General features: G+C 43.8%; 12 protein-coding genes, 1 non-coding gene and 2 pseudogenes across 17 annotated transcripts; 10 read left to right on the forward strand and 5 right to left on the reverse strand.

Moving 5' to 3' along the window:
• Nucleotides 1-3,947: 3,947 nt before the first annotated feature.
• LOC127782667 (rhodanese-like domain-containing protein 4A, chloroplastic) lies at nt 3,948-7,656 on the reverse strand. The gene is made up of 4 exons (XM_052309939.1): nt 6,861-7,656; nt 5,245-5,347; nt 4,904-5,155; nt 3,948-4,353 (listed from the first exon to the last, which is right to left on the reverse strand). Exons 1-4 carry the CDS (start codon nt 7,535-7,537, stop codon nt 4,300-4,302), a joined length of 1,086 nt encoding a protein of 361 aa, XP_052165899.1. The 5' UTR covers nt 7,538-7,656; the 3' UTR covers nt 3,948-4,299.
• A 54-nt stretch (nt 7,657-7,710) lies between these two features.
• On the reverse strand, nt 7,711-12,208 carry LOC127782657 (G-type lectin S-receptor-like serine/threonine-protein kinase At2g19130). The gene is made up of 2 exons (XM_052309927.1): nt 11,714-12,208; nt 7,711-10,226 (listed from the first exon to the last, which is right to left on the reverse strand). Exons 1-2 carry the CDS (start codon nt 11,928-11,930, stop codon nt 7,966-7,968), a joined length of 2,478 nt encoding a protein of 825 aa, XP_052165887.1. The 5' UTR covers nt 11,931-12,208; the 3' UTR covers nt 7,711-7,965.
• A 5,722-nt stretch (nt 12,209-17,930) lies between these two features.
• LOC127759362 (G-type lectin S-receptor-like serine/threonine-protein kinase At2g19130) lies at nt 17,931-21,693 on the forward strand (annotated as a pseudogene).
• Nucleotides 21,694-25,813: 4,120 nt separating this feature from the next.
• On the forward strand, nt 25,814-29,332 carry LOC127760346 (G-type lectin S-receptor-like serine/threonine-protein kinase At2g19130). Its single transcript, XM_052284585.1, has 2 exons — nt 25,814-25,985; nt 26,505-29,332. Exons 1-2 carry the CDS (start codon nt 25,814-25,816, stop codon nt 28,709-28,711), a joined length of 2,379 nt encoding a protein of 792 aa, XP_052140545.1. The 3' UTR covers nt 28,712-29,332.
• A 2,664-nt stretch (nt 29,333-31,996) lies between these two features.
• Nucleotides 31,997-35,397, forward strand: LOC127759521 (G-type lectin S-receptor-like serine/threonine-protein kinase At2g19130; annotated as a pseudogene).
• Nucleotides 35,398-39,171: 3,774 nt separating this feature from the next.
• Nucleotides 39,172-44,487, reverse strand: LOC127767340 (uncharacterized). Its single transcript, XM_052292643.1, has 6 exons — nt 44,383-44,487; nt 42,009-42,089; nt 41,537-41,929; nt 41,137-41,251; nt 40,199-40,336; nt 39,172-39,816 (listed from the first exon to the last, which is right to left on the reverse strand). The coding sequence occupies exons 1-5, from the start codon at nt 44,458-44,460 to the stop codon at nt 40,206-40,208; spliced, it is 798 nt and encodes a 265-aa protein (XP_052148603.1). The 5' UTR covers nt 44,461-44,487; the 3' UTR covers nt 39,172-39,816; nt 40,199-40,205.
• An 11,210-nt stretch (nt 44,488-55,697) lies between these two features.
• LOC127762078 (G-type lectin S-receptor-like serine/threonine-protein kinase At2g19130) lies at nt 55,698-63,195 on the forward strand. Of its 2 annotated transcripts, none has more exons than XM_052286435.1 (2): nt 55,698-56,032; nt 60,847-63,195. In XM_052286435.1, the coding sequence occupies exons 1-2, from the start codon at nt 55,834-55,836 to the stop codon at nt 63,057-63,059; spliced, it is 2,412 nt and encodes an 803-aa protein (XP_052142395.1). In that variant the 5' UTR covers nt 55,698-55,833; the 3' UTR covers nt 63,060-63,195. The 2 variants fall into 2 exon arrangements, with proteins under 2 accessions (XP_052142395.1, XP_052142402.1); XM_052286442.1 differs by lacking the exon at nt 55,698-56,032 and adding an exon at nt 59,953-60,222.
• A 543-nt stretch (nt 63,196-63,738) lies between these two features.
• TRNAV-CAC (transfer RNA valine (anticodon CAC)) lies at nt 63,739-63,812 on the forward strand. The gene has a single exon. It is a non-coding gene; the product is annotated as a tRNA-Val (tRNA).
• Nucleotides 63,813-64,626: 814 nt separating this feature from the next.
• On the forward strand, nt 64,627-68,699 carry LOC127755913 (TPR repeat-containing protein ZIP4). 2 transcript variants are annotated; one of them, XR_008013068.1, is made up of 7 exons: nt 64,627-66,149; nt 66,236-66,425; nt 66,504-66,536; nt 66,614-67,231; nt 67,336-68,162; nt 68,238-68,314; nt 68,557-68,613. XR_008013068.1 is itself a non-coding variant. In XM_052281530.1 (7 exons), the coding sequence occupies exons 1-6, from the start codon at nt 64,837-64,839 to the stop codon at nt 68,264-68,266; spliced, it is 2,862 nt and encodes a 953-aa protein (XP_052137490.1). In that variant the 5' UTR covers nt 64,726-64,836; the 3' UTR covers nt 68,267-68,314; nt 68,557-68,699. The 2 variants fall into 2 exon arrangements, 1 of the variants encoding a protein (XP_052137490.1); XM_052281530.1 differs by having other exon boundaries at nt 64,726-66,149; nt 67,336-68,014; nt 68,557-68,699.
• On the reverse strand, nt 68,276-73,820 carry LOC127755926 (beta-hexosaminidase 3-like). Its single transcript, XM_052281538.1, has 14 exons — nt 73,503-73,820; nt 73,336-73,410; nt 72,491-72,526; nt 72,305-72,416; nt 71,978-72,048; nt 71,727-71,857; nt 70,982-71,047; nt 70,629-70,729; nt 70,348-70,407; nt 70,224-70,257; nt 69,994-70,092; nt 69,852-69,911; nt 69,343-69,593; nt 68,276-68,707 (listed from the first exon to the last, which is right to left on the reverse strand). The coding sequence occupies exons 1-14, from the start codon at nt 73,818-73,820 to the stop codon at nt 68,541-68,543; spliced, it is 1,581 nt and encodes a 526-aa protein (XP_052137498.1). The 3' UTR covers nt 68,276-68,540.
• Nucleotides 73,821-77,265: 3,445 nt separating this feature from the next.
• On the forward strand, nt 77,266-79,064 carry LOC127755937 (polygalacturonase-like). Its single transcript, XM_052281549.1, has 3 exons — nt 77,266-77,783; nt 77,868-78,157; nt 78,581-79,064. Exons 1-3 carry the CDS (start codon nt 77,325-77,327, stop codon nt 79,062-79,064), a joined length of 1,233 nt encoding a protein of 410 aa, XP_052137509.1. The 5' UTR covers nt 77,266-77,324.
• A 2,003-nt stretch (nt 79,065-81,067) lies between these two features.
• Nucleotides 81,068-83,437, forward strand: LOC127755947 (2-alkenal reductase (NADP(+)-dependent)). Its single transcript, XM_052281555.1, has 5 exons — nt 81,068-81,449; nt 81,558-81,735; nt 82,371-82,537; nt 82,613-82,695; nt 82,973-83,437. The coding sequence occupies exons 1-5, from the start codon at nt 81,195-81,197 to the stop codon at nt 83,367-83,369; spliced, it is 1,080 nt and encodes a 359-aa protein (XP_052137515.1). The 5' UTR covers nt 81,068-81,194; the 3' UTR covers nt 83,370-83,437.
• Nucleotides 83,438-83,457: 20 nt separating this feature from the next.
• LOC127755973 (uncharacterized) lies at nt 83,458-88,091 on the reverse strand. Of its 3 annotated transcripts, none has more exons than XM_052281566.1 (11): nt 87,805-88,091; nt 87,034-87,154; nt 86,855-86,929; nt 86,661-86,747; nt 86,081-86,137; nt 85,742-85,834; nt 85,115-85,187; nt 84,811-84,886; nt 84,645-84,735; nt 84,438-84,559; nt 83,458-83,831 (listed from the first exon to the last, which is right to left on the reverse strand). In XM_052281566.1, exons 2-10 carry the CDS (start codon nt 87,079-87,081, stop codon nt 84,440-84,442), a joined length of 720 nt encoding a protein of 239 aa, XP_052137526.1. In that variant the 5' UTR covers nt 87,082-87,154; nt 87,805-88,091; the 3' UTR covers nt 83,458-83,831; nt 84,438-84,439. The 3 variants fall into 3 exon arrangements, with proteins under 3 accessions (XP_052137526.1, XP_052137525.1, XP_052137527.1); XM_052281565.1 differs by having other exon boundaries at nt 87,034-87,164; XM_052281567.1 differs by lacking the exon at nt 83,458-83,831 and adding an exon at nt 83,859-84,221 and having other exon boundaries at nt 87,034-87,164.
• A 2,574-nt stretch (nt 88,092-90,665) lies between these two features.
• LOC127755958 (probably inactive leucine-rich repeat receptor-like protein kinase At5g48380) lies at nt 90,666-91,756 on the forward strand. The gene has a single exon (XM_052281564.1). It carries the CDS (start codon nt 90,700-90,702, stop codon nt 91,474-91,476), a length of 777 nt encoding a protein of 258 aa, XP_052137524.1. The 5' UTR covers nt 90,666-90,699; the 3' UTR covers nt 91,477-91,756.
• A 7,422-nt stretch (nt 91,757-99,178) lies between these two features.
• On the forward strand, nt 99,179-102,670 carry LOC127759665 (uncharacterized; the record flags this gene model as incomplete). Its single annotated transcript, XM_052284008.1, has 5 exons — nt 99,179-99,260; nt 101,911-102,035; nt 102,103-102,288; nt 102,359-102,417; nt 102,487-102,670. Coding segments are annotated over 5 exons (636 nt in total), but the record flags the coding sequence as incomplete, so codon positions are not given.
• Nucleotides 102,671-113,842: the final 11,172 nt, after the last annotated feature.

Below are 113,842 nucleotides of genomic sequence, written 5' to 3' on the forward strand. Positions count from 1 at the left end.
GCACTGTATTTTTTCTGAACTCTGCATAAAGGCTACTAGTACAGTGGTACTAGTACTACTGCTTAGTGGTTGACCAATATCACACTTGGAGTGTGTCATTCGGTTTTGATCCCTCTCTGTACTGTAGCTTGCGTCTTTCTCTCTCTCTAAAGCTTGGGTCTTCTGTTTGAGGAGGCAGAAGGCATGTTGCAGCGAGTGGCAGGACCAAATAACACAAGAAAGAGAGAGAGAGAGTGTGTGATGCCATCAATGAGAGAAGGCAGGAGAGCAGGCCTCCCAAAAATGTCGTCCTCCGTGCAGGAGATATTCAATGCACACGACCCTGCATTCATGGCGGCATATACCAGTGCACTATACGGGCATACCATCAACAGTTGTAACACACAGGCAGACAGGCTCGTCCCATGGCTCACTATAGCTATCTAAACCTTAGGTCGTCTCTCGCACACGCACTCACAGTGCACACTTTGTCCATGCATGCATGACTTCGGTTTCAGTTTGACTTGCAATTGTTAAATAATCCAGATATGTAGACCAGTTTAAAGACAATCATTTGCAATTATTAAACCTAAGTTATATAGCCACTCAAAAGACTATATTTGAAAACAGAGATATGGTTACTGTAGTCAATGTGGATATCAACAGTAGAGTACTTGTACACTATGGTGTGATCTCTGATGTGGACATGTTGGATAGAGGAGTAAAACGCAGTGCATGGTTGATTGGCAGTGATTTTTGTCCATGACCCATGGGCCTGATAGAACATCAAATTTTCATACGTACCTACGCGATATAGGCTTTTGAGTGTGTGGGTTTATAAAATTGTACAGTTACCATAGTTATCACGTGCCATAACCTTCTCAGTTTTTGAAATCATGGTATACCTCACGATAATCGCTTAGTTTTTACATTAACCATGTAGTTACTGCGATAACCAGCAAGCCGCGGAGTGACGATAACCCCATCCAAAACGGCTTGGTGAACCCTTATCTAGATGGATCCTCGGTGGGACAGGAATAAAACCTCTCAGCGTTTTCTTAGCAAGAACATGGTACCTACTTCTGGATCATAAAATGCGTGCCAACAAACTTAGGCTTGCTGGATAGTACTGTTTGCACACGTACTAGTAGTATGATTTTGAGAGAGAGAGAGAATTTTTCTTTTCTGTTTTCGAAACAGGCACCAACTGTTTCGAGCAAGGGCAGAATTCCTCACCTCCTGTTTCGACGGCCGCGCGTATGAACTGCTTCTCGGACAGAGTGACACAAACACAGCAGCAGCATTGAGCAGCATTCCTTCCATTAATAAGGAACGGGGAGTGAGTACATGTATAACTCGATCGATCGATGCAATCATCAATGATGGCGCGCGGCCGGAGGAACGGACGAGACGGCAACAATGATCATGACCACCGACGCTCCCCCGCGCGCTGTTGCGTCGCGCGCGCGTGGCAGCAGCTACCGTGGCTAGCTCAATGGTGCGCAGAGCTAGCCGTGCAGGCGCGCGCGACGGCGCGAGAGAGAAATTAACAGACGCTAGCTGCTGCGTACGCGACGCCCCCGCGGCCGGTAAACGCGAGTCGCTTCTGCCGCTGCGGCTCTCATCACCTAGCTCTCTCCCCTTCCCGACGCGAGAGCGCGATCGCACGCGCGCCTCCCCGTGATCGATCGAGTTTTTCCGGCGCGCGCGGCGTGTGCGGCCGGCACAAGGATTCGGGTTCGGGGGGAAGCAGCGTTTCCATTCCACGGACGAATAGTAGTAACGTGGCAGCGAGTGGTTGGGTTGGGTTGGGGCCGGGCGGGCGGCATACGCGACGTACGGTGGGGTGCACGCGTACGTACGCAGGCGTTGCATCTACATTCTCGTTCGTACTATTACATGGGTTCTGACCGACCCACGTTGGCGCGTCTCTCGTCGCCGACGTCGTACGATCGGCTGCGTGACGCGGCCCGGTGATGCATCTGACACGGATTTAATGGGTGGATTGCACCCTGCACGTGGTAGTACAATTAATGAAAATCTTTTGAGCCTCGGAAACCCTGACAAAGCCCTCTCTCACAAAGCTCACGGAAATAACCGCACGGTGAGATCGTAGGGGGGCGAGTGAGAGATACCGAACCGAAAAGCTCATCATCCGGCTGTTCTTCTGAAATTTTAAGTTTTGGTCTTCTAAAAACCTAGTACTACTTCACTTGAGAAATAGCCCCTATAGAAACCTTTTTATAAAAAGACTTTGACCTCAACATAACGTCTTCGACAGTGAATTAGAACATCTCAACGTCATACATTTTGGCGCCGAGAATTTTACCACGCATGCACAGAATCCAAGACAGGAGTGGTTCTAAAGGGTGGATCTAAGGCTCAGATAATATCTTTGAATTTCCCGTGATTAAAAATATCTATAACTGTTCTTTTTTAGTTGATGGAAAAAAATACTTTTTTGGACGTAAAGCATTTGTAGGTGGCTTTTCAAGTGCGTCACTCACTCATGCGTTTGCGCGGGCTCTGAAAAGTTTATAGTTCCATCATCAAGGGGCTCAGCACCAATGACATTGACGTTAACTATATATATACACTATAAAATGTGAATGTGTTTCATCACACACAAGATGACAAGTAGTCTGGTGGTTAGATAACCTTTACATCATGATAGGTATACTTCAAATTCAAATATGTTTTCATTGGAAAAAAATTTTATGTGCTTTGAAAATGTAACTCTATCCGTGGGGGATAAACTACCAAAAAAAGAAAACAATTGCGAATAAAAAGCCTCCGCTGCTTCTAGGAGTCAAATTCGGTACCTCAAACACAAAAGAGTGGACATCACACCACCACGCTATGATAGCACTATTGTTTACTTGGATCTGTTAATTTTTTTAACAATGTATATGATGTCAGTGCCAATAGTATTGACAGTTTGACACTGAGCCTTGAGCCCTTGATATGGTCCATGACCACGAGGCAATGTTCTCAACTCCAAAGTTTGTGGCACCGAAATACATATCGTCGAGATGCTGTATTTGTTAGAATATGATTTTTTTTAAAAAATAAGTATTTAAAAGGTCCAAATTGTCAAAAAATATTCAGTCTATTCCTCCCTAGCGCTAACGTGGAATACGATGCTGGAATGCAGGAGCAGGACGAGTGTGGTGACTAGACACCAGTGATAAGCATTATCTGCAGGATAATTCCAGTGGTCCATTGCCCGGTCGGAATGGGCATTTGGACAACTCGCAGGGCATGGAAAGCTATCAACTGCCGTTGTCCTCTCCATGCCGTCTTCAATATTTCTACGACACCATGAGAGTTGCAGAGAGAGAGAGAGAGAGAGAGGAATGTCAATGCTGCAGTGTTGCATATGTGTATGTATAGCGATTTGAGAGAACAAGACGGCCTGAACAGTGGCAATTTAAGCCTGGAGTTGAGAGGAGTGCAGCGTTGCCACTGCAGTATGTCATCGGCATTCAGCAAGAGGAGTTATGGTGCTATGTGCCTATGTCGATCGCCGGTGGCTAGCTGGTGTAAGATGAACAGTGAGGGTAAGGGTCAATGCATTGTGGAGCAGTATCAAGTGTATCATATACTACTACACAGTGGAAATGGAGATATTTTAGAGACAAACTGAAGAGTGAAGACTGCAGTGTCACCGGCTACCGTCTCTGTTTTTGTTTTTAGCTCTGAACTTCTGATTCATATTCCGATTGAGTTTTTCATGGGATCTGCAGTTCTATACTATCTATTTTTATAACCTGTCAGCATATGAATATGGTCACACATACTCCATCATTTATGCTGATGATACCAACATCACTTGATCCCAAACTTGGGATTATCTATTTTCAAGCTCTGCAAAAGGACAGGTCCAAAAACAAATTGCGCAAGAGCATCAACCAATCAACAGTTTGTGAGTTTGTGACCCGTTTTCATATCAGATATGCTTGCAGCAGTGACAAAAAATATGTAACTGAAATTCATATATACTCATGAGTCATAACGCTAATACAGTTCAGATATTTCGAATTTCACACTAACCTTTTAACGCGCTGCAACCTACAAACAATGAACATGACAAAAGAAATGGGGGGAAAAATACAACATCCAACAAACATAAGATTCACCATGATGTCAGTAACAGCAATGGTCTTCTGCATTGTGAACCTCATTGATCGCCTCTATATTCACGATTACAAGTATATCAAAATGGTTATGCCGGAAATGACTGACTGTTCTTGCAACATTAGTCCCTTGTCCTCTGATTTCTTCTCTTTGTCTGATTTCTTATTTCCCTTCATTGTTCTACTACCTCTCTGGCTTTGATGGTGTCGGCGATGATGGTGGCTTCAAGTCAGGGTACTGCATAACATAATGGATGTTATGTATTGTGCCATAGTTTTTCTTTTAGTAATAATAAAGAAGAACAAGCTTTTGAACAGAGCATTTGGAATGTGGACTGCAATCCTATCATGTTGGTGACATTTCTACAGGACCAAATCATTTTTAAATAAAATGCTGAATTTTGGAACAACTAGTGCTTATAGTATTTGTTTTCATGAATCATGACCTAAGTACCAAAGTGAGTCTGATAGTTTTCAAGGGCAATACTATGTTGATAAATCAAAATTGTAGTCTAGAAGCATACACCGCACAAACATGGATGAGATCATGAGAGTTAATTATATTCCTCCATATTTCTCAATTTCAGATGGACAAAAGGTAGTAATTTGGATTAGTAGATCCAGTATTGCATGCCTTTGTGAAAGAAGTGGGAACAAATAATTTTGCATGGAGTTCATTGTTGGTATAAAGGAACGCCGTCAGGCATGTCAAATGCTATCACTATATTAAATGCTAAATAAAACACAGAATCTTCTAAATTATTGCATAGCAAGGAACAGGGTCATACATTTGGATATGGTGATAATGGTCTCCGGCTTGCATGCTTTATGGCTGAAGTACTCCCATTGGGCTTCTCGGTACTATCTTCAGCTCCATTGCCTGTATTGACTACAGAACTATTAGGGGTAGCTAATAATTTTCCATTCACTTCCAGCTGGTCATCTGTTCCATCAGCGCTAACATCAGAGTCCTCTGATTCTTTGCTCTTCTTCCTTGGAACAACATGAACAGATGGGGGAAGATATTTCTCTTGAATTGCCTGAGAAGATAGAGATTTAGAAATGGTGAGATATGTTGTGTTTGCTTTCAACAAATATATTACTTCAGACCAACAGTATCATAACAAACCTGCCACCCTTCTGGGCCTCTCAGCCCACCTTTGATTGCATAAGCTTCCTTGAAACCATTGTTGAACAGCAGCTCGGCCACTTTCATAGAATTACCATCAAAGCTACCTTACACAACATAAAAATTAAGTCAGTAGTGGAACGTGACATAATATCAAAGAGTTCCACAGGAGTAATATACAACAACAGAGCAAAACCTTTGATTATCCTAATTCCAAAAATCTTGACAGGTGAAATTCATATAAACTTTTCCTTTATCCTCTAGTTATTGATTCAAGAAATTTAATTATAACTGAAATTCATCGGGCTGGAGAAGTTGGCCCCTATTCAGCTACACTCAGAAAAGGATGTTATGATCTGGAAATTAAATCAGTCAGGACAGTTTACCACAAAATCCTTTTACAGGGAGATGGTTTTTGGGGGGATTAAAGACATTAAACTTCAGGAGCTATGGAAATCCTCCATCCCTTTAAAAATTAAAGTCTTCATGTGGCTAATGTTAAAAGGGAGAATACAGGCAGCCAAACAACTCAAGAAAATGAACTGGTCTGGCAGTCCCCTGTGCAAACTTTGTGGAGCAGAGGAAGATGTTGATCATATAATTTTTAGATGCCTGCCAGCTCAATTTCTCTGGTGCTGCTACAGAGATGTCTTTCATTGGGACATGATCCCTACCTCTAGAAGTGACCTCCTAGACTTAATTCAAAATCAAAGGGGAGTTAGAAATAGAATTCTTTGGTATCTTTTTGCTGCTGGGGCTTGGGCGATTTGGCTTGTGAGGAACGATTGGGTGTTTAATGATAAGTTGCTGAATAACGCTGTGTCACTGCCTTACAAAGCTGTGTCGTTTATGAAACAGTGGGAAAACTTGATGCCGCTGCAGCTGAGGGACGAGATGGAGAAGGCCAAAGGATCACTGCTTGTCAGTATCCGCAGGACAGGAGGCTCAAGCAGTTAGGAGTTTTGCCATGACCAATCTCTCCTGCTTTTCACTGTCTGTTTCTGGCGCGTGTCTCTGCTGTTCTTCCTGGCTTGTTCGCTGTGCCAGCAGCACATGTTTCTTGTTTTTAATCTGTGTTTGGCGCTACCTGTAAGCAAGAATCCCCAGCATTTACCTGTTTGTACTCTTATGCTTTTCTAATGAAAGCTGGGATTCGGCCTTTTCTCCAAAAAATTCATCGGGCTCAAAAGAAATAATCATGGCTCATCAGTGTGTCAGAAACACTAATGTTACAGCCATTCGGATAATGGTTTTGATAAAAGAACATATTTAGCACATTTACAAATTGGCTGTATTCGACATGGCAACTACATACACAATTCCTCTATTTTTCAAAGATACCACCACTTACAGTTATAAACAAACAGGACCTAAGTTCGGGGTTGTGGTACAAGTCCTGAGCTAAGTTATTTAACACAATTGCTTTGAACTTCTAAACTCTAAGCTATGTACACACTGCGTACTATACTAAACATCTAGCACTGTGCACACAATCCATGCCGATTCTAGTTACCAGAGACTGCATTTGAGGTCACTTACTACATTCAGAAAATTCAGGTGTAACATCCACATCGCACCAAAGCTTGCAATAACCATAGTGCCATGGGGGTACTCACTTGTCAAGAACGCAGACGACGGTGTTCGCCGGGTCAGGGAATCTAGCCAGCACCTCCTTGACGAATCCCTCCTCGTCTTCCTCGTCGAACTCCACCTGAACGGCGCTCTTCTCGACGAGCCTCAGGTTCGGCGACGCCATGAACCGCACGCTCTTCCCCCTCCTGATGTCCAGCAGCTGCGCCCCCGGCTCGTCGCGGAGCTTGCGGAACGCGTCGATGGCGCTCACCGCCTTGTACTTCTTGAAGTACTCCTGCACCAGCGGGATCGCCACGAGCCAGACGAACACCGCCCCGGCCACGAAGAAGGGGTTGCGGTTGTTGAAGTCGTCGATGGCCACCACGATGGACTCGAGGCTGACCTTCCCGCCGGCCTCCGCCGCGAGCGAAGGGAGCGGCCAGGACGCGACGACGGCGGCGGCAACGGGGAAGAGGAACGCGCCCCTCCACGGCACAACCGCGGCCTCCACATCCACGTCCACCTCCACCATTTCCTCCAAGATTGCGGCCTCGGGCGCGGGCGGCGCACCGTGGATTGAGATTCTTGAGAAGCCGGGAACCTTGGCCGAATTTGGCGGCAAGAGCCGGTTCTTGCGAGGATTCCTCGCGGGTCTGAGGGGATTTGGGAGGAGGGAGCAGTGCTCTCGGAGCTGGAGGAGAGCCATGCCCGCGAGCGGCATGAGCTCCCTGCAAGATAGGTAGCCAAGCAAGACGAAGGATTGGCTGCCTCCGCGCTATCCGCTTTGTTTCCTTTTTTTTTTTTTCTCTCCGAAAGAGAAGAGAGAATATTATCTATATGGGCCTTGGGCGTCATATGAGGCCCATGGGCTTCTCTCAACGATCCAGTGTGCACAAGCACTTGTGAATGATTATCTCTGCAAGAATTTGAGAATTAGTAAGCTCACTACCATTACATATTTCTTGCAAAACCATATAGCGGTAGCTACTAGCTAGGCTACTGCCAATAATTTGGAGGAAAAAATATTATCGGTAGCTAGCTCTTGAATACATCTCGAAAGCTAATTAACAACTTGTATACATTTCTGCTATATGTATATGCAGGTAATAATAATCCCAGATCCCCTGCTGATTAATCCGGTCGGTGTGATCATGAGATCGACGGCAACGCCGAGAAGAACTTGACGTAGTTGGACGGATCGCCGAGCACCTTGAACGACCTCGGCATCGGCGGCGCGTTGACGTCGACGAGCCCCTCGAGCACCTGCACCACCATCCCCATGGACGGCCTCGTCGCCTCCGAGTCCTGCACGCACCAGCACGCCACCTTGCACGCCCTCTCCACCTCGCCCATGTCGGCGTTGCCGGCGAGGCGGCCGTCCACGGCGCCCTTGAGGTCGCCGTCGAACAGGAGGCGCGCCGCCGTCGCCGGGAAGAAGTCCACCGCGCCGTCCTGCCCCTGCTCCACGTTCCTCCTCCCGGAGATGATCTCGAACAGCATCATCCCGTAGCTGAACACGTCGGCCTTGGTCGTGATCGCCGTGCCGGTGATCCACTCCGGCGCCAGGTAGCCCACGGTCCCGCGCATCGTCGTCAGCACGCGGCTGAAGTCGCGCCCCATCAGCTTGGCGAGCCCGAAGTCGGCGACCTTGGCGGCGAACGCGTCGTCCAGGAGGATGTTCTCCGGCTTGATGTCGCAGTGGATGATGCAGTCCCTGCACTTCTCGTGCAGGTAGTCGAGCCCCCTCGCCACGCCCAGCGCGATCTGGTACCTCGCCTCCCAGCTCAGGACGCCGCCGCCATGGCCGAACAGGTGCCTGTCCAGCGACCCGTTCGGCATGTGCTCGTACACCAGCAGCCGCCGTGTTCGCTCGGTGCAGAAGCCGAGCAGCCTGATCAGGTTGACGTGCTGGATCGTGCCGATGGTGCTCACCTCCGCGCGGAACTGCTTCTCCCCCTGACGAACACCTTCCAGCTTCTTCACCGCCACCGGCGTCCCGTCCGCCAGCAGCGACCCCTTGAACACCGACCCGAACGCGCCGCCGCCGAGCTTCTCCGAGAAGCTCTTGGTCGCGACCTGCAGGTCACGGTACGTGAACGCCGTCAGGGAGCCCTCCACTCGCCGCAACGCCTTCAGCCTTCTGCTTCTCCGGACGAGGACCGTGACCACGACGGCGAGGATCACCGCGGCGGCGACTCCGGCGACGACGAGCCCGATGATCAGCTTCTTGGTGTTCCCGTTGCCAGAGAATTCGGACGCGGCCAGGCGGATCGAAATGCTGCGGCCGCCGCCATTGCCGGCGCCGGTCGTGTCCCGGAGGCTGATGAGGTCGCCGTGCCAGAGCGAGCAGCTGCCGTTGTAGGAGTACGCGGTGCAGGAGCAGTTGCCGAGGCACGCGAGCTCGCAGTCGCGAGCGCTCGCGCTCGCCGCGGTCACGCCGTCGGTGGGCAGGTTCACGTTGGGCATCACGAAGAACCTGTCGCTCTTCGTCTTCTGCGCCGCCGGCTGCGCGCCGCCGCCGCCGCCGCATTGCAGGGCGGTGCTCCTGGCGCAGCCGGCGGTGTGGTCGCCCTGCAGCCACCGCCGCGGCTGCCGCGCGTGGAAGCCCCGGAGGCAGCTGCACGCCGGCAGCGCGTCCTCGGCGCAGACGCCGAACGGCCCGCAGATCGAGTAGACGTCGCACTGCGCCTTGGGCTCCGACCAGAAGAGCACCCACTGCGCGGCGGAGTCCACCCACGTCATGAACTTGATCTGGCCGGTGACATCGACGACGAACCGCGTCAGCACCACCTCGCCCTTGACGTCGTAGAAGAAGTAGCTCTCGTTCTCGCCGTCGACGTAGTTGAACGTGTACAGCGACAGCGGGTCGGCGTTGCTCGCCATCATCTCCGGCACGGAGCTGAACATGCCGCCGGTCCAGTTGCCGCTGCTCCAGTACAACCGGCTGCTGCCGTTCCAGCTCATCACGTACTGGCTGGCGCCGCCGGGGTCGAGCTCGAGGGAGAACATCCCCGGCGTCGGGTCGTCGTAGCCTTTCCACCCCACCAGGCGCGTCACCTCGCCGGTGAGCTTGTTCCGGCCGAGCCTGCCGCCGGGGAGCCACGTGTCGCCGAAGTGGTCGAAGCTCTGCCACAGCACGACGGAGGTGTTCGACGCGTCGGCGAGGACGAGGTTGCCGGTGTCGAGGATGACGCCGACGGTGGAGTTGGCGGCGACGCCGGTGGTGACGTTGGTGGACCAGACCGGTGACCTGGCACGGTCGAGGAGGACCATGTTGCCGTCGGCCGAGATGGCGAGGCGTGACGTGTCCGGGTCGGAGAGTGGGGCCCGCCTGTTAGCGACCCACACCTTGGTGTGATCCGGGATTTTGTTGTACCAGATGCCCATGTACCAACGCTGCGACGAGTTATCTGATGCAGATCACACACGTGACAAAAATGGTTAGATGATGATGATGATGATGTTGATAATAATAATACTCCCTCCGTTTCACAATATAAGTCATTTTAGCATTTCCTACATTCATATTAATGTTAATATAAATGTGAAAAATACTAGAATGACTTACATTATGAAACGAAGAAAACAGCAGCAGCAGCAGCAGCAGCAGTACTAATAATAATAATAATAATAATAAATGCGACTCAAATTTGTTAGTTTTATGGCTGGACCATAACTTTGCAACAAAAAATAGTACTCCAAATTAAATAAAACTGATTATGGGACACGCTGATCCACATAGGAAACTATGTTTTAAAATTTGAGTAAAATCTGATATTCAGAGTTTTATATTGTTACTTTTGGGACCGGGCTGTGTAAATTTTTGAACTTGGATAAGAAAAGAAATGCAGAAGGTTAAACTATGTAACCTGTGGAAAATAACGCGTCAACTACTGAATTCACATGAATGGCAATTTACAGCATCGTTATGTGAACGCGGCTGCGAGTTATTCCAAAAGTTAAATAAAAGGAAAGAATTTGCTTTCGATTGTTAGCTAATGCTATCTGTTGGTCATAGTTTCGTCTTCAATTACCTGCTCTTGAATTTTTTATTACATGATGCGAGACAAACTTTTATTGGCGAAACAGTGTGTTCAAAAGTTAAGCAGTGAGCTGCCAAACTCTAATCATGCGCTTCAACTTAAATAAATGATGGAATAATATATCGGCCTGCCTGTAATCTTGTAAGTGCGTTTCTTGATGCAAAAAATTCTCAGATAAATATAAAACGTTGCATTTGCATACGTCCACAAATGCGCAAAAGGTGCCAATAGTCTTGGAACAAAACTAATCTAAAAACAGCATACATGGGAGTATATATGCACATATAAGGAGAAACGCCAAAGAGTCTTCCAGTTAACTTCATAAGATGATGGATTAGACGGTATGGGTTCGAATCCTCACCCCTTCTAATTATTTGATATTAGGTTCTTCTCTAATATTCATGTCTTTTTATAAGCACATACAAGATCACATCCATGTTCCATTTTTAAAAGCACAAATGTTAAACCATTATATATTCATATGTTAAATTAAAATTAGAAAATTAAACTACTTTTTTATTGGAGTATATTCTGTAAGAACCTAGGAGCTGTACTAGCATTGATACATAAACAGTCCAAGTGACCAATTATAGGCGGTGTACTGTATCACATACACACGAACTCTCATTCAAACTGTGCAATTAATTGATCGATCCAGCTTCTCCCTGTTAAACTTATATCATCCGTAAAACACAAAGACAAAACCAGGCCAAAAGTTTAAACTAAAACTACGCCCGATCAGCAACAACCAACACCAAAAATTACACACGATCGAACATAAGGAGAGAAAGAGAAAGAGCAAAGCATGGCAGAGATGGATCAAGCTAGAGAGGTAATAGTAATAGGTTAGGTACCTGGCTGGAAGAATCCGAGCGCGAACTTGCCACCTCTGGACACGAGCACCTGCCCGCCGGAGAGCGGCCGGCCGACGGCCACGGTATCGGCGGCGAGCGACGGAGCTGCTTCCCGGTGCAGCCACAGCAAGCAGCTGATCAGCATCATCAGAAACGGAGAGCCGCAGGAGGAGGACGACGACGGTCGTCGTCGTCTTCCACCGCGAGCCGCCGCCATTGCTCACCAACCAAACACACACCCTCACCCCACTAGCTACGAGGAAACTAACAAGCAAGAGGGAGGAGAGACGCGCCCGAAAGCGATCGAGAATTCGAGAGGTGAGCGGCATAAAAAGGGATCGAATCGAGCGAGCTCAACTGTAGCTAATAATTAATCCGTCGGCCTAGCTAGCTAGCGGCCGTCGTCTGATCCGATCCGATCCGATCTCTCGGCGGGAGTACACAAGTAGCACTCCTACGTTTGCTGGTGTCTTGCCGATTGTCACATGGCGATTGTTGCATCGATCAGTCTCGTTAGTCATCAGCTGGCTTAATTGTGGCAGTGAATGCGTTGTACGAACGGGTTCTAGTGGCAAAGTCCAGTCTTACAAGTTATACAAGTAACAGTACTCTCATACTCCCTCTGTCTCAAAATAAATATAATTTTACACCGTTCATCTTCAACATTTGACCATTTGTTTTATTTAAATTTTTTTATGATTAGTATTTTTATTGTTATTAGATATAAAACATTAATAGTATTTAAAGCATGACTAATTATTTTTAATTTTTTTCATAATTTTATAAATAAGATGGACGATCAAACACTGTACATAGATACCCTCGACTATAGTTATTTTAGAACAGAGGTAGTATATGGCTACTTGGCTAGTGGACGAATGACACGACTGGGCGGAGCAGTGGCTGTGTGTACGAGCAATAGCACGCAATAGTAGCGAGTAATGCTTAAAGATTGGTGCAGCGCATCCAGCCTAGGGTTTACATGCCTTTTTGTTTCCGAAGTAAAAAATGTTCCTCACATGTTTTCCGAAAACCGATCAAAAATCAATGAAAACCGAAGTATTTCGATGTATGAAAACCAGCTAACATTGTCTGATTTTCACAAATCGAGACCTAGTAATTTTATGAAAACTGATCGATATTCAAAACACCAATCGGTTTTTGTGAACCCTAATCCAGCCCAGACAGCGGGCACTAGCAGGGCCGTTAGACGTCGGCATCGATCGTTATCCCGTTCCGTTCCGTTTCTCCATCCCATGAGCGAGCATCATCAACACAGCAATACATGACATGATCAGTAACATGATTATGAATACGTATACATCGATCGCTAGCTCCACTGTTAAGCACTTAAATCTTAAACCGGTCCATCGAGGGCAAGGATAATAAGCGAGATTGGGGGATGGATTGTGGCTGGATCGCGAGTAGCGTGGCCATGATTAGCGGATCTGGAAGAGCATTAACGTGGGAAATGGCGATGCGCCACCGAACCGCACCGGTTTCCCGATCCGGGGTTGGTGAACGTCGCATTGATCGCCCCCGCGGCAAAGGTTGGCGCCGCTGGCGTGCGCATTTCCGGGGCAATTAAGCCGGACTAGTGAATGGAACTGGATCGATGGCTGGATTGGCTTTGCTGCTGCTCTCGATCGCGTCGGTTTCCTGCTTCACATGAGAGCCATCAATACGAGGACCGCGACCGCGCGACACCGACGCGGACGCGCGCGCCCGCCTATCTGGGCAACATAGCCGGATCGGACACAGCTGGTGTACACATATACATGCACGGAGAAATATAGCTGGTCTTTCTTTAGCTTCTCTCTGCTAGATGTAGGGGTGAGCATAAAAAAACCGAACCAAAAAGACCAGGATCGAGACTGAAAAAATCGTTACTAGTTCAGTATTAGGTGTTGAAAGACCGAATTTTACTCAATCTATTCGGTTAGTACCTAGAGAAACGTTCAGGGGTCTTACGGCTAACTCCACGAAGTGGTGGGCTAGACAATCTAGGTTCGAAGCGTCACCTATTCTAATTACTACTACCTTCGTCCTAAAATATAAGCATTTTTTGCTATGAATCTGGACAACTGCGTGTCTAAATTCATAGCTAAAAGTTGCTATATTTTGGGATGGAAGTAGTACCTCTGTTCTAAATTAGTGGTCCTTTGACTTTTTACTTGCAACGTTTGACTATTCGTCTTATTTGAAAAATTAGTGCAAATATAAAAAAAATTAGTGCAAATATAAAAAAAGATAAGTCATATTTAAAGTACTTTTGATAATAAAGCAGGTCACAAACAAAATAAATAATAATTTTATAATTTTTTGAATAACACGAATGATCAAATGTCACAAACAAAAACTCAAAGCAACCAGTATTTTGAGACGGAGGTAGTATTTGATACTAGGTACTTCTCTAATATTCGCTTTTTTTATTCGGTTAGTACCTTCAATTAACCTTAATTGAATAGACCAAACAAACTAAATTTTGGCTCAACACGCCTATTAAGACCTGTAATAGTGAAGAGAGTTGATCTGTGATTTTTGTGTTTTTATGTCTATATAATTTTTTTATTAAAGATCTTCTGAAATTTCGGTGATGATCGAGACCGAGACTAATTTTCTCTTTTCAAAACCGATAAGTCTTTTTGTTTTAGACGACCAAATCTTTTAAAAGATCATAGACAAAGACCGAATTTTTCTTTTTCGGTCCGACTCAACGCCCACTGTCTAGCTGTTGGCGTCTTGCTTTACTTCTCCAGCCAGATAGCCGAGATAGCCTCGTTGGGGGTTAAAAGACAGTAAAATTGCCTTTCTAAAGAGGCAATAAAATCGTCGTGGTAAGTGGCCCAGTGGCAAAGAATCGTGTTACTTCGGGGTCATGGCCCATGCTGGTTTTAACATTTTGTGCCGCATTTTTCAGCTTAGTCTGTGTCGTCATCATGTGGGACAGTGACACCATGGGGCCCTGAGAGGGCGACATGGAAAATGGCTGGGGAAGATCGGGACACTGTATAAAGTTCCTAATATCTTCTGGGAATAAGTTCATCTTAGGTCCCTTAACTTGTCGACCAGTGCTGATGAGGTCCCTTAGCGGTTTGGATAGCGGTTTTAGCTGACGTGGCGACTGCGTGGCTAATTTGACTTGGTTTTCATGTCGCTTATGTGGTAATTCGTTCTAGAAAAATAATAAACTTCGTGGGACCCATATGTCAGTGCCACACAAATTAATAAAAAAATGGGTGGGCCCACGTGGGCCCCATATATCATTCTGAGCCCCCTTCTTCCTCCTCTCTCTCCCCATCTCCCTCACTTCAACTCTCTCTCCCCTCTCCTCCTTTACGACGGAGAGACAGCGGCGCGCGGCGGCGGAGGCACAGCTCCGGCAGCTATGGGCGGAAGAGCCGCACCGCGTCGGGGAGTCCAGGCACGAGGAACGGCTCGTCGTCCGACGCGACGCCGTCCTGCGGGGCGTGGAGCAGCAGTGCTCGCTGCACCGAGAGCGCGAAGCACCCCGTCCCCGTGAACGCGTACCGCGGGATGCGGAGCCTGGCCGCCGCGGTGGCAGCCCACGGGAGGACGCCGTCGAACACCACTGCGTCGGCAGGTCTGCGCCGCAGGAGGTCGGCAAAGAGCGGCGCGAGGAGGTCGACGATGACGGCGAAGGGGCCCGCGAGCCAACCAATCTGCTGCTGACTACGATTTCATCTAAACAACAATGCATCAAATGTACAACACTCCCAGCTCACCCTCTCCACCAACTCATGTTGCGGTTTCCCCAGCAAGTACGCCATTGTGGCCTGAGAGCCAATCAGCCAAAGGCCATCAAAACCGGCATACTCTGTGCTGCAGCCAGTAGCAAACCAAATACAACCACAACATCATCAGTAACCAAAGGTTATCCATCAGTTTCATCAGGCATTCACCAATGTCGACTAAACGAGAAACAAGAAAACCAAAATCACGATGTATCATTACAGTTGTTCGTCTTCAGATCTTTGGTCGGCAGCGCGTCCGGTCAGACGTCCGGCCTGGCGTGGAAGATGTCGACGAAGGAAGGGCTAGGGTTCGAGGAGGCGGCGGCGGAGGTCCCGCCGGATGAGGGCTGGGGGTTGCGGAAGAGGTGGTCTTGAGGTGGCTGCGGATTTCGGTGAAGGGGGAGGAGAGCTTGGTGGTGCGCTGATCGGCAGATGCGGGGTCAAACGTTGGAGCCGGGAATTTACCCTCGCCGGAGGAGGCCGCTGCCGCCGCCGCCGCCGCCCCGCCTGAGAGGCCGCCACCGTCGCTGAGAGAGGAGAGGGGAGAGAGAGTTGAAGAGAGGGAATGGGGAGAGAGAGAGGAGGAAGAATGGGGGGCTAAGAATGACATGTGGGCCCATGTGAGCCCCACCTTTTTTATTAATTTATGTGTGGCACTGACATGTGGATCCCACGAGGTTTATTATTTTTCTAGAACGAACTGCCACCTAAGTGACATGTCAATGGCACATCAGATGAAAACCAAGTCAAATTAGCCACGTAGGTGCCACGTCCGCCAAAACCGCTATCCAAACCACTGAGGGACCCCATCTGCACTGGTTTTGACATTTGAGGGACCAGTTGTATCTGGTTTGGCGGTTGAAGGACGAAAACCGGATTCCTCAACAAGTTAAGGGACCTCAGATGAACTTATTCCTATCTTCTGTCACAAGCCCATGAAAGGCAAACGGCCTGCTAGAGGTGACCATATTCTCCATGGATTATAGCTCGCGTAAGGAGCCTGCAATACATGCCCAAGAGCAAATCGAAGGCCAGAAACAAAATAGTGCTAAAAATTTAGGTACTTCCTCCATCTAAAAATATAAAGGATTTTTATCCAGACATGTATTCTATCTAGATTCATGTCTATCCAGATTTATAATTCTAAGATGCATCACATTTATAGTACTATGGTGGAGGGGAGCAACTGGCCGATGCGACCATTTTCTCAAGAGAAAGAGATATGGAGACCGATGTTTTCCAAACCGTTGACGGCATTGGTTATCAAAATTTGTCACCACACAAACAGTTGGTAATTGTACCATTCCCATTCAGTAAAAATTTCGAGAATGAAGACAAACTGCATGTCAGCGTGCACCACAGCCAAACACTTGCAGTAAACCATTACATGCTGAACCAAAATCGATGTCGACAGAAGCTGTGACGGCAATTGAGACATTTTCACCCCAGACAGTGTAGCTAGTATTCGGTGATGTCAGAGAGGTTATTATTTGAGGTGTTTTTTCTTTCATCTAATTGACAGCTTATTGTCATGTTGCGCTGCTATTTCTTCTTAATAAAACTCGGCCGGCCGTCACAGACAAAACCAAAATGTCTTCACCCAGACGGAATATCAGCCTTCAATCAGTAAGTCAAGCAGAAAAGGAGACTTTTTCCACTATCAATGACTTCAAGGTAAGGAAAAATAGTCAAAATACCGGATAACCATTGTTGTATACCAAACCACATGATTGGGAAGGACGAGAAGGACTAGTTCTACATATTCTGCCCCAGATAGAAGAAGATGAACATATATAGTAGTTTCTGTCAGTCCAGATTCAGCCATGGTGTAGACTAGAGTGTAGACACATGCATTCCTGTATCGTGGGCTGCTAGTGCTAGCTATCTAACAATACTAATAAAAAGGAGTGCAAAGCTGGCATCTGGCAACGAATATCAAAGTGTTTAGTTCACGTTAAAATTGGAAGTTTGGTTAAAATTGGAACGATTCGACGGAAAAGTTGGAAGTTTGTGTGTGTAGGAAAGTTTTGATGTGATGGAAAAGTTGGAAGTTTGAAGAAAAAGTTTGGAACTAAACTCGGCCGAAATTAAACCTCAAATGTCAGACATGGATGTGAAGGTGAAAGAAAAATATAAACACCTGATTAAGTAGCTATATATATGTCGGCTATCGGTGCTCTAACCTTGAGCTCTGGACTGGACAGGGTCTCCTGTCTGCTCTAGTGTAAAAATAAGAAAATGCCAAGTTAACTTCAGGCATGCATGGCACTCAAGGTGTCGTGATCTTGAGAACGACGGCTACAAGCCTCTCCCAGATGTGAATCCAACCACGATAACCTATGGTACTGGAGACTTGACCGTCTTGTTTGATAAGTAGTATGTGCTCACCTTGGAATGCAGATAATCAGATATATAGGCCCGGGAAATCTCAGTTTTTTGCTTTGCCAGACTCTGTGCATGAAATGGCAACTTGTCGGTTTTCTTCGTGCGTGCTGTCCATGATCGTATTGATTCTTTCAATCCATGAGAATCCCTTGCATGCCGTTGATACGCTCACTGCAAACCAGCCGCTCTCTGGTGACCAGAAGTTGATCTCTCAGGACGGCAAGTTCGCTCTGGGGTTCTTCCAGCCTGCAGGTAATTAAACCTTTTGTCAAGTGGTTGTGTTTGTGACAGAGGGAAGCTGCTCTGATATTAACACATAAACTTTTTTTTCGGGAATACGCAAAAGGATTGCGCACTTTTGTATTAAGAGGAATAAAATTTACACAGATGGCAAAACAAAGAAAAGAAGGGGGGTTTGGGAAGAAAAGGAGGAAAAGGAGGAAAACAAGGACTTAAGCCTATTCTCGCGATTACAATGGGACGACCAAACGACCTAGCACGCTAAGAAGGAAGCGTTGGCGACAGGGGATGGGCAAGATGAAAAAGGTCTGCCTCTTGCGCCATGCCTACGACCACCTCGGACCAGGGCCGAGAACAACACATAAAGTTTGCTGTAACCATCCTAATAAATCATGGTAGAAATGCAAATTACATGCAGCGCCTTACAGCAAGTTAAAGCATGAAAATAATTCATAATCATGTTAGAACTTACTGAATGTTGTAACAGAAAAGAGTAGTAGACTAGTAGTAGGACAAAGTGAAGAAAATACAATGGTCTTCATGCTTGTCTTATTATTTAAGCACATACATACGTATTTTTTATGAAATCAGCTGTTTGCTCCTTCATTTTTTGACGCGTGAATTCCTTTAATACAATCTTTGAAGCCGGAGGATCTAGTGGGAAGTGGTACATAGGTATCTGGTACAACAAAATCCCAGTTCAAACTGTGGTCTGGGTGGCTAACAGGGACACACCAATCTACGATATAGCATCATCAAACCTAACCATCTCAGCTGATGGAAATCTTGTTCTCCTAGTGAAGCATCTTAAAATCCCAGTGTGGTCTAGCAATATTACAAACAACACAGCTACTAATTCAACAGTTGCTGTACTCCTTGACACAGGGAACCTAGTTATCAGACAAGATTCCAACACCTCCAATGCTATATGGCAAAGTTTCGATCATCTTACAGACACATGGCTCCCAGGCAGCAAGCTCAGTCACAATAAGGTGACTGGTGTGATCAACCATCTGATCTCTTGGAAGGAACCAAGTGATCCTGCACCAGGAATGTTCTCCCTTCAGATGGATCCAAGTGGTGCAAACCAGTACACTCTTCTATGGAATAACTCCATTGAGTATTGGGCTAGTGGCAACTGGATCGGCGACTCATTTACTGGTGTGCCAGAGATGTCACCTGAAAGCGCCTATCCCAATTCTGCATATACATTCCAATTTATCGACAATGACCAGGAGGTGTCCTTCATGTACAATGTTACAGATGATGTATTATTAACAAGAAATGTTATAGACATGTCAGGCCAAACCCAAGCCTGGGTGTGGGTAGATGCAGCACAAGCATGGGTTCTCTATTTTTCACAACCAAAATTAATGTGTGATGTGTATGGAATATGTGGAGCATATAGCAAGTGTAGCAGTAATGCTGTGTTCTCATGCACCTGTCTCAAGGGATTCAGCGAGAGTCCAAGAAATGGGAATCCTGGTAACCAAACTGCTGGCTGCAGGAGAAATGTCCCGTTGCAATGTGGACACGATGACTCAGCAAAGGTGAAGAATCAAGAGTTTCTACATGATCAGTGGTGTCCATTTGCCAGACAAGGCACAAGGCGCAGATGCTGCCAACGTTCATGGCTGTGAGTCAGCTTGTCTGAATAACTGCTCCTGCACCGCTTACCATTTCAACGGTACTTGCTTGCTTTGGTACAATGATATATCTGCGACATGATATTGATAGATTGATGGATAATATTTTCATCAGGTTGGCTGCCTCAGAACATCCTGACTCAAGAAGGGAGAAACATTGGTCGATCATCGGGATCATCATTGTTGGACTTACTGTTGTAAGTATTGGAGTGGCCATTTTATATTTCTTGCATGTGAGAGGAAGAATTGGCCATATATATCGTGGTGATGGGTCTATGATAAACTTCAGATACAATGATTTGCAGTTTATAACAAGAAACTTCACCGAGAGGTTAGGAGCAGGGTCTTTGGTTCCGTGTTCAAAGGGATAATTCCAGACACAGCTACAGTAGCAGTTAAGAGGTTAGAAGGCCTGCGTCAAGGGAAGAAAGAATTCAGAGCAGAGGTGAGCACCATTGGAAAGATTCATCACAAAAACCTGATTCGACTACTTGGGTTTTGTTGTGGAGGATCAAAGATGTTGCTTGTCTATGAGTACATGCCCAATGGCTCACTCGAACAGCACTTGTTTGGAAAGAGTAATCTGACTCTTAGTTGGACCACAAGGTATCAGATCGCCGTAGGAATTGCCAAGGGGTTAGCTTATCTACATGAGGGGTGCAGGGATTGTATCATACACTTTGATATCAAGCCACAAAACATACTACTTGATGAATCGTTTGTTCCAAAGGTAGCAGATTTCGGGCTGTCCAAGCTGATAGGTCATGATTTCAGCAGAGTCCTGACGTCGATGAGAGGAACACTAGGGTACCTTGCACCCGAATGGTTAAGCGGCCAGGCTATCACTTCAAAGGCATATGTTTTCAGCTATGGCATGATGCTCTTTGAGATCATTTCAGGGAAGAGGAACATAGAGCATGGAGCTAGCACAAGTAGTTCAATGTTGGTTGCAGAGGAGATTCCAAAACGAGGAGAGGTGCACAGATTGTTCGACCCTGAGCTGGTTGGTGATGCAAACGCAGAGGAGCTCAACAGGGTGTGCAAGGTGGCCTGCTGGTGCATTCAGAATCACCCTGACTTTTGGCCATCGATGCGAGAGATCATTCAGATTCTGGAAGTGCTAAAGCCTGTCGAAACGCCACCTGTTCCAAGGTATCTCAAACTTCTTGCTGATGGTCAAGAGTAAATGCTGAATACTGGCAAATATTGTAATGTTTGTGGTGTATTAGCACTTCGTTTCAGATGGTACCGTTCCAACTATCATGTTTGCTATTTCTTACTAATATTCTGTTCATGTGCTTCGGTCCAGGGGCGGATCCAGGATTTTCAGTCACCGGTGTCATTAGGTAAAACATATTTTATTATAGCCTTGCTTGATATAGTTCTAGATCCTTAATCCACGCTGGATTTGAAGTGTATATGTTAAACTATAATGGTTTAAATTTTTATAGTATTTCATAAAAGATTGGGAACAAAATAATTCATCCCTATATTATCAACATAATCATAAATCTAAATCATATATTTATGAAGCTTAGTTATCTATAATGTCCTACACGTGTTCTAACATTAGTGAATTACTAGTACAACATAGAAATAGATATCACTGATTGATAACAATTCGAGCAACTTACCATGTCTTCTAAGTATTAAAAAACATTTTTGCAAAATTTAATGCATACATGTAAGCTTTTATCTGTTGCGCACTATTTCAATACCTTATTATTCTACATTGTTATCTATTAAACCTAAAAAGAAGTAATGACACATTTCACCGGGTTAAATTACTAATTGTTTAACATATCAGAACAAAGTAAAGAAACCAAGCAAGTTAGTTCTAACAATCACTTAGCAAAACTATGAGAAGTTGATTAGTTAACTAAAGGAAAATAGGGTGTTTGCACGTGTAATGCTAACAATAGCATAACTGTTTTGCTTTCATAAAACAATGCATGTTTTTATTACCTGCTAATTGCATGAGCTGTAGTGAATTGGTCAATCTACCGGTGTCAGTGAACTTTCACCAATGGTGTCATTGGCTAAAAGCAAATAGCATCGTGTAGGATTTGCAGAAGGGCGTCGGTGTCAGCTGACACCGGTAGGAACACCGTAGATCCGCCCCTGCTTCGGTCAATTATGCTCTGTGATGTGGAAGTTTCAGAATTCAATTCAGATAAACCCAGCGAAAAATGAATTCAGACTATTCGTTGGGTACTACTTTATTGGCACTTTGGCAGCATAGTCTCACACCAGAGTACTTTAAGATGCCTCCTTAGTTCGGAGCATTATCTTGCACCGGAGTTGGTAATTGGTGAGGTCATCATAACATAGGCAAAACAAATATATATCTTCAGCTATGGAATAGTTCTAACTTCTCAGATGTTCCAAAAATTCGACAATATGTTGCAACATAATTAAGGAGTCAAGGAAAACATTTCCCTTTTATCCAAATATCCAATATTAAACCGATGTTACTGAACCAGAGATCAAATCACTGGCACCACCAATCGACCTAAACGTAAGATTGCAAATCTACTGCTTATTACCATTTGTGCTAGAACTCTAAGAAAACCCTAAAACCAGGGGAAACATTGCGTCACACAATACTGCCAGTCAAATTTCAACTAGAAATCACGGCGAAAATAAAAGAAATAAGTGGTACCTCGCAATTTAGATTCCCGCGGCCGTTCGCCGAACAGGGGTGGCATCCCGCCGAATGCTGCTTCCTCCTCTCTTCCCCTCCTCTCATCCATGGCGAATCTCCGAATCCTGTTCCGCTATCGGTCGACCAATCCTTCGCCTCGACGAACCCTAGGCTGCAGCGCACTTTGCCGGCCGGTGCGTCAAGAGCAAAGCAGGCCGAAGGGGTATTTGGGCTGGAAGCTCTCCAGCCCATTTCACGGGCTCACCTAATCACGGGAGAAAGTACACCGAAGGTCCCTGAACTTGTCATCGAGTTACGAAATCATCCCTCAACCGCAAAACCCAGATATCCGGCGTCTTTAAGTAATCAAAACCGGTCACGATAGGTCCCTCGGTGGTTTTTACCCTGGCTTTGTCCTATGTGGCGGCTGATTCAGCGTGGAACCCACGTGGGTCCCACATGTCAGGATGCCACGTCATCTCTCCCATCCTCCTTCTCTTCCTTGGTTCCTCCTCTCTCTCTCTCTCTTATTTTCCTCGGTTCTTTTTCCGGCGAGAGTGCCGCAGAAGCGGAGCATGAGCACCACGCCGGTGCCCGGAGCTGGAGGAGCTCCTGCGGCTGCCCGCCTCCGGTCAAGCGAGCTGGGAAGGATGGACGAGGCGACGAGCGCCGTTGATGGTGCTCCGCCGGCGGTGGTGAAGACAACGACGGAAGACGGGAATGCGGCGGTGACGGGTGACAGGGGAGGAGCAGCGCGCGAGCGTTGGGGGAGGAGCTGCCCGGCCGGCGACGAGCGGCGGGGTGGCGTGACGACGCGGCGGCGGCGGACCGAGCGCTGCGGCAATGGCGCAGAGGTGGACTCACGAGCCTTGCCGCCGCTCTCAGCGGACTCGAGGCCGTCCTCATCGTCGCAAGGAGTGACGACAGCTCCCGTCCTCATCCTCCTTCCGCCGCCACCGCCGCTGCATTCCCGCCTTCCGTAGTCATCTTCACCACCGGCGGCGGAGCACCATCAGACGACGCCACATCTCCGGCGCCCGTTGCCTCCTCCATCCCTCCCAGCTCGCTTGATCGGAGGCGGGCAGCCGCAGGAGCTCCTCCAGCTAGCTCCGGCCACCAGCGTGGTGGTGGTGCTCGTGCTCCGCTTCCTGCACCCGCCATTCTTGCTGCACCTGCGCAGGAGACCAAGCTAGCTACAGGACTAGATCATGTCGGGAACATTGTCCTGCACCTGCTCGCCATTCTTGCACTCTGAATTGCACCGACGAGGTCGGACTAGCTCCCGGGCACCGCCACGTTCTACGGCGGCGCCGACGGCTCCGGCACCATGGGTACGTCGCCATCGTCTACTCCATTTCCTCTAGCATCGCATTGTGTCAACCATTGCACGGTAAATCGGCAATGCATCATCATGCATAATGCAAGGCACAATCTGATGGAATATATAATGTTGGAACAAGTCCATATCAGCATATGCATGCATGGCCATGGGATGGTGTTCGATGGTCGATGGGATTAACCGCGGATGGTATGTGTGCAGGTGGTGCGTGCGGGTACGAGCACCACGCCGGCGGCCGGCCGGAGCTGGAGGAGCTCCTTCCGCCGCCGCCGCATTCCCGCCTTCCATCATCGTCTTCACCACCGGCAGCGGAGTACCATCAGACGGCGCCACATCTCCGGCGCCCGTCGCCTCCTCCATCCCTCCCAGCTCGCTTGACCGAGGCGGGCAGCCGCAGGAGCTCCTCCAGCTCCGGCCACCGGCATGGTGCTGGTGCTCTACTTCCGCGGTATTCTCTCGCCGGATAAAATAGAGAGAAGAGAGAGAGGAGAAACCGAGGAAGAGAGGAGGGAGGGGAGGGATGACGTGGCATCCTGACATATGGAGCCCACGTGGGTTCCACACTGACTCAGCCGTCATGTAGGATAAAATCGGGTCAAAACCACCGAGGGACTCACTGTGACCGGTTTCAATTAGTTAAGGGATGCCGCATATCTGGTTTTGCGGTTGAAGGACGATTTTGTAACTCGATGACAAGTTGAGGGACCTTCGGTGCACTTTGATGGGATCGCAATCTCTAGGCCCGTTTATTTGGGCTCGGCCCATATAAAAGCATCCGAACGAGACTGAAAGCCTGGAATGAAACGGCCGGTCGCCGGCTCTGAGTTACGGATGAAACCGGACTGAAATGATATCATTTTTTTATTCTTTTCGAAAACGGTATATGTGCGGTCAGAAATTTTCTATATTTAACTTTAATTATTTAAAAAATAAAAAACTAAATTTTACATTCAGAAACAACCGGAAACAAAATATATTTTGTTCTTAAAATGGTACCGATACGGTTGGAAACGTACCGTTTTCATCCTTACTTTCACCACCGCCCCACTGGGCGAAAACGTCGAATCACCGTATTAGATACGTGTCCATATGATTGACAATGAATGGCAAAGAGCAACGATGCCAGGAAAAATATATAAAAAGAGAGAGAGCAACGACCTCTATGCAAAGAGTCCACTCGAGGGAAAGGAGAAGATAAATAATAGGTGCGACTTTTTTTCAGGGGAAAAAATGTGGCATTCAATTCCCAAGAGGCCTTGTTTTCTTCTAGAGGCCTGGAGTATCAAATTTCCTATATATATATATGGTCAAGATCAACCCTGAACCGAAAATTGATAATGATACAGAAACTGTGACGGGAATTGAGATACTCACCCTCACACTGGTGATGTAGTCCTGTTCCTTGAGGTGTTTTTCTTTCACCTATTTGACAATTTTGTGTCATGCGGTTACTGCTGTTCTTCTTAGGCCCTGTTTCTTTCAGTTTAAGATTATTATAATCTAGATTATTGAGTCAGATTATTATAAGCTAAATTGTTATAATCTGTAGTAGAATAAGCGGCTAGTTGTTTCTTTGTTTCTTTCCTACATTATTAAAGCCTAGATTATTAGGTTTGCAAGTCTAAATAGGGAGTAGGGTAGCATGGTAGGTAATTTTTCATCCAATAATCTGGAAAAAGCTCACCTAAATAAGCTTATCAGATTATAATAAGCTGGACTTCAGATTATAATAAGCTACTTCAATAAGTTGTCTGTTTCTTTCAGCTTACTCCCAATAATCTGGATTATAATAATCCCGAACTGAAAAAGACACATGGCCTTAATAAATTCGGCCGGCTGCCGCTGCCTGGTCAAAAAATATTCTCAGCCTTTGACCAGTAAGGCATCCAGAAAAACGAGACTTCTTGCGGGTAACAACGACTTCGAACGTAAACAAATATACTCCAGATAGCAGTTGTACTGGATAGCAATTGTACCAAACCAGCTGATTGAAGGGCTAGTTCATATTCTGCCCCAGATAGCAGAAGCTGCACATAGTTTCTGTAGTTCAGATTCCTGTACTGTGGGCTGGTAGCTAACAAGATTTTGTTCATGGCGCCACGTCTTTCTTTCTGCCTTGTGTCCTTGCTCATATTGGTTCTTTCACTCCAAGAGTCTCCCTTGCATGCTGCTGATACTCTCACTGCGGAACAGCCGCTCTCTGGTGATCAGAAATTGATCTCTCAGGATGGCAAGTTCGCTTTGGGGTTCTTCCAGCCTGCAGGTGAGCATTTTCTTTTTATTTCTCAGTAAGCATTCATATAGTTCATGCAATAGCTAATCAAATGAAGCAAGGTTTGAATTATCTAGAAACAGAATTAAAGCAGTAGTAGTAATGACTGGAGAGTGGAGATATGTAAACCGCTAGGATGATTTACCACGCTATGAGATTACACTTCCCGATTGAAGGATACTAAAAAAATTGGAGCGTCATATTTATTTGTTCATAATTCTTAGTAACCTTTGCTGTAACCATCCTAATAAATCATGGTAGAAATGCAAATTATATGCATCGCCTTACAGTAAGTTAAAGCATGAAAAAAATTCATAATCATGTTAGAACTTACTGAATGTTGTAACAGAAAAGAGTAGTAGACTAGTAGTAGGACAAAGTGAAGAAAATACAATGGTCTTCATGCTTGTCTTCTTATTATTTAAGCACATATATACGTATTTTTTATGAAATCAGCTGTTTGCTCCTTCATTTTTTGACGCGTGACTTCCTTTAATACAATCTTTGTAGCCGGAGGATCTAGTGGGAAGTGGTACATAGGTATCTGGTACAACAAAATCCCAGTTCAAACTGTGGTCTGGGTGGCTAACAGGGACACACCAATCTACGATATAGCATCATCAAACCTAACCATCTCAGCTGATGGAAATCTTGTTCTCCTAGTGAAGCATCTTAAAATCCCAGTGTGGTCTAGCAATATTACAAACAACACAGCTACTAATTCAACAGTTGCTGTACTCCTTGACACAGGGAACCTAGTTATCAGACAAGATTCCAACACCTCCAATGCTATATGGCAAAGTTTCGATCATCTTACAGACACATGGCTCCCAGGCAGCAAGCTGAGTCGCAATAAGGTGACTGGTGTGATCAACCATCTGATCTCTTGGAAGGAACCAAGTGATCCTGCACCAGGAATGTTCTCCCTTCAGATGGATCCAAGTGGTGCAAACCAGTACACTCTTCTATGGAATAACTCCATTGAGTATTGGGCTAGTGGCAACTGGACCGGGGACTCATTTACTGGTGTACCAGAGATGTCACCCGCAAGCGCCTATCCCAATTCTGCATATACATTCCAATTTATCGACAATGACCAGGAGGTGTCCTTCATGTACAATGTTACAGATGATGCATTATTAACAAGAAATGTTATAGACATGACAGGCCAAACCCAAGCCTGGGTGTGGGTAGATGCAGCACAAGCATGGGTTCTCTATTTTTCACAACCAAAATTAATGTGTGATGTGTATGGAATATGTGGAGCATATAGCAAGTGTAGCAGTAATGCTGGGTTATCATGCACCTGTCTCAAGGGATTCAGCGAGAGTCCAAGAAATGGGAATCCTGGTAACCAAACTGCTGGCTGCAGGAGAAATGTCCCGTTGCAATGTGGACATGGTGACTCAGCAAAGGTGAAGAATCAAGATAGTTTCTACATGATCAGTGGTGTCCATTTGCCAGATAAGGCACAAGGCACGGATGCTGCCAACGTTCATGGCTGTGAGTCAGCTTGTCTGAATAACTGCTCCTGCACCGCTTACCATTTCAACGGTACTTGCTTGCTTTGGTACAACGATATGATAAATCTTCGACATGATATTGATGGATTGATGGATAATATTTTCATCAGGTTGGCTGCCTCAGAACTTCCTGACTCAAGAAGGGAGAAACATTGGTCGATCATCGGGATCATTGTTGGACTTACTGTTGTAAGTATTGGAGTGGCCATTTTATATTTCTTGCATGTGAGAAGAAGAATTGGCCATATATATAGTGGTGATGGGTCTATGATAAACTTCAGATACAATGATTTGCAGTTTATAACTAGAAACTTCACCGAGAAGTTAGGAGCAGGGTCTTTTGGTTCCGTGTTCAAAGGGATAATTCCAGAAACAGCTACAGTAGCAGTTAAGAGGTTAGAAGGCCTGCGTCAAGGGGAGAAAGAATTCAGAGCAGAGGTGAGCACCATTGGAAAGATTCATCACAAAAACCTGATTCGACTACTTGGGTTTTGTTGTGGAGGATCAAAGATGTTGCTTGTCTATGAGTACATGCCCAATGGCTCACTCGACCAGCACTTGTTTGGAAAGAGTAATCTGACTCTTAGTTGGACCACAAGGTATCAGATCGCTGTAGGAATTGCCAAGGGGTTAGCTTATCTACATGAGGGGTGCAGGGATTGTATCATACACTGTGATATCAAGCCACAAAACATACTACTTGATGAATCGTTTGTTCCAAAGGTAGCAGATTTCGGGCTGTCCAAGCTGATAGGTCATGATTTCAGTAGAGTCCTGACGTCGATGAGAGGAACACTAGGGTACCTTGCACCCGAGTGGTTAAGCGGCCAGGCTATCACTTCAAAGGCAGATGTTTTCAGCTATGGAATGATGCTCTTTGAGATCATTTCAGGGAAGAGGAACATGGAGCACGGAGCTAGCACAAGTAGTTCAGTTGAATTTTTTCCCTTGTTGGTTGCAGAGGAGATTCCAAAAGGAGGAGAGGTGCACAGATTGTTCGACCCTGAGCTGGTTGGTGATGCAAACCCAGAGGAGCTCGACAGGGTGTGCAAGGTGGCCTGCTGGTGCATTCAGAATCACCCTGACTGTAGGCCATCGATGCGAGAGATCATTCAGATTCTGGAAGGGCTAAAGCCTGTCGAAACACCACCTGTTCCAAGGTATCTCAAACTTCTTGCTGATGGTCAAGAGTAAATGCTGACTACTGCCAAATACTGTAATGCTTGTGATGTATTAGCACTTCGTTTCAGATGGTACCGTTCCAACTTTCATGTTTGCTATTTCTTACTAATATTCTGTTCATGTGCTTGGGTCAATTATACTCTGTGATGTGGAAGTTTCAGAATTCAATTCAGACAAACCCATCGAAAAAAGAATTCAGACCATTCCTTGGGTACTACTTTATTGGCAGCATTGTCTCACACTTTAAGATGCCTCCTTACTTGGGAGCATTATCTTGCACCGAAGTTGGTAATTGGTGAGGTCATCATAACATAGGCAAAACAAATATATATCTTCAGCTATGGAATAGTTCTAACTTCTCAGATGTTCCAAAAATTCGACAATATGTTGGCAATATATTTAAGGAGGAGTGAAGGAAAACATTTCCCTTCTATCCAAATATCCAATTAAACCGATGTTACTGAACCAGAGATCAAATCACTGACACCACCAATCGACCTAAACGTAAGATTGCAAATCTACTGCTTATTATCATTTGTGCTAGTACTCTAAAAAAACCCCTAAAACCAGGGGAAACATTGCGTCACACAGGACTACTAGTCAAATTTCAACTAGAAATCACGGCGAAGATAAAAGAAATAAGTGGTACCTCGCAATTTAGATTCCCGCGGCCGCTCGCCGAAGAGGTGTTGCATCCCGCCGAATGCTGCTTCCTCCTCTCTTCGCCTCCCCTCATCCATGGCGAAACGCGAAGGAATCCTGTTCCGCTCGACCAATCCTTCGCCTCGACGAACCCTAGGCTGCAGCGCACTTTGCCGGCCGGTGCGTCAAGAGCAAAGCAGACCGAAGGGGTATTTGGGCTGGAAGCTCTCCAGCCCATTTCACGGGCTCACCAAATCACGGGCTCGCAAACTCTAAGCCCATTTATTTGGGTCGGCCCATTAAAAGCATCTGAACGAGGCTGAAAGCCTGAAATGAAACGGCCGAGGTCGCCGCCTCGCCGGCTTTGACTTACGGATGAAAACGGATTGAAATAATATCTTTTTTTTTTCGAAAACGGTATATGTGCGGTCAGAAATTTTCTATATTTAACTTTAGTTACTGAAAAAAAATAGAAACTAAATTTTACATTCAGAAACAACCGGAAACAAAATATTTTTTAATCTTTTTTTGGGTGAATAGCTAATATGGTCCCTAAAGTTTCACTTCGGACTCAATTTAGTCCTTGAGGTTTTAAATCGTCTAAACAAGTCTTCCAAATTAATCATTTGGGTTAATATAGTCCCTGGAAAAAAAAATGCCACGTGAGCATGCCAAGTCATTCTCGCATGCAGTGGTATGAATGAAATGACCATTCTACCCTTATATATCATATAGAAAAGAAAGAAAAGACACAAATAAAAAAAAAACAGGCCAACTTAGGCCCAACATTGTTGCGGAGGGTGGCCGACAAAGGAATTTATACAATCGGTGCTTGGTTGCAGCAATCGTAAATGACAATTCTAAACCGATCATACATGTGTGAAACATTTGTTTTCTTTTTTATATGGTATATAAGGGTAGAATGGTTATTTTATTCGTACCGCTGCATGCAAGGATGACTTGGCATACTCACGTGGCACTTTTTTGGATCCAATGACTATATTAACCTAAATGATTAATTTGGAGGACTTGTTTGTACGATTTTGAAACCTCAAGGACTAAACTGAGCCCGACGTGAAACTTCAGCGACCATATTAGCTATTCACCCTTTTTTTTCCCCCTTAAAATGGTACCGATACGGTTGGAAACGTATCGTTTCCATCCTTTTTGCGAAGAGAAAATCCCCTATGTACCCATGAAAGTTCACCTAATCCCTTCTATACCCTTGAATTTTGCTCAATCCCTTACATACCCCTGAATTTTAGTTTGGATCCCTTCCATGCCCTTTCCGCTAGTTGACCGTTAAATTCTTTTGAAAAAGTCTATTTTGCCCTTTGCTATGAAGAAACATAATATAATAAATTAATGAAGTATATCGTTGGAATGTAAAAATTTATTGGATGAGACTATTATATTTATCAGTATGTGATGCGCCATATTATTTATGACAAATTTACTTTTACATATGATATATAAAGTTAATACTTATTTATTAGTTATTAAAAGTTCTTTTATGTAGCATATGTGTTTTCATAGTAATACAACAGATTTGTTTATTACTATCAGAACACATATGCTAAAAAAATCTTTTAATAACTAATAAATAAGTATTAATTTTTTATGTCATATCTAAAAGTATATTTATTGCAAATAATATAGTGCATAACTATCTCATAAACATAATAGTCTCATATAACAAATTTCTATGCTCCAACAATATACTCTATTAATTTATATGCTTCTTTATACCAAAGGGCAAAATGGACTTTTTCATAATAATTTAACGGTCAACTAACGGAAAGGGCATGGAAAGGATCCAAATTAAAATTCAGGGGTATGTAAGAAATTGAGCAAAATTCAGGATACAGAAAGGATTATGTGAACTTTTAGGGGTACACAGGGGATTTTCTCTTTTGGAACGTTTTCATCCTTACTTTCACCACCGCCCCACTGAGCGAAAACGTCGAATCGCCGTATTAGATACGTGTCCATATGATTGACAATGAATGGCAAAGAGCAAACGATGCCAGGAAAAATTTAAACAAAAAGAGAGAGCAACGACCTCTCTGCAAAGAGTCCACTCGAGGGAAAGGAGAAGATAAAGAATAGATGCGACTTTTTTTCAGGGGAAAAAATGTGGAATTCAATTCCCGAGAGTATTACATTTCTCTGAAGGGCTCAAGGCCTTCTTTTCTTCTAGAGGCCTATCAAATTTCCTATATATATGGTCAAAATCAACCCTGAACCGAAAATTGATAATGATACAGAAACTGTGACGGGAATTGAGATATTTTCACCCTGACACTGGTGATGTAGTCCTGTTCCTTGAGGTGTTTTCTTTCACCTATTTGACAATTTTGTGTCATGTGGTTACTGCTGTTTCTTCTTAATAAATTCGGCCGGCTGCCGCTGCCTGGTCAAAAAATATTCTCAGCCTTTGACCAGTAAGGCATCCAGAAAAATAAGACTTCTTGCGGTAACGACTTCCAACGTAAACAAATAATACTCCAGATAGCAGTTGTACTGGACAGCAATTGTACCAAACCAGCTGATTGAAGGGCTAGTACATATTCTGCCCCAGATAGCAGAAGCTGCACATAGTTTCTGTAGTTCAGATTCCTGTACTGTGAGCTGGTAGCTAACAAGATTTTGTTCATGGCGCCACATCTTTCTGCCTGCCTTGTGTTCTTGCTCATATTGGTTCTTTCACTCCAAGAGTCTCCCTTGCATGCTGCTGATACTCTCACTGCGGAACAGCCGCTCTCTGCTGATCAGAAATTGATCTCTCAGGATGGCAAGTTCGCTCTGTGGTTCTTCCAGCCTGCAGGTGAGCATTTTCTTTTTATTTCTCAGTAAGCATTCATATAGTTCATGCAATAGCTAATCAAATGAAGCAAGGTTTGAATTATCTAGAAACAGAATTAAAACAGTAGTAGTAATGACTGGAGAGTGGAGATATGTAAACCGCTAGGATGATTTACCACGCTATGAGATTACACTTCCCGATTGAAGGATACTTAAAAAAAATTGGAGCGTCATGGGCGGTCTATGTTGGGCCGTCCCAGCAAAATAATTGGAGCGTCATATTTATTTTTTTTCTTAATTCTTAGTAAAACTATAAAAAGAAGGAAGCAATTCATCATGGTTTATGTTTAAATGTGAGGAGTTAATTTTGTTCAGGGACCTTTCATATGGCCTGACATCTTTCTTCTTTCTTCTACTCCTAGCTGGAGGATCTTCTAGCAGGTGGTACATAGGCATATGGTACAACAAAATCCCAGTGCAAACTGTAGCCTGGGTAGCTAACAGAGATAAACCGATCACTGATCCAGCCTCATCAAATCTTACCATCTTAAATGATGGAAATATTGTTCTCCTAGTGAATCATTCTGAATCTCCTGTATGGTCTACCAATATTGCAAACAATACAATCGCCAGTTCCCCAGTGGCTGTGCTCCTTGACAGCGGGAACCTAGTAGTCAGACATGAGTCCAACACATCTGAGGTGTTATGGCAGAGTTTCGACAATTTTACAGACACATGGCTGCCAGGTAATAAGCTCAGTCGGAACAAGAAAACCGGAGTTATCAAACGGATGATCTCTTGGAAAGACCGTGCTGATCCAGCACCAGGAATGTTTTCCATTCAGTTGGATCCTAGTGGTGCCACTCAATATATTCTCCTGTGGAATAGCTCGTCAGTTTACTGGGTTTCAGGCAACTGGACTGGCAACACATACACTGGTGTGCCAGAGTTGTCACCTACCAATAGCGATCCCAATTCAGCATACACGTTCCAGTTTGTTGACAATGACCAGGAGACGTACTTCAACTACACTGTTAAGAATGATGCACAATTAACAAGGGGCGTCATTGATGTGTCAGGTCATTTTCAAGCTTGGGTATGGGCAGACGCAGCGCAAGCATGGCAACTTTTTTTTGCACAACCGAAAGCTAAGTGCAGTGTTTATGGGATGTGCGGCGCATATAGTAAATGTAGCGAAAATGCTGAATTATCATGCAGTTGTCTCAAGGGCTTCAGTGAAAGTTATCCAAACAGTTGGAGACTAGGTGATCAGACAGCAGGCTGCAGGAGAAACCTCCCATTGCAGTGTGGTAACAATGGCTCAGTGAAGGCAAAGCAAGATAGATTCTTTATGATTAGCAGCGTCAAGTTGCCAGATATGGCACACACCAGAGATGTAACCAATGTTCACAACTGTGAATTAACCTGCCTGAAGAATTGTTCTTGCTCTGCTTACTCTTATAACGGTACTTGCTTGGTTTGGTACAACGGTTTGATAAATTTGCAAGATAATATGGGTGAATTGAGTAATAGCATCTTTATTAGATTGTCTGCCTCAGAATTACCCCAGTCAGGAAAAATGAAATGGTGGATTGTTGGGATTATCATTGGTGGACTTGTTCTCAGTTCTGGGGTGAGTATATTATATTTCCTAGGTAGGCGAAGAACAATTGGAACAAACCGAGATGATGGGAAATTGATCACTTTCAAATACAATGAACTACAGTTTCTAACATGAAACTTTTCTGAGAGATTGGGTGTAGGTTCTTTTGGCTCTGTGTACAAAGGGATTCTACCAGATGCAACAACATTGGCAGTTAAGAAACTAGAGGGGCTTCGTCAGGGGGAGAAGCAATTCAGGGCGGAAGTGAGCACCATTGGGAATATTCAGCACATAAACTTGATTCGACTTCTAGGATTTTGTTCCGAAGGGGCGAAGAGATTACTTGTCTACGAGTATATGCCCAACGGTTCGCTTGATCATCACTTGTTTCAGAACAATTCTGCGATTTCGAGTTGGAAAAGAAGATATCAAATAGCTATAGGAATTGCCAAGGGATTGGCTTATCTGCATGATGGGTGCCGAGATTGCATCATACATTGTGATATTAAACCACAGAATATACTACTGGACATGTCATTTACCCCAAAAGTGGCAGATTTTGGGATGGCAAAGCTCTTAGGCCGGGATTTCAGTAGGGTTTTGACTTCAATTAGGGGCACAATAGGATATCTTGCACCGGAGTGGATAAGTGGTGAGTCCATAACAACAAAGGCAGATGTTTTCAGCTATGAGATGATGCTATTTGAGATCATTTCCAGAAAGAGAAATCTAACACAAACAGAGACAAGAACAGAAATATTCTTTCCTGTGCTAGTTGCAAGGAAGCTTGTACAAGGAGAAGTGCTTACACTGTTGGATTCTGAATTGGTGGATGATGTGAACTTAGAGGAGCTTGAAAGGGCGTGCAAGGTTGCTTGCTGGTGCATTCAAGACGACGAGAGCTCCAGGCCAACAATGGCAGAAGTTCTTCAAATGCTAGAAGGATTGGTAGATATCGAAGTGCCACCTGCCCCAAGATACCTCCAGGTTCTTGCTGAAGGTGCAGCGAGTAAAACTTAATTTTCTGACATATGAAGAAAGTGACTAGGTAGTCTGCAAGAAATTTATCTTGTGTATAAATAAAAGAGTGTAACACTGAACTATTGATGAATTATAATGACTGTCCATTGTAAAGCTTCCTTTTGTAACTTCAGAAAGCGAACAAATTAAAATTTAGATGTTCCATATTTTATCGCTCTATTTTTTTGACAAGGATGACTTTGCCACATTTTGCTTCTATACTTCTTGAGTAATGAAATTGTCAGACTTTACTTTTAGTTCCATGTATGTTTAAAACATACTAGCACTATATTTCAGAAACTTTGCTGATTCGTTCAGGTTTGAAGTTGTTTGTAGTTCTTTCGTGGTGGTGAAAAGCTGCGGTGTGCAGTCAGCACTATTGATCCTTGTTTCTGTAATCCACTTTCTTTCTTGATGCAATTTGCCCGGCGAAAACAGAATATAGCGCCGAACAGGATTAGAAGTTGACACAGATATTGAACTCTTCATTTTTTTTTCCCCGGGGCAAAGAGAACAAATTAAACATTTTTTTTGTTTCACTACACAAAAGATCAAAACACAGCAGACCAACAAAACTGATCAGATTATCGAATTCGGCAATGCAGTGATGCACATTGCAGAAGGCTACTTCCAATATAAGTATTATAAATAACAGGAAAAGAAAATCAAATAATGCGGTGTATCACCTCGCACTTTAGCCTCCATGGTTCCTCGAAAAGGGGCCTAGTCGTACTCCGCCTTCTGCTCCCTGATATTTCCCATTCCTCGCCCTCCTCGCGCCAGATAGACCTCGGCGAATCCTAGAGATTTCCCCTCTGCGAACTGCAAACCCTAGCGGCTAGCTCTGCGGTCTGCGCTGAGCCAATGAGGTGGAAAACATCAGTGGGCCAGTGGCCTCCGAAGATAGTTTGGGCTGTGAGCCTGAGAGGCAAAAGCCTACTCGGCGGCTACTCCCGCGCGAAGTTTACTAGCCGTCCATCAACTTTACTTTGAGATTGTTTCATACGTATGGCCTGTTTGGAGGGGATGCGGCTTCCCTGTTCCTTCTTTTGTATCCCCGTCCCTGTCCCCGCTACGTGGCTTACGCCTATTCGCTTCTTGTTTGACCGGTGGCCCCACCGTTCTTCATCCCCAAATCAAAACAGAAACAGGGTTTTCTATCTCCGTTAGTTATCGGGTAGTGCATGCTCTTCATAACGCGATGAAAGGTCCTCTTGGGTTCTTCATTGTAAAGTGTCGCCTGCCCTAAACCATCCTGAACAGATTACTGTTAACCATGTGCAATTGCATCAATGGCATGCGTAGCATCACAGGGACAAAACGGAAGCCTTAGCTAGCTGGAAGCAAGAACAAAATCAATACTGTCATACAAGATCATTAATTGATACAGTAACAATCTGAATATTAGGGCGATGTCTTCTTCCATCTTTTATTTGTTTCTTATTTCTTTTCCTACACTCTGGTGCAAGTCTGCAAGTATATACTCTTACAGTTACAGGCTTCCACCCATGAAATTGCAATGAGCCCCTAGTAGATTAACTATGCTACATACTCATAGAAGGAGAAACTTCCGAAAACCTTTGTCTCATGTTCATCGATCATGGGAAGCACCCGAGTAACCGAGTTTGGTGTAATCTGAGCACAGCGTTTGCAGACATAATCAAAGCTGTTGAGGCGCCACGCATCCAATTAGCGAAGAAAGCAGCCAAACGGAAATCACCTGTACGACATCAATGGAGGTAGATACCATCCAAGATAACAATGAAGTAACGGAGGCTGAAAACCCTGTTTCTGTTTTGATTTGGTGATGAAGAATGGTGGGGCCACGGTCAAACAAGAAGCGAATAGGCATAAGCCACGTAGCGGGGACAGGGACGGGGATACAAAGAAAGGAACAGGGAAGCCGCATCCGTTTGGAGGAGCTTAAAATTCGGAGAATCAGCTGGTTGATAGCCAGCTTCTGAGAATCTAGAAAAGTTAGGTTTCTCATCTTCTAGCTTCTAGTTCATTTTCTGGATTCTACAAGTATAGCTTCTCAGAATCTGAACCAAAAGCTAGACGATTCGGGTGAGCTTCTGGTTTTAGGAGAAGCTACAGGATTCTACAAGTATAGCTTCTCAGAATCTGGACCAAAAGCTAGACGATTCGGGTGAGCTTCTGGTTTTAGGAGAAGCTACAGCAGCTAGAAGTTTCCCCTAACAGGCCCTTAAATATTAGAAATCTTCACCCTTAAACTGTACAAAATCATATAATTTAGATCCCTTAGCAATATGGATGCCTGGTTTAGCTCACATAATATCCTACTCCCTCCATCTACTCTTAGTCATATTTTATCTTGGTACACAGACCAACAATAAGTGATTCTACTTATCATCCATTTAAACAAGCTATCAGTCATTCCTCGTAAACGAGCGATTCATTAATATTTACATTTCTCGATGTCCATGTAGCCAATCTTGTATAGAAGAATGGAGAGTCACGTATTAAATCCAATAAAGCCATTAAGATGTTGTTGGATTGAAATATGTCTATCAAAAATAAATTTTTCAGATTTGGAAATATGACTATCAAAAGTAGATAGAGGGAGTAGTTAGCAAAATAAAAATAAAAATAATATGTAAGGTCCACATGTAAGTGAAAAAAGAGAATAAAGATGATGGGTTCTTCTCTTCTTCTTCCCAAGCCTAGGAGAGAGGGGGAGGCAGCTGGCTGGAGAAGGGGGGGAGGAGGCTAGCCACGTCGGCGGGAGAGTGGGGCGGCGGCGGTGGCGCACACAGGAGATCGAGGTGTTCTCTACTCCCTCCGTCCCAGAAAAAGGCAAACTCTGGATTCCGTGTCCAACTTTGATTGTCCGTCTTATATGAAATTTTTTTATAATTCGTATTTTTATTGTTTTTAGATGATAAAACATGATTAATACTTTGTGCGTGACTTGTCTTTTTAATTTTTTTCATAATTTTTTCAAATAAGACGGACGGTCAAATATTGGGCACGGAAATCAGGGTTTGTCTTTTTTTTTTGACGGAGGGAGTATTTTTCACAACCAAAATTAATGTGTGATGTGTATGTAATATGTGGAGCATATAGCAAGCGTAGCAGTAATGCTGTGTTATCATGCACCTGTCTCAAGGTATTCAGCGAGAGTCCAAGGAATGAGAATCCTGGTAACCAAACTGCTGGCTGCAGGAGAAATGTCCCGTTGCAATGTGGATTGTGGACACGGTGACTCAGCAAAGGTGAAGAATCAAGATAGTTTCTAGTACATGATCACTGGTGTCCATTTGCCAGACAAGGCACAAGGCACAGATGCTGCCAACGTTCATGGCTGTGAGTCAGCTTGTCTGAATAACTGCTCCTGCACCGCTTACCATTTCAACGGTACTTGCCTTGCTTTGGTACAACGATATGATAAATCTGCGACATGATATTGATGGATTGATGGATAATATTTTCATCAGGTTGGCTGCCTCAGAACTTCCTGACTCAAGAAGGGAGAAACATTGGTCGATCATCGGGATCATCATTGTTGGACTTAGTGTTGTACTCCCTCCGTCCCACAATATGGATTTTGAGTTTTTGCGTGTAACGTTTGACCACTCGTCTTATTCAATTTCTTTTACAAATATAAAAAACAAAAAGTTGTGCTTAAAATACTGTGGATATTAAAGCAAGTCACAAATAAAATAAATAATAATTTTATTTTTTTTAATAAAACGAGTGATCAAACGTTGCAAGCAAAAAATTAAAATCCCTTATATTATGAGATGGAGGAAGTAAGTATTGGAGTGGCCATTTTATATTTCTTTAATGTGAGAAGAAGAATTGGCCATATATATATACAGTGGTGATGGGTCTATGATAAACTTCAGATACAATGATTTGCAGTTTATAACTAGAAACTTCACCGTGAGATTAGGAGCAGGGTCTTTTGGCTCCGTGTTCAAAAGGATAATTCCAGGCACAGCTACAGTAGCAGTTAAGAGATTACTCTCTCCGTCCTACGGATTTTTAGTTTTTGCTTGTGACGTTTGAGGACTCGTCTTATTCAAATTTGTTTTGTAAATATAAAAAACGAAAAGTTATGCTTAAAGTACTGTGGATAATAAAGTAAGTAACAAATAAAATAAATAATAATTTCAAAAAAATTAAATAATACGAGTGATCAAACATTACAAGAAAAAATCAAAATCCCTTATACTACCTCCATATTTTAATGTATGACGTCGTTGACTTTTTGTCAAACGTTTGACCATTCGTCTTATTTTAAAAAATTTATGTAATTATTATTTATTTTATTATGACTTGATTTGTCATCAAATGTTCTTTAAGCATGACATAAATATTTTCATATTTACATAAAATTTTTAAATTAAACAAATGGTCAAACGTTGATCGAAAAGTCAATGGCGTCATACGGAGAGAGAGTAGAAGGCAATCATAGGAACTGCTCATTTCCGAAGAGCCTGACGGTTCCGCACCCGAGGTGGTTTGATTCAGATTGACTCGCGGCAGACCACGCACTTGTTAGTATTTATAATCCCTGCTCCTCATTTCTTTCTTTCGCATCCTTTCTTTCCCATCCTAATTTCTCTGCAAAACCACCGCACACCTCGACAACAAACAAGGATCAACCAAGAAGGATAAATGTGTGGAAGTTACAAGGATAACCATGAAGGATAAGTGGGTTGACCAAGAAAGATAAACAACGGACATCGGAAGGATTACTAGGAAGGATAACTGCTGGCAAGGATAAACGGATAACTAAAGTTTACTACAGACCTACATCAGTTCAAGTTCAGCACTTGACCAACATTACAGACAAAGTTCATCGAACCAACATGCATCACAAAAGGAAAATCACTACTACCAACTACGCCAACATCAGTTCAGGGGAATCCTAGACGGCTAGACGTGATACACAACCAGGCAATCACAAAGATCACAACATAGACCATCAGCAGGAAGATGCACCGGCAGGAAGACATCACTGCTCCCCTGGAGGTGTGTCCGCCAAATCGCGCCAAGGTGTCTCCACCAATCTGCTTGCCTACAAAGATAAGAAAATGTCATATCAAGGGAAATTATAGGCTCCATAAATACTGTATTTTCCAAACAGCCTTTTACTGCTTAGTAAAATGTCCTTGAGGAATTGTATCCTTTCTGCATAGGTCCCCATAAGATTAAACAGAAGCAGAACTCTTTCTTCATTCAGTGCAGTTGCAAACTTATATAGACTGTGTTTAGATGCAAACTTTGGTTGGAAATTTTACACCCAATCATTGGGATGTGAAGTTTCAAACTTCCAACTTTTGTTGGGGCATTTAGTTGGCTCCCAAAAATTCAAATCATGGTTGGAAGAAGACACTTTCACCCCTATTTAATGATCGCTCAATGACATTTCTAAGGGAGGAATGTGCATAGTTGAATACCTCTTGTTTACATTCTGGTTCTGCGGCGTTTTGAAACTCTTGAAGATGGTACTTGGTCCCCTTGTAGGGCGCCAGGTAACCAATCCGGTTTGGGTACCCCGAGTCCACCAGATAGTACTTCCATGCAGCAGCAAACACCTGTAAGTGCCAAGTAATCGAAGTTAGAAAATGCAACGATAAAACATGTAGCTATGTAACTGGAGGTGGATGAGGGAAAACATTGCAGTATGTAGTCATTGCATCTTCAAACACCCTCATGTCATGTACTGAACCCAGCCATCCAGCAAGCACGAATGTAAAAATCATGTCAAAGTCACAACATGCCATCACATTCTGCGTTGTGATGCTCTTACGACACATGTGCTGAACCAAAAGATCTTTTTGAAACCTGAACAGGAATGTGAGTTCCATCTATTGCCCCAATGCAGTCGTTGAAATAAGGATAGAACCTAGGGTTCCTCAGTCTGGAATGTAAAGTTGTGAACTGCGGGTCGCGTGGTTTAATTATGTCAGCAACTAGCTTCAAAAGGCTTGCCAGAACTTTGTGAAACATGTTGTGCACTGTTCCTAGTGAGCGCTCAAATCTGTCCTCAGCTTGCCTAACTGACTGTGGAGCCCCAGCCATCCAAAGAAACAATCCTAAAGCCTCAATACTTTTGGATTTATTGCTAGACTTCAACTCATATTTGTCAACCAACAGATCATGAAGACTATAGAACATATCAGGGGTCATTCTAAACATGTTGTAACACCGCTTCCTGTCTGCAAGCTTCTTCTCTAACCATTCCAAACCACTCATTGTTGTGCTAAGATCTCTATAATCAGAGCGGTTGCAAGCTTCTTCTCTACCCATTCCAAACCACTCATTGTTGTGCTAAGATCTCTATAATCAGAGCGGTTGCAGTACTTGTCAATGTGGGTAGCAATATGATACGTACCGTACAAGAACACGGTGTCCGCAAAATCGTCCATAAAGTACTCCATCATAACTCTATCCAACTCTTTCTCGAAATCTTCATCCCCTGTATCCGCAGGTTCAGGCCGCACGTCCTCCTGTAATAAATTAAAACAACAACGGTAACTTTCACACATCGTCATATTAAGAAATGAATTTGGAAAGACCGCCTTACTACAACTTATATTTAATTGCCAACATTATGCATGGCATAGTTCGCAACACAATAGCAGCCCACATTACTTGCAGGACAATGCTAACAGACATAGCACCACTAACAGACATAGCACCTCATAGCTTCCTAAGCGTACATAACCCAAAAGACACAATTAAGGCTGATACATTAACATGTAAAGCAAGCATGAGAAGGTCTAGTTGTCGACCCGTGCAAGGTGTTCAAGGAGGGACTTTCTTCCTTCAGGATTGGACAGCTCAAAGACATTGACTGCATCTCGATCCTTCAGCATCTTCAACATACCAACCCACAACTTTGGGGTCTCCTCTGTGACCCAGCACTCTCTACTCAATGCCATGATGCGCTCGGTCACCTCCCGCGTGCGTGCCATCTCATCATCCTTCTTCTTGTCATGCCTGCCCAAGTAGGTGTCCATGGCTGCAGCTTTGTCCTTCTGCAGCTCATTGTGGACTTTCAATTCGGACACCACAGCTTCATAATTCCCACCGTCAAACAGTTCAGCCATCTCAGGATCCTTAGTTAATTGCACCAGATAATCTTCTTCCTTTTTCGTCCATCTACGTATGCCTTTTCCCATATTCTATATATCAAAACCAGAGTCAATAGGCAATGTATACGGTCAATGGCCAAAATGTTAAGTTGAAAAAAAAGGAATAAACCTCGCGGTTCTTCCTCAGCTGAGAGGGGAGATTGGAAGAACAGGCTGAGCTCGGACTCCTTGGCTGAATCTGTTGCTTCAGCTACAGCCATAAAGATAGGGGCTTAAATGCATACAATTTGTGATAAGTTTTGTGCATCTACGTAAATACAGCAGAATCTGGATCTAGGGATTCCCTCCAAACACGCCCCATGGTTCAAGAGCATACATTTCGATATGACACAAAACCCTACTAGTAGTAGCAAACGAAACTCACTTCAAGGCAGGGTACATGCAGAATACTTGAACCTCAAGCACGTAATCTTCTCGTGAGAATCGTATCAGATGTGCATGAACCAGACCATATGTTTTAGTGTTTGCTTCTCGAGCAGCCCCTGCGGCACCGCCGCCCCATATGTTTTAGTGTTTGCCAGGTATAAATTGATTGCTTGTGATTTTACATTGTCAAGATTTAACAGAACGATTCCTTAAAAAAAATTCACAAAACTGAAACCCCGCAAGTGGTGTTTGCATTATGAGTGGCTCTGTTATTTTATTATTAAGAAGTGGTAGGAGCTGTTCCTTTCAATTAAGGTAGGAAAAGAGTTTATACACAGCTCTTTTCCCCACTTGGGCACACATAGGCACCATGGCCTAAAGAAAAACACAATTTTATACTTGTAAGCCTTTAATTTAGCCCAATTTTGAATCTGGTACAGAGATAGCAGCGAGTTGCTTTCAAATTCCCCACCTCCCCAGGCCAGCCCACTAGGCCCACTCAACCAATTTAAGCCCTTAATGACAAAGCAAGTATGCTAATGACAAAGCAAATTAAACCGTTTCTTCCCCGGCAACATATCCTATGCACACAGTCCCTCACGTGTACACACGTGCACACCAACTAAAAAATGTCACCAAAAAATCTAGAAAAAATCATACACATACTTTAAATTGTATTACACCTAGGGTTAAAATCTTAACATCAAATTCATTATATTTTAGCCGTAACAAAAAAAACAAAAAATCTGACAGTTTTAAGGTTGCAATTTTGTCAGAATTTTATCTTTTTTGTTATTCTCTATGTAGAATGAATTTGAAGATGCGACTTTGCACGTAGATATAATACTATTGAAAGTATATGTATGAATTTTCCTAGAATTTTTTGTGATAATTTTTAGTTGGTGTACACGTGAGGGCCTGTGTGCATAAGATACGCTCCCTTCTTCCCCATGCTCCTACAGGGAGACAAAGATACATATGCTAGTACATCTGTAGTGTTAGGACTTGTATTCAGGTTGCTGCGATACACCATATTATATGAATTACAAAAATGAAGTGATGTGATTAGCATACTTGCTGACTTGTTTTCATGATGGACAAAGCTTGAATTAGAAATTTGCTGGCTTGCCATATATGAACTATGTGCAACTAATGCAATAAGGACTTGTGTCCAGGCTTGTGCAGCGTAGGCTCTTATGCAAGCTTGGACAGTGCTCACTGCTCAAAAGTGAAATATTCTCACCTCCTTCACCCCTGTTAGAACATAAGACCTCTACTAGAATATGGAGGTGACTACATACTACCAACACAATCTTACCAAATGCAACCTGCTTACAGTATGCAATGTTGGATTGATTTCTGGCCACCGAGCCAGAAAGGAGAGCGTTGGGCTCAGCCCACCAAAGCCCACGCGATCCCTAACGTTGAGGAGCGAGTCTCACGCATTCTCTCGCACGTCTCTCTCTCTAGCGCTATGATCGAAAGCGCCGTTTTCCTCGAGAAGGAATCGCCCCCGATCCCCTCAATACGCATATAAAAGGGAACCTTGACCCGGGTACGAGTGACGACTCACGTACACTAAGCCTTTCCCAAAATCCCTCAGACTACCGATCTTAAGGCGTATTGAAGGGGAGCGAAGGGCGAATTCCCATCGCCGCCACCGCACGGTGATTTCCATCATCGGCTCCTCACGACGACTACACCGACGCATCTAAGACGATCAATGGCTTCTTCATCCGGTCAGTATACCACCAAATTCCGCATAAGAGAAAATTAGGTGATCATGCATAACCTAAGTTCATGAATTTAAGATTTAAGTCCAATATGCAAGACAAACAAACACCAAGACTGCCGCACTGCCTCACCCCTCGGTCCCTCTCCCTCACGTCGCACCGCCGGCGGCGGCGGCAAGCACAGGGGCAGCCGCCGAGCAAGGCAGCACCGCCACCGCATTCCGCACCCCGCAGCCAGCCAGCGCGGCAGCAGCAGAGCAGCTAGCGGCCAGGGCTCCGCCGCTTCGGGCGGTTCATGCACATCTGCTACATGTCCAGTGCCCAGCACAATCCCGAGCCACTCATGTGTACTCGGAAAGATTGAAAAACAAAAAAGGAACAAACCTTGGGTTGCTTGATCTGCAGATCGGATTTCACCCTGCTCCGGCGAGCCTGCCGCTCCGTTTGTTGCCGAGTCTTCATTTACAAGCTTGGAACCCTCACCGCGTTGTTTGGATGTAGAGAGACAATTGAACCCTCACCGCTTGGATGTACGCCACGCGGCGGACAGAAGGAGCTTGGATGATGGAAATATTGTTCTCCCAGCTGGTGTTCTTTTCTCTCGAATGATGAATACGAAGATTAAGTTTTTTTTATGTAAAATGAGTTAATATTAACGTATGATTAATTAATTTTTAATTATTATAAACTTGAAAAATATATTAATATGATATTTTTAGAGTAACCTTTATATAGAAAGTTTTCTCACGAAACGTACCGTTTAGCGGTTTAAAAAACGTGCCACAAAAATTTTAATCTTCATCCAACTCTTGTTGGAGAAAAGAACGAGACTAATATTTTGGCCCCTGTATGACTCATCAGATATACGGACACACATTTGAAGTATTAAATGTAGTCTACTAACAAAAACAAATTACACATATTCCGCCAGAAAACTACGAGACGAATTTATTAAGCCTAATTAATCCGTCATTTGTACTCCCTCCGTCCCATAATTTAAAGGATTTTAAGTTTTTACTTGTATATTTTAACCACTCTATCTCTAAGGGTATCACTAATATATATGGCAAAGTGATCCATATGGATGGGACCCACATAAATAGTTTTTTCCTATAGCAATCTACACAATGTATATAGATACAAGGTATCAATAGGAGAAGAGAGAGGAGTAGAGATAGATAATATAATTTATTCTATATGGATAGTCCATATGCATATGGGTATCTTTTGTTATTTTTTTCATATGGACTAGTTGCACAATGGTTATAGATGGCTGAATGAAATATTCTATTGCTTATGGAATACTTTTACACCACATTAAGGGCATCCACAATATAGTGAAAAGTTAGTCCATAAACAATACAATATTCTATTCAGCTACCTAGTAACATTGTGTAACAGTCCATAGCAAAGAAATAACAAAAACTACCCATAAACATATGGGCTGTCCATAGAGAATTAAATATGTTACCTGTCTCTACTTCCTCTCTCCTAATATTATTTGCTATCTATATATATTGTGAAGGTTACGCTAGTTAAAACTCCTATATGTGGGTTTCATCTATATATATATATACTGTAACACCACATTTGAACAATCTAGCTTGCGTGGCCGAGCTGACGGTCAATCAAACTGCCATTACTCCATGGCAGCACCACAGGACGGGGTTTTTAACTATTTGTCCCTGTTATGGATGGTGTTTAATGATTTGCCACTAAACTTACATGTCATAGAAGATTTACATGTCATTAATCAGATGAAATCGTTAGTTGTCATGTCACACGACTGGCAAATAGTTAAATTTCCCCCAAAGGACCCACTGCAGTCTGCAGAACTAAAGCCTTCGACCTCTTCCTCCAGCTTCTCAACTCCCAAGGTGCTCCAAAAAGTCCGACGATCTTTTGGCCAACACTCCACGCCAACTCTCTGTCAATCGTCATTCAGACCTTCGTGTCGTCGTGTCAATCACAATGCGCCGTCCGACCCGCCGGTGCATCCAGTCGCCCTTAACTCCTCCCACAGACGCGCCCTCCTTCCCCCACTACTCCGCCACTGTGTAATCAGTGTGTGCGCCCATTCACCCGTCTCGGAGATTACTCTAGCGACGACAAGCGTAGACGCTGCGCAACATGCTGCGGCTAGGCGGCGCTCGCCCTACCTCCCAGCCGGACCCGGAGGCGGACAACAACATCTCCGGCCGCCCGGACTTCGTCGACAGCTTCGTGCAGGACATGCGCCCTGTCCCCGCGACCGCCGCCGTCGCCATCATCCCGGAGACGGAGCGCGGTCGCACCCGCACACACGCCACCAGCCCGGACCACTGCACCGTGTACATGCCCGAGGCACCCCCGGAGATGAAGTACTTCGCCCGGTGCTTCGCCTACGCCTACATCACCGCCCCCGCCGCCGGCGCCGACGGCGCTGCGGCGCGCGCGGACGACGACCGTGCGGCCGCCACCATCCGCGACGCCATCCACGCCGTGCTCCCGGGCCTGCAGTTCCGACTCCAGCCGCCCAGCCACGGCGCCGACAAGACGGTTGCGCTTCGCCTCGCCCGACGACTGCGAGGCCTCCATGGAGAAGCAGCCGTTCGCGCTGGTGGGCGACGCCGCCGCCTCAGCCGCCGCCGGCGGCGGCGCATCGGTCAAGCTCGTGCGCGAGGGTGAGACCAGCAACTGCTTCCGCGTGCGGCTGGACTCCGTCGCCCACGTCGCGCTGCGCCACTACCCCAAGGATCAGCGGAACCACGGCGACATCGAGCGCAGATGCGCCAGCTTCGGGCATCTGCTCGAGGTCGACCCGGCCTGCTACGCGGCGCCTGACCTGTCCACGGTCCGCGTCGTCGTCAAGAACGGGAGCCCTCGGGAGATCCCGCGAGAAATCCGGATCAGGTATGCTTCCGATTTTAGGTTTTGGCACGTCGTGCCGGTCCAGATCCTCAAGGTTTGGGACAAGTCCCTGTCGTTCGACGCCAACGGGGAGTACGTGCCGATCTACACGCCCGCCGGCGCCGCCTAGCTTGATGCTCCTTTGTTCGGCATGGATCATAGCCGTCTTAATTAGCTAATCCGTGTCAGATTAGCCTAATCCACTTATGTTAGTTCGCCTTAGCGTTAGCGACTAGTTGTAGTATTTGTTATATTTGCCTCAGTGTCACTGGTACAAGCAGTAAAGTGTCTGTTGCAACTTATTGTGTGCCGTCCTGTTGTCAAGTTGTGGAATTGGTGATGCTTATATTTTAGTGTAGCTTTTCTGGGGATTAAATGTGGTGGAAGCTGCTCCCTCCGTCCTATAATATAAATATAAGGGATTTTAATTTTTTTCTTACACTGTTTGACCATTCGTCTTATTCAAAAAATTTTAGAATTATTATTTATTTTCTTTGTGACTTACTTTATTATCCAGAGTACTTTAGCACAACTTTTCGTTTTTTATATTTACACAAATTTTTTGAATAAGACGAGTGGTCAAAAACTTAAAATCCCTTATATTATGGAACGGAGAGAATACCTTATATTTGTAATCATCTTTCTAGTATGAAATGAAATGGAGGTGTGCTGATATAAAAATATGTTTGCTTGTAAATAAAATGCTTTGTTCAAGGCAGCACTGCATGATTTATCGTTAAATTCGAACAAAGACAATATTTAGATTTTTTTTTTTACCTATGTCCAGATTCATTTTTTATTTTTGGTAGCACGGAAGGTGAAATTAACTTCATCCATGCATCATCGTCTCATCCGTGATTTAAGGAGCTTATGCATAGAACTAAATAATGCCACAACTATTAAGCAAATAATAAGTGCTTGCAAATTAACGCAAGCATGAAGAGGTGTTGTTTGAGAGGGAAGCTATCCTATGTTATATGTTCTCCTGCACACGAGTATTCACATTAACACATCGTGCACAACAGCTAAACAATATCACCAAAAAATTCTAAGAAAAAGTTGAGGGTGTGTTCGGAGGGTTGGCTCCCACTCCATTCGTCTCATTTTCCGTGCGCACGTTTTCTAAAATATTTTTGTAAATTTTTTTATACGAAAGTTGCTTAATAAAATCATATTGTTCTATTTTTGAAAAAAATTATCTAATGCTTAATTAATCACATGCTAATGGATTTCTTTGTGTAACGTGCGTCCTGTGCTGGCTGGGAACGAGCTCTAGCAAACCCACCCGAATGGGGTTGGGAAACCATCTCCTCCACACTTAAAACTTAAAATGGAACGGTCCATTAGCGCGTGATTAATTAAGTAGTAGCTAATTTTTCAAAAATGGATCAATATGATTTTTTATTTCGTATAGAAACTTTTTGAAAAAACTCACCGTTTAGTAGTTTTCTAAAAAAATTCTATACGAAAATTATTTTAATAATCATATTAATCTATTTTTTTTAAAAAAATTAAGTAATCTTTAATTAATCACGTGCTAATGAACCACTTCTACGTGTTTGGAGGAAGAGTTCCCAGCTCTCACTACCCTCTAAACACGTAAAACAAAGTGATTAATTAGCACGTGATTAATTTAGTATTAGCTATTTTTTATTAAAAAGTATATTAATATGATTTTTTAAACAACTTTCGTATAATTTTTTTAAAAAAAACACACAATTTAGAAGTTTAAGAAGCGTGCGCGCGAAAATGAATGAGATTGAGTTGGGAACTGATGAATAGGTTGCGTTCGACAACTGAAGCTGTCGATTATAGAGTACTACTTTCGTCCCATAATAGGTTTATTTTTCACACATCTCACACATTTCATTATAAAATAAAAAATAGAATACATATACTTTATCAAATCCCAATGTAATTATTTTTTATTTTATATAATCCCAATATAATTATTCGTATGTTCCCGTAATCCAATGTAATAATTACTTAAAAATAAATTTTTTTTTGAGATAAATGAGAAAAGGCAAAAAGAAAATGAACTTAATATCACTACTAGAAAATAATTTATTGCCAAAAAAAATCGTAGCATCAATGCTAAAATTGTTGCAATAGATACATGTTGCCACGATCATAAAATCGTTGCTAGCCGTGGTAATAAATAGCGTGGTAATAGTTTATTGCAACGATTTTTATTTAGTTGTAATAAATTTTTTTATTGCCATAAAATGTATGTTGCAAAAAATATATATTGCAACACTTCACATCGTTGCAATAAATAACTATTGCCACCACTCCATGTGTGGCATTAGTTCTACGTACCAAATTAAATATTTCAATATTAATTTATTATCCTAACTATTTTCTTTTGATATCTTGTCATGGCTAGGATTCGAACCTAAGATCTCTCCCTCATGCGCGCTCTCCATGACTAACTCACCTACGCATCAATTTTGTTTAAAAATGCATATAATTCCATTTGAGACTGCTTATCTGAGATTTGAATAATGAATTTGAGTATTTAAAAGATTTCAAATGAAAAATTTAAGTTGTATATCTCATCGAGAGGTATAAATTTCATATAAAATTTGTCCTAATTCATGTCCATATGAAAAGAATAAGCTAAATTATGAGATGATAAATTTTTTATTGCAACGAATTTATTGATCATGGCAATAGAAAATAGTGAAAGTACCATGTACTGTGTAAATTGCCACAAAAATTAAATTTGTGGCGATAGAACATGTTTTTTTTGCAATAATAATATTTTCGTGACGATAGCTCATTTCCTATTGCAACAAAAAATACAGAATAAAACAACGATTATAAATCATTGCAATAAAGTATAGTTATTTGCCACAGAAAAATTATCATTGCGATAGTATAATATATTGTCCTGAATTATTTTTCATTGCAATAAATTAGTGGCAATAGCTCAATTATCTTATAGTGATGACAAGATGTAGTAGCAAAGTTCAATGTCTTTGCTTTCATTAATCAAAGACAAATCTTAACCTGACTATCAGACCGGCAAGGTTGTTCGATTGGTGGTGGTTGGATCATCACATAGGTTGTTTGAGACTAACTAGTACGAGTAGTAACTAGAAGTATTAAATGTAAATGTAGACTAATAATAGAAGTAATTGTATAAATGAGAGTCAATTTGCGAGCCAAATTTTTTAAGCAGAATTAATTTATAATTAATATATGTTTATGGTAGTATTACAAAGGCTAATCATATATTAATTAGATTTAATAGATTGATCTCTCGAATTAGCCGAATTAGTCGAGTGTTATGGAATTAGTTTTATCATTAGTCTACATCTAGTCCCAGTGAAATTAATTTTGGATGGTAGTAGTAGCACACAACTGCAACTTGACAAAACATGCCTTGAAGAAAACATACTTTTTCTCTAAAAATCATACTCCCTCTGTTAAAAAAAAGGCAAACCCTGAGTTTTCGTGTCCAACTTTAATTGTCCGTCTTATATGAAACTTTTTTATAATTCGTATTTTTATTGTTGTTAGATGATAAAATATGATTAATACTTTATGCGTGACTTGTCTTTTTTATTTTTTTTATAATTTTTTTAAATAAGACGGAAGGGAGTAACCAAGAGGAATATCATCGGCACAGAGAATCAGCATTACGACCTTTGCGCTGCAGAAAATCTTGTGCAGCAGCACGGTTCTGCGAGTCCTGCTGACTGGGAAATCCCAGCATTAATCCTTGCAACGTTCAGCAAAACAGGCCTATAATGATCAACGGTAAAACGGAACGGGGTTGAAGAGGTCGATCAGGTGATAATTTTCAGGATAAAGGTCGAGGTGTCAAACAGTCCACTGCCCCCATTTGAATCAAAGGACTGGACGAAATTTGAAATTTTCCTATGTAGTCATTTGATTCAAAGAATTAAAGTTTTCTAAATCCTACAAAATTCCTATGAAATGGTTTGTTGCATATAGATTTTGGAGGAAACTTAGCAAGAGGTCCAACCTCTTGGTAAAAATCATTTGAGTCTATTTCTCTCATCTGATTCCTGTGTTTTTCCTGTGATCCAATCAAATGATCATTCTTGTATTTTACAATTCTCTGTTTTATACTTACAGGAATCCTATATTTTTCATATTTCTCCGTTTTTTCATTCCTACGATTGAAAGGCCCTTAACTCATTTGACGATCGTCCGTTCAATGGCTCCTGTTGTAACAAGCACTCATGTGCTCTTGCTCCTCCATTTCATATCCCTCAGAAATCATGCAGCGCTGTACAGTTTGGAACAAGGAATTTTTGTTTAGAAGGGAACAGATTTTCATACTGGCACACCTCCATTTCATTTCATATTAGAAAGATGATTACAAAGGTAGCTTCCACCACATCTTAATTCCCAAACAAGCTACACTTAAAAGCATCACCGATTCCACAAACACGACAACACACAATAATATACAGCACACACTACTGACTACTCCTTGAACCAGCTGACATTAGGACAACTAATAACATCACTAGCTCGTTAAGGCGAACTAACAGGGAGGATATATTAGCTTAAGACAGACAACTACGGAACTAAACACTCGACCTTACACCACTTGCTGTTGCTGCCATGCATCTCATGCAGCCGAGGCCTCTGCAACGGAATTAAGGCTGCAACCGAATTAAGGAGCATGGTTGTACATCGCCACGTACTTCTCGCCGTTGGCGTCGACGTACTGGGACTGGGACTCGTCCCAAACCCAGACGCCGAGGATCTGGACCGGCACGACGTGGCGAGAGACGATGGAGGGCGGGATCCTATCATTAGCATACCTGATCCGGATCTCCCGCGGGATCTCGCTAGGGCTCTTGTTGTTGACGACGATGCGGACCGGGGACATGTCGGGCGCCGCGTAGCAGGCCGGGTCGACCTCCATCAGGAGGCCGAAGCTGCCGCAGTTGCGGCCGATGTCGCCCTCGTTCCGCTGCTCCTTGGGGTAGTCGAGCAGCGCGGCGTGGACGACGCACTCCAGGCTGACGCGCTCCACGTTGCTGGTCTCCCCCTCGCGCACGAGCTTCACCTCGCCGCCGCCGCCCAGCGCGAACGGCTGCTTCTCCATGGCGGCCTCCCGGTCGTCGGGGGTGAGGAAGCGGACCGTCTTGTGGGCGCCGTAGCTGGGCGGGAGGAGGTCGAGCTGCAGGCCAGGGAGCACGGCGTGGATGGCGTCGTGGATGGTGGTGGCCGCGTCGTCGGCGTCGGCGGGGGCGGTGGTGCGGGTGATGTAGGCGTAGGCGAAGCGCCTGGAGAAGTAGAGCATCTCCGGGGAGGGCGTGAAGTTGAGGTAGACGGTCTCGGACTCTGGGCGGGTGGTGCGACGTTCCCGCGGCGGCACCGGCAGGGTGATGTCGGGGACCGCGGTCGCGGGAATGGGGTGGCCGATGGACTAAAGCACGTCGACGAAGTACGGACGGCCGGTGATGTTGTTCGGGTCGAGATCCATTGCACTTGCACGGGAGAGGGCAGGATCTCGGACGGGGTGATCACTGATCGGGTGGGATACGAATCTCGAGCGGTGTAGTGGAAGGAGGGCGATTATTAAGGCCGGCTCTGTGCATGCACTGGCGCATGCAGCATGTGATTGACAAGACCACACAAAGGTGTGTGTCAATGCGCCTGACGCCTGACGGAGTGGAGTGGCGGGTTGGGCAAAAGATTGTCGGAACAGAGGAGCGGAGAACAGACTCTGCTCTGGCACGGTCAGCTAGGCAGCTACTCCTTCCAGCGTGAGATATCATCGTCGAATCTCTACGGCTCTAGCACTGTTTGACAAATGTGAAGCTGATAAAGGGGTGTAAAGGGGTGTAAAGTTTTAGCGCGTGACATACTCTCTTCTTAAAAAAGATAAACCTTTTTTTTTTCTGCCAAACGTTTGACCGTTCGTCTTATTTAAAAAAATTATAAAAAATTTAAAAAGACAAGTCAAGCATAAAATATTAATCATATTTTATCATCTAACAACAATGAAAATATGAATTATAAAAAAAATTTATATAAGACGAACAGTCAAAGTTGGACACGAAAATCCAGAGTTTGCTTTTTTTTTTGGGACGGAGGGAGTAGATAACAGGCATGTATTTGAAGTATTGAACGTGTCTAATAACAAAAAAAAATTACAGAATATACCTATAAACCGCGAGACAAATTAATTAAGCCTCGTCATTAGCAAATGTTTACTATAGCACCATATTGTCAAATCATAGCACAACTAGCTTAAAAGATTCGTCTCGTATTTCACACGCAATCTGTGTAATTAATTATTTTTCGTCTATTTAATACTCCATACATTTGTCCAAATATTCGATATGACATGATAGTAAAATTTTGCCAGTGATCTAAAGAGGGCATGACTATACAAATAGGAAAAAGAGTGAATAGCCGGAGTGGGTTTAGTTTATTACTTAATGTTCTAATTTGTACATATTACTTCTTCAAGTTTTTATTTTAATTCAAACTTATCTTTGAACCATTTAAAAGTCATATGGCTAAACATTACCAACAACTTTTGATAAATGACATTTATACCTCCTCATTCACATATATAAGAGAAAAAAAATACTTGCAATGAATTCTTCTGGTAGGTAATACATAGTAATTTATGCAAAACAAAAATAAATTATGTACTTGCAAGTGTATACGGTAGCCATTAGGCTTAAGTTTCATGTGTACATATTGAAATAAATGAAAGTACATATCTAATGTTGTTTATTCATTTTGGTTTCTCTTTTCTAATGTATAGTTGCATACAAATTAAGGCCAAAAGGAACATTTTTTTAACATAATTGTTAACTAGAAATAGCCATATGGCATATAAGTGAGCCCAAGAATGATTTTAAACCAAAATAAATACTTAAAGGATCTATGTGGATAAAATGAAACCTGAAGTATCAAATTGAGCCTTCGATGAAATTTGAAGGACTAAATTAGCTATTCACCCGAGGAAAAATATATAATCTGATTTTGTTTAAGTTTAACTATGTTTATAGAAAAATATAGTTATATTTTCAAAACAAAACAAATATATTATCAAAATATATTCAATGTTATAAATTCATATATAGACTCAAGACTCTTCTTTCAATATTTATTATTTTTTTCAATTCTGAATTTCAATTATTTCTAAATTGTATTCATAAATAGGCTCTAAACTCTTCCTAATATATATTATTATTTTAATTTCAAATTATAGTTATTTCTATGTTATATTTCTATATGACTCTAAACTCTACTTTTTTTGTTTTCTTTATTTTTTTATTGATTCCGAATTTTAGTTAGCTCTAAATTGTATATGTATTTCTATATGAACTTTATACTCAGCTATTTTATTTATTTTTTTAATTTTAAATTAGAGTTATTTCTAAATTATATTCGTATATGGATTCTAGACTCTTTTTATATTTTTTATTTTTCATTTTAGTTATTTCTAAGTTGTATTTATATATGGACTCTAACAACTACTTTTATTTTTTTTTCTTTTTTAATTTTGAATTTCAATTAGCTCTAAATTGTATACCTATATGGATTCTTGTCTTCTATTCTAATATTCCATATTTTCTAATTTCGAATTTAAACCATTTTTAAATTATATTCATGAGAGTGAACGTGGAGAGTTTTCTTTTCTATTACTTCAATAAGTTAATATATGGAGTATATATTTGCACGAAACGCACCGTGCACGAAAAATGACGAGTAAAACTCAGCTAGTTACTTCCTCCGTCCCAAAATAAGTGTAGTTTTGCACTATTCATGTTTTACGTTTGACTGTTCGTCTTATTTAAAATTTTTTTATAATTAGTACTTTTATTACTATTAGATGATAAAACATGAAGAGTAGTTTATGTGTGACTAAATATTTTTTAATTTTTCACAAATTTTTCAGAAAAGACGGACGGTCAAATATTGGGCACGGATATTCACGACTGCACTTATTTTGTGACGGAGGTAGTAATGTTTAGAATGCGTCCTAATCCTAGTCAAGTCCAAGTAAAATGACAGATTGACAGTGATGGTTAAGTCACCATCGAATACTGCGTTTGCCGGACGGCCTCTGAGGTGGTGCTTGATGCAGTGAATTAACTTTAGTCCCTATATTTACATACTAATTTAGAGTATTAAATATAGACTATTTATAAAACTAATTATATAAATAAAAGCTAATTCGGCGAGATAAATTTTTAAGCCTAATTAATCCATAATTAGAGAATGTTTACTGTAGTATCATATAGGCTAATCATGGATTAGTTAGGCTCAATAGATTCGTCTCGTGAATTAGTCCAAGATTATAGATGTGTTTTATTAATAGTCTACGTTTAATATTTATAATTAGTGTATAAATATCCGATGTGATAGTCACTACTTTTGGTCCCCTCTAGACAGGATCTCAAGTCTCTCAATCTGAGTCTAGCTCTCCATCATCGCGTGGGAATTCAGCGAGTCCTGTCCATGTGCGTTTGGCATTGTCGCCTCCTGCGTGATTCCCTTTTTTACAGTTGGTACTTGGTAGCCTCCTGCATAATTGCACTTAAAACGCTTGCTTAGGAGCTTATACAGCGTCAGAGAAAGCAGCCACGAAAAATTTAGACAAGATAGAGACGGCGACGACGAAGGCACTCACCCAACGCCGTGCACCGACGGGCGCGGCAGCAGATAGTATCTCGATCGCACCAAGTCAGATATCAGCAGTCCTTAAAAAAAATTAAGTCATAAGTCAGCTCAATTTCCTTACACTGTATCGCGATCAATACGCTACAGCGATCAGTCAGGATGACAGTATATACTAATAAGACTCGAGACTCCAAGAGGGTACTAGCGGAGTAGACAAGCTGGCATATATATGATGATGATCTCTGCTTCAGCCTTCAGGAAAAGCATAGTATACATGATCGGTCCTTGATACCACCAATCTCGGTTTTTGTCATGGAAACCTGTAGCTGTTGGCCTTCTTCTTCGAGTGTCCAGTTCCAGCTGCGGTTGCTCGTGGTGGCGCTATTTCTGTGTCTCCATGGCCGTGCCTTGCATGCCACTGACACGCTCACAGTGAGCCGGCCGCTCACCGGCGACCAGAAGTTAGTCTCGGAGCGCGGCAAGTTCGCGCTCGGATTCTTCCAGCCCAAAGGTAATTTACATGGATCATCGTCAGCTTCGATCCATGCATAATATGTATTTCGTCTTTCTAGCTTTTACCCGTGTTCACGTTGATTTTTTTTTTTGGTTGTGTTCTATGACAAGGTCGGCATAGTACATATGCATCATATCTATCTATCTATCTATGTTTGTTTTTGTTCATGGTATTTCGTTTTGGGTTGGTGTATTCTTTTCCTTCTGAAATGAAATAGGAGTAGCAAAGTTCATGCCCTTGCTTTAGGCCGTGTTTATTTCCAAAATATTTCTTCAAACTTTCAACCTTACCATCACATTAAAACTTTCCTACACACATAAATTTTCAATTTTTCTGTCACATCGTTTCAATTTCAAACAAACTTTCAATTTTGACGTGAACTAAACACACCCTTAATTAAGGAAAGGAAAGTTTTCTGTTAATCGTTCAGACCATCGTTCCTAGGTTGTTTGATTCAGTGAAATTAGTTATGCATGATACTACTTCCGCGCCCCAGAAAAAGTTTAAGGTGGTGTTTGGATCCAGAGACTAAACTTTAGTCCCTGTCATATCGGATGAATTTGAGGTATTAAATATAGACTACTTATAAAACTAATTACATAAATGAGAGCTAATTCGCGTGACAAATTTTTTAAGCCTAATTAATCTATAATTAGCGCATATTTACTGTAGCATCACATAGGCTAATTATAGATTAATTAGGCTCAATAGATTCATCTCGCGAATTAGTCTAGGGTTATAGAATGGATTTTATTAATAGTCTACGTTTAATATTTATAATTAGTGTCCAAACATCTGATGTGATAGGGACTTAAAAGTTTTAGTCCTATCTAAACAGGGTCAATTTTAGAAATGAACCTAGATACATGTAGATACATGTGTATATAGATGCATCCAATTGAACTTTTTTTTAGATGCAACTGCAACCTGACAAGTATGCCTAAACGGAAAAGTATTTTCACCTTTTGAGAGGACATCCACTGGTTTCTTACCTATCAGCTAAATTGTTAAAACAAATAATATTGGTGGGGGGGGGGGGGGGGGGGGCTAATGGGCAATCGATCGCCCAGCGATCGGATTCGTCCCCCTCCCCCTATAGGCAATCCGAATACCTCCTCTCGCTTCTCCCCTTCCTCCTTCCCTTCTCTTCCTACTACAGTACACCAAAATTATTTTTTTAAAAAAAACAAAAGTTAGAAAAATTTATGTATAGAAATACTATATATAAAAAATTGAATTCAAATTCAAATTCAAATTTGAATCGGGTATGTAAACTTTTGACTTATAAACTTTGGATCTATAAACTTTAGGTGTATAGAAATACTATATATAGAAAATATTTGAATTCAAATTCAAAATTGAATAAGATATAATTCAAATTCAAATTTCAAACGGGTATATAAACTTTTGACTTATAAACTTTAGGTGTATAAACTTTAGATATATAGAAATACTATATATATATATATATATATATATATATATATATATATATATATATATATATATATATATATATATATATATATATATATATATATATATATATATATATATATATATATATATATATATATAAAAGTTTATAAACTTTAGGTCTATAACATTTGAATTCAAATTCAAATTTGAATCGGGTATGTAAACTTTGGATCTATAAATTTTAGGTGTATAAACTTTAGATGTATAGAAATACTATATATAGAAAATATTTGAATTCAAATTCAAATTTGAATCAGATATAATTCAAATACAAATTTGAAATGGGTATATAAACTTTTGACTTATAAACTTTAGGTCTATAAACTTTAGTTCTATAAACTTTAGATGTATAGAGATACTATATATAAAAAAATATTTGAATTCAAATTCAAATTTGAATCGGATATAAAATATTTTGACTTATAAACTCTGTGTCTCTAAACTTTAAATGTGTAAACTTGAGATGTATAAACTTTAGATGCATAAATTTACTAAAAAAGAAAAGTAATGTGGTGCTAAAAATGGAAACCAGGTGGAGGGAGAGAGGGGGGAGGGGGGGCGCGGGGCGATTGCTACCCGATGGGCAGGGCGATCGACCGCCCATTGGAGTTTCTGAATAATATATGCATGAACCATGCAGTGAAGAGAAAAAAACAGCACTACAGCTTTGCACTGCATAAGTTTCAAGGAAGGTTGTGTTAGTTTCTCCAAAGAGTTATAAAATTTTGGATACTCATGCCACACTTTTTAAACTGCTAAACGGTGTGTTTCGTGCGCAAACTTTCTATATGAAAGTTGTTGTAAAATATCAGATTAATCTATTTTTCAAGTTTGTAATGATTAAAACTCAATTAATCGTACGCTATTACCACATTGTTTTGCGTGAAACACTTAATCTTCATCTTTATCTTTAGGAGATTTAAACACCACCCTAATCTTGTAAAGCAACACGATTTTGCAGAAAGGTAAGAGACCAATGTCTGATATCCTGGGCTGGAAATCAACATGACGCATAATACGTTTTCTTTTCTCTTTAGTACAAGTAGAACGGTAAATATATGGTTGTCGGTGATATGGGCCCGAGGTACCCATGCTAGGGGGAAAGAGTGAAGAAGTCCGTCCCCCTAGCCACGTATAGGTAGCCGAGAGGCGCCCTATTCCTACCTATGGGCCTTGGGGTGCCTCATCGCACCCCTTGGGCTCGAGGGGCTGCGTCACCCCGAGGCCCTCGCTCAGCTGCCGCGTGGCGGCTGAGTGGGCGGAGGAGGGGACGCCGCTGGCGCATTCATGATCGGCGTCCCAACCACCCCCATCATATTAAATGCGGCGTGGCTGGTCGTGCGACGCCGCCCAAGTGATTGACGTGTGTCAATCACTTGGACAGGTATGTGACCGGTGGCAGATGGATGGGACGGGTAACAACGCACCCACGCCCCGCCCTGTGTCAGGCGGCGTGGGGGCAGGTATGCCCTGTCTCATCGGCCAGTAGGGCTCAACACGCACGGCCGGTGCGTTCCCGGAAGCATGAGCCCGCAAAAGTCTTCAAAGCATTAATGAGGGAATGACAGAGGATGTCCCCCGTGTCAGTTAGGAGATGGCGCTGGGACCCACCTCGGAGCAAGCAGCCACAATGCTTCCGGTCTAAGGCATGGGCGGGAGCGGAACCCGAGGAAAAGGGACCCCCCCTAGGAAAGATGAGACGAATAGAGGCGGTGCATGTGATATTCCCTTGAACTATAAAAGGAGGACCTTGTTCGCCGAGCAAAGGATGGCTCTTGGTAGCTTGAACTCTATGGGAAGCACAGTTGGGTTTTTCTAGGAGCTCACGGTCTCTTGTAACAGCACAAGCATAATTCCACGCACAGGAGTAGGGTATTATGCTTCCCAGCAGCCCGAACCTATATAATCCCTGATCTCTCACTCGATCGCCATCCACCTCACTAGCGTAATCCACCGCGAAGATACGCTCTTGATCATCGCGCCCTATCCCCTGGCCGAACTCAAAAAGGGGGGGTCTTACGTCCTCCCGCTAGAGAGGATCACTCCTCGACAATGATGAAAATCTTAACTTAAATGAAAACCTGTATAAACCATAATAAAAATGCTGTCTAAGTTCATGAAAAAAAATTTCACGCGTCATACGACACAATCATGTAAAAAATCTTGTCAAAACTGGATTCCACTTATGAGATATACAAATAACAAATTTTGATACTCCTATATCGTTAAGACATTTTTTTTGGTTTGATATTTATTATTTTTATATCTCACAAACTAAGTTAAGTTTGGTAAAGATTTTTTACATAGCGGTGTAACACCATCTAATCTACTTTCTTTGAATTTAAATGACTTTTTTTTTCATTTTTACCCTACTTTTTCACCACATACATATTTACCGAGGAAAACGTATAGCGACGCATTGGCGTTTGCCAGGCGGCTTTGCCCATCGCTTTCTTCTTCAATCTTCATCGCCGCGCGCCGCTGCGGCAGCTATAGACCTATAGTGCTACTGCTATCCACGGCGTCGAGCGCGAGCCAAACAAATCCTCGCCTCCGACCGTTGCGCTGCCTCGTTCCTCTTATCTCTCCTAAGCCCAATGTCCTACTCCCATCCGTACATGCATGATGCATCCCGTCGTCGTCCTTGCCGGTTTCGCTTCCGGAGGGGCCCGCCAGCCACCGCTCATCTCATGGAGCGCGCCATCGAGGTGAACCCCTTCCCGATCAAAAGATTTTAATTTGTGGAAAGTGGGGGATTTTTCACTGGGAGTGAAGGAATTTGAGTGCAAGGTCGAATATCAATCGTTGAGTTAAAAGCTGAATAGATTTTCTTTTTTTAAAATTTGAGGTCGAATCCATGGTGACCTAGAACAGCAGATGTGGTTAGTTAGTCCTTAGAGCTGTGAATCCATGACTCTTTGAGAGGATGTATACTAACTTAGATGAATTCGAGGGAAAGAATGTCCTTGTCTTTTTTTTTTCTTCCAGCCAATCCTTCCCTGCCTGACTGGCTGTCTGCCTGTCTGGTTAACCTGCTTGAGAATAAAGTAGAAATAGATCCAAGCTGATGATTTAAATACAAAAAAAACTGTTGACAAAACAGAATAGATCTAAATTGAAATATAATCGCTGCTACTGCGAGTGTTACATATAACTTCCTCTATATTGATTTAGTAGAAAATGAACTCATGCTTATAAATGTTATGCACAATATAATAAGCTTGCATTTTTTTTCATTTAGTTTCATTATGTGAACATTCATTGTGCGTATTTTTATGTTTTCATGTTGATATGTTATACTGATTCTTTTTCTGGTGATCTTTGTTGGGCAGCTGGAGGATCTACTGGCAAGTGGTACGTGGGCATTTGGTACAACAAAATCTCAGTGCAAACAGTTGTATGGGTGGCTAATAGGGAAAAACCTGTATCTGATCCATCGTCATCAAGCCTGTCCATCTTGGATGATGGAAGCATTATCCTTAGTCATTCTAATTCGACCGTCTGGTCAACCAATTCAACAAATACAGATTCCAGTCCCATGGTTGCTGTGCTCCTTGATACAGGGAACTTAGTTATTAGACAGGAGTCCAATGCTTCAAGTGTGCTCTGGCAAAGTTTCGATGATATCACAGACACATGGCTCCCAGGTAACAAGCTCAGTCTTAACAAGGTGACTGGAGTGCCAGAAAGGATGATCTCTTGGAAAAACCTTGGTGATCCAGCACCAGGAATGTTCTCTGTAGAGATTGATCCAGATGGCTCAAACCAGTACATTATCTCGTGGAATAAGTCTGTGGTGTATTGGGGTACTGGTAATTGGACTGGCAGTTCATTTCCTAACATGCCAGAGTTGTCACCTGCTAATACCTATCCCAACACCCCTTACACTTATAAGTTTGTTAACAATGACAAGGAGACATACTTCACCTACAATGTTACAGATGATAGAGTATTATCAAGGCATGCCATTGGTGTGTCAGGTCAAACTCAGTCTTTGGTATGGGTAGAGTCAGCACAAGCCTGGGTACTCTATTTTTCACAACCGAAAGCAAATTGTGGCGTGTATGGACTTTGTGGAGTTAATAGCAAGTGTAGTGGGAGTGCCTTGTCATCATGTAGCTGCCTCAAGGGCTTCAGCATTCGTGATCCAAATAGTTGGAATCTTGGTGATCAAACTGCTGGTTGTAGGAGAAATGTCATGCTGCAATGCGGAAGCAAGAGTTCAGCAGGAGGACAGCAAGATAGGTTCTATACAATAGGCAGTGTCAAGCTTCCTGACAAATCACAGAGTATTGAGGCTACCAGTATTCACAGCTGCAAATTGGCTTGCCTGAGTAATTGTTCCTGTACTGCCTACTCTTATAATGGTACTTGTTCACTTTGGCACTCAGAGCTTATGAACTTGCAAGACAGCACTGATGGGACAATGGACTCCATTTGTATTCGATTGGCAGCATCAGAGCTACCAAATTCAAGAACCAAGAAATGGTGGATTATTGGGATTATCGCTGGTGGATTTGCTACTCTTGGTCTTGTGGTGATAGTTTTTTATTCTCTCCATGGGAGAAGACGGATTAGTAGTATGAATCACACTGATGGGTCTCTGATCACTTTCAAATACAGCGATCTTCAAATCCTAACCAAAAACTTTTCTGAGAGACTGGGTGTGGGGTCTTTCGGCTCTGTGTTCAAAGGGGCTTTACCAGATACAACTGCAATGGCAGTTAAGAAGCTTGAGGGTGTCCGTCAGGGAGAGAAGCAATTCCGGGCAGAAGTGAGCACTATTGGAACTATTCATCACATCAATTTGATTCAACTACTTGGGTTTTGTTCTGAAGGGGCAAAGAGATTGCTTGTCTATGAATATATGCCCAATGGTTCACTGGACCATCATCTATTCGGGAGTAGCGGTGTGTCATTAAGTTGGAGCACAAGATATCAAATTGCTGCTGGAATCGCTAAAGGATTAGCTTATCTGCATGAGAAATGCAGGGATTGCATCATACATTGTGATATCAAGCCCCAGAATATATTGCTGGACTCATCATTTACTCCGAAGGTGGCGGACTTTGGAATGGCAAAGCTCTTAGGCCGGGATTTTAGTAGGGTTTTAACGTCAATGAGAGGCACCATAGGTTATCTTGCACCAGAGTGGATAAGCGGTGAGGCCATCACAACAAAGGCAGATGTTTTCAGCTACGGAATGATGCTTTTCGAGATCATATCTGGAAAGAGGAACGGTATGCATGGAGGCTCATTCTTTCCAGTGTTAGTTGCGAGGGAGCTTGTAGAAGGAGAGTTGCACAAGTTGTTTGGTTCTGAATCAAGTGATGACATGAACCTAGGCGAGCTTGATAGGGCATGCAAGGTTGCTTGTTGGTGCGTTCAAGACAGTGAGAGCTCCAGGCCGACAATGGGGGAAATCGTTCAGATCCTAGGACTGGTAGATGTTGAAATGCCACCAGTTCCAAGATATCTTCAGGTTCTTGGTCAAGGTGTGAAATCATATGAAATTTCTTCTGAGATGAATCAAGCTAGTAACTAGGCCTCTGCACCAAGAAATACTCCATTTCTGTATTACCTACGATGTTTGATCTGATGTGCTAATTTAGCCATGTTAATTGTTTGATGTTGTATGTGATAGTAATCTATGTACGGCAATAAAAACCTTCCAGTGATCAGTCGGATGTGTTTGTTTGGTACCTTCAGCAGTGAACAGACATTTGTACATTTGAGATACGAAAAACTGTATCGGCTCTATACTACTGTACTGATATTATCCTTTTTCCAGTGTGTAGAGTGTGCTCCATGTAGACGTTCATATCAGTTGTGCTTCAGTTTCTCATGTTTGGCTTGTTCACTTCTGCAGTTTTGGTGTTCTGATTTGGATTGAACTTACTTTATGCAGACTCGAGCAACTTCTATTTGAGTAGGAAATCGTTCTCCGGCGGCGAAGATTGTAGCGTTTGGCTTGAAGCAGTATAGTGTCATTAGGGTCTTAAAATGAGCCGTTCCGAACTTACATATACATATCCAGTTCTTTGTTTGAATATCTTTCAGCTCATTTCTTACTTAGAATGTGGAATTCGCGTTAGTCGTTGTACAGTGTAATTTTGAAGTTTGAATTTTGAATAATTAGTGAAAAAATAGATGGGAATAAGTATGGCAATCTGTAATACTTTAATAATAGGATAAAATCAATAGAATATTCTTCTACTCAACAAGTCTGGGTGGTGTAGTTGGTTATCACGTTAGTCTCACACACTAAAGGTCCCCAGTTCGAACCTGGGCTCAGACATTTCAAATATAATTTTTATTTTTTTTCAGTTCACTTCGTATTCAAATTCTCTTCTGCTTTGCAATCTTGTAAATGAATTTCTGCTTTGTAATCTTGTAAATGAATTCATATATTTTTATTTGTTTTCATTTCATGTTCATATTCATATTTTCTTGTCTTTGTAATCTTGTAAATGAATTCAAATATTGTGAGCCCATTTGACCAATCTCTTGCAGGTGCAATTTTTCAGTTCAGTTCATATTCATATTTTCTTCAATCTTTGTATTCTTGTAAATGAATTCAAATATTGTGTGCCCATTTGACCCATCTATTGCAAAAAAGTGTATTTATTTTTTTCTACTCCCTCCGCCCCATAATATAAGTGATTTTAATATTTTGCTTGCACCGTTTGAGCATTCGTCTTATTAAAAAATTGGAATTATTATTTATTTTATTTGTGACTTACTCTATTATCCAGACTATTTTAAGCACAACTTTTATATTTGCACAAATTTTTTCATCACAGTAAAAACGATCACTGGAACAAATTGGTTAGATCACCACGAAATACAACACAAAAACATTTTCATTTTGCCTCAAATGGAGAAAATGGAATATGGAGCGTGTGGGGGTTAATTTGTTAGTGACATTTTATCGAAACCAACGTGCGGCGAGCATTATATTTGAAACCCCTCTCCGGCTATAGCAGAATGTCAATTTCCCCCACTTCATCATGCTTTGCCAATGAACTGCATGCCCTCACAGTCACATGTGAGACTTGCACTGAAAATTGGCGTATTTTGGGTGGAATTGTTGATAACTTACAAGCAGTTCGATGTTTCGAGTTCTTCTCAAATATGCTCCAGGTATAAAAGGGGAGGATATATGCAAGCAATTTAAATTTCGAGCTCTCCCCCCTCCCGTAATTCTTCCTCCTCTCTCCGCTCCCCTTCCCCTTCTCCCGCTTCCACACGGCCACCCCTCGCTTTCTTCCCGCTCATCGCCATCCGATTCGAAGCTCCCGAACCCTAATCCCCCGCCGCCGATGAAGATCTCCGAGCTCTCCCCCGAGTACCGGCAGCCGCCGCCGCACGCCGGCCTCATCGCCGACCTCAGCAAGGCCGTCTCCGACGTCGAGTCGTTCGCCGCCTCCGCGACGGCCCCGGAGAAGCTCGCCGGCGATCTCCGCCGCATCCTCACCAGCCTCGCCTCCGCCGCGTCCTCCTCGTCCTTCACCGAGGCGCTCTCGGTCCAGATATGGCGGCTCGGGACCCGCCTCTGGAACGCGGTGGTCGATCGCGCCAACTCCGCCGCCCTCGCCGGGGGTCCCGCCGCGCTCGCCGTGGAGGCGGAGATCCGGCAGGCGGCGCCGGAGCTCCTGCTCCTCGCCGGGATCCCCGACGGTGTCCCCTCCGCGGCCGCGAAGGTCGCCTCCTTCTTCCACCGCTCCGGCCTGGCCTGGCTTGACCTCGGCCGCGTCGACCTCGCCTCCGCCTGCTTCGAGAAGGCCACGCCGCTGGTCTCCGCCGCCGCAACGGAGGATCGGGGCGTCCTGCTCGAGCTCAACCTCGCGCGTGCCCGCGCGGCGTCGGACGCGGGCGATCAAGCCCTCGCCGTCGCGCTCCTGAGCCGGTCCAAGCCCCTCGCCGCCGCATCGCCGGAGGGTGCCAAATCCCTCGCCCAGGGGTACCTCTCCATCGGCGAGGCCACGCTCGCCGCGAAGCACTCGAATCCCGCCGTCGAAGCGTCCACTCTCTTCACCGAAGCACTAGATCTCTGCGAGAAGGCGGCCTCTCCTTCCAGCTCCAGCCCAAGGACTCCTCCTTACGGCGGCGCCACTCCTAAAACCCCAAATCTAGAGGGGCTCAAGAGGCGATGCCTCCGCTTCCTCGCTCTCGAGCGGCTCCAAGCCCAGGACTACGAAGGCGTGCTGCGTTGCATCCGGGTCTCGAGGGCATCAATGGGGCTGGAGGAGGAGCACCCGAGCATCGGTGTCATGGCGATGCGCGCGTGGATCGGAAGCGGGAACATGGCGGAGGCCGACAAGGAGCTCGAGCGGCTGATGGCCAACGCCTTAGCAACGGAGAACTTGTGCGTGTCGGCGGCAGAGGCGTACCTCGCCGCTGCGGGGCCTGAGGCTGCACGCAAGGTGCTCATTGCGCTCGCCGCGCGTTGCCGCGCCGGAGGTGCTGCTGCTGCAGTGAGGGTGGTGAAGCAGGTGATCGACGGTGGTGGCGGGGGAATTGGGCGTGCAAGGGCCATCGCCGAGCTCGTGTCGGATGAGAGGGTGGTCGCCCTGTTCGATGGCCCCGGGAACACCCATGAGCGTGGCACAATGCATGCATTGCTGTGGAACTGGTTTGCACTCTCTTACCCAATTGATCTTCTGTTTGTTAATGCGCGTGCCTGCTGATGCTGAATCTGGAATTTGGAATTTGGGACAGTGGCACAGAGCATTTCCGCGCGAAGAATTATGATACCAGTGCGGACTTGATTGAGAGATCGATGCTTTATGTGTCTCGTGATGAAGAAAGCAGATCCCGCCGTGCAGATTGCTTCCGAGTCCTTAGCATTTGCCACATTGCCCTTCAGCATCTTGATCGAGCCCTCGAGTTCGTCAATGAAGCCTACAAGGTACTAAGTTCTCCTTATCCTTTGTCAGATGGTCCTGGGTGTTGCTTCATATATTTGACCAAAAATCTTTACCTGTAGGTTGAACCCAATATCAAGTGTGCTTTTCTGAAGGTAACAAGTCTATACATGTTAGCTTTGCAATGATCCCAATTTATTTGGTAAATTTACTAACCTGAGCGAATTTATAGGTTAAGATTAATCTGCAGAAGGGGGAGGAGGACGAGGCATTCAAGCAGATGAAGACGATGGTGGGCTGTGTTGACTTCAACCCTGAGTTCTTAACACTCACTGCTCATGAAGCTATGTCCTGCAAGTCTTTTGGTGTGGCAGTTGCTTCGTTGAGCTATCTTCTTGGCCTCTATTCTGCTGAGAGGCCAATGCCAATGCCTGAGGTTGCTGTTCTGCGCAACCTTATTGAGCTCCTCTCTCGTGAGCCAGGGACTGAAACTGAGATCCTGAAGTACTCAAGACGTGCCAAGCAACGGATGGCTGATCTTGGTGTGGAAAGCTTTTTTGGCAGTGGAATTGTTGGGGGGCGTGAACTGAATTGGTTTGCTGACCTTAGCTGGAATATGGGTTTAAGGGCGTCAAAGGAGAAGAAGTACAATTTTGGCGCTGAGTTTTTTGAGCTTGCAGCAGAGTTCTTCAGCTCACGTAATGCTGAATGTGATGAAAATCGGTCCAAGGTTTGCAAAGCATTGATCATGGCTGTCACTATCATGCTCAATGCTGAGGAGCTAAACAATTCTCCGTTGTCAGATTCTGACATTAAAAAAGGTGTTGAGATGCTAAGCAGAGCTGGAAAGGTAAAGATGGAGCCTGGCAAATATCAAAAAGTTACCGTTGTCTTCTGTGTTTGAAAGTCATTGATTTTCTCTAAAATGATTTGCTTCGTTATTTTGATGTGCAGCTATTGCCCTTGATTTCACCCTCCGTTCCAGTGGCTTCTGATCAGTTGGAGGCCAACAACTTCCTGTACCTTCACACCTTCAACTCCTACCAACTCATGGGCAGGATGGGGACCCCTGCACATCCTCAGCAGCTACAACTGATCAAGAATTTTGCTTCCTCTAAAGCATGCACACCAGCTAATCTTCTTACACTTGGTGTAACAGCTTCTAAAGGGGCCCTACCTAACATGCTGGCTGCTGAATTTTCCCTGAAGGCCTGCATCACCACTGCCCTTGCTTCACAATCGCCAAACTACAGGGTAATCAGCTGTGCACTCAGGAAGCTAGCCTGTCTCGCTGGCTTACAAGACCTAAATGGTAGCAAGAGTGATGCAGCCTATGATGTATTTCAACAAGCCTACCAGATTGTGGTTGGACTGAAAGAGGGTGAATACCCAGTTGAGGAAGGCCAGTGGCTTGTAGCAACCGCCTGGAACATGTCATGTTTGCCTTTACGGCTTCACCAAGCTAAAGTGGCTAGAAAATGGATGAAAATGGGGTTAGATCTGGCTCGGCATCTTGAGGGCATGAAGGAGCATATAGCATCCATGCAGACGACCTTTGAGAACTTGGAGAGGGTGTCTGGTGATGAACCTGATGAATGTAGTCAGGAAGAGGCACCAAAAGCCAGTATTTCTGGTAGCATGTCTCAACCTGTTCTAGTTTAGAAATTGGTGAAGGCACATTTCACAACTGGAGATAAATAGATCATTGAGTAATGATACACAATCAAAGTTTCTTTCATTTCAGTGTTCCAAATGACAAGTCAAATATGATCTGATGTTAGGTGCTTTCTTGTAGCTATGTGGATTCTTTGTTGACTGTGACCATGCCCTTGAATTTTATGCGTGATCATGTGTAGGGAGATGGCAATGTTTGCAACAAAGTTAAATTTGGGTGTCAAAACAGATTTGCTGCTATGACATCTACGGCTCTACGGTCAGTTCTTGTGATTCTGTACAAGTCAATTAATCTGAATCCTCAAAATTATTCTGTTGAAAATTGGAAGAGGGGAAAAATAGGGATAATAGGTTAACTTAGGATATTCAATAGTCTAACCACTGAACTATCTGAATATTGAGATGCTGATGTTACACTTGGTAAAAGTGAATCCTGAACAAAGTTTATCCTCTGTTCATACTACCTTCATCTTGCTATGAATATCCTATTGCCTTACACAGGGACCAGGTTCATATGGTGCTGTACGGCCATACCCAGCCACCGGTGCAGCAGCTACCCCTCTTTGGTTCAGCAAACACCTGAAGCGTGCCAATCTTGACGTGACCAATCTTGGGTCTTCTGCAATCTTCTCAATAGGAGTCCATAGTCTCTCTTGAATGCAGTACAAATGAAATGGTGAGTCAGTTCATGTCCATAGAGATGTTAACATATTCATGCAGTTCTTAGTATATTAAGTGGCATTGAAGTAAAACATGCAATGCTAATATTATAATCGAGAATATTGCACAATAATTCTGCTTCTGTACTGTAAACCATGTGCTTTAAATAGTATATTGATATTAGCAGGCATGTTACTATGTCATTCTTTTTGTGGGCAACTTTTTCAGATAATGGAAATGGTTACATTTTTTTTTCTGTGGGCAACTGGGCATTTTTCAGGAATCTTCTGGTTGGAGTTCCTAACCTTTGCTCAGCAATTAGCTTGTGTGTCTTTGATTGTTGATACTACGCTTTCATGTTCCTTAAATAGCATATAACAAATCCGAGTAATGAACATTTAGACTCTAGTTGATGTCTTAATTTTACTAATGGGAATTTCAATGACTACTCAGTGTTCTCAAAATTTTCATTGTTATTCTGTACATGGGATGGGAAGAAAGCTACATTCTAAGTATACTCCTGTGTTAAGATAACCAACTCGAATACTATCAGACACCATTATGATGTGCATGCACTAGTTAAAATATTTCACCACATAAATTAGAATAGCCAACTACATTAGTTACCTGCAGCAGCTGCAGCACGTGGCCAAATGGTTTGTTCAATATCCGATGCGTCAATTTGTTCGCCCCACATACAAACCTCACCACCAATGACCAAACTTTGCTGCTCTGGGTCGTCAATACCTTTCAGAGGTTCATTCGTGTAAAACCCCTCCCATGTGGCATCTAAGTGATCTAGGTACCACTTATCCTGGTTGCTTACGATGCATCTCAGCCCTGCCGCAACCACTTTTGGTGCTACATCCTCTCCAAGCCTGTTAATTTGTGAGTAAATGTACCAGTTGATAATTGTTTTGATAACAGTAAGAACTAAGATGGGCTAGTGATGGACTATTTGTCTTACTGTGAGCATATATTCCAAAGACAAATAATTGTACATTAGAGGTGATTGGATCTAACTCCCCTTTTTTTTCTTAGAACATAGGAGTATTTAACTATGACAATTATTATGCCCATTGCCAGCAATTCCCTACTCATTAATGTCATAAATCAAACAGGCAGTGAGAAATTACCAGTTATGAACCACGGTTCTACGGTCCAATTTGTCTCCAAAATTGTTAAATGTTTCCTCCCTGCAAGCATGGCATGTTTGTTAATAGTTGTGAACTCCCTAAAGCCTGTGAAATCTGCAAGGACTGCAACCAAAAGACATACCAGTTGATGACATCATAACCGTGTGATATTGCTAGCTTTTGGGATCTCAACACAAAATATCTGTATGCATCTGACACATTCATTTGGTTATCATCCAACCTGCCCCGCGAAATAGGATTATCATTAAATAAATCGAGAGATGCCAGAAGATGACTGGTTTATTTTGTATGACTACAAAGAATGTTATCACATCATGTAAGTTATCAAATCCTGAGTTCCCCTGTTTGTACCATTTCTTAATGTGGGGTGTTGCAGTCCAGCAGCCTGAAATTAGACAATAATAATAAAATGAATAATATATACATTCATGGTGTGTGTACCACAAGAAAATGCATATACAAGACTTCTGCTTACTTGTGTTGACTTCATCACCTCCTAAATGCACAAATTTGAATTTAAAAACTTTGCTAAAATCTGAAAGATAACAGAGAAACTATGTCAGACGGTTGAATAAGATAATCACAACTTTCTGCCATTATTAATTGATTCAGATGTATGTGCTACCAAGTTTAATAATCACCGATTTCTTTCCAAAACATGCCCAAACCCCAAACACCAAATAATCTTTTGAAATAACAATTATATTACCAAATTTGTATGTTTCGTTTCTGTCAGCAAAATATATAATGTATCACCTGAAAGAATTCCATCAATAACTCCAAACGTGAAGTTGTTACTGACATCAAGTGGTTCTTTGCAGCTATCTGATGGCCACAATGATGGGTAGCCAACGCCCCTGAAAAGGTGCATTTTTCACATTTTCATCCATTGCTTATGGTTATGTGCCTATTAATCTATTATACTATATAGTATATAAACTTATTGTGTCATGCTCACAAAAAAAGTGTTCTCTCAACTCCACTGATGGGTCTTACTGTTTACTTTAGTGCCTTCAAAGGATAAACTAAGTTTTGCACTACAAAATATTATGTGGTTTTGTTATATGCTCGGAGTTTACATCTTTTAAAACAATTTATAAGTGTCTTACCATGACAGAGCATGACCAGGAACATCAATCTCAGCCATAACATTTACACCTCGATTTTCAGCATATCTGCAAAGATATAGATGGTGATCTTAATTTTTTAAATTCTAGCACATAACTTTGGTGATAGCGACAGCGAGACATCCAAAATTTATATGCTATAGAATGTTCAGCCTTTAACTGAAAAGCTAACTAGATTAAATGTTTGTGCATACTGCATATACAATTCTTCAAATAGAGTCAATGTCAGTCCTTTTGATTGCCCTTGCCGAATTATTGTTAGTTGTTATTTTTAACACAATATTTTAGGTAATTCGTGATCCAGAAGATTTAGAACATGTTAATGGCCCCTCACAATCATGTGTATGATTCCTACAGTATATTTTTATTGTTTGTTTGGTAGTTCTATTATTCTCTATAATATACAAAGTATTTTGTTAGTTACACTCTATATTTATTTACCAGATGTATAATATGAAAGGTGGGCTAAGCTCTTGAGTACTCAGTACAACGGAAGATAAAGGCACATAGAAAAATAAGTCGCACCCCATGCAAATAAAACAGAAACAACTACAATATGTATACAATCATGTAAAAGCAACAAAAAAGCAATCTTACAATGTGACTAATTGCAATATTTAGGATATTTTGTTGTGATGGGTGTAGCTCCCACATTTCATTCTAAGCATGCTTTTGGTTGTTTTGTGATGGCAAATAAATCTAGCATGGCAATGAACAGAAAACGCACCGTACAATGTCTACAGCATCAGACGTCGTATATCTCTCTGAAAAAGAATATGAACCGTTCCACAGTTTAGGGTATGAAGGTATTTCAATGGGAAATGACTGTGCATCCACAATATGCCAATGGAGAACGTTCTGCATGATGAAAAAGAACAAGATAGTGTGATATCACAATGAAAACCATTGCAAAGAACATACTTACATAAACACAACAATGGTTCTAAGCAATTTGTATTGTCTAGTCAGCAAACATACCAATTTACTGTAGGCCATTGTATCAATCACTTTTTTAATTACCGTAACAGGAAGGTAGTGCCTTGAGGTATCTGCATGCAGGCGCATTTGATCCTTAATCAGCAGGGAAATGGTTATGAGCAGTATGTACAATTGAATGATATGTGTTTGTTTATATGGTACAACTTATGCTATACCTATGTTGTTTGTATGGTTGTTAAATCCAAAGTTTTTATTTTAAAAAAAGTTCACATTTCAAAGGTCGGCTTGTAGTCGGTAGTAATATTGCTATGTGATAATTGTTTGTTGGGGATGCAAAAACAGGTTAGAGATCATATTGTATCTTACCAATAAGAAGTCCTCGGTAAGGAAATCTTGGTGTGTCAGAAATTCTCCAAGGAGCCGAGATGAGTTCTATAAGTTTTGATGTGAAATCGAAGTAACACAGTTGGCTAAATGTCTGCAGCGATGAAGAGTTTACTGTCAGATTTGCCTCAGAAGAATTTTTAGAACATACAAATTATGGTTGGTTACCTGTAAAGCATGAAGTGCTCCAAATACTGTTTGAGCCTACAAATATTGCAAGGTACCATACATTATTACATTTTTTTTAGAAAATGGATATCGTACATTATTACATGAACTTTATCAAACTATTTGCAGCAAACTTGGGCCATGCATAAATTTGACATCATCATGCGCTTCACTTGGTTGTACAGCCTAGCTACTTCCTTTTCCATGCAAGACAAATATGAAAGAGCCCACTACAATTTTAGCAATTGTTCTTTAGCAAACAAACTACTTCCTCCGTTTCACAATGTAAGACTTTCTAGCATTGTCCACATTCATTTAGATGTTAATGAATCTAGACATATGTATGTGTTTAGATTCATTAACATCTATATGTATGTGGACAATGCTAGAAAGTCTTACATTGTGAAACGGAGGGAGTATATTTTATTGCTCAGTGGATGTTACAGGATACTTCACATAGATAACTTGTGATTTGCATTTAGTTATCTATCTATCTGGTATTATGCTAGTTTTTATTTCCGAGACATTAAATAATCTGTGTGATGCAACTTTTGAGAAAAATAATATGTAGGAAGTGATATCAATATTTGTGAAATCAGCATATTTTATGAACTTTTAACATGTGTCTAACCTTTTTTTGTATGGAAAACAGGTTACTCAATTTCAGAGTAGAAATATATTCTTCGTTCATAGAACATATCATGTTTATTGTTGTTCTGTAGGATGACAATTTAGTTGTCATCGCTAATGGAGTTGTAGCAACTAAGGAGCATGCTTCTACTGTCTTTTCATTTGAAAACTATTGTCTATTTTCCACAACATAAAGCAATTTAACTTCTACTAACCTCAATCTGTACGCGCAATGGATATCCTGCTGTAGGAACAGATAAGTTATATGATTCATCTACTCCGAATTTGAGCTGCAGAAGATGAACAGTGCAGGCATTAACAGAAAAAACCAATTCAGTTTCTAAGAGAACTTGCTATTCAACAGGCCAAGTTAGCTGATTACCTCATCTTCAGGTGAATGGACAACTACATTTACACCAGTGAGTACAAAAGAACTTGGGTTTGCACCATCAACGACATGGTTCAGTTTCATTAAATCAACTACCCTCTGGAAGGCATCCTTCAAGATCCCTTTCCCGTCAGGATACGTGCTTCCCTCCATTGACATTGTGATATCTTTGCTGACATAAAGTCTTTGTGTTCCATGGCTCACCGACGTTGGCATAGGCCACAAGTCGATGTGATCAGTCAGCTCAATGGCGATGCAGGATTGAATTGCCAGAAACGCAAGAAGCAACCCCAAACTCAGAGCCTGCGCCATGTTTGCAAGGTGATAGGATATCCTTCTCTGCAAAATCTGCAATTATGTGGAAGAAAGCAATCTATGAGGTGTGACAAAGATGCAACAACTGCTGCAGGTTCACTATTATTTCTTGGCAAATTCGAGGGGAAACATGTGACTGTATTTTTCTTGAGTGAGCAATGATGGAAAAGCCATTTCGTAATGAACAATGTGCTTACCTGCAAGCGCAAGGCAAGTAGAAAACCTGAAGGAACCTCTAGTCCTCTACTTGCACCTTCATTTTCACCTCCTAATCTACACCTTTTGGATGAAAAACTGAAAACTAACAGGACAGCTTATTGGATTCCTATCTTGGAACAAGGAAGAGGGAAGAGGAAGCACCGGAAGCATGGCGAGGGTAGTAATGAAGGGATGACGAGGCGGCGTGGAGCGGGTAGATGGAGGGACGAAATGGCATGAACAGGTCGGATGCAACTTTGGTGACCCAACAAACAGGGACGGTTGGCCAGGCAAGTAGCTCACTGATGCTAATTTTGGTAGCTTCACATCTCCATATAGCACAATGGGTCCAAGTTTGGCGCGCCGATCAGCTTTGTACAACACACTTTCAAATGTGATCAACTGATTTTCTTTATGTAAACAAGAGTGTTTTGTCAAGCACGCATGCCGTGGTTATATTTTATTTGCAAAAAAATAAAATGCAGATCGGAAGTATCAAGGGGTGTCAAAACTAATTTTGTTGTTGGCTTTTTTGCAGACTCCGTCAGTTCTTGTTTGGATTCGATGGATTGGCGGGAGGTCAGGAGGTGGTGCAAGACAGTCTACAGGTTAGTTGTGGTAGGTCAGTCACACGTTGTTGCCCGCTCTCGCTGTCCAACGACGCCAGATGGTGCTGTCCTTGTGAACCATGTCTGGTTAGCTTTCCTCCTGGCTCCTGCTCCTGATTGATCTCATCTCTCTCTTATTGGCATCTCATGAATCATGATGCAACTGTGGGTTTTCTTTTTGACAAAAAAAAAACTTTCATAAATTTATTCCTTATTATGGGTCCAAAATGCGAACTTATTTTGGTCTTTTCCCTGAGATGTTGATGAAGCGAAACCTCTAATGGGCGATCGATCGCCCAGCTGATGGGGTAGCGATCGGGTGCCCCCCCCCCCTCCCTCCACCTGGTTTCCTTTTTTGGCATCGCATTACTTTCATATTTTAGTAAATTTATGCACCTAAAGTTTATACACATCAAGTTTACACATCTAAAGTTTAGATACCAAAAGTATATATATCCGATTCAAATTTGAATTTGAATTCAAATATTTTCTATACAGTGCCCTTGATGAAGTATATCGGCTCACAGGGACCAGCTGAAACAAAAAAGATGGCAATGTACATGACATGAACGTTGTCGGCTTTGGCAGACTGGGCCATGTGGTCTTTTCTGGACAAGAATTTAGCCGTTCCTGGGCTGGGCGGCTCTCTTTCTGTTGGTTTGAGGAAGAACTTAGCCCAGATGGCCTTTGCTGAACTGAACCATCAGTTCGGCCCATTAAGGAGTTGGGCCTTCCAAACTAACTTTCGCGCCTCGCTCGGCTGCCTTCTCGCATTTTTTCCCCTGGATTATCAATTTAACTTCACTAAATCGAACTAACTAGCTATAGGCAAATTTTCGTAAATCTCAATAATGTTTCTCTATTTCTCGACAAACAAAGTTTCAAATATATTTTTTTTTCAAAAAATATATATGAAATGTTCAGTTTGCTAGCGTTGCGGAGAGCCACACGGATCAGCATAACTTAGCGTAACCAGAAATCCAGAATCAATCGACGAATCATCTTTTGCGTATCCCTCGCAGGATGCAGCAACCAGCGAGTTGCTTGTGGGGAGATCGCCTACATGGCACAAACTCGAGAGACAGCTATCGTCCGGCATGGAACGGACACGATGTTGCGCCCGTGAAATGTAGTGCTTGCCGAGTGCAGAGTTTGCTTGTGGATTAGCTCGCAGCGCTAGTGATCAGTGACACGAATGCACTGTACAGATGTGGACGTATGTGTACACGCCTAGCTACTCTGCTATTTTGCCTAGCTGATTGGGTACAAACTAAAGGTTGCAGTTCGTTCAGAAAAACTAAAGGTTGCAGACGCAGAAACGCTTCTAGAGATTGGAGGCGCCTGATTCATACGAAAAATGGAGTCCAAATTCCAAAAAGGGCTTGCCGAATGCCAGATTATAGAACTGTATAATCTGATGGTGACGGCCTGATTGATTAACAGTTTAACACTTAACAGCGTGCAACCAACGAAGGCCTTGACCCGACCGGAGTAGTGGTTGAACTTGAATTAACTTGTATACGAGGTCTTCCTAGGTTGAGTTGAGATGTACCCAACCCAATAGCAACAGTACAGGAGACAAATTTGCCCTCTCACAGCAACTCAGCAAGCACATTTCCAGCCCAGCAATCACAGCTTCTTAATTAGACTACTACCAGTTCAAACGAATGCATGAGGAACATCCATAGTTTCCACCTGCATTTCAGCGGTGGTTAATACTACTTCATTTTTTTGAAATAATTAGTTAGACCATAGTCGTTCCTGAAGTCAAAAGGTTAACTGATTTGTAACTCGTTTTGCCGCATAGTAGTTGAAAACGAGGTAGATGAAAGCTAAGCTGCCGATCTTGATTTCCAAATGCATCAAGAGGCTTAGGAGCTGGTAAATGGTCAGCCAAATGGGCTAAGCTACAAACGGATGGCTTTAATTGGTTGATCTAGTAGCTTTTCCTGAACAAATTTACTCTAAACTATAAGGCACATTTTTTAAATGACAGCAAGTACTAAAACGTGAAATAGACCTTGAAAATGATACATTCTACTCATCAAACCCCAACAAAAAGTAATGTTAATTTCTGGAGCCTCAGAAATAGAAATGGTTAGGCCGAACATGTGATCGAAGCGATTTGTGATTATTCTTTAGTTAATTGTGCCAAACAAAATTCAAAATTAATACATCTGGCTCTGCTGTACGTACTCTAGTACCAAGTACCAACTAATTCAACTCAAAATTGGCACTGAAAAACGGACCATAGCAGTTCACTTATAACAATATACACATGGAAATTACATAGGCCGCCATGGCTACCATCTTATTTGTTTCGAGGAAACTACCAAACCCTGTTTTGAAACGTAACACTTGATATATGTATACATTATCCAACCTCCAATTAGTGGTCAATGCCCTACGGCGTAAAAGTTCATTAGCTAGCTAAACTTGGTCTCCCATCTCATGTTAGGTTTATGAATTTTGCACTCACAAAACTGCATACGACATGATCCTGTGATAATAAGTAGTAATAGTGATTCGATTACGCTTAATTCACTTCCAAAACCCAGAGACCAGCAGATACGAATGTTGCCACTATAAATACACGTGTACGTTAATGCATCATTAAAACACATACCTAACAGACACCGGCCTTGCCTGCCTGCGACACACGCAGCAATCTAGCTCGTCACGTACACGTAATATAATGGCCATGGCCAAGGCGATGCTTAGCTTGCTGGTGCACCTCCACGCCGCGCTCCTGTTCGTCCCGGAGCCCGCCGGCGCCGGCGCCGTGTACAGCGTCGTGCGCTACGGCGCCCGCGGCGACGGCGCGTCCGACTCGACGCGGCCGTTCCTCCGCGCGTGGGCCGACGCGTGCCGCTCGCCGCGCCCGGCCACGGTGTACGTGCCGCCGGGGAGGTACCTGCTTGGGCGCGCCACGTTCGTCGGCCCGTGCAGCAGCCGCGCCGTCGCGTTCTCCATCGCCGGCACGGTGGTCGCGCCCGCCGGGTACGCCTGGGACGGCGCCACGGCCGGGCAGTGGATCACGTTCGAGTCCGTCGTCGGCCTCACCGTCTCCGGCGGCACCCTCGACGGCCGCGGCGACGCCCTCTGGGCCTGCAAGAAGCAGCAGCCGCGCGGCCACTGCCCCACCGGCGCATCGGTACGCACATCAAAACATTCGAGACGGCGACGGTGGTTCATTGACTAACATTTTTAATCGTCTTCTTCGTCGCCATGGATGCAGTCGCTGACGATCTCGAACGCGAGGAACGTGGTGGTGGAGGGGGTGAGGTCGGTGAGCAGCGAGCTGTTCCACGTGGTGGTGCTGCAGAGCCGCGGGGTGACGGTGCGGCGGGTGACGGTGGAGGCGCCGGCGGACAGCCCGAACACGGACGGGATACACATCCACAAGTCGACGAACGTGGCGGTGTACGACGCCGCCATCCGCACCGGCGACGACTGCGTCTCCGTCGGCCCCGGCAACTCCAACCTCTGGATCGAGCGCGTCGCGTGCGGCCCCGGCCACGGCATCAGGTACGTCCGCCCGTACGGGTCCATGCACGGCGGCAATATGATCTTTTTCCCCATAAATCGAGTGACAAATCAATTAATGATTTTTTTAATCCAGTCCATCCAGGGGGAAAAAATCTTAAATTTCTAAAAGAGTTGAGACAAATTATAGCCCCAGATACCTCGTTCGTTTGACCATACACGACGTGACAGAATGGTTCACATGCACATTAGTGGAAATGGACCTGAACTGTGGGTCCCGGCCAGCCGGTTCCTTCCCTGGTCGCATACACAGCATGCACACGATGTTTTGGGGATTTACCTAATCCACTTTCTCGTTTCAGTTAAGCTAGAACAGTAGAACCACACGTATCTTTTAATCCTCCTGCCAGCTGATTAATTAATCAAAGTATTATTACACCTGTTGTTGTTGTTGATGTTAATTAGCATTGGGAGCCTGGGGAAGCAGCAGGGGATGGCGGTGGAGGCGGTGCAGAACGTGACGGTGAAGACGACGTGGTTCACCGGCACGACGAACGGCCTGCGGATCAAGACGTGGGGGAGCTCCAAGCGCGGGTACGTCAGGGGGGTCACGTTCTCGGACTCCACCATGGCCGGCGTCGGCAACCCAATCATCATCGACCAGCACTACTGCCCCGACGGCGGCTGCGGCGGCGGCGCGCGCCAGCAGAGCTCCGGGATCAAGATCAGCGAGGTGGAGTACGACGGCGTGCGGGGCTCGTCGGCGACGCCCGTGGCCGTCAGCTTCGACTGCAGCCGGAGCAACCCGTGCAGCGGGATCAGGCTCCGGGACGTGAGGCTCACGTACCAGGGGAAGAGCGGCCGCCTGCAGGCCGCCGGGGCGGTGTCCTCCTGCCGCAACGCGCAGGGCACGGCCTCTGGCCTCGTCGTGCCGCCGAGCTGCCTCTGAATCACCTCCGATTGACCTGCGTTAGGCCTTGTTCGGTTAATTTCCATGAGAGATGGTTTGGAGGAAATTTATTCCACATCTATTGTAGTGTGTAATTACTCTCCTCCAATCCTCTCCAAACCAAACATTGTTCCTAGAGAACACATGGGATTTGACGCGATGTTGTATACCTGTACATATTTATACGACGTAGCATACGCGTATGTACTTGTACTTGTGATCGATACACGAATACTAAATTAGATGTATACTGAAACAGCTCTTGTTCGATTTCCCTCCCATTTTGTATGGGAAATCGGTGGCTATAAAGGTTAATGTAAAATCTTGTATGTATTATGTATGAGCAATGACTTGTTTTTTTATATATTGTCCAGTGTCTGCATTGTTTTCTTAAGTCATCTTACAGTTGAAAGTGCAATTAACTGGAAGTATGAACACCTAGAACTTCATTTTTGTCGTTGATATTAGTGTCGCAGTACAAAATTCAAATCAGTTTGTTTGCATTTGGTTGGAACTGAAAGTTGATTAAGATTCTGTTCAGATTGATAAAGTTGTCAAAAAATGTCTACGTTTAGTTTGTTGCCAAATTTGTTAAATACATAGGAAATCCTGCTAAAATTTTGGCAATATTAATATCTTGCCAAAATTTTGGTATTGCCAAATTTAGTAAGATTTATTTTGGCTATAATCTGACATGCCCTAAATTTTCAGATAGAACATTTCAGTATTTTTTAAGTGACTGAGAGCGGATGAGTTCTGTAGCTGAAAGCCTGAAAGACTCGTGCTGAATAGTACGCTACCCTGAACAATCAGCCTGGCTTAATAATCTCTCACCCGAGGCCACAAAGCTTCTAAGGGCAGTAGTAGCAGTGCTTCTAATTTTACCAAACCTGAATTGCCAACTAGACCAAGAATCATATAAGGAATATACTTCACAGTGCAAAGTTACCTTATGGTGGGTCCCATTAGTACTATCTTTTCTTTTTCTTTTTCATATCCCAATCTCTCTCTCCTCTCTTTCTTCTTATCGGGGAATCCAAGGTTGGAGAGGGGCTCGGCCTGAGCGGTGACAACGCAGGGCGGCGAGGCGATTGAGCTCGCCAGGCTCCGAATCGATGTCGGCCCCGACCTTAAGCCCCTCACCCCTCCGCTCCCTGGTGTCTCTCCCTCTCTCCTCTCAGGTGGCCTGGATTGAGCGAGGATGATGAAGAGCTGTCCGGACGAGCGGGTGACGGCGACGAGCCCCGCGGCCGTGACTTGCTCCCTCCCCGACTAAAGAGACGAGCTCCTTTTCTCCGTCTCCTTTCTCCCTCTCCCTTCCCAGGTGCCGCGATGGTGCGGGTCGGCCCTGGCAAAAGCTGACAATTCCGAAGAGGAACCGGTGGCTCAGTTTGGCTCTGTGGCTCTCACTTGGTAATGGGAGAGGCTGATGTGGTGTGAAATCTCTTGCGTGGAATGCCGGGGCTGGATGACAGGTAAGCGCAAAGCCCTAACTGAACACGGTTCGGTCCACGTACGAAGTCTTCGCGGAGTCCTCTTTGGCCCAAATATACAAGAGCAGACCACAAGCCAGTTTTCCCCGCACCGCGCGGCCCAAAGCACTCACCCCCCACAGGCGACCTCGCAACTAGCAACGCCACCCCACGGCTCCACGCGCCAGCAACCCATGCGAGATGCGATGCGACACGCTCACACGCCGCACCTCTCCACGCGGCAGCCGGCCGCCTCTGCTCTCCACGACCACGACTCCATCAACGCCCAAGCAAAGCCGCCGGCCAAGCCAAGCCACGGAATCACGCGGCGCCGGCACGCCACGGCGTGATGCCGAGATCTCCCGTGTGCCGCAGCGTTCCCGCTCCATCCAACTCATCACACACACGACACAGCACACCGCACACCCATCCCCCCACGTCCACGTCCGCAGCCGCAGCCGGCCTTCCCCTCCCACGTGGATCCCCGCGCAACCGTCAGATCTAGCGACCACGCCCCCACGCCGTTGCAAACCAACCGGCCACCGCGACCCGACTACTACCCTCTTCAAGGCAACGTTGTACAAACCCGTCCACGAATTCCACCGAAAACCGCAGCGAACGCACCTACCTACCACCCAAACGGCAAGCGGCAGTGCCAATGGAGCAGCAACAGGCGGCGCCCATGGCGAGGAACAGGAAGGTGGTGCTGCGCGAGTACATCGCCGGCCGGCCGCCGAGGGAGGACGACATGGTGCTCGTCGACGGCGGCACGGTGGCCCTGCGCGTGCCGGAGGCCGCCGCCCCCGCCCCGGCGGTCCTCGTGAAGAATCTCTACCTCTCCTGCGACCCCTACATGCGCGGCCGGATGCGGGACTTCCACGGATCCTACATCCCGCCGTTCAAGCCCGGATCCGTAGGTTTCCTCCTCCCCTTCGCCTGCTCTCCGTTCAATCAGAGGTGCATTTCACCCTCTACACGGAGAATTGCTTTACTGGTTATTGAAGGTTCCATTTATGTGAAGGTTATTGAAGGGCTTGGAGTGGCGAGAGTGGTGGATTCCACCCATTCGGGATTCAGCGCGGGCGACATTGTCTCCGGGATGACTGGTTGGGAGGAATACAGTCTGATCGACAGGCCTGAACAGCTGAGCAAGATTCAGCAAAGTGACATACCCCTCTCTTACCATTTGGGGCTTCTTGGTGAGTTAATTATTATAATTCTGATTACTAGCTAGGATTTGTATTCTGAAAAACAGCACAAATCATGAATGAGAACACAAGGCGCATGATAATTTTTCACAAGAAAGGCTTGTGTGCCATTTGTGTGGTTCCGGGAAATATAGTGTGTTTTACTCTTGATAGTTCTAGTGAATTGACAATGGTGTGATGTAACTAGTTTTTGGCTAGGGAAAATTGAAGTGCTTCTATTTCATAGTTTTCGTACTGAATGGAAAATATTTAGTTACATACTGATATATGAATCTACTCCCCCCGTTTCCTATCATAAGTCATTTTGACTTTTTTTTTCTTAATTAAACTTCTTTAGGTTAGATCAAGTTTATAGAAAAAATATAGCAACATTTCTAAAAACAAACATGTTATCAAAATGTATTCAATGTTATATCTAATGGAACTAATTTGGTATTGTAGATGTTGTTAATTTTTTCTTTAAACTTTGCCAAACCTAAAGAAGTTTAACTACGAAAAAAAATCAAAACAAATTATAATATTAAACGGAGGAATTACTGTTTATGGTACTGCTACTTTTGAACTACTTCTTTGATCCGACGGAGGAAAAAAATCAAAACGACTTATTTTCTTGCTTTCCTTCTCAGGCATGCCTGGTTTTACAGCTTATGCTGGTTTCTATGAGATCTGCTCACCGAAGAAGGGCGAGTTTGTTTTTGTTTCGGCTGCATCAGGAGCAGTTGGGCAAATTGTAGGACAACTCGCAAAGCTTCATGGATGCTATGTTGTGGGAAGTGCTGGAACAAATCAGAAAGTATTAACTTAAAACTGATAATTGCATTCATTACCTGTATAGATGCATCATTCAGGGTTTACAGCAATGTTTCAGGTTGAGCTCTTGAAGGGCAAGTTTGGATTTGATGCAGCTTTCAACTATAAAGAGGAGCCTGACTTGACTGCAGCCTTGAAAAGGTCAGGCCTTCTCTTTCAGTTAAAAGGCACGGCTTAATTTAGGTTCAATGAGCAATTGATGAATTAAGATAGATTATAACGATCATCTAAAAATCTTAATTAAAATACTGCAATAGTGTGGCACATGCTCCTGTTATAGCTAAATTCGCGAGTGAAAAAAAGATGGATTCATACACTTAATGTGTTATTGTTTAAAAAATCGACCTGCTGAACTCACTGAATGATTCATAATACCGTTGTCATGATCTAAGTCTGTTTGTGATTTGTCCTTGTGTAGGTATTTCCCTGAAGGTATTGACATCTACTTTGAGAACGTAGGTGGTCCAATGCTTGATGCTGTACTCCTCAACATGAGGACCCATGGTCGCATTGCCGTATGCGGGATGGTCTCTCAGAATGCGCTGACTGATCCTGTAGGGATCCACAACATCTTCTGCCTTGTACCAAAGAGGATAAGAATGCAGGGGTTCATCCAGAGCGACCACCTCCATATGTTCCCACAGTTTGTCAGTGACATGGCAAAGCATTACAGAGATGGCAAGATTGTGTATGTAGAAGACATGAGCATAGGGTTGGAGAATGCACCTGCTGCGTTGGTTGGTCTATTCAGTGGAAAAAATGTTGGCAAGAAGGTTGTGTGTGTGTCACAGGAGTTAAGTCAGTGTACATTCTGATGAGTATCAGAAACCTCTCTGAATTGAGGTGATAAGTAATAGATGTTTGTCTTAACATGTTCAAATTATACCTGGGAAAAAAGTTCAATTCGCTCACTCAATACCAGTGAAAATATTAATTACCATTTACCAGGTCATGATTTCGTTCTAAATCAACAAGACCAGCAGATCAGCAAGTAACCTTGTGCAAATCCCAGGACATCTTACGAACCAACGTATCACGTATGATTGGAACAAAACTCGCTACAAAGTTTCATAAGCGGAATCATCCAGTTAACTTCATACATTCATCAGAACACATCAGCTTCTTTCATGTACCTGCTTATGTGTACATTCATCTACCGCTACCTGTTGAGATAACATGATTATAGTGCCGTTTCTCCGGTTTGCAGAATCATAACTGACGCCTAGCCAGTCCTTTAAGATCCATTAGTACTGCCGGAGCATCATACCCTGTTGCCCCTGTTGCCGTACAGCGGGAAACAAATCAGTCGGTTCTCCCTACCCTGACTAGAGAACAGTGTACCCACAAAATAATAATGATGAGAAGGAAAAATGAGCATAAAGGTGTAGATTAGAGGTAGTCCTATGCTATACATGAGAACATATTTTTGTATAACATGATGTGAAGGCAGAAACATGTAATTTGTGGGCTATGGCTAATAATCAAGTGAGACAATAACAGATAAGGAAGAATGCTCACAAAGGACCTAGGAATCCAGATCTAGCTAACATGACAAAGGAAACTGTCATATCAACCTCATAGTTGGTGGTTGCATGATATAACAAATAAATGAGAAATCGAACAACAGAACAAAGTATGCTTTCATCTTAGTAGGGACCTGAGGGCAGCTGCAGAATGCAGAGAGACCAAGTTAAAACTGACCGCAGCTTAAGTTTTTGTTTAGGGTAAATATATACTCCTCATAGAAACATAAATTGGAATGAATATTTAAAATTAAGTAACAAAAAATGATAAGACCCCATGTTATACTTGTTAATATTAAAAGCAAAATAGAAACCACAATTCAAACTTTTACTCTAAGACAAAAAAAAATGTTTGCTTACCATCAAGATAGTCTCTCCAAGAGACTTTCCACCATACTTCGTTGCCCTATGCCACTCAAAGATTCTGATTTTATAATCGCATTTGATACAACAATGACATTACTTGGAGAAGGTGCATTAACCTACAAGGACATTAATGATTTATATTTTTCCAAAGAAACAAAGATAAGAGGATACATAAAAGAGTGATATAATTAAGACATATACCCAGACTCGGCCATTCAGGCCAACAGCAATCTCAAATGAAAGTTTTTTTCCAAGGGCCTCTAGAACTGGACATGTTGGAGAACTTAACAACCTACAAGCAACAATTTACAAAATATAAGAAAATAATGCAACTGCATTGAAGAATGCTAGTATGTAATGTCCTTACATCCGCGACAAGCCAGTAGACGTGTCAAACATATAGCCATCTTTTAGTTGACCAAATTCGGCTGCTTTCCCAGTAGCTGCAAAATACAAGCCACAGCAATATATTCATATTGAAGTAACAGAGCTAATACAATAATTAGACAAATTCAAACATAATAACAGTATAGCCTGAAATGGTGTCATACGTAAGGTCAAATATTATCATATAGAGAGTGACAGAACAACAAAAGACATACTTGAGTACTTCTAATGGATTAGTATAAAATAGAAAATCCCAATGCTGAGTTGTAAGATAATAGTTTTACCATCCATGCACGAGAGCTCTGGGTTCATGATGCTATTTGCTTTCACCACTCGTGCATATATTAATGTACCAATCTGCAGGAGAATATCATGGGGTAAGGCACAGATTGAGCCTGCTGTATATGCCGCTTTAGTACAAAGACAAAGGAGGATGAAAAGCAACATATCAGTGAGTTGCTGATCAAAATGAAAGATATACAAACAACATATTACGTTGTTGAAGTTACAGATCTAAGCCCATATCGCTGCATAGAAAATCAGAAACTATTGGCTATGTAACTCTAGGCAGTAGCAGTTTAAAACAAGGAGAAACATGATATTTGCATGTGCAAGAACACAATTATTCAATGAAATAAACAATATTCTCCTATACATCATAACAGAGTGAGTTCACCATTATTTTCTGAAACAAAGATGATACCTATTCAAACTAAGATAATTTCAAGTATATCTATAAATCATGGTATATAGACCACCTAAAGTAAGAAAAATGTTCTCAAAGCTGGCAGCCAATAAAAGCAGGATACCACAGTGAATTTCATGACAAAAAACCTATGAAAGAATTGAGTTGGGAAAAAAAAATCAACAACCATTGATGAATGATGATGACCCATTAGTCACTGCCATACCTCGAACTTTGGAATATTTCTCCTGGTACCACCTTCAAATGCAAGAACTGGTAAAAAGGCCAAATTAGGACCTTTTATATCCACCAAGAAGTTCTGTAATGACAGAATCCAGCTCAGCAAAGAGGTAAGAATATATCATATGAGGTGCATCATGATGCCCCATTTAATGACAAAACTAAAAGCAAGATTTTAGACAGTCAGTGGAAGTCCATATCAGTTCATGTAGTATATTTGAAATGTACAGAACAGTGATTGTATCAAAACAGTTAGGTCCACATACTAAAAAATGCATCATATAGAAGAATTAATTTACATAAATACACATAAATGTACACTTACATCTGGTTTGGTGTCAACCACAACACCGAGAACTGTATCTTCTACAGAAGGTATATACTGCAAAGGAAATAGAATAAAAGCCAGAGAACAGGTTAGCGCTGAAGGACAAAGAGAGTAAAAAAACTATGTGAAATCCCCATTCTACCGTTGAGAAGATATAAAGGCTAAAAACATGGCAAGCATAACCCATTCGACATAGGAAACAAATCATAACATTAAACTGGTAACAGACTCAGGATGGCATGTGCATATGTTGTCTACCTAACCAATTTGCATACCATGTCAATGGTAATATAGTGGGAATAGCAACATAATTATCTTTCTGTTCAATCATGAAACATTAAGGAAGGGGCAAACAACCTTCTGCCGCACTAAGAAAAGCAATACATGGGCATAAAGCAGCATGCCATACACACTTTATATAGACACAGTGAGCGTATTTGATCAATTCACATTCTCATTAGTCCTTATAACGATCCATAGATCCCTATATACCTCTCAAGCAGACAAAGTTGACACACATAAGCCAAACATTTTTTTTTCCATTGTGTTATATATGAGAGCAAACAGGAGTGCTCACCCTCTTCTGCGAGCTCTCGACCCAGTATTTGTTGGGCTTCGAAAGCCGTAGCCTCCCAGCACTGGTAGCCTGTATGGTGTCGCAATCCTGCAAACCCCGGGGAGCGCTCATAAGCATAACAATAAACCCTTGATTAAACCCTAATCCCTAATAATCTCTCACAAGGCCCCACTTGCCACCACGAAACGATTTACCTGTCGCAGGCCAGCGCCGAGCTTGATGGTCTGGTTGGTCATCTCGGTGAGGTCGAGGACGACGTCCCCGGGGACCTGGGAGGCGATGGTGATACGAGTGAGCGAAAAAAGAAAAATCGAAATCCGCAGGGATAGCGAGTCGGAGGTCGGGGTAAGGTAAGAGGGCTTGGGGCGCGTACCACGTGGTTGTCAACGAGGGCAGAGGGTGGCGGCTTCCTCGATTCCATTGCTCGGTGGCTGCAGCGCGCGGGTGCAGTGGAGCGGGCGGTGCCGGCTCCAGGAACGAATCGTCGGGTGGTCCTATTTGACGCTTCAGATTGTTGCAATGTTAAAAATTCAAGTTAAATGTTTCAAAAATAATAAAATATAATTGAAATGTAGCAATGTTTCTCACAACATCACAACTTTCTTAAAACCAACATTTAAGTTTGAAGTTACAAAAGTTAGAAGATGAATCATTCAAATATCTTACAATAGATAGGCCACAAGCTTAATAGAGAGCTCAGCAAGAGTTTCTAGGCCTTTGAACCTTTCATCTTTTCTCATATCATCAATATAAAAGTCCCAAGTTGCAATTCAAGTCTAATCAAATCCAAGGGTAAAAATCTTTTGGATAAAACTTGGCAAGGTTAAGTACTTAGTGTGCATCATAAGAGGCAAATGAATTTAATGGATTCAATGCTGACATGCAAATGACCGATTTCACATTAATCTCATCAAACACATATTGTTCAGTTCTTGGCTAATTTTTTGAATCACACCAATACACACTTCTCTTCCAAAATGATCGTCATTTGTTTGGTGTAGATAAAACCGTGGAGATCCTCCATGTCTCACTACAATTTGCACTACAAATTAAAGAGATAAACAACAAATTTCCACCAGCTCTACTACTGACTACTCACTCACTACTACATAGGGCAACAAGCCAACAAGAAATGACTACGGACCTTTGCACTTTTCCGGGCAGCAGGAGAGCTGGAGAGGGAGCTCGTGGGTCTCGGTCGACGGTCGTCAAGAAGAGGGAGAGGTGGCGAATGGGGAGGAGCCGAGCTGCCGAGGGGACCCGGCTCGCCTCGACGCCTCCCTGTCTTCCCTTTCCAGGGGGGCGGTCGCCGACTCGCCACCCACCGGCGCCGGCGCTGGGCGACAGCCAACAGGAGTGGGGGTGCCGGGGAGGGGAGGCTGAGTCAGGTGGCGCCGAGGCGGAGACGGGAGCTGGGAGGCGGCGCGTGGCTGCACCTCTCCCTAACCCTAGCTCAATGGGCTTTATTTTTTTTGTTTGGGCCAAAGTTACTAGTTTATAAGTTCAGGGATGAGTTTCAAACTAAACGACAAATTAATGACCTCAAGTGAACTTATTCCATTTCCCTGCACCGTTCGGCCCAAAACACCCCCCGGGCCGCGCGAGCAGCCAACGCGAGATGCGGAACGGCACGGCGTTCTTCCGCTTCTCCGCCAAGCGTCTTACGCTCTCCCGGCTCATGCGGAGCGGACGGCTGGCCGCCCGCCTCTCCACGACTCCAATCAACTTCCATGCAAAGCAGCCATCCATGGCAGTATGCCACGGAATCACGCGGCGCCGGCACGGTGAGATGCCCAAATGAATCCCTCGTGTGCTGGTACGACACGGGGGATCTCCCGTGTGCATGTGCCGCAGAGTCCTCGCTCCATCGAACTCACACGCCGCCGCGGTCTTCCCACGTGGATCCCCGCGCAACCGTCAAATCTACGGAGTAGCTACCAGCCTACCAATATCCCACGCCGTTGCAACCAACCAACCGACACCGGCATAGTGGCATACAAAGTTGAACATTGTAATAGAGAAGCAAATAAAATTGCTCATGAATTAGCCAGGGTAGCTTTTAGTAGGAAAGAGTTTTATACTTGGGTCGACGAACCTCCTGGCATTATAAGCATTTTGACAAACGATGTAACTATGTTTAATGATCAATAAAGCTAGCCGAATGGCATTCCCGAAAAAAACAACCGGCACCGGCCTGAATTGACTGCAGCCTTGAGAAGGTCAGGCCTTGTGTTTCAGTTAAAAGGCACTAGCTTAATTTAATTTCAGTGAACAATTGGTGGATTAAGCTAGATTATAAGGATCATCTACAATTTACAATAAAATATTGTAATATGACAAACCTACCAAACAACGAGGAGCATTGCTCCTGTTAGCTAAATTTGTGAGCGAGAAAACATGGAAACATATACTTACATGTTATTGTTTGAAAATCAACCCTCTGAACTCACTAAACGATTCATAATGACATTGTAATGATGTGAGCCTGTTTGTGATTTGTCCCTGTATAGGTACTTCCTGAAGGTATTGACATCTACTTTGAGAACGTAGGTGGACCAATGCTTGATGTTGTACTCCTCAACATGAGGACCCATGGTCGCATTGCAGTATGCGGGATGGTCTCCCAGAATGCGCTGACTGATCCTGTAGGTATCCACAACATCTACTGCCTTGTACCGGAAGAGGATACGAATGCAAGGCTTCATCCAGAGCGACCACCTCCATATGTTCCCACAGTTTGTCAGTGACATTTTTTTTTAGAGAAGGGTATTTTTTACCCGGCCTCTACATCCAACCATATACGGCCATTGAAATAGGGAACTTAGCCCCGCAAACAACCCAATCTAAAATTCGCTCCATAGGAGATTTGAACTTAGAACCTTAGGGTACTACTCAGGTCAAGCATTACAGAGATGGTAAGATTGTGTATGTAGAAGACATGAGCATAGGGTTGGAGAATGCACCTGCTGCATTTGTTGGTTTATTCAGTGGAAAAAATGTTGGCAAGCAGGTTGTGTGTGTGTCACATGAGTTAAGTCAGTGTACATTCTGATGAGTATCAGAAACCTCTCATGAATTGAGGTGATAAGTAATAGATGTTTGTCTTCCGTTCAAAAAAAATAGATGTTTGTCTTAACATGTTCAAATTATACCTGGGAAAAAGGTTCAATTCGCTCACTCAATACCAGTGAAAGTATTACTTCCTCCGTTTCCTATTATTATAAAACTTTCTAGCATTGTCCACATTTATATATATATGTTAATGAATCTAGACATATGTGTGTATCTAGATTCATTAACATCTATATAAATGTGGACATACTAGAAAGTCTTATAACCTAAAACAGAGGGAGTAATTACCATTTACTAGGTCATGATTTTGTTCTAAATCAACAAGACTGCCTACAGCCCTACACAGGAGTGAGTTAGGTTTAGGAGTAAATTTTAGCTGCCCACCCAAACTTGCAACTTTTAGTTCCTAACTTTTTCTTCAAACTTCCAACTTTTCCGTCACATCAAAACTTTCCTACACACATAAACTTCTAACTTTTCTGTCACATCGTTCTAATTTCAATCAAACTTTCAATTTTGGCGTGAACTAATCACACCCTTTCCTAGCAAATTCACTTGAATTAATTGATGATGTGTAATGACATGACTAGGCATTCCCTTCAGTTAGTCTTGCTAGTATGGAGACTGCTCCGACTGAAGACTTGGACACGGTCAGTCTTTCTGCCGTGTTAAACCCAAGAAAAAGGTTATACTCCAGAGTCCAAGTGGAAGGATTCTCCCTTACAAGAGCTGTGTGACAGTGTGAGTTCATCTATTGCAGGCGGAGGTTTCTGCTTTTTTTGATCGATCGGTGAGTTTTCTGAAACACCTTATTCTATTTCAAGTTTGATTCTATTATACACAACGGAGCATATTGGGTGAGTGAAAACAGCAAAATATAATTTCTAGTTCATTTCTAGAAATAGCTCATTTCTATGAGGTGCAACTTTTATCGGTGGAAATAGTTCATTTCTAGTCCGTGTCTGTAATGTCTTTTGACACCGGGCTTCTCTTCTGGTTGCTGCTCCTGAGCAGTTCATCGTTGTGTTTTGGTTCTGAACTTGATATCCAATGCCTGAAGAGTGTAAAGCGATCGCTGATCGATCCTAGTGGAATACTCAGATCGTCATGGAAATTTTCTCAGGATGGAACCACAAATTCCATATGCAATTTTATGGGCGTGATATGCTGGAACCCTGACGAAAACAGGATTCTAGGTTTGTCTCTCGGCAGTCTAGGACTGCAAGGCCAATTTCCTCGAGGTCTTGAGCATTGTACATCTCTGGTTAGACTGGACTTGTCAAATAACAGTCTTTCAGGGCCCATCCCTTCTGGCATCTCATGGCAGCTGCCGGATTTGTCATCTCTGAACCTCTCCTACAATCGTTTTTCAGGCGAAATACCTGTTAATATCAGTGAGATGACATATCTATATAGTATCGGCCTTCAGCACAACAAGCTGACCGGTTCAATTCCAGGGAAATTCGCTCTGCTTTCTCGGTTAGAGTCGTTCAATGTTTCAGACAATTTACTGTCTGGCTCTATTCCAGTTGCTTTATCAAAGTTTTCGACTTCATGCTTTTCTGGGAACCAAGGTCTCTGCGGTGTACCGTTTGATAGTTGCAGCACAAGCTACGGTGACTACAGTATCGGAATAATCGGAGCGGCCGTCGGGTTCGTCGTGGGTTTTGTGGGAGCCTTGTACATCTCTCACTGCCTCTTCTTTCTACGGGACGCGCCGGCCCTACGTCTATCACACACATGAGATGTATTTGTTCTGAAACCAAATGAGATTTCTGGAGGCCAAATGAGCACTCCAAAAGCAGTCAGTACTCCCTCCGTTTCACAATATAAGTCATTTTAGCATTTTCCACATTCATATTGATGCTAATAAATCTAGACTTACATTAATATGAATATGGTAAATGTTAGAATGACTTACATTGTAAAATGGAGGAAGTAGTATCTTTTTCCCCTTAAGCAGTATTGCAGCAATATGTATAACCAGGCTTAGCAAGGGCCGGTGTTTCCGTGTTCACATGGGAAAAATGTTCAGCCTACTTTCCGATATCAAGTGAAAACTATAGTTTTTTTTTTAATAAATTGTTGATGTGATGAGATGAGGGGAATGCTCTGGTTTAGGGCTAGTTCAGCACGGATGTTTGGCTGCGGCTGTTGGTGGCTTGGAAAACGAGAGTTTCATTTTCATTAAATAGGGTGTTATGTTAACAATTTTTTATGATGTGGTAAGAAAAGATCTACACCGTTTCCAATATAGTTTGTCTCTTGCATATATATTAGGAGAATACTACCAATCAGACGTCCGATATTTTAAAAAACATCGGTCGGTTAAAATGTTGTAGCTGACCAACAAGTGAAACATTAATTTATATATGGTGAAATAAAAAAACTGCAACTGAAACATTTAAAAATTTTATAAAACATAGTGAAGATACACGTTAAAACATGTTGCTATCACTTATGAAACAACGAGAGTTAATAGATTGAAACATATATTTTTCTTTCATCAAAATATAATCGTGTGATATCTTGTTGTAAAGATTTAATTACAACGAATACAACAGTGTGATCGAATTATAGATTGGATATGTATTTTAGAAGAAAAATCATTTTAAAGACCGCTAAAATGCTTGCTGGGAGTAAAATTTAAATCCAACGGCTGAGACTCGAGATGTACTCAGAAGTAAAAATTTTGCTGGGAGTAAAATTTTAGGAGTACTGTAAGTTAAATTTTAACTCGTGATGACGTGGACAAATCTCAGCCGTTAGATTTGTTTTGGAGGGCCGAGATTCACCCTATGTCACCTTCTAACATGAGTGTCTTACTATGTTTTTCGTTCTCGTCCTCGCTGAATCGGAGTTAACAATCTCGGACAGCTCATCCTTATAAGCTGCTCTCCACCTCTCCAAACTAACGAGGTGGGACTAAGGCTAGCTACGGTACCACGCAGTACTGTAGCGCTGCTGGGCCGCATGCATGCGTGGGCCAAGGCCCATGGCCTGCTGCTGCTAGCTATTCTTTTCTTTTTTTTAAGGGTGTTACACTAACCTATCACCTAATCTAAATCTGATGGAGGGTAGTGACAATTATTTTCGAGAATTTTATGAAACATATTAAAAACATTCGCTGAAACATATGAATATAACGTATGAAACATGAAGTATTAATAGTATTAATAGTTTGAAACTTATATTTTTCTTTAATCGGAATATAATCATGTGATATCTTGTTATAATGATTTAATTCCAACAAATACAATGGTGTAATCGGATTTTAGATCGGATAAGTAGTTTAGAAGAAAAAAACATTTGAATTTTGAGACAGACGCCGATACGTCCCTCATTCTGATTGACCCTTCCATGGGTCCCACACCCCATGCACACTTGGAAGCACAGGCTTGTATGAAGCGTGTTTGATTTTTCTCTTTTGCCTGGACGGCAGATGGGAAGCAATTTCCTATATGTTACTATGAAATAACAAAAATAAAATCGTGCATTGTATGGGTTATTTCAATCATCAATTAAATACCTTGTTGTTTACGTGGCACCCTTGAAAACATAAAAATGACATCTCCCATTGAAAATGGCTTTAGCATGATTAATTAAGTGTAAACCATGATAAATTTAAAAATTGGATTTGTTTGATTTTTCTAAAAATACTTTTCTATATTATATACTGCCTTCATTCTAAAATATTACTATCTAGCATTGGATGAAATATATCCTACTACCACGAATTTGGATAGCTGGACACCCTGTGATAATAGAATATCTTCCATCCAATATTAGGTGGTAACATTTTGCCATGGAGGTAGCCTTTTTTTTTTTCTAAATACACTAAACAGTGATTTGAGAGGTGTGGTAATGAAAAAAAAAAGGAAATTGTCATTTGGAGCTGCTCAAAAGAACTTAGTTTTTCTCTCCTCGTGAAAAGTCTTCAGCACACGTCAGCCACAAGAGTCCTGAAATCACTAACACGGTTTGTACCTTTTATGTTCCATGTGACTACTGTAGCATCGTCATATGATCGAGTACAGTCAAGAAAAATGGTACTCCGTTATTTCATATAGTAAGTTATTTTAGTTTTGTGCTAAATCAAACTTCAATATTTTGACTAAATTTATAAAAGAAATACACCCATATTTACAACACTAAATCGGTTGATTAAATCCAAGAGGAAATATGTCTTCATAGTGTATATATTTGATATCATAGATGATGTCTATTTTTTTATAAACTTGGTCTAAGAGAAGTTTGACTTAGGCCACGTTCTAAATAGAGATTGAAAACGGATTACTTAGTTGCACACAAAACGAGAAATATAATCCACGTATGTTTAATTGTGGTTCTGTTATTAAAAATTTTAAAATGAATTTATTGATTTCTTAAAACAACTTTTGTATAGAAATATTTTTCACGAAACGTACTGTTTTGTTTAGTGATTTAAAAAGTGTGCTAGGAAAGTTGCCCTCACTTTAGAACATATCCTTAAAATAAAAAAAAATGGAACGCTGGGAGTATATACTATGCTCGAAAGGAGGATCTCCCTTTTTAACATCGTGTGTGCCCGTTCATCTCTTGCAGAGGCAAGATGGCGATTTCTGCTTTGGTCTAGATCAATGGCCAGTGGGTGAGTTTTCTGAAGCACCTTAGTTACGGACACTGTTTTTGCTGGGTCGGCCGAAGGAACCGGCGACCAAATTTCATTAAGATTTGACTTGAGGGAAGAAAAAACAAATACAAAGGGTTTGCTTACAACAAAGGAAGCTGTTGAATTAGGGTGAAGGCTAGGCCTAAAAAATGGGCTAGTTGCTATTTGTCTCAAAGTATCCTGTTTCCTTCCACTGCATTATCTCCTTAATGGCTTCGACCAACTGGTCAGGACTTTTGAAACATTGTTCGAAAATGTGGGCATTCCGCTCTTTCCATACCATCCAGCAAACTAACATGCTGACGCTGTCGAAACAGAAAAGCTGATGCGCGATCGATCGCCTGGGCGATTTGGTAGCGATCAGTTCGCCCAGCCCCCCTCCACCTGGTTTCTTTTTTTTTGGCACCTTATTACTTTTCTATTTTAGTAAATTTATGCACCTAAAGTTTATACACCTTAAGTTTACACATCTAAAGTTTAGATACCAAAAGTTTATAAGTCAAAAGTTTATATATCCGATTCAAATTTAAATTTGAATTCAAATATTTTTTATATATAGTATTTCTATACATCTAAAGATTATAGACCTAAAGTTTATAGATCTAAATTTTATAGACCTAAAGTTTATAAGTCAAAAGTTTATATACCCGTTTTAAAATTGAACTTGAATTATATCTGATTTAAATTTGAATTTGAATTCAAATATTTTCTATATATAGTATTTCTATACATCTAAACTTTATACACCTAAAGTTTATAGATCCAAAATTTATAAGTTAAAAGTTTACATACCCGATTCAAATTTGAATTTGAATTCAAATTTTTTATATATAATATTTCTTTACATAAATTTTTCTAATTTTTTTTTAAATTTGTTTGTGGTTTACTGTAGCAGGAAAGAGAAGAAGGAGAGGAGAAAAGGGGAGAAGAGGACGTATAGGGGGGGGGGGGGGGGGTGCGGGTGATCGCTCGCATTAGCATCCCCTGTCGAAATTGCCTCTGTAGCATTCCCGAAAACATCGTCTAGCCTGCATCCACCAAGCTGTGAGGCTGAGATCATCCAATCCTGGGACGGGGAATGAGACACTGATCCAACTGCGCATCATCCTACATACCCTCACTGTGTAATCGCATTTGGTGAACAGATGTGTGCAGTCTTCAGGTTCCCGCGAGCACAGATTGCAGCAATCAGAGTGTGGCCATCCTCTCTTTTGCAGGTTATCTGCTGTCAGGCAGCGCCCCTTCGCAGCGAGCCACATGAAAAAGCGAATCTTGGCTGGCGCTTTTGTGTGCCATATCAGTTCTCCAACAGTGCAGAGCTCCATTGATTTGAAGAACAGATCGTATGCAGATGAGCTTGAAAATTGACCGTCTGGCGTCAGCTTGCATCTAATGGTGTCATCTTCCTGACTAAGGTGTATCATCTGCAATTTACTCCATAGCTCGAAGTACTGTGCCAAAGCTTCATTCGATAGGGATCCACGAAGGTCTCTAACCCATCTGTTGTTTTGTTCGTTAGCGCTTGAGCCACCGTCAGTTGTGATCTGCCCACATAGGTCGAGAGAATGGGCCATCTCCAGGCAATGCTGCCCCCCCAAGCCAGTTCGCAGATCAGAACTTTGTATTCTTGGCTTCTTGCCATTTCCAACGACAAATTCTGCCATGGATTGGAAAATTTTATCCACCTCACGTCCTAGCTGATAGTCAACCATTGTCCAGGGTCTGTTCTTGTGCTGTAGTTTGTTAACGTGCCACTTCAACCGCAATGCTTGACCAAAGTAATTAAGTAATTCAGTTTTTGATCCCCAACCCTCCATTTTCAATTGGCACACACACATTCTTCCAGGCAACTAGGCAATGCCTTCCGCTCACCACTTCTTGCCCTTTCCATAAAAACCCTCTACACTTGCGTTCAATGTCTTTGATCGCCCACTTGGGCAGCTGAAGAACGGACATGAGGCGTACAGGAAGAGCCGTCACTGTTGACTTGATCAGGCATAAGAGCAAGTTTAATAGTATAGTCTACTACTAGCTCCAATTCATATATAGCCAATTAATACAATAATTGATTACTATACTATTAATATATGGTCTCACCTGTTATACACACATTGTGTCTTGTAGTCCGCTGCTCTTCTATCTCATCTTTTATCTCATTAAAATATATTTACAACTGGCTAATAGGCTGCTATTGTATCTGCTCTGCCATCATGTGATAGCATCCTTGGCTCCCACCCAGCAACTTTCTTTGCCATCTTGTCCAAAACTGGTTGGATCTCAGCTTTTGTTGGCTTTCTCATGGATAGCGGCAGCCCCAAGTACACTATCGGGAATTGCTCGACCTTACATTGAAGAATGTCAGTTATTACTACTGCAAGTTGCTGCTCACTACATTGAATTGGTGTAATTGCACATTTGGGCTGTATTTAGTTCATGTGCCAAAAAAATTTTAAGTATACGGACACACATTTAAAGTATTAAATATAGACTAATAACAAAACAAATTACAGACTACGTCTGTAAACTGCGAGACGAATCTATTAAGCCTAATTAATCCGTCATTAGCAAATATTTACTGTAGCACCACATTGTCAAATCATGGCGTAATTAGGCTCAAAATATTTGTCTCACAATTTACATGCAAACTGTGCAATTGGTTTTTTTCGTCCACATTTATTGCTCCATGCATATGTCCAAACATTTGATGTGACGGAAAAGTTGGAAGTTTGAAGGGAACTAAACACAACCTTAGGCCCTATTTAGTTTGCGAAAAGAAAATTTTTGGATGCCACATAGGATGTTTGACCGGATGTCGGAAGGGTTTTTTGGACACGAATGAAACAACTAATTTCATAACTTACTTGGAAACCGCGAGACAAATGTTTTGAGCCTAATTAAGCCGTCATTAGCACATGTGGGTTATTGTAGCACTTTTGGCTAATCATGGACTAATTAGGCTCAAAAGATTCGTTTTGCAATTTTCATGCAAACTGTGCAATAAGTTTTTGTTTTTATCTATATTTAATACTCCATGCATGCATCCAAAAATTCGATGTGACGTAATTAGGCTCAAAAGATTCGTCTCGCAATTTCCATGCAAACTGTGCAATTAGTTTTGTTTTTATCTATATTTAATACTCTATGCATACGTACAAAAATTCGATGTGACGTAAATTAGACTCAAAAGATTCGTCTCGCGATTTACATGCAAACTGTACAATTATTTTTTTCGTCCACATTTAATGCTCCATGCATATGTCCAAACATCTGATGTGACGGAAAAGTTAAAAGTTTGAAGGAAAAAAATTTGAATCTAAACAAGGCCTTGGCCAAGTTTGTTTTCAGCCCAGTTGTATCCCCAAATATTTCCAGCACTGATTTTATCACAAGAGCTTCCTGGGAGGTTGGCCGAAAAAACAGTACTGCATCATCGGCATAAACTGAAATGTTGGGTAAGCTTCTTCTTATGTTCAACTCTGACAGGAGGATTGCACATTCTTATGTTCTTATGTTCAACTCCCGGGACACTGTTCATCATACGGGAACAGACAACCCCGTCAGACTGAAACCACGTGTGTCTCGCGAGAATTGCTGGACCCGAATGGGTGGGAGTTCCAGCTGTCACAGGTGCGGCTATATAAGCACCTAAGGGGTAAGGTGAAGGGTATGAAAATTGTAATGACCAAATTATCTCCCTGAATCTAATACACCTTCTTCCTCCCCAAGATAATCTCCTCTGCTTCAGAGTTCTTCCTTCTTCTTCTCGTTCCTTCTCTCCAGCCTTCTCTCCCGATCTCTTGGGTTCGTAACAACCTTGTTTTCTCTGAAGTATGTTTAGCTTCTTTGCTTTCTGTAGTAAGCTTTGTAGTGTCTTTCATGCCCGATCATATCGTTTCTTCTTTCTACAGGTGCTGTCTTCTGAGTATTCTTAATGAGTTTTGATCAAGTGACATTGGGAGCAAGAAGCTGTTTTTTGGCCGATCGTTTTATAACACGCCTGTGATGTCTGATGATATCAAGTTCGTCCTTAGTCTGCTGCTGCTAAGCAGCTTAATGTTGTTCGTAGCTTCTGATGACACCGAATGCCTAAGGACTCTGCAGAAATCACTGGTTGATCCCCGTGGTGAACTCGAATCCACTTGGAATTTTTCTGGCAATGGATTCAACGGTTTCATATGCAGCTTTACTGGAGTAAACTGCTGGAATCCCAGTGATAGCACGGTTCGTTCTTTACATCTCGTCAGTCTGGGACTTCAAGGCCAATTTCCTGAAGGTCTTCAAGGCTGCAGTATGATAGAAGACTTGAATTTGTCAGGTAACAGTTTTTCAGGACCCATCCCTTCCGACATCTCATGGCGGCTTCCCTATTTGAGATATCTGGACCTCTCGCACAACAGCTTTTCAGGTCAAATCCCAACCAATATCACAGAAATGACAAAACTGGAATTTCTAAACCTGTCAAATAATGATTTCTCAGGACCCATCCCTTCTAATATCTCATTGTTGGTTCCACAATTAAGTTCCCTGGTTCTCTCGTACAACAGCTTTTCAGGTCCAATTCCAGTGAGCATCACAGACATGGCATACCTGAAATTGAAAACACTGAACCTTCGGCACAACAAACTCAATGGTGAAATTCCATGGCAATTCTGTTCTCTCGCTCACTCGGTTTCGTTCAGTGTTGCAGAAAATTTGTTTTCAGGGCTTGTTCCATCTTGTTTCGAGAATTTTACAGCTTCAATCTTTGCTGGCAACCGAAGGCTTTGTGGTGCACCGTTGGGTAACTGCAGGTTGCGCAGAGTCAACGACGAGACTAGTATCGGAGCAGCTGTCGGTTTCGTGGTTGGATTCGTGTTGGCCTTCTACTTCCCGCACTGGTTCGTCTTCTCCACGAGTCTCCATTCCTACATCTTTCGGATTTGATCTTCTGGAACTTTTGTGTGGCGTTGTGGCAACCCGCCGTCAACTTCAGGTGGGCAAATAAACACGTGCAAAAAGAGCAATTCTACGGTCTTTGAGGATGTATTATGAGGTACCAAAATTTTAGTGTAAAATTTGGTATCTCATGGTACCTCATAGTACCTAGGTATCAAGAGGTACCAAATTTACAATAGAAAAAAGGGTATCTCATGGTACCTCCTTAAGGACCGTAAAATTGCTCGTGCAAAAATGCTTGTATTTCCATGAAGATTAGTGTCATTGTTATGGGTAATTTTACCAATCTTAAAAAAGTACCGGGATGTATCCACTTTCTAATGTAAAATTTGGTTCCTCGGGGTACCAAAATTTTTAATGTAAAATCTTGATACCTCCAGGTACTTTCTGAAGTACCGTAAAATTTCTTCAGCGTTATAGATATATCTAGATAAGATATATATAATACTTTTGTGTTATATTTAATGGAATCCACCATATATCAAGTTTTACACGGAATCAAGCCTCATATACGAAATTGTTGAATAGTCCCGTATTAGTTGTGGAAGTGTAAGGGACCTAATATATAAGTGGGGACCCTCTCACCTTATTGGCTAGCTTTTGGGATGAAAAAGACCATTTACGTTCTTACAACTGATATTAGAGCCTGGCTAGTTCAACATCTCTAACTCGAGGGACAAAGTGTGTGAATGCCTGATGAACCGTGTGTGCCTATGGGGCCCGTATAGGGATCGTGGGAAAATGGTAAAGGGACGGTAAACGGCTGAGGGACACACCGATGTGTGAATGGGGAGATTGTTGAATAGTCCCGCATTGGTTGTGGAGGGCAAGGGACCTAACATTGTCGACAGGTGATACCCGTAGACCATAGAGGGTATTGGGGTACGTTGGTACAAGAATCTACATAATACGACATCAAGCAAACAAAAGATGAGGATTATACTGGTTCAGGCCCCTTGACAGGTAATAGCCCTAATCCAGTTGATATGGGATTATATGGTGGAAACCACAGGTTACAAAGGGAACAATGGAACTTGTCGGATCCGGCGAGATCGTAGTCGAGTTGGTTTGACTAGATCCCGATGACTTGGCTTCTTGCAGGCTCCAGCTTCGTAGGCCGTGTGGGTTGTGTTGGCTCTGAGATTCGATGCCTTAGGCCCTTCCCGGAGGTCCCTTTTATATCGCAGATCTGGAGGTTTCCAAGTAGAACTCGGAGATATCAGACCCTGTACGATACATTAACGACCCAATCTTGTCCGAGTAGGATTCTTCCCATCCATAGATTCTGTGAAGGATTTCCTTAGAGTACGCAGGAAGTATCCATATGCGCGTGGGAATACCATACCGATATGTAACGTATATCGAAGGGTAAAGGGTATGCCTAACCCGTAACCCTGACAGTAGCCCCCGACTTCTGCTTAAAATGAGCTCGTGTAACCATTCGCGACTTCGGGTGTCGAGACTGTTGTCGTTCCCGGTGAGAGGACCGCGGAGATAGGCCGTAGTCGAGCACGCCATTTGAAGCCCAACGGTCACGAGCGAATTTTAAACTGAAGTCCAAAAAACCGCTGCGCGTAACGGACCCAGAAATTTCCGCCGGGCATCTCTCTCTGTTCCTTGGAATTCGCACCGTCGGTAGTGTGCCTATTTAAAGGAATTTTGGGGATCCATTTTGAAGTCCACCCACCGTGCAGAAAACATTCCGCCTGTAAGTGCTCTTTGCCTTCTTCGCCGCCACAAGAAACCCTAGTTCATCAACCTAGGCCCTTTCTTCGGCGATCTTCGGTCAGCGATGGACCTCGGCAAATCATCTTCCACCAGTGCGTCGCTGAAGAAGCTTCAGGAAGACGGCGCCCTTCCCGGTCGTGGAACCATGGAGAGGGAAGCAGGAGGTACTAATCCCCAGCCCGTCTTAGGTCGCATGGTTGCGATTGAAGACTATATTCTCTGCGGTTTTCTCTCTCTGCCTTCCGAATTTCTTCTCCTAGTTTTGAACTTCTATGGTCTTTCTCTTCCTCATTTGAACCCCAATTCTATCGCCTTTCTTAGCATCTTTGCTCATCTTTGCGAGGCCTACATTGGTGTAGAGCCTTTTCTTGATCTCTTTCGCTTCTACTACGAGCTGCGTTGGATGGAGTCCAACAGGGTATTTGGTTGCGTCGGGTTCCGACTTCGGGATGGCCTGAAGTCGCGTTATATCCCCTTCCAGTGCCCTTCTTCTCGCAGCAAATGGCGGAATAGGTGGTTCTATCTTGAGATCAAATATTCGGACCCTGTCTTCGTTGTTCCCAAAGAACAACCTGACAAGATTTCGTCTTGGACCGCAAAGCCCCCCTTGACCCCCTCTCTTTGGTCGTTTATCGACATCATCGACGATCTCCGAGTACGGGGCTTGTCGGGGTATGAAGTCGTTGCAGACTTCGTCGGTAGGCGGATCCAGCCGCTCCAGGCTCGGGCCCATCCAGCCTTTAACTATTCCGGACCAGAGGACGTGACCCGGGTTTCTCCTCGGGGTATCTTTCTCGCATTTATCCTGGAATGCTTATGTTCGCGTTCCTCTTGATTTATCGAAATTTGGTTCTCGATTCACAGGTCTGAACAGCGAAGCCGTGGAGCGCCGCGTCGGCCAGGTGATGATCAGTGGTCCGACAACGGCGAACGACATCCCCGTGCCCCTTTGTGAAAAGGGGGCGGCCGAACGTGATGACGCTATCAACGTAAGTGTACTCGATAGGCATCCCGCATTTCCCTTTTGAGATCACCTTATGATTTGATTAAGCGTAGGCTCTTCCTCTGACTGACATCATCGGGTCACTCGCGGACCATCAGGTGGCGGCGTCTCTAAAAGAGAAGGTCGCCAAGGAGGCGTCTGATGCTGCTGCTGCCACAACTAGCGGTGGCAATGTTCCGACGAAGGGGAGGAAATTCTCCTCTGTAAGCGGACATCGTCGCAAGGCGTCGACCCCCTCGGTAAGTTATCCTGTCGTCAGATCGTGCAGCCAGAAGGATTTTGCCTTACTTCGCATTGATTGTCTTTCAGGCCTCGGACGCGTCTCCCCCGCCTCCACGACGACAACGTCTTGTGACGGTTGGCGAGAAGTAAGTAGATGAATTTTTATGTTTCCGTGATTCTATTCAAGCGTTGTCTGACCCGTGGTCGTCCCGTAGGGAGGCGCGGGCAAAGGCTGCGCAAGCCAAGTCCGGAGGGACTTCCAGCGCGTCGCCCGCCGCGGCCTCGACGGATGTCGCGCTCGCAGCCGGGAGCCGGGAGGCGACGCCTTGCGGCCCAGTCAGCGATCCCGCGGCAGGTCGTGGTCCGCCAGCTGCCGTCCTCACCTGGGAGGAGCTCTAAGTCGAAATGTGGCGCCTCCTCGAAGCTGGTGCTCGCGGCATCGGCCGCGAGATTGCAGAGGCGAGGTCGGAAGCAGCGCTGGCGAACGCGCGTGCTGACCGGCTGGTGTGCGAGTTGGCTGAAGCCCGTGAAGACCTCACGAAGATAAGGGAATTGGTGGCCGGCAACGAGCGACAACGGAAGGGGCTCGAGGACCGCATGTCGGAACTCGGGAACAACCTGTCGGAAATCCGGGGTTCGTTGCGGGTCACCTACACTGGCCTGCACCAACTCGCCGGGGAGTGCGGCATCAAGTCTACCATCCCGGTGAATCCCGACGAGTTCTCGCTGACCTCCTCCCTCGCGGAACTGGCGACGGCGATGGGGGAGATCCCCTCCAAGCATGCAGCCAGGATCGCGGAGGAGACGTCGAACGGGATCTACACCGGGGCGTGTCATGTCCTCGCGTGTGTAAAGCTGTCGCGTCCTGAACTCGATCTGCGCGAGATCTTGGATCAGGGGGCGGCCAGCGACACGCGTAAGGAGGTGATGGAAGAAGTCGGTGATCTGGGGGAGTCTGTTCTCCCCCTATTTAAAGAGTAGGACTTCTTATATTTCCAAGACACGCTGTGTAAAACTTGAATTCTGACCGCCTTCGTGCGTGCAATTATCATTCTAGTTTACTTTTGTATGTTGACCTCGGGAACTTTTGTCCTTTGTAGAGATGCTGATGACGAGGATGTCCAGCAGCGCGGGCAGCTCGAGTCACTGGCGATAATTCCGGTACTCGAGTTTGAACCACACGTGTCGCCCGACAATGTGGACCAGACCCTTGATTCGAAGACAGGGATGACGACGACTTCCTCAGGTTAGTAGTCCATTCACCCCTTGATGCCCTCCCGACTAGATCAAGCGTGTTCTCGAAAGAGGTGTACAGCTTGACTTAGTGGTTATCACATTAAGCAGATCTCGAGGGTGCCCTTGCTGGCCAAGATCGTCGTATCCAATACTGGAAGATGAAGTTTGAAGTAGCGGAACTTGAGAGAACCATGCTGGCAGTGAAGAAAGAACAGGCTGTGGAGACGCTCCGAGGTCGTGAGGTGTGGTTTAACTCGTACTTGAAGAGTTGCTGCACATCTATAGCTAGGGTCTGTAGAGAACTTCGAGTGGTCCGCGGAGATCTCGTGGAGTCGGCGGCCGGATACATCTCATGGCTGAACGGGGCCTATGCCTAACTCGATGGCATCGGCAAGCATATCGACGAGGCCTTGAAGCAGGAGTGTCGTCGATCGAGCCGGTACGCCGGAGGGCACGTGTTCGCTTGCCTGCGAGATCATCGTCCGCGCTAGGACCTCGACTTTCTCCGTGAGGGTTTTGCTCATTCTCGGAGGACTCCGGCGGAGATAGACCATCTGGCGAGGTCGATGTCGCCGTTGGCCGAGAAGATCTTCCAGTCTATGGACTGACGTTGGCCTTCTTGGTAGTATTCGTACCCTGTGACAGATATCTTAGAAAAAAGGTGTAATGTAGCGAAAGATTTGTGTAAAAACTGTAACAAGTATTTTGTGAAATAGAAAAGAAATCTATCTTTAACAAATGTTTCTTACTCTGGATGTCGTGTGTAAGAGTGCGTTCTCAGTTCACGACTTTAGTCAGTCGTTTGAGTCGTACACTCTCCCTAGCCCCCAGCCTTGTCGTCGGAGGAATTTTCTCGGAGGATAAGGCTCTTGGACTTTTGACCTGCCTTGGTTGATTAAGCTCTGATCCTAGCCCCCAGCCGTGAAGTTGGAAAGTTAATTTCCGATTTCACGGCTTGGTTAATACGCACGGCGAGAACTCTTACACGACCAGATCTTACATGGTCTTTCGTCTCTACAGGATCTGACAAGGCCTTATCGGCTCTGGGCATCCCCAGCCAAAGATCCCTTAGGTTCCTCGGAGGCCTTGTCAAGACGGCGTAAAGGGACATAAGGACAGGTTTCAACGCTAGGTGTCATCAGGGTAAGGGATCATCGGGTGAAAAACACTTTGATTGTAATATGGGCCTAAAAATAGGCTTTATTGATACTGTAAGGTGTCTTACAGGTATGGATGGTATTGACTCATACATAGAATTTACGTAGTTGGTCAATGTTCCAAGAATTTGCTAACTCGCGACCGTCGCCGTCTGCGATTTTGAATGCGTCTGGCCGTAAGACTTGTGTGATCGTGTAAAGTCCTTCCCATTTTAGTGAGAGTTTGTTTCGCCCTGCTTGGCTTTGAACCCGTCGGAGGACATAGTCGCCGATCGAAAGTATGCGTGCTCGGATGCGCTTCTCGTGGTAACAGCGGAGGGCCTGCTGATAGCTGGCTGCTCGAACGGCAACTCGTTCACGATGCTCCTCGAGAAGATTTACATCGATGTCTCGCTGTTCCTCTTGGTCCTCGTCGGAGTGCTTCTGTACTCGTGTACTCTGATGTCGTAGCTCGCCGGGTAGCATAGCCTCAGAGCCGTACACGAGAAAGAAGGGTGTTTCCTTGTTAGACGTTGTCGGTGTGGTGCGTACGGCCCATAGTACTGATGGGAGTTCTTCAACCCATTTTTTGTCGTGTGACATGAGTCTGTCGTAGACACGGGTTTTTATCCCTTGTAGTACTATGCCGTTTGCCCTCTCGACTTGTCCGTTGCTTTGAGGGTGAGAGACCGAGGCGAAGCATATTTTGACCCCCAGCCCGATGCAGTAATCCTGGAAATCGGCGCTGATGAACTGGGAGCCGTTGTCTGTTATGATGCGGTGCGGTAGTCCGTATCTGCAAAATATCCCTTTGATGAATTTGATGGCGTTGTCGGCCTTAATTTCCCCCGTGGGTACTGTTTCGATCCATTTGGTGAACTTGTCGATCGCCACGAATAGGAACCTGTAGCCGCCCTGTCCTCGTGGGAATGGCCCAAGTATATCTAGCCCCCAGCATGAGAACGACCCAGTCAGAGGGATAGTCTGGAGCGCTTGCGCGGGTAGCTTTGTGTGTTTACTGTGGAATTGACAGGCTTCACATAGCTGGACCATGTCGCATGCATCTTTAAGGGCGGTTGGCCAGAAAAAACCTTGTCGAAAAGCTTTCCCGACCAATGTCCGACCGGCGGCGTGTGACCCACAAATGCCTTCATGTATATCGAGGAGGAGGTGTCTGCCGTCGTCGGACGAGACGCATTTGAGAAGTACCCCGTTTGGCGCTTTCTTGTATAGATCGTTGCCGACCATACAGTAGATCTTTGCTTTACGGGTTATTTTCTCGGCCTCTGTATCGTCCTCGGGCAACTCCTCGCTGTTGATGAATTTGATTAGTGGGATGCGCCAGTCGTCTGTGGTCTCGATATCGGCAACGGCGCGTTCTGCCTTGGTGACCTCCGAGCTAATGTCGGGGGTGTCCGTGCTAACTTCGCCGCTGACCTCTTTCACTGATGGCTTCGTCAGGATGTCGAGAAAAGTGCCGGGCTCGAGCGGTTCTCGTCTGGACGCACGTCGTGCTAGGTCGTTTGGCTCGATGTTGTCCTTGCGGTAGACGTGTCGGACCTCGATCCCATCGAACCTTTTCTCTAGCTTCCTAACTTCTGCGAGATACTTGGATAACTCGGGGTTAGAGCATTTATAATCTTTGTGCACCTAGTTCGCAACTAGCTCGGAGTCCCCTTTGACTATTAGTCGCTTGACCCCAAGTGCAGCTGCAGCTCTTATCCCGGCGAGTAGTCCTTCGTATTCTACTGTGTTATTGGTCGTCCTGAAGTTGAGGTGGATTGCGTGCTTGAATTGATCTCCGGAGGGAGACGTCAAGATAAATCCTGCCCCTGCTCCTTGGCTGTTGAGTGCGCCATCGAACGCCATTGTCCATGTTTCGTTGTCGACTTGGTTGTCTGATTTGTTATCTGGCATAGTCCAATCGGCAATGAAATCGGCGAGTACCTGGGACTTGATGGCTGTTCGTGACACAAAGTGGACATCGAACTGGCTCAGCTCGACCACCCATTTCGCAATGCGGCCGACAATGTCTTTGTTTCTCACAACTTCGCCGGGAGGGAAAGAGGAGATAACTGTGACTCTGTGGGCTTGAAAGTAGTGGCGTAGCTTCCTTGATGTCATGATGACCGCGTAAAGCAGCTTTTGGATCTGTGGGTATCTTGTCTTTGCGTCGTGGAGAGCTTCGCTAATGTAATAGACTGGTCGTTGTACTTTCTCTCTCTCGACAACAATGACGGTGCTAACGGAATATGGTGTGGCGGCAATATAGAGGAATAATTCTTCATTAGGTTGGGGAGCAACAAGTACAGGGGGGTTTGATAGGTAGCGCTTGAGTGCAACGAATGCCTCTTCGGCTTCCTGTGCCCATACAAATTTGTCTTGTTTCTTCAGCAGAGCGAAGAAAGGTTGTCCTCATTCTCCCATCCTAGCGACGAACCTGCTCAGTGCCGCCATGCATCCGGTTAGCTTTTGTACCTCCTTGAGTCTTGTGGGTGACTTCATGTTCTTGATTGCCTTGATCTTCTCGGGATTTGCTTCTATTCCTCTGCCAGAGACAAGGAATCCGTGCAGCTTGCCCGACGGTACGCCGAACATGCACTTCTCTGGATTGAGCATGAGGCGATATCGTCGAAGGTTGTCAAACGTTTCCCGCAGATCGTCAATCAATGAGTCGCCTGTCTTGGTCTTGACAACGATGTCGTCGACATATGCCTCGACATTGTTGCCGAGCTGGTCGCTAAGTGCGCCCTGGACCGTGCGCTGGAAGGTATTCCCTGCGGTTATCAGTCCGAACGGCATCTTAACATAGCAAAATACCCCGAACGGCGTGATGAATGCTGTCTTCTCTTCGTCCTCTTTTGCCATGCTGATTTGGTGGTAGCCAGAGTAAGTGTCGAGGAAGCTCAACAGCTCGCAATCGGCTGTTGAATCCACCAGTTGATCTATTCGAGGGAGAGGGAAGTGATCCTTGGGGCACGCCTTATTGAAGTCGGTGAAGTCGACGCACATTCTCCATTTTCCGTTGGCCTTTCGCACCATGACTGGATTGGCTAGCCACTCTGGATGAAGTACTTCTCTGATGAAGCCAGCTTTGAGAAGTTTGTCGAGCTCTTCTCGTATGGCTTGTTTTCGGTCTGGTGCAAATCTCCGCAGTCTTTGTCTTACTGGCTTGGCATTGGGTCGCACCATGAGTTTGTGCTCAATCACCTCCCTGGGGACCCCCGGCATGTCGGACGGCTGCCAAGCGAATACGTTAGCATTATCGCGGAGGAAGGTGATGAGCGCGAGTTCCTATTTCTCGTTTAGTGTCGCCCAATTCTTGATGGTCTTGTCGGGGTTGGCACTGGAGAGTGGAACGATCTTGATGGCGCCGTCCGGTTTCGGCGTCTTGTTTGTCTTGCTCACTTTCTTGGGTGGCTCAGTCGTGGCGGGTGGGCTGGGCGTTTGCTCGACCATGTCAAGGCTCCGCTTGTCGCACTGCACCACCAGCTTTGCGTTCCCTTGAAGAGTGATTGTTCCCTTCGGTCCCGGCATCTTGAGCACTTGATACGCGTAGTGAGATGCAGCCATGAACTTCGCAAGCGCAGTTCTCTCGATGATGGCGTTGTAAGCTGTATCGAATTCAGCGACATCAAAGGTGATCTGCTCTGTTCGGAAGTTGTTGGCTTGGCCGAAAGTTACAGGCAACGTAATCTTGCCCAATGGTTTGGACGATGATTGGGGAGTAATTCAATGGAAGGGTTGATCGGTTGGTGTCAACTCGCTTTGCGGAATTCCCATCGTGTCCAAAGTGCTGGCGAAAAGAAGATTGGTTCAGCTGCCACCGTCGATGAGGACTCGCGCTACTTTGATGTTCCGAATAGTGGGTTCAACCACGATCGGATATCGTCCTGGGATGACGGCGGTCTTGGGGTGGTTTTCTTCCGAGAACTCTATCTTCTGCTCAGACCACTTCATCTTGGGTGCAGCCCCCTGCCATGCCGAACAGACTTCACGTTCCACTTTCTTGTATTCTCGCTTTGAGGAGTACGTTGTGGAACCTCCGAAGATGTGTGAAACGTGGAGGTCGGAGTCTGGATATGCTGAATCCGATTCGTGAGGAACCGCCTCCTCGTTCTTCTCGACCACGCATACTCGCTTGCCTTTTTCAAATGCAATGTGCTTCTCGAGCGATTTTTTGAAAACAAGGCAATCTTCCAGAGAATGCGCTTTGAGGAGTACGTTGTCTCGTGTGCGTCGTGCCTCTCGGCGGCCGTTGATGTGATCTCGGAGATCGCCAGTGCCGCGAGGTGGAGGGGTAGCTCGTTGAGGTGATTCCCTCTGTTCCGGGTTTTCACCATTGGCATCGCCAGTGGTGGCTGCTCCGGGTGCGCTGCGGTAGCGGCTTCTTCGAACGCGTTGCTGAGGTTGATCACTGATTCCCGTAGTCGTTCTGTCCAACGCTCGAGGTCATCGTTTAGAACGGGATCGTAGGGAGTTTCCCTCAGTATAGCTTGAACGGCCCTAATGTGCTGGGCTGGAGTAGTCGATTGATTCCCCGCTTCTGCGTTGGCGTGCGCTGACGTGCCAACGTCATCGATAGCCAATACCTCCCGCGACACGCTTGTTGTCAATGACCCATAGTCTTCGAGAAGGCGTAAGACTGATGGTTCGTGAGGATCGATATCGATTACCCCAATGAATCGATCTGAAGTTGGAGTCGCTCCTTGTTCCTTGTCGTTATCCCTGATGGGGACGTATGACAGCTGGACCTTAGGAGATGGAGCTTTCATGGCGCTGAGAAAGACTTTGCAGCTTGAGAGGTCGTGATTCTTTGTCTTGTGGATAGGACAATAGACATCACGGGTTGGAGAAATACGCTGAATTCCACGCTCTTTGCAGGCGCGAATTTCAACGCGGACGTTGAGGAAAACCCAGCAGACTTGCAAAGTGTGTTTCCTGGTTTTGTGGATAGGACACCAGGACCTTGTGGCTTCAAAAGTCATCTTTGTCGGCTCGCGGTTCATATCGGAAGGACAAGGTTTGGCCGCATCAGAATCCTTCTCGAGCTCGGATGTCATCGATGCTCCGTTCTCCGTCTCAGCGGGAGGATTTTTGACATGGAATCGCCTTGGTTTGTAGCCACTACGTTCTCGTTTCTGGTCATTGGGGGACCGGTTGAGATCGGCATAGTAGTGTAAACCGGGAAGACGATTTCGCCGACTTGAGTCCACACCAGCATCGTTGAAGCAGGGAGTACTTGGCTGAGGTTGGTGTTGACGCTGTTGTCGACGAGGCTGGATGTCATAGTAGTAAAACCTTGAGTACAAAGCCCCCCTACCTGGCGCGCCACTGTCGACGGGTGAAACCCATAGACCGGATATAGAGGGTATTGGGGTACGTTGGTACAAGGATCTACGTAATACAACATCAAGCAAACAAAAGACGAGGATTATACTGGTTCAAGCCCCTTGACAGGTAATAGCCCTAATCCAGCTGATAGGGGATTATATGGTGGAAAACATAGGTTACAAAGGGAACAATGGAACTTGTCGGATCCGGCGAGATCGTAGTCGAGTTGGTTCGACTAGATCCCGATGACTTGGCTCCTTGCAGGCTCCGGCTTCGTAGGCCGTGTGGGTTGTGTTGGCTCTGAGATTCGATGCCTTAGGCCCTTCCCGGAGGTTCCTTTTATATCGCAGATCTGGAGGTTTCCAAGTAGAACTCGGAGATATCAGACCCTGTACGATACATTAATGACCCAATCTTGTCCGAGTAGGATTCTTCCCATTCATAGATTCTGTGAAGGATTTTCTTAGAGTACGCAGGAAGTATCCGTATGCGCATAGGAATACCATACCGATATGTAACGTATATCGAAGGGTAAAGGGTATGCCTAACCCGTAACCCTGACAAATATATAAGTGGAGGGAGTCCCTCACCTCATTGGCTAGCTTTTGGGGTGGGTAAGACCATTTACGATCCTAAAGAAGTGTGTTCCGGATAAGGAAATAGAAAGAGAGATGCTGCTATGCCGTAGGAGTAGGGAACTCCATGCTGCTATGTCGGAAATAGAAAGAGAGATGCTGCTATGCCATAGGAGTAGGGAACTCCATACTGCTATGTCGACAGGGATACTATACTCGTGTGATATTGGTATATAAATTCAGCCAATAGGAGTAGAACTATTACCTGTCAGTTAAGAGACCCGAACATATATATAAAAGTCTAGTCTCCTGTCTTTTTTAGCTCAATCTAGCGTATACCTGACACCGACGATACCCTACTCTACAAATATCATAGACAGGTACAACCCATCAACAATTATTAATACACCTCAACCTTACTATCCCTTCACTCTTCTTTCCTCTTTATGACTTCTCACTTGGTTCATATTACTTGTCGTTTACAATTTGCACCTTGTAGAAAATTCTGGTGGTGCTACCCGAAGACTTAAATGAATAGCCGTCACTGTTAATTAAGAACAACCAAGATCCAATGAGAATTTGTGCGTAGCTTTTTCTCTTAGGTAAAAAGAAATCACCGGGCCGGGGTAGAACCGCCTGAAGTTTGTCAAGATTAGGAAAAGTTTTAGGGTTGCCACGCAGGCAAAAACCCCACGCTTGCTTATAACAGCTCCAAAAACTAACACCTCCTGCCGACAGCCGAGACACACGGACAGTGGTCAATTTTTGCCTATTGTGTAGCAAGTAAGCCACCCGCTCTCCGCGTTCCCATTCATCTGCCATGGTCGCGCATAGTTGAGATATCAAGTAGGAATACAAGTAGATCGACTCACAAACTCACTTATATATTAAATAAGTGGGTAACTCATGAGTCCCATGCTAATTATAAGCAAAATATATGAGTAAACCATGAGTAAATCCGTGGGTTACCCACTAATTTTGACTATAAGGGATTTGCAGTTGATCCATTTGCATCCCTAACACCAAGGCTGCCCTGTTGTCAAATTAGGTTAAAAAAAAGTTGCAACAGGGAAACTGGTATCTTTTCCTTGCCTTGCAAGGGAAACAAGAAAGACTAGATAGTGGTTTTGAGTCTATAAACAAATCAAAGGGTTTCACATGCTTTCCGTGAAATGATAGCATTCCCTATGCTTGGTTTTCGTTATGCTCGTGCGCGGCTCTCCTTGCTTGATATCGGAAAAGAAGGATTAACTTTCTATACCACTAGTAGAAAAAATCATTTTCCCAAACGACCAAAAATAGTTTTTTCAGGTGGGAAATAACCGCCTCTAAGCAAAGGCATGAGAAAATAGATCAATTTCGCAGACAGTAGATCCATCCGCCTGGGAAAAATAATCCGCCACCACCACCCTTACCTACCGGCCTCCTCCTCCGGCTGATGGCTTTCCTCCTCCATCCACCGCTGCCCGAGGGGAGCGCCGCCGCCGCCGGCCGGCTAACCTCCACCGCCGCCACTGCCTTCGCCATCGGCGGACTGATTTGGGAGGAAGGGAGGGAGGATTGGAGCGCCGCCGCCGCCTCCCCTCCTCGTCGCCAAGCCACTGCTGGCCCTCCTCATCATCATCGTCGTTATCGCTGGGTCGGGAGAGGGAGGAGCCAAGCCATTGCCTCACCTCCCCTCCCCGAGACCGGCCAGCGGCAGATCGCGCTTGGGGCAAGCCAGCGGCGGGACCCAGGCGTCAGCGCCGTCATCATCATCGCGGCTGGCGGCATCCTCGGAGCCGCCTACGCTCCTCGCGCGATGAGAGAGAGAGGGAGAGGAGGGGGAGGGAAATGAGTGGTGGAGAGGATAAGTATACTGGAGGAGAAGATAAGGATGAGACTTAGATATTTTCCTGCAGGCATGACTTTTGCAGACGGACCACATAACGTTCCGCCTGTGGAAATCGTATTTTTTCAGGCAGCCAGCGAAAATTTAAGGTATTTTCGTGAGCGGAAAAATTGATTTTTACAGGCGGGGTTAAATCTAGCGACTCTTTAGCTATTTTTGCAAACAGTTATAACATGATTTTTTGTCTGAAAAAAATAAAAAGCCAACATCGGTAAAAATTGTTTTTCTGATAGAGTACGAGCATGTCCCCCTAACTAACACTGCTCTCACCATCTTTCTATATATTTCTTTTTTAAAAAAAATCACTACTAATTTGTATATAGCCTCCTTAGTTACCGTATCCACATCAATAATTTCTCCCTCTGTAGCAGAAAACACAGGGGTGAGTAGAGTTTGCGCGCATTGCTTTCAGGTGCTGGTCGAGCAAGACTATGTCTTATCGGTGTACACCTCTCCAAACAAAAATATCTTAACTACTCAGAACCATGTTCATTTGCAGAAGTGTAGCGGGATGGACCAAAATCCAGCCGAGAGAGGGTAGCCTTTAGAAGCAATTTTTTTTTAACAACTTGCACTAGACAGCGCAGAAGAAGCAATATTGACACGGTCTCTAATGTACTCCTGTTTTTAAATAACTGACAGCGCAACTATTCATCTTCAAAATTTGACCACGTTCTTTATTTGCAAAAGAAAATATGTATACCTTAGTGGTTAACCATTCAATAGTAATTAGTGGTTGAAGGGAAGTACTAACAGTCAACGCTAACGGTTAAGATGGATTATATAATTATAATCCTTGTGTTTCTTAATCGTATATTTATTTATAAAAATATTTAAAATTGTTTGTATTGGAAGTATTTTTAATAAAAATGTCCACTCATGTGGTTTTCACAAATCATAGATACTCCGTATACTATTACACACATTTAAAGCATCATTTGTTTAAGAATGGGAGGAGTATACGCCAAAAGTTTGTATATCGAATTCCGATTCGAATTCAAAGTTTCTACTATATACGTCTGAAGTGTGTACATATAAACTTTTCAGGAATAAGTTCATTTTGGGTCCCTCTATTTGTCGCCCAGTCTGATTTTCGTCACTTGATCGCAAAACTGGGTACAACACATCCCCCAACCCCTAACTTACGAAACCGTTTAAATTAGGTCCCTCGGCAGTATTTGACCCCGATTTTGGCTGAGGTGACGCCTACGTGGCAAATTTGACTCGGTCTTCATCTGACGTGGCATTGACGTGGCGCTTACGTGGCAATTCGATCTGAAAAATAATAAAATATATGGGACCCACATGTCAGCTTCACACACACAATAATAAAACATGGCGGGGCCCACGTGGACCCCAGCTGTCATCCTCACTACCCCTTCTCTCTATCCCCTCTCCA

The sequence above is a fragment of the Oryza glaberrima genome, chromosome 1, assembly GCF_000147395.1.
Source record: "Oryza glaberrima chromosome 1, OglaRS2, whole genome shotgun sequence".
NCBI lineage: Eukaryota > Viridiplantae > Streptophyta > Magnoliopsida > Poales > Poaceae > Oryza > Oryza glaberrima.

Bases quoted from the DNA above. Each gene is read 5' to 3' on its own strand.
- LOC127782667 (XM_052309939.1), bottom strand. From the start codon at position 7,537: ATGCCGCTCGCGGGCATGGCTCTCCTCCAGCTCCGAGAGCACTGCTCC. The intron at 5,348-6,860 runs GTGAGTACCCCC...TGTGTAAGGTAG, and splicing joins GTCGTCTGCGTTCTTGACAA to CTTTGATGGTAATTCTATGA. The intron at 5,156-5,244 runs GTTTGTTATGAT...CTATCTTCTCAG, and splicing joins GAGGCCCAGAAGGGTGGCAG to GCAATTCAAGAGAAATATCT.
- LOC127782657 (XM_052309927.1), bottom strand. From the start codon at position 11,930: ATGGCGGCGGCTCGCGGTGGAAGACGACGACGACCGTCGTCGTCCTCC. The intron at 10,227-11,713 runs GTACCTAACCTA...GATCTGCATCAG, and splicing joins GCTCGGATTCTTCCAGCCAG to ATAACTCGTCGCAGCGTTGG.
- LOC127760346 (XM_052284585.1), top strand. From the start codon at position 25,814: ATGGCGCCACGTCTTTCTTTCTGCCTTGTGTCCTTGCTCATATTGGTT. The intron at 25,986-26,504 runs GTGAGCATTTTC...CAATCTTTGTAG, and splicing joins GGGGTTCTTCCAGCCTGCAG to CCGGAGGATCTAGTGGGAAG.
- LOC127767340 (XM_052292643.1), bottom strand. From the start codon at position 44,460: ATGAAGACTCGGCAACAAACGGAGCGGCAGGCTCGCCGGAGCAGGGTG. The intron at 41,252-41,536 runs GTCGACAACTAG...AATTTATTACAG, and splicing joins TCCTTGAACACCTTGCACGG to GAGGACGTGCGGCCTGAACC. The intron at 40,337-41,136 runs GTACGTATCATA...TGGCACTTACAG, and splicing joins GGACACCGTGTTCTTGTACG to GTGTTTGCTGCTGCATGGAA.
- LOC127762078 (XM_052286435.1), top strand. From the start codon at position 55,834: ATGGAAACCTGTAGCTGTTGGCCTTCTTCTTCGAGTGTCCAGTTCCAG. The intron at 56,033-60,846 runs GTAATTTACATG...TTTGTTGGGCAG, and splicing joins CGGATTCTTCCAGCCCAAAG to CTGGAGGATCTACTGGCAAG.
- LOC127755913 (XM_052281530.1), top strand. From the start codon at position 64,837: ATGAAGATCTCCGAGCTCTCCCCCGAGTACCGGCAGCCGCCGCCGCAC. The intron at 67,232-67,335 runs GTAAAGATGGAG...TTTGATGTGCAG, and splicing joins TGCTAAGCAGAGCTGGAAAG to CTATTGCCCTTGATTTCACC. The intron at 68,015-68,237 runs GTAGCATGTCTC...GATCATGTGTAG, and splicing joins ACCAAAAGCCAGTATTTCTG to GGAGATGGCAATGTTTGCAA.
- LOC127755926 (XM_052281538.1), bottom strand. From the start codon at position 73,820: ATGGCGCAGGCTCTGAGTTTGGGGTTGCTTCTTGCGTTTCTGGCAATT. The intron at 69,912-69,993 runs GTATGTCTTTTG...CCATGCTTGCAG, and splicing joins GGTTATGATGTCATCAACTG to GGAGGAAACATTTAACAATT. The intron at 68,708-69,342 runs GTAACTAATGTA...ACTGCATTCAAG, and splicing joins ACGTGCTGCAGCTGCTGCAG to AGAGACTATGGACTCCTATT.
- LOC127755937 (XM_052281549.1), top strand. From the start codon at position 77,325: ATGGCCATGGCCAAGGCGATGCTTAGCTTGCTGGTGCACCTCCACGCC. The intron at 77,784-77,867 runs GTACGCACATCA...CCATGGATGCAG, and splicing joins ACTGCCCCACCGGCGCATCG to TCGCTGACGATCTCGAACGC. The intron at 78,158-78,580 runs GTACGTCCGCCC...GATGTTAATTAG, and splicing joins GGCCCCGGCCACGGCATCAG to CATTGGGAGCCTGGGGAAGC.
- LOC127755947 (XM_052281555.1), top strand. From the start codon at position 81,195: ATGGAGCAGCAACAGGCGGCGCCCATGGCGAGGAACAGGAAGGTGGTG. The intron at 81,450-81,557 runs GTAGGTTTCCTC...ATTTATGTGAAG, and splicing joins CGCCGTTCAAGCCCGGATCC to GTTATTGAAGGGCTTGGAGT. The intron at 81,736-82,370 runs GTGAGTTAATTA...TTTCCTTCTCAG, and splicing joins TTACCATTTGGGGCTTCTTG to GCATGCCTGGTTTTACAGCT.
- LOC127755973 (XM_052281566.1), bottom strand. From the start codon at position 87,081: ATGGAATCGAGGAAGCCGCCACCCTCTGCCCTCGTTGACAACCACGTG. The intron at 86,748-86,854 runs GTAAATCGTTTC...CGGGGTTTGCAG, and splicing joins TCGGCGCTGGCCTGCGACAG to GATTGCGACACCATACAGGC. The intron at 85,835-86,080 runs GTAAGTGTACAT...CTGTCATTACAG, and splicing joins TGGTTGACACCAAACCAGAT to AACTTCTTGGTGGATATAAA.
- LOC127755958 (XM_052281564.1), top strand. From the start codon at position 90,700: ATGTCTTTTGACACCGGGCTTCTCTTCTGGTTGCTGCTCCTGAGCAGT.